This window comes from Lissotriton helveticus, chromosome 4_1, assembly GCF_964261635.1.
Source record: "Lissotriton helveticus chromosome 4_1, aLisHel1.1, whole genome shotgun sequence".
In the NCBI taxonomy this organism is placed as follows: domain Eukaryota; kingdom Metazoa; phylum Chordata; class Amphibia; order Caudata; family Salamandridae; genus Lissotriton; species Lissotriton helveticus.
The window spans coordinates 1,317,075,702-1,317,219,880 of NC_136063.1; positions in this window are offsets into that span (position 1 = coordinate 1,317,075,702).

The window sequence follows — 144,179 nt, forward strand, 5'->3', positions numbered from 1 at the left end:
ATACCAAAAAGCGTTTAAAAAAATGTTTGATAGAGGTAAAAGACTGGATGAGTCTGAATCACCTACAACTGAATGGTGCTAAATCTGAAATAATGACATTTGGTCAAGCCAGTGTACACTGGACCCAGGACTGGTGGCCCCCGGAAATGGGGGAATGTCCTGTCCCAAAAGAATCCATCCGCAACCTTGGAATCCACATGGATAATAAATTATCCATGAAGGACCATGTAAACCACACTGTTGGGACCTGTTTTGGAATCATGCGAAGCTTACGCAGAGCTTTCAAATGGATACCAAAAGAAGCACGCAGAGTTCTAGTTCAGGGCCTCATAATAAATAGGTTAGACTATGGTAACTCCCTTTTGCTTGCCATAAATGAGTGCCATATTAAGAAATTACAAGTTGTTCAAAACACCGCTGCTCGTCTGATCTTGGGACTACCAAAACGTTCCCCTTCCCTGCCATGCCTAAAAAGTCTACACTGGCTCCCTATAAAAAAAAGAGCCATTTTTAAAACCATGTGTCTAGTGCATAAACATATGCACGGCACAGGACCAAAATACTGGAACCGAAAATTTACATGGTACCAGCCTGGCCGAGAACTGAGATCTAGCTCTAAGTTCCAACTCACGCCATCTAGAGTTCAAACAGCTAGAAATGGTGGACGTGCTTTCTCCCATATGGCACCATTTCTATGGAACACACTTCCTCTAAATATCCGTGCTACTATCGAACACATGAGTCTCCGAAAGTTGCTGAAAACATGGCTTTTTAGCTAGGCCTTCTTTATAGGATCATTCACCATTTTTTTCTGGGACTGTCCGCATGCGCCATGAGACTCCCTCACGGGATGTGATATGTCTGCGCAATATAAATATCCAGACTAGACTAGATTAGACTAAATAGAATGTTGCGGATTTCCTAGGGAAACCTAGGTCCTAACTATAACTACCTACTGGCAACCGCCAGTAGGTAATATAGATATATATATATATATATATATCCAAACGTAAAGTTTGCCTGCAGAAAGAGAGCCCACAACAGGTAATTTTATCCGCACTTCTTTTTAATGGAGCGAAACCAGCAAAAATCGGCAAAGTGTCTTGCTCTGAATAAAAGTCAAGCCCGACGCGTTTCGTGCTTCTATAGCACTTCCTCATGGGCTAATGGCTGTGTTACTGAATGGCTACCCCAGCAGATTAAGTAACACACCAAAGTTTTCAATGTCCCGCCCATGGGGGCATGGCCACTCCCGTGGCATGCTGGTAGTTGAAGTGTTGCAGTGTTCCTCATGTGAGGTGCCGTGTAGTCATTCCTGATTATTTCAAATTAATCCCCAGTGGGTTGCAAAAGAACTCTTCTGTGGCGTTTAGGCTGTTGTTTGCTTCCTCCATCTGCGATACCTGCCCCATAATGCCGCCATGTTGGTTGACATTTCAACAGGACTTTTCACACAGCGGGGCTCATCACGCGGCTCAGGCAAAGCCTGTGTCTTGCTCTGAATACAATTTTATGCCACAATCCAATGGGATATTATAGACTTTATTTTGTGAGACAACAGCATGCCACTCCCTTGAGGAAACATGGTAGGCACTACGAGTACCAGCAGGCCTCTGAGAAGGCCACGACCACAGGACGGGGTGAAGTTAATACTAAAAGGAGCCGCCCAAAAGTGTTTTACTGTTGCCTTCACGTCCTATGCCCCTGAGGAAGTGATACACGAAACGCGTCGGGACAGGACTTTAAGTTTGTGGACAAAGGGTGCTTTCACGCTGCTGCTATCATCATTAAACGAAGTTGGCGAATTTCGACCTGTGATGTGTTCGTCTTCTATTAGCAGGCAACTTTTTGCGTTGGATATATATATATATATGTATATATATATATAAATATATATATAAATATTCACTGAAACAAACAAAGGTTAACATAACATTATAGTTAGAAGAATTCTCAGTGACAACATTAATGTTTTGAACAAAAAAAAGACACAGAAATTGAGCAGTTATAGTTAGCAGCGCTAACTATAGTTTGTGCCCCCGCCATGCACTACTTATGACCTCACATGACATCGATCATGACATGTTCTTTCACATCATTTATAACATCACTGATGACACCTCAAATGTAATCATTGATGACATCACTGATGACATCATCCAGACTTCATTTTTCCGCAGAGTGTTCTACAAATTGCATTGGCATTACAGGCCTGACAGTAAGCACAAAATAGCACAGGAAAATATCAGGCATCATTAGTGCCATCACAGATACAACTGTCGCACTCATTGGCTCACGTCTGGACTACTGTAATGCGCTGTATGCGGGGCTAAACAGGAGCCTCCTGCAGCGCTTACAGGTAGTTCAGAATGCCACAGCCAGATTTGTTCTGGATGTTCCCAGACGCTCCTCGGCCACGTCGGCCAGGAAAGCGTTGCACTGGCTACCGGTAGAACACCGAGTACGGTTTAAGGTTCTATGCATGACTTATAGAGCCATTGCAAAAAATAGTGACACGGGAGTTGGCTCCATCATTTCCCACTACATTCCTGGAAGGAACTTGCGTTCCTCCGGGAAATTGCTTCTGACAGTCCCCCGCATTCGAAGAGCCAAGTGGGGTGGCAGGGCCTTCTCCGCCCTGGCCCCCAAATGGTGGAATGATCTTCCTTTTGGATCTCAGGTCTCTACCTTCCCTTCAGAAATTCCGAAGTGCCCTTAAAACTCGCCTCTTCCTGCAAGCCTATGTGTAAGGATGTATGTTTCAATTTTGATGGTATTGTTAGGCGCCTTGATACCTGCGGGTTATTGTTTTGCACGTTATAAATTTTTTTTATCATTATCATTATCATTATCATAACTCCCTTAGGTGTAGAAAACAAGCATTATATGCAACATTGACTCTATACCACACACTTTACAACTAGCATAATTCATATTAACCGTCAACCACAGATATATAAGAAATCCTCATTGAGTAAAGTGTTCAATCTCTATACAACTCTTCACAGAAAGACAGATTCCTAAAAATAGTGATTGTCTATACCAAAACAAATGACCTACTATGGACAGCTTTTACCTGTGTCATATTCCTGAGACTTATTCAACCTACACTGAGAAATGTGGTTAATATCAGTAGAAAACAGGGTACAGTAAACAGTATTTACTCTAAGGAGAGAGTTTACTCTATACCACGCTGTTTGCAAAAAATGTAATAACTTTTATGACAAATATACCACAGACTAATATAAAGTATCTACTAAGAACAGTGTGCACTCTATGCAATGCCTGTCAGTATAGACACTGTTTGCTAAATATAACCAGGTTCTGAAGGTGATAAACTGTGTTCATTGGGGAAATGATCCCATATTTGGACTTATCAATCTCATTGGAGTATAAAGGCGATTTTTTTTTAAATAACTGAAGCGCAGAATGCGTGACTTTGAAATATACTGATACGTGGATGATTGAAAACCTATTCAAAGGATATAATGTATTGCGTTCTGCGAACCATTATCCACGACTGTGTTGGGTAGTGTGGGGGAACATCCTTTTCAACGCAACTTTTACAATGAAGTACCTTTACGACGCAACCATTACAACGCAACTTTTACAAGGACTTGCGCTGGGGGCGCTCTAGGATAGGGAATAGTTTTAATTTACTATCCAACACCTTCCCTACTATCCACGGGGACTGGAGTTGAAATAGTGAATTAAACTATTCACTATCCAGCGCCCCCCAACGCAAGTCGTTGTAACGACTTGCGTTGTAAAACTTGCATCCTAAAGGCATGCGTTGTAATAGCATGCATTGAAACGTCATACATCCGGTAGTGTGACCTTAAAGGAGAGTGCATTTCTTTAGTTCCTTTATAATGTATATACCTGTGTCATACTACCCTCTGTAACTATATTATTGACCATTAGGGGGTAGGGTATACTGCCTTTGGCTATATTGCATACAACAAAATATATGAACAAGTGCGATCAAATCTGCAATAGAAGTTAGTTACTTAGGGCGCTATTTATGAGAAAAGAATGCAGTGTGATGCTGCAAGTCATTTTGCTGCACCCGCCTGCGTTAGTTTCGAGGCATAGGGATGCAACATATTTACAGCAACCTTTATGCTTTTTCTTGCGCTTGCGCACAAACTGATGCATTGCGCCAGTGCAGGCATCCTCGCACCATGGTGCAAGGATGCCTGCGTCGTGGGGAGATTGCTTTTGTGCAGGAAGGGACACCTTCCTACATAAAAACAATGAATTGAGGTGATTTCCTCTTCCAATGTGTGCTTTAGAATGCAGCACGCATTGAAAGAGGAAAAAAGATGAGAAATTAAAACATTTCTCCTCGGTGCACCTCCCTACGCCACCCCTGGGGGTGGTGTAGCATTCTGACGCATTTCCAGCTTTACGATTGTTCGTAAATCTGGAAATGCATCAGTGGACAGGGTGTTGGGTGGGAACACCCACAGCAACAACCATGTCACACCCCTAACACGCAAAGTGTTACGTCAAAAGGGGCAATATTTACAAGCACACATAAAGCTACATAGGGTGGCTTTACGTGTGCTTGTAAATATCACGCAGGCGGTTGTGCTGCCGATGCGTCAAGCATTGTGACGCACTGTCAGCGCAAGAAGCTTGTAAATTACCCCTTAATAACTAAACTAGTTCACTTCACTTCATAGTTCTCTTACCTCAATAGATGAAGCGAAGGCTGCTACCTCTCTCTATCTTCCAAAACTCACTAAAGGTTTGCCAAGGTGCCTTCTTAATGGTCGTAGTTTTAGTAGCAGGCTAGCACCCTAGCAGAGAAGGCATCTCAGTAAGTGATGTCCCTTTCCAATCTAGGTGAGCACCAAAGAAAAAGCAATGGGGCATATTTACAACGAAGTGTCGGAGTGTGGCATTAGTCTTCTAGGCTTAACGCCGTACTACACCGCTGTAACCGTCCGACCCCCTTGAGTCTTGTGAATACCTCGGTCTTGCTATAAGAACTGTAGCTAATTAAAGGTGCAAATTGCATGTGCTCTACCATCCACCAGGTAACAATGCCCCTCTCATAGACCAGTTAATGGAGATCATAATGGCTAACTCTAACATTCACACTAATGATATATTCCTAGGTGACTTTAATTTACATTGGGATAATAGTAATGACAAACAAGTCAACCTACTCAAAGATTTATTAGCAGACCTAAATCTTACTTAAGCCTGCACACTGCCAACACACTTGAAAGGGTCAACTTTAGACTGGGTTATCTTTAGCGATAAGGCTATTACAATCACTCAATTGATCCATGCGATCGGTCGGATCACCATGCCATAACCTTCCATATACCTACCATAAAAAAAGAATATGACCAAGCAACCTGTCAAACTTAAACAGTGGATTCGGGACACCAGAGACCCAAATGTTGATCAAATAGAAGCACAATGTGAGAAGGATTTAAACCCCTCCTAACAACATGATGAACGTAAGTGAAATCACGGATCACTACAATGCATCAAAGACTAATATAATCAACTCTGCCGTGCCTCTAAGACTGGAAAGAATTCCAGAGAAAGATTAAAATCCCTGGTTTAATGGGACACTAAAGGAAAAAAAACGGAGGCTGAGACTAGAAGAGAAAGGAAATGGAGACAGCACCTATCCTCCCCCCAGCTAAAACTCTCAGGAAAACTAGAAACGACTACAACAAAAGCATTCTCAGATCCAAAAAAGAATTATTTAGATCTGAACTGGATAATGCTAAAAACAGACCACGGAAACTCTTCGAGATATTAAAAGACCAATCCTATAAATTGCCCAAATCTGTTCAGGAATCTATAAAAACCCAACGGAGCTGTGAGGAATTCCCAGCCTTCTTTACAGACAAAGCCAACTCTCTAGAAAAGGAACTCGGGATGGCAACAGACAACCTCTCTAGCCCATTGTCATCACAGAATGATGTTACCATGCACACCGCTCAAGCTATGATGAAAAATAAAGCACAATGGTCGGCCTTCAAATTATGTGACCAGAATACCATTGCCAAAATTCTCTCAACTACAAAACCAAATAACCATTACAATGACCCCCTCCCATCAAAATGCTTGAAAAGAATTAAACACATTGTCATCCCCATATGTACAACAATAATTAATGTCTCAAGGCGCCATACTAGATTGTCTTTAAACAGGTTAAGTTCTCCCCATCATTAAAAAACCTACAGGGGACCCGGCAGACCCAAACAAATTTTGCCCAGTGACCAAGATTCCATTACTAGCCAAACTACTTGAAAAATGCGTGGAACAACAACTGAGCCATCACATCACTAAATTCAGTCTGCTGGATGACAGTCAATCTAGATTCAGACATGGCCACAGTACGAAACAGCAATCCTACATATAGTGGATGAGGCACTAAAGGCACTGGATCACAATGAAACATGTCTACTAGTTCTTCTTGACCTGTCTTCTGCTTTTGACAGTTAAATCATGACCAATTACAAGCCCATCTTGAAGACAGGATGGGACTATCCAGAAATGTGCTTAGTTGGTTTAAATCCTTGCTACAGACCAGAACGCAAAGATTTATGGTCAACCAGGCACTGTCCCTGCCATCCTCAAATTCGATTGGAGTTCCACAAGGCTCAACATTATCTCCATCACTATTCAACCTATATGTCGAACCCCTTACAGAAATTTTCCAGCACGCCAACATCTCCTATAACATGTGTCCAGATGACACTCAGATCTATATCAAGATCTCTTCGCTGGAGGAGATCAAGACAATGAATAATGCCTTAAAGGTGTTATTACATTGGTTAACTAGCAATCATCTTAAACTAAATGTGCAAAAAACGGAATTCCTATTAATACCTCCTCCAAAAAGCTCCTCAGATGGGGAGAAGTGGACCAAACTGATCACAGCGCTAAATTGCACCCCTGTCCTTGTTGACTCGGCCAAATCACTAGGAATCACCCTCGATAAGAACCTAGACACGCAAGCCCACATCAAGTCAATGGCAAAAAGTGCCAGTTTTTACCTGAACTACCTTAGAAAATTTAAACCACTCATTACTACGTCAGACCTCAAATTGGCAGTTCAGTCCTTAGTCACTGGATTGAGTATGGCTGTACAACATCAACAGGACTACCTAAGATCTCCACAGCAACACTAACAGCCTGTCTCAATGCAGTCGCAAGACTCATTACAGGTTCAAGAAATATGACCACACTTGTAGGTGTTAAACTGGCTACCAAATGAAGCCAGAATTCAGCTTAAACTGCCATTTATTACCCACAAAGCGCTCCACTACAAAACACTAATGTACTTAGCCCAGAAAATTGAGTTATCCGGTGGAGGCAGACCATCCCGGAGTGCTAGAAACCTGATGCTGAAACCTCCCCTCTTTCCGAAGAAGAAAACGTATGACAGAGCATTCTCTGGCGCTGCTCACAGAATCTGGAACTCACTCCCTACAAACATTAGAAGAATTCCAAACATGTCAACCTTCAAGAGAGAAGCGAAGATCTTCCTAATGAGCAAATTCCTACCCTAAACAACTACTGCTCATCATCTGCATAGTGATCAGTTGCTAGGGCTGCATAGTCCTTCTCAAGTATGGATACATCCTACTCAAGAAGGGTCAAAGAGACACCACTGATCAATGAGTTAGGGTTAATTAGATCTGAAATAGGAGTTTGCCTCAACAGGACAATAACGTATGTAAGGGTAAACTTTCCAGATCGCTACAAATGCACTTAGGGGGTCATTAGGATGGCGGATTTCCCGCATCCTCCGGACCGGCGGAAGCCACCGTTGGCCCGGAGGATGCGGGAAAACCGCCGCGGATGCTGGCAAGACCCACCGCCAAATTAGGATGGCTGGTGGGTCTTTGAATCTGTCCGCCGCTTTTCCGCCGCGGTCACCTTCCGACGGCGGCGGAAAAGCATTAACATGGCTGGCGGTGTCTATCAGACACCGCCAGCCATATTAGGAAGGCGGAATTCATATGCTTTTCCACGGCGGCTTTTCCGCCGTGGAAAAGCATACAGACATTGACTTCGGGGGCCCATTGCGGGCCCCCTTGGTGAAGGGGGGGTGGGGGGGTGCAGATGGGGGGTACCTATGGTACCCCCCTGCATTTGCGTGGACAAAGCGGCAGGCACTGCGCGGTGCCTGCTGCTTTGTGCAAGCAAATGCCGTGCCTGCATTTTTAACATTGCGGCGGGTGCAGCTTGAAGCTGCACCCGCCGCAATGTTAAAGATTGAGGATGTGACCGCCACCCTGGCGGTCACATTCTAATCTGCACGGAGGGACCGCCGCAGCCCCTGTGGACGGTCCCTCCTACTCTATGGTGGCGGACGGACTCAGGTCCGTCCGCCATCATAAACGGCCCCTAATTCTGTACACTACTACAATGAATGGGTCCTACTGTTGATATCGTCGTAACCACGTACAAAAGGCACACATCGGAACTATGTGTTTACTACGATTTAGGGCATGTAACTGTAAAGCGCTCTGATACCCATGGGTCACGTTCACGTTGTATAAAACTCTGAATAAATACATAAATAAATAAGGAGAAAGACAAAATGTAAGCTTCGTGAGGAGTGCACCAACTACCAAGACTCAGAGGCAGAACAAGAGCAAAGGCTGCTGCAATCATTCAATTTATCAACAGAGCCTTCTCAGGTATTGCCCCGAAACTTTGGAACTCCCTAATATCTGAAATCAGACTGATCCGGTTAGACTTGGCATCCATAGCGTGGTTTCCCCTGACTCTGTGCCTCTACCTCCTGCCTTTTTGACTGTGTCATGGTCACAGTGCAAGTGTTCCCTGTGTAAATTGTTATTATGATTGACACCCACATAAGCAGCCCTATAAAGGTATCTCAGACATTCCACTGCAGCATCTTCACATGCAGTTTTAAATTGCGATGTTGACCTCACAAGTGCCACAAGGGCCGATCAAACATTCATGTTCACTTGGAGTGGGCAACCCACTCCTCCCCTGCCCTGTTCTGTGAGCAGAGCATCCCTATACCTCCCACAAAGCTGCAGCAGCGTGGAAAAATAAAATGATAATAACATCTTATTATCATTTTACTTTTACTTTTTTTGAAGTGCTGAAGTTAGTGGGGCAACGTTCCTCCGCCTTAGCCCAGTAGAGGAGCCGCCCCTGTTGGATTGGACTCAAAGACCCTATCCACAAAGGGAACAAAGGGAAAATGGAGTCTAAGTATTGGACCTTAGACCACAGAGAATTAGATCACTTCTGGACTCAAGAGGAACCTCTGCCATGGATAAGAGCTAGAGAGCTGTGATGTTGCGTGCTGCAACTTTGCTGTGTGGCCTGCAGTTGTTGCTTCTGCCAAGGAGAGTCCAAAGACTAAAGGTTTGCTGTGGACCTGCTTGAAGAAAAATCTCCAAGGGCTTGTATGTGCTAGCCTCCTGTTCTGAAGTGTCAGGGCCATAAATACTTTGCCTGCACCTCCTGACCAGCACCTGGACTCATCTATGGACTCCTGTATTCAAGAGGGCAGCAATTCCAGATCATGGCCCTGAGAGATGTGTGTTTGGGGCTGCAAAGTAAGACGAACAACTCTGATGCTGTCAGGGAAGCCACCAGTGATGGAGCAACCTGTGCTGAGGTCTGGAGCACCGCTCTTAAGATGTATGATGCACCGCCCCACCTGCACAACAGTTCCAATGGCCTCCGATGCCTGCAGTTATCAGCCTTTATGACTCCAGCACTCGCACCAATGCCTTCACCGCCAGCATCACATTATCACAGAGCCGATAACTGTTGAGGGTGACTTCAAGAACTCTTCGACATCACATCGCCTCACCAGAACTGATGCCTCAACGCTGACTCTGATAATTTCCCTGTGCCGATTAGAGACCCCTATTTCTAACAGATCCCTTCTACTGTATCATTCAAAAAAGAAGTTAAATAACTTTGTATGAATAAATGGCTAACCTAATTGCATTATTCTGGACTCTTCTTCCTCCATATGTATACTATTTACCTTGTTAAATTTATATATTGAGGTTACTTTCCGCAATTAGTTGTTTTTTTCACATTTTGCACCACCGTTTCTCACATTTTGCTTACTTTCACCTGTAAAGCGCTCTGATACCCCTTCAGTTCATGTTTGCACTATGTAACATTTTATAAATGAATAAAATAAATAAGCAAATGGAAGATCGATTAACTGAGAAGTGAGAGTAATTTACAACCAACAACAGACAAGTAGCTACATGTACCGGGCTGATCTCATGACTGTCATCATAACATTTAGCCGCAAGCGTGCATCATGTCATCAAGTCTATCTCAAGTTAAAAGCAACAGGCCCCCGACCACAACCAAATAAGAGGAGTTTCACATTTGAGCAAGTACACACATACACACATACACTCGGCAGCGTCTCGCAAATCAGCACACCTCTCTGCAGTCCACAGGCCAGAGTAGGCCAGCATCATATTGTGTTCCCTTTGAAGTTGATAGACTCAAAACCTTCCTTTTTCTGGCTGTTGAGGTAATCCTGTGGTGAGTCCTTCCATCCTCCTCCTGGGTTCCTGACTCTGAGTAACTAATCAGTCCGGCTCTGTCCCAAGACATGTAGGGCACTGCTATTGAAGAACAAGAAGAGAAACAGAATCAGAGTATTTTGTGTAGATTTGTGTTTGTTAACTAACATGACTATTGTGATCTCTGATAAACCAGAAAAAAGGAGTTAACCTTGCAAATAAATCTCACAGTGTGAAATGGCCAATCACCTTCAGGAAAAATAATCACCTATTAGGCCCCGTACATTGCAAGCCAAATCCTCAAAATCAAGTTTGCATATTATTAGTAGACCACCTCCATCACTGTCTGCCACCACACAAATCATAAATCATCTCCCCCCAATCACTCAATAATATATCACTTATTGGTGCCTGTCCCAATCCAAACATGATGGTGGGTGCACAATTGTATCTCCTGTTTGGTGCAGGCAACACATTGGAATTTGGCAGTCTTGTTAATCAAATGATCTTTATTGGGCAGGCATTGTCTCTAATGTCCTTGAAGGGAATGGGGAGGATTATTCAATGCACACTGGTCCATCTTCAATCCGGCCATACATGTGCCTAAAAAAAATGGTAGGACTGCATAGGGTAGACACAAACATAATGTTCCACTAACTATATCTTTTTTTTTTTTTAAAGCAGTTAGAAGATAAATATTTCAAAATTTCTGTGGTGGCCTACTCTCAGTCAAAAAAGTTAAGTTTGTCCCTAAACTCAGGTGGTTCGCCCAGAAGTTGGTCATCATGAGCTACACACTTAATTCTGTCCAATCACCCTCATTCTCCTCCTGTGGTATTTCAGGAATGGTGCAATTGTGTGGTATTAAGAGGTGGTTCATTATGATCATGGTAAATCTCTCCACGTTTTGTGGCAAAAGACTGGTCCTCCTCACTGTTACAACTGTGCCAGCTGCACTGAACACATGCTCAGCAGACACACTGGCTACTGACAAGCTTGATGCTTGATTGCCAGCCTGCTGAGCTCTGGCCTTTGACACATCTTCCCATACCGATACACCAATGGGGTTTCATCCACATAGACCTCTCTTGGGTCACCCAGATAGTCCTGGAATATCCTCTGAATGGTCATTGGTGCTGCCACTTGCTCAACCTCTTTTGCCTTTGCTTCTACACTGGACTTGAGACCAGCAAAATTGAAACCGACCCAAAGCAGAGGTTCTGGAGAATTGTTGTATTCCTGTTGTTGTTATTTTTGTCTAGCAGCATATTTCTTTGGGGCCATCTTGAAGGTGTCAGTTGGCAGTGGCACTAAGGTTCACAAGCAGGATAGATTGGAGGACTCACATCACAAGTTGTGTGGTCAAGTCACTTTGAACAGACCTTCTGTCTGGCAGTACTTTGGGTAATGTCTCTTGTGCACCTAAAGGCAAACACGCAAGAAAAACATTTAGTGAAATGTGGCATTGTTGCAGTTTATATCCAGCACAAAGACAATATAATTTAGTGTGGTTACTTAGGTTTTTATCCTAAATAATTATCAACAATGGTGTATGTATTCCAACGTCAAACCACACCACCATACCATAAATACTTCAGTTCCAATCAGGATTACAACATACACATGTAAATATTTGCTTTATGTGCATCTAAGTCAAGGAGATACCTGTGGCAGCCAGGGAGGTCCAAGAGGAAATAGAATAATCCTTTAAAAAATAATTCTGGTATATGTATATGGCAGGCAAAGGGTTCTAGGGGGAACTAGAATAATACATAAAAGATTAAGGCTGGTATGTGTGTGCACCTATGGCAGGCAGGGGATCCAGGTGAAAATTAGGCCTGGGTGTAAAATTCTGCTCCACTTTCACAGTTTGCTGACGTTTTCCCACTCGTAGAGCTCAGAGTTTTGAAAAACACTGTGTAGTGGCATGAAGCAGAGATTATCCTCTCTCCAGGCTTGCCAAAGTTACTTTGGCGAATGCAAGTGAGGAAAATCATATCCTTGACCACCTCCCAGCAAGATTTCTCAAAGCGGCGTTCATGGCAGGTTGCTCCCGCTTGCATTGAGAAACCTGCTGCTCACGTTGAGGAAACTGCCACTCAAGTACTCAAGTGGTCGAAGGAAGCAGCACCCTCTTGCTCTGCGCTTAGTGATGGTCGTGCTGATCTTATAGTGAGGGACAAGCTTACGGCACAAAAAATCAGCACAAGCAGCGTGACTTACTTCTAAGTATGGGCAAAATTCGTGAATTCGTGTTACGCGAATTCGGGCGAAAGCGAATTCGCGATCTTCAAAATCCGCGAATTTGTGCGAATTTGCAGATTTTTTTTTGCGTGTTCACTGGGCTTTTTGCGTGTTCGTGGGCCGCTTGCAGCGCCTCGACCACGAAGTTACCCATGCAGTCGTACATGGGCTCCTCCATCTTGTCCGCGTTGCGTATTTCCGTTTCTGGGCGCTCTTTGCATGCTCGCGTTGTGCGCGGGGCCCGATTACGTGTTCGCGTGCAGTTTTTGCATGCTCGCAGGGGAAATATCGCTCAAACTTACCCACGTGGTCCTCAATGGGCGTGGCCATCTTGTTTTTCATTCATTGCTATAGTTCTGGGCATGCTTTTTCAATCCTCCCCTAATCTTTGCAATCCTTTGCTTCTTTGAACTTTTTTTTAAATCTTTTTTCTCATTATCTATCCCTCTCTTTTTCTACATCTATATTTTGTGTTTGTTTCTAATTTTTGTTACTTTAAAGCTACTTTTTTTAACTCTTTTCTTTTCTTTACATTTTCCCTATTCTTTCCTATTTTTTTTTTCAGCTGTCCAGGACCATGGCAAAGGGAGCCGGGAAGAGCAAGGGCGAGGGTCCCGCACCCCGTACCCGGCTCCCATGCGGGCGCTTAAGGGGGGAAGCAGTAATAGCCCGGGAGATTTTCAGCGCGGTGGGGGTGGCCGCACTGATTTTCTCCGTTCAGCGCCACCTCCACAAAACTGTCGCGGCAGGCGGCAGGCACGGTGCGGGGTACGGGCTCCGGAAGCATCAAAGGCTGTGGGGGAAGGTGTGCCGGGCCATGTATCATGAGTCTGGGGTCCGGCGCACCTACCGCCAGGTGACACACCGGTGGTGCGAGGTCCTGGACTGGGAACACGACCTGCTCGACCTGCTAGGCGTTGAGATCCCTGGGCTTGGTTAATAGTAGTAGCTATTTATTCACTACTCTGCTTTCTCCTGCTCTATGTTATCATATTGCAAATGTTTGTTTTTTCCGAAGAGCAAGAATGCTGCCGATTACATTGCAGGTAAATTATGTTTCAAAAGCTTCTATGATTGCAGGTGCTGGCCTGCTCACTGGCGGTGCTACTATGCTTACTTGTTTTCAATTTTGTGTTCATTTGGTCTGGGTGATGATTATGTATCAGTGTACTTTACAGAACTGCGTAATGCTAGACATTAGAGACTCAAGTCCAGTCCTTCCTTTGTACTCCTGCCACTAAGAAGAGATAGTGGCGGTGATCATGACAGACTGTGTCTGTCACTTCGCGTGCTGCGGAGTGCTGCCTGCCAGTCCTAGTAGAACTTTTTTGTAGTTGGTTTAGTGAGTAGCATAACTTTCCAAGTAGGCGGTCCGCGAATCCAGCAATATCCTAGTAGACCACATCAGATAGGTCAATATATTTAGTGCAATTGTTGTCTATTTCCCCGAAATAATTTGTTATTGGTTTTTTAAATGTTTGATGTGGTTGACAACAATCATCCATGTTTGTGTCTTTCTTTTATGTTGTACATCAGCTTCCCCCAGGGGCAAGGGGACACAGGAGGAGGCAGCGGCGCCGGCGGAGCAGGGATAACAGCAGGAAGGCCAGGATCGGTCCGCGAGGGCTCTTTTGCTGGCCCCAGTAAGTTTTCCTGTTAATATTAGGGGAGAGGGGTTGGCCTAACGGCTAAGGCGCTCGACCTCGGACCTGGGGAACTTGGTTCGAGTCTCGGTAACGATGCCAAAAACCCCCTGTGATTCTGGGCAAATCACTTAATCTCCCCGTGCCTAAAAAAAAAAAAATGAAAGTTTGTCCTCATGTAACGTAACTGGTGCTATGTAAAGCGCTCTGATAACTGATTCGGTTTGGTTCAAGTTCGCGCTATATAAAACTCTCTAAAAATATATATATATTAATAATTATACTTCCCTATCTTTTACAGCACCTGTATTTTTTCCAAACGTTCCTCATTCTATTTTTTCCTAAATCGTTTTTGATCTTCTTGTAGACTGTTTCTAAATTCTTATCCTGCCTCTAGTATGACTCCCTGTGGTACTACTAGATTATTATTAGTCTGTCTGTGTAGCTAACTAAGCTTGCACAGTTGGCAAAAGGTGTTAAACAAAACTCCTATTCTATTCATCAATAGTTCTATGCACTGAGTGCAGTCCTCTGGGTTGTCCTTAATGTCTATTGAAGTCTTCTAAATGTTTATGCTTTGACAATTCCCAACAATTAAATGTCAATGGCCACCAAGAATAAGATACTGGTTTACTTTTTGATTGGATAGGAGGACAATCCATACTACTACTGTTGCAGGGACCATTCTGCACACACAGAACTATGGACAAGAAATAGGGCATTGGTTATAAATTATAATAGGCGCAGTTAGACTTTCCACATACCTCAGTCATAACAGAAGTTGAACGCCCAATCTCCTTACTGACTAGCTAGTGTGTCAGAGTCATTATTTAGCTCCCGAATGCAGCGATGATTGATCCCCAAAGATTATAAAACCCAGGACATAAGACTACGGAGTCAGAGTCCCGACCTCTCTGAGCCACGGACTCATGCTTGCAAATTGCAAACCCTTTCGCTCACTCACTCATGACCAAAAACCACAGAGTCAATGTAAGTTTTAAAGCTTTATCAAAAGTAAAAACATTTATTAAAATCAACTTCATCATATAAGATAAACGGTGAAAGATTCAAAACTGAAAAGTGGCTGATTTCACACATTAATTGTGGGAGAGCCCTCACCTGGTTGGAACTTCAAGTCTTCTTTGTGGGGATGAATCGTTGCTGACTCCAAGTGATGATGATCTGATCTTGCTCTTGTTCTTAGAAGGGACGCTTCTGTCTGTTTTGAGAAAAATGGTGCGTGTTAAAATGCAAGCATTCATCAGTTGTGCCAAAAAGTGTAGCAAGACATGTTACGGCTAAGCATGAATAAAAAAAAAACCTTTCTTGAAGAAAGGGAAATTTGTAGTTTAAGGACTAGAGAGTCACAAATTATTAAATTTGTTTATGTAGTACTAGTAAAAAAATGTCATTCCTAGACAAAATAGGGAGTGGTGTACATGGCATCTAAGAATGTAAAAGTTATTTTCTAGGCGGAACATCGGCACAGCCATCCACCATTGTCGGGGCCAGCATGGAGGTGGGCACTCCTGGGGTGGAGGCTGTGGAACAGCCATCGGGAACTGCTGTGGGGATGCCATGGTAGTGGCAGGCAGTGGTAAGCTATTATATTCCTTACTTATTGAGATTGCAGACTGCAGAGTGTGCTCTCTGCACGGGTGTATATGCTGTACAGTACAAGTACACTTTACTGTTAACAAGACTTACAAATTTAGAAGTAAGTTTTTGTCAACCAGGTAGAAGACATTCACCCTTGACTTCGCATGAGCAATAGCATTAGCGGCGGGAGTTGACAAGCACATCTACTCACACACCCACAGAACAACTTACAAATCATTCACACATTCAAACATCTACTCACACATCCACTCATTCACCCTTACAGTCACTCAAAAAGACATTTACTCTCTATTACAGCCATTCTCACCCACTCACTTACCTATACACACAGTCAGTTACTCACTCACCTATACAGCCACTCACATACCCATCACCTTACCCATACAGCCACTTAGACAGCCACTCACTAACTAACTCATATAGCCACTCATACACCTATGCAGCCGCTCATACACCTAGGCAGCCACTCACACAGCCATTCACTCTCCGATACAGTCACTCACACAGCCACTCACACACCCTTACAGATACTTACATGCCCACTAATATATCCATGCAGTCACTCACACACCCACTCACACACTGATACAGACAGTCACACAGACACTCAGGTGAAATACGTTATAAATTACTAGCACAGAAAGAATGGTAATTTGGCTTTTGTTGTAACTTAGTAAATATCTTTAAGTCTCAGAAACATTTACGAAACACTAACACTCATCGGTGATGTCATTTGAGATGTTATCAGTGAGGTCCCTGACCATGTGCCTAGTGATGTAATATGTGAGGACATAAGAATTGCATTGCAGGGGAGGTAAGTTATAGTTAGTTAGGGTAACTATAACTGTTGAATTTCACTGGTTTTGTGACATCTGAGCCTAACTATAATGTTCCTGTGACCTTTGTTTTTTCAGTGAATTTCTAAGTTGTTTTTTTATTTGATTCCCCTAACTCTAAGGTACTTGTAACCTTTATTTCTTAAGTGAATTTCAAAGGTTTTTTAAATTCTATTTCCGAACTATGACGTCCCTGTATCCGTTGTTTTTTTTTAAAGTGAATTGCTAAGGTTTTTTAATTGTATTCCTTAATTGTAACCTGTAAATTTTGAGAGTAAGTGTTTGACCATGAGTGTCTCAGTGCATGTGTGAGTGAGTGTGAGAGTGTCTCAATGTGTGGGAGTAGGTGTGTGAGTGTCTGTGTGGGCATTAAAGTTGCTGTAGAAGTGTTTTACATAGTGTGTGAGTTGGTGCATCGGTGTCTGAGTAGGTCTGTGAGTGGGTGCATGAGTCTCTGAGTGGGTACATGAGTGTCTGAGTCAGTGTCTGAGTCAGTCAGTGAGAGTGCCTGAGTGGATTTGCAAGTGCCTTTATATGTGTGTGAGTCTGAGTGAGTGCATGAGTGTCTAAATGAGTCTGAGTTTTTGCATGAGTGTGTCACTGGATGTGTGAATGGGTGCATGACTGTCTGAGTGGGTCTGTGAGTGGGTATGTGTCTTGAGTGGGTCTGTAAATGGGTGTCTGAGTGGGGCTATGAGTGGGTATGAAAGTATCTGAGTAGGTTTGAGAGTACCTCCATGCATGTCAGTCAGTCTGTGAGTGGCTACATGAGTGTCTGAGTGGATCTGTGAGTGGGTGCATGAGTCCTGAGTGGGTGTGTGAGTCTCTGAGCAGGTCTGTGAGTCGGGTATGAGCCTCTGAGTAGATCTGTAAGTGGGTAAGAGAGAATATGAGTGATTCTGTAAGAAGACACATGGGGGCCCATTACGATGTCGGGCGGATTGCCCCCGCCAGGCTGGCGGTAGCCTCCGCCAGCCTGGCGGGGGCAATCTACCCGACATTGTTGCACTAAAGACCCCCGCCATATTAGGATGGCAGGGGGACCTCGGCGGACGGAAAGACCGTCTGCCCCTTTTCTAGGAATAATATGGTGGCGGTGTCTATCTGACACCGCCAGCCATATTAGGATGCCCTTTCTGACATGCTTTTCAGTGGTGGCATTGCCGCCACGGAAAGGTATGTGGAGACTCCCTGCGGAGGCCCGTTGCGGGCCCCCTGGGAGTCCGGTGGGTGGGGGGTGCACATGGGGGTTACCTATGGTACCCCCCCCGCATTTCAACATGCAACCGCGCGGTGCCTATCATGTTGTGCTTTGAAATATACAACGTGCATTTTTACCATTGCGGCGGACGGTACTTTCTGCACCGCCCGCCTCAATGGTAAAAATACAGGATGCCAGGCGGGAGCATCCTAATGCTCAAGGCGGGACCGCCGCTCCTATGGCGGGCGGTCCTGTTTTGCACGAGGATGGCGGGCGGGCAAAGTCCGCCCGCCATCCTAATGACCCCCATGGTGTCTGACTGGGTCTGTAAATAGGTGTTAGAGTATCTGAGTTGTTCTCTGAGTGGGTGTATGAGTACCTGAATTGGTCCTGCTCTGTCTCTGCTTCTTTTCTACCTTTTTTCTGCTCACTTCTGACCTTTATTTTGCCTCCATCTGCTTATCTCGGACCTTTATTTTTCCTCTTTCTTTTTGTTGATGGCTTTTATTTTTCCTTTTCTGCTAATTTCTGGCCTTTATTTTGGCTCTTTCTGCTCATTTCCAATCAGTATTTTGCCTCTTTCTGCTAATTTCTGATCTTTACCTTGCCTCTTCCTGCTGGCTGCTTACCTATATTTTGTCTCTTTCTCTTGATTTCTGACCTTCATTTTGCCTCTTTCTTGCTTGTTTCTGACCTCTATTGTGCTGATTTCTGCTTGTTTCTGACCTATATTTTGCCTCATTTTGCTAGTTTCTGATCTCAGTTTCACCTCTTTCTGCTCGTTGCTAACCCTTATTTTGCCTCTTTCTGCTCATTGTTGGCCTTTGTATTGCCTCTTTCTGCTACTTTCTGACTTTTATTTTACTTCTTTCTGCTTGTTTCTGCTCTCTATTTTGACTGTATCTGATCTTTGCTGGCCTTTAGTTTGCCTCTTTCGGCTCATTTCTGATCCCTATTTTGCCTCTTTCTGCTCACTGCTGGCCTTTATTTTGCCTCAATCTGCTTGTTTCTGACCACTATTTTGCCTCTTTCTGCTCATTTCTAATCTCTATTCTGCCTCTATATACTCATGTTGGTCCTTATTATTCTTTCTGCTCATTCCTGATCGCTATGTTGCCTCTTTCTGCTTGTTTCTGATCTGTATTTTGCCTCTTTCTGCTCATTGCTGACTACTGTTTTGCCTCTTTCACTTCATTTGTGACCTCTATTTTACCTCTGTCTGCTAGATTCTGATCTCTATTTTGATTCTTTCTGCTCGTTGCTGTCCTCTATTTTGCCTTTTTATGATGTGCTGACCTTTATTTTTTCTCTTTCTGCTTGTTTCTGATCTCTATTTTGCTTATTTCTGTTAGTTTCTGACCTCTATTTTATCTCTTTCTGCTTGTTTCTGACCGCAATGTTGCCTCTTTCTTCTTGTTGATGACTTTTATTTTGCCTCTTCTGCTAATTTCTGGCCTTTATTTTGCCTCTTTCGGCTCATTTTGAACCTGCTTTTTGCTCTTTCTGCTAATTTCTGATCTTTACCTTGCCCTTTCCTGCTTGCTACTGACCTTTTTGCCTCTTCCTGTTCGTTTCTGACCTCTATTGTGCCGATTTCTGCTTGTTTCTGACCTATATTTTGCCTCATTTTGCTAATTTCTGATCTCTGTTTTGCCCCTTTCTGCTAGGTGCTATTCTTTATTTTGCCTCTTTCTGCTCATTGTTGGCCTTTGTTTGGCCTCTTTCTGCCTATTTCTGATGTCTATTTTGCCTCTTACTGCTTGTTGCTGGCCTTTACTTTGCCTCTTACTGCTCTTTTCTGACCTCTTTTTGCCTCTTTGCGCTTATATCTGATCACTATTTTGCCTTTTTCTGCTCATTGCTGTCCTTTATTTTGTCTCTTTCGGCTTGTTTCTGACCTTTTTTTTGCCTCTTATCCGCTCCTTGCTGGCTTTTACTTTTTTCTTTTCTGTTCATTTCTGACCTTTTTTTGCATCTTTTAGCTCATTTCTGACCTGTATTTTGCCTCGTTCTGCTAATTTCTGACATTTATCTTGCCTCTTTTTGCTCGTTGCTGTCTCTTCTTCTTCATTTCGGATTTTTATTTTGCTTCTTTCTTGCTTGTTTCTGACCTCTATTGTGATGCTTTCTGCTTGTTTTTTACCTCTATTTTGCCTCATTTTGCTAGTTTCTGATCTCTGTTTTACCTCTTTCTGTTAGTTGCTGACCTTTATTTTGCCTCTTTCTGTCATTGCTGACCACTATTTTGCCTCTTTCTGCTCCTTTCTGACCTCTATTTTACTTCTTTCTGCTAGTTTCTGCTCTCTATTTTGACTCATTTTGTTCTTTGCTGGCCTTTAGTTTGCCTCTTTCTGCTCTTTTCTGATTCCCATTTGCCTCTTTCGGCTCACTGCTGGCCTTTATTTTGCCTCTTCCTGCTTGTTTGTGACCACTGTTTTGCCTCCTTCTGATCATTTCTGATCTCTATTTTCCCTCTATCTACTCATGTTGGTCTTTAGTTTTCTTTCTGCTCGCTCATGATTGCTATTTTACCTCTTTCTGCTTGTTTCTGATCTGTATTTTGCCTCTTTCTGCTCATTGCTGACTACTGTTTTGCCTCTTTCGCTTCATTTGTGACCTCTATTTTTCCTCTTTCTGCTAGATTCTGATCTCTATTTTGCCTCTTTCTGATTGTTGCTGTCTTTTAGTTTTCTTGTCTCTTTGCTCTTTTCTTATGTCTAGATTCTGATCTCTATTTTGCTTCTTTCTGTTAGTTTCTGACCACTATTTAGCCTCTTTCTGCCTTTTCTGATCTCTATTTTGCCTCTTTCTGCTCATTGCTGGCCTTTATTTTGCCTCTTTCTCCTTGATTTTGACCTCTATTTTGCCTCATTCTGCTGGTTTCTGATCTCTATTTTTCTTCTATCTGCTCATGCTGGCCTTTATTTTGCCTCTCTCTGCTCGGTCCCGATCTCTATTTTCCATCTTTCTGCTCATTAATGCCCTTTATTTTGCCACTTTCTGCTTGATTATGCCCTCTATTTTGCCTCTTTCTACTGGTTTCTGATCTCTACTTTTCTTCTATCTGCTCGTGCTGGCCTTTTTTTGCCTCTCTCTGCTCGTTCCTGATCTCTATTTTGCCTCTTTCTGCTCATTTCTGACCTCTATTTTACCTCTTTATGCTAGTTTCTGGCCACTATTTAGCCTCTTTCTGCTCGTTTCTTCTCTTTAATTTGCCTCTACCTACTCATGTTGGTCTTTTTTTTTGCTTTCTGCTCGCTCCTGATCGCTATTTTGCCTCTTTCTGCTTGTTTCTGATCTATATTTTGCCTCTTTCTGCTCATTGCTGACCACTGTTTTGCCTCTTTCGCTTCATTTGTGACCTCTATTTCACCTCTTTCTGCTAGTTTCTGATCTCTATTTTGCCTCTTTCAGATCGTTGCTATCTTTTATTTTGCTTGTCCTTTTGTTCGTTTCTTATGTCTATTTTGCCTCTTTCTGCTCGTTGCTGGCCTTTATTTTGCCTCTTCCTACCTACTTTTTTCTGAACTCTATTTTGCCTTTTTCTGCATGTGCTGGCCTTTATTTTTTCTCTTTCTGCTCGTTCCTGATCTCTAATTTGCTTCTTTCTGTTAGTTTCAGACCTCTATTTTACCTCTTTCTGCTTGTTTTCTGATCTCAATTTTGCCTCTTTCTGCTCGTTGCTGTCCTTTATTTAGCCTTTTTCTGCTCTTTTCTGATCTCGATTTTTTGCCTCTTTCTGTTCATTGCTGGCCTTTATTTTGCCTCTTTCTGCCTGATTATGACCTCTATTTTGCTTCTTTCTGCTGGTTTCTGATCTCTATTTTTCTTCTATCTGCTCATGCTGGCCTTTATTTTGCCTCTCTCTGCTCGTTCCCGATCTCTATTTTGCATCTTTTTGCTCATTAATGGCCTTTATTTTGCCACTTTCTACGTGATTATGGCCTCTATTTTGCCTCTTTCTACTGGTTTCTGATCTCTACTTTTCTTCTATCTGCTCGTGCTGGCCTTTTTTTTGCCTCTCTCTGCTCGTTCCTGATCTCTATTTTGCCTCTTTCTGCTCATTTCCGACCTCTATTTTACCTCTTTATGCTAGTTTCTGGCCACTATTTAGCCTCTTTCTGCTCGTTTCTGCTTTCTATTTTGCCTCTACCCACTCATGTTGGTCTTTATTTTGCTTTCTGCTCACTCCTGATTGCTATTTTGCCTATTTCTGCTTGTTTCTGATCTATATTTTGCCTCTTTCTGCTCATTGCTGACCACTGTTTTGCCTCTTTCGCTTCATTTGTGACCTCTATTTCACCTCTTTCTGCTAGTTTCTGATCTCTATTTTGCCTCTTTCAGATCGCTGCTGTCTTTTATTTTGCTTGTCCCTTTGTTCGTTTCTTATGTCTATTTTGCCTCTTTCTGCTCGTTGCTGGCCTTTATTTTGCCTCTTCCTACCTACTTTTTTCTGAACTATAGTTTGCCTTTTTCTGCATGTGCTGGCCTTTATTTTTTCTCTTTCTGCTCGTTCCTGATCTCTAATTTGCTTCTTTCTGTTAGTTTCAGACCTCTATTTTACCTCTTTCTGCTCTTTTCTGATCTCGATTTTTTGCCTCTTTCTGTTCATTGCTGGCCTTTATTTTGCCTCTTTCTGCCTGATTATGACCTCTATTTTGCTTCTTCCTGCTGGTTTCTGATCTCTATTTTTCTTCTATCTGCTCATGCTGGCCTTTATTTTGCCTCTCTCTGCTCGTTCCCGATCTCTATTTTGCATCTTTTTGCTCATTAATGGCCTTTATTTTGCCACTTTCTCTTTGATTATGGCCTCTATTTTGCCTCTTTCTACTGGTTTCTGATCTCTACTTTTCTTCTATCTGCTCGTGCTGGCCTTTTTTTTGCCTCTCTCTGCTCGTTCCTGATCTCTATTTTGCCTCTTTCTGCTCATTTCCGACCTCTATTTTACCTCTTTATGCTAGTTTCTGGCCACTATTTAGCCTCTTTCTGCTCGTTTCTGCTTTCTATTTTGCCTTTACCCACTCATGTTGGTCTTTATTTTGCTTTCTGCTCACTCCTGATTGCTATTTTGCCTCTTTCTGCTTGTTTCTGATCTATATTTTGCCTCTTTCTGCTCATTGCTGACCACTGTTTTGCCTCTTTCGCTTCATTTGTGACCTCTATTTCACCTCTTTCTGCTAGTTTCTGATCTCTATTTTGCCTCTTTCAGATCGTTGCTGTCTTTTATTTTGCTTGTCCCTTTGTTCGTTTCTTATGTCTATTTTGCCTCTTTCTGCTCGTTGCTGGCCTTTATTTTGCCTCTTCCTACCTACTTTTTTCTGAACTATATTTTGCCTTTTTCTGCATGTGCTGGCCTTTATTTTTTCTCTTTCTGCTCGTTCCTGATCTCTAATTTGCTTCTTTCTGTTAGTTTCAGACCTCTATTTTACCTCTTTCTGCTTGTTTTCTGATCTCAATTTTGCCTCTTTCTGCTTCTTGCTGCCCTTTATTTAGCCTTTTTCTGCTCTTTTCTAATCTCGATTTTGCCTCTTTCTGTTCATTGCTGGCCTTTATTTTGCCTCTTTCTGCTTGATTATGACCTCTATTTTGCTTCTTTCTGCTGGTTTCTGATCTCTTTTTGTCTTCTATCTGCTCGTGCTGGCCTTTATTTAGCCTCTCTCTGCTCGTTCCTGATCTCTATTTTGCCTCTTTCTGCTTGTTTCTCATCTCTATTTTGCCTATTTCTGCTCAGTACAGTCCTTCATTTTGCCCCCTTATGATCTCTATTTTGCCTCTTTCTGCTCATTGCTTGCCTTTACTTTGTCTCTTACTCCTTGTTTCTGACCATTTAGCCTCTTTCTGCTAATTTATGACCTCTATTTTACATCTTTCTGCTACTTTCTGATCTGTTATTGCTTCTTTCTGCTCGTTGCAGCCCTTTATTTTGCCTCTTTCTGCCTGTTTCTGATCTCTGTGTTGCCTCTTATTGCTAGTTGCTGGCCTTTATTTTGCCTCTTTCTGCTAGTTGCTGACTTTATTCTGCCTCTTTCTGCACATGTCTGACCTTTATTCTGCCTCTTTCTGCTTGTTTTTTACCTTTATTTTTCCTCTTTCCCCTTTTCCCCCGGGGCCGCTGGGGGAGCCTCTTGGCCCCCGCGGTCCTCGCCTGCTCTCTGTTTCCTGCAGTAGCCAGCATTGATGCCGGAATCAAGAAGCTGCTTTAAATAGGAGCTCCCTTTTGTGGCAGCAATGTTTTTATCTGTTTCCCTGCATGCATATTTACGAGTAGGGACACAGATGAAAACTCTTCTTTCTGCAAGCTGGAGCTGTTTGACAGCTCCGTGCTGTAGAAAGCGGAGTCATGTTTGCTTTTGCTTGGTGGGAGCTGACGGCTCCCACCAAGCAAAAACAAACAGTTACCTCCGGAGCCTGGGCACCTCTAGAGGCAGCAGGAGCCAGCCCTGGGGGGTGGTGGTCCCAAGAGCCATCCATGGCTCCATGAGGGAGTTTGCGTGGCCACCCTCTTTGTAGCAGTTAGCCCCAGGGAGTCAGTGGTCCCTGGAGGTGTGGGAATGGCACCCCACTTGATTTTAATGAATTGCCCAGGGGAGGTGGCGGTTCCCAGAATGGCAGGGCTGCATGGATGGTGTATGGAACACCCTCATTAATTTTATTGTTAGCCCTGGGGAAGTGGCTATCCCCAGGGCTGTGGGGGAGGCCATACAGGCCCCTGCATTCATTTTATCTTTAGCCCAGGGTAGGCGGTGGTCCTCAGGGTACGGGGTATCGTGTGAGCGACCCAACATACATTAAAACCAGTGCCCTGGGGAGGTGGTGGTCCCCAGGCCTTTCATAGCGCATAACAGGGGGGCCCATGTAGTCCCCTCTTGCGTATATTTGCTCATGCCGCTGGGCCCTGTCACACCCAGGGGCTAAACATTAGTGAAGCTCAGGAGCCAGCACAATTTTTTTTATTTTTCTGATGACTGCCAACACTTCTTCATTGAAGTGTTGGCAGCCAATCACATTTGATCACAAGGATGGTTGGGTCCTCGATTTACACATTTTTATTTCTCCAAAATACTGAACAGATTTACATCAAATAACCAAAAACACTCTTTCTTAATCAATAGTTACCTTTTTGGCAAGTTTGGTGTAATTCGTCCGGCAGTTCAGTCTGTAGTAGTGCTCAAAATCCCCAATGGAAGTTAACATTGGAAAACACTTTTTTGACCCCCCTTTTCCTCAGCTCCCCACTTAACAGATCACCCTGAAACTTTCCATGCACAAAAAGACTCAGTGTGACATTTTTTGGGAACATTTCCTGAAGGTAAGTTAAGTGGTGCCATAGAAATAGGCAAGTCAAAAACACTTTTCTTATGAAAACATGGTCCTAACTCTAACTACCTGCTGGAGACCGCCAGTAGGTAATATATTCACTGAATAAACAAAGGTTACAGGGATGTTATAACATTACAGATGTAATCAGTGATGTAACTGACCATATTATGAGTGATGAAACATGTGAGGTCATAAGCAGTGTATTGCGGGGCATAAGTTATATTTAGCTCAGGTAATGAGCACTGATGAATTTCAATGGTTTTGTATGAGTGAAATCTGATCCTAAATATAACGTCCCTGTAAACTTTGTTTTTTCAGGGATTATCTTAAGTTTTTTTAAATTCTATTTCCTAACTATAATGTCCCCATAACCTTTGGGGTTTCAGTGAATTTCCACCGTTTTTTAAATTCTATTTCTTATCTATAACATCCCTGGAACCTTTGGTTTATTTAGTGATTTTCAGCGTTTTGTTAAATGTTATTTCCTAACTGTAACTACTAACCTTTGAGAGTGGGATGGGGGGTGTGAGTGGCAGTATGGTCTCTGAGTGGGGGGGTGAGTAGTTTTGTGGATGTATGAGTACCTGTGTGGATCTGTGAGTATGTGCATGAGTGTCTGAGTGGGCCTGTTAATGGGTGCATGAGTTGTTGTGAATATATCTAGGACCCTATTTAAATATTCCCGATTCATGCCCTTATGTGGTTATAACAAAACATATCCTTATAAAGGCATAAGAATCATATCCATATTTAGTCATAGCCAATGCAGTCCAAATACGGCAAGTCTACTCCCATAGACTCCTAGAAAGTACAACGCGTGCTTTAAACAAACCAAGCCTCCAGCATTTGAATAGATCTGTGAGTGGGTGCCTGAGTGTCTGAGTGTGTCTGTCCGTGGTTGTGTGAGCCTCTGAGTGGGTCTGTGAGCAGGTACGTGAGTGTGTTAGTGAGTTTCCCAGTGAGTGCATGGCAAACAAATTAGAGGAGGCACATGGGAGCAGGTCCTCATGCCAGCTCTCCCTGTGACAGGCCTCCTTCCTCCTTCGGTTTTGTGCATTCTCTGCTTGTTTTTCTTCCTCTTCTCTGAATGCTCCTGCCCTCGATTTTGCCTCTTTCTGCTCGCTCCTGACCTTTATTTTGTATCTGTCTGCTTGTTTCTGACCTTTATTTTGACTCTTGCTACTACGGCTTTCATAAAGGATTAGGCCATCTTTGTGGGGCTGTACACTAGGGTGAAGAAGGGCAGATTGTTTTTAGCCTTTGCTGATCTCACTGCAGCCTTCAATTCTGTGAGCCATTGCAAACTCTGGGAGATTCTTGGGATTTTGGGGGTTGACCCTAACATTATATATTTTCTTATGCGCCTCTACAGTGGAGCGAAGTCACGAGTGCGCTTTAATCTGGGTGGAGAGCGTACTATCGCTTTCCCCATTAGGAGGGGGGTCAGGCAAGGCTGTGTCCTAGCCCCCTTCCTTTTTAACCTTTCTATTAATGGGCTAGGGAAGGCACTCCTTAAGGATGTTTGAGACTTTCCCCAAATAGGTGGTCATCCTATACCTGCTCTGCTCTATGCGGATGACACAGTACTGATGTCCCTGTACGCAGATTGATCTCCAGAAGGTTTTAAATAGTTTTTCTAATTTCATGAAGGACCTTGGTCTCAGTATTAACACTACAAAGACTTTTATAATGAGATGTGGACTTGGGAATCAGAGGTCCAGGGACATGTTTGTGGATGAGCACATAATAGCCCCCACTAAGAGTTTTTCATATCTGGGTATTTTGTTTAATCAAAATGATTCTTGGACCCAAGCTGTTTCTGCAAAATAACTGGTGTTTATTAGAACAACAACAGCCTTGGCCACCTTCTCAAAAAAATTGGGTAGGAAACTGCCAAGAGAACTTTTACAAATTCACAAACCGAAATGCATTTCGACCGCATTGTACGGAGCGGGGGTATGGGGCTTTGCTGACACATACCCAATACAATTAGTGGAAAACAATGTTTTAAGGTATATTCTGTCAGTCCCTGCCAGTACCTCCACACACGTCTGTCATGCTGAGTTGGGCCTCCAATACATTTCTGACCTTATTAAACTGGAACCCATTCTCTTCTGGCACAGGATCTGGTCAAAAGAACAGTCCACGTTAAACAGGGAGATTTTACAGGACAGTTTGAACTTGGAAGGGGCCCTAAAGATTCCATGGTTTAAGTTTGTGAAAGAATTTATGAGAGATCTAGGTCACCCAGAATATTTTACTAATCCGAGTACCATTCAGTTGATTACCAGAAAGAACTTAAGAAAGGAGGGTATCCAGCTGTTGGACATGCTAAGATTATCTGGGGAAATTCTGAAGCACAGTGTCCAGCAGCATCAGATGGTTCTTACTACTTTTAGCTTCCAGTCATACTTAGCATTTGTCTCTGGTGGATATGATAGACTGCTATTAACCAGGTTTAGACTAGGGATTGTCCATAGATTAGTCTCCATTCCAAAAATGAATGACTGGGCATGTGAATTACAATTATGTCCTTGTGATAATCACTTGGTCCAATCTACAATTAATTTAGTTTTATTCTGTAAATTTTACACGAGATAAGAAAGGCGTGGTTAGTTTCCCTTTTATAAGCTTTGGGGCTGAGGCAATGTTGCCCGGCACTAATCCAGCTCCGGTTTCCAGAAAATTAGCACATAGCCTGGAGGATATCCATGTTTCTGAAAAAAGTGCTTTGTCAAAAGAAGAGTATAGTGACATAAGGAGTAAGATTGTTTAGGTGCACTGTCACTTTAATATTGTCTGTTTTTAATTATCCAAATCATATACCAAATTTTAAGATGTTTTTAATGTTTACCGTATTTATATTTTTGTGTACATTTTTGTACAAAAGCTTTGTATGTTTTATGTGCTTTTCTGATAAAAAAGTTTTCTGTTAAAAAAGCAATTGAAATAAAGATTTCCTTGACTTGACTCCTGCTGCTGCTTTCTAACCTCTAATTTTCCGCTTTCTAACCTCTAATGTTCCTCTTCCGGCTTGTTTCTGACCTTTATTTTGCCTCTTTCTATTTAATTTTTACCCTTATTTTGCCTCTTTCTGCTAGCTTCTGACTTATATTCTTCCTCTTTCTGCACATATTTGACCTTTTTTCTGCATCTTGCTGCTACTTTATCACCTTAATTTTGCCTCTTTCTGCACATTTTTGTCCTTCATTCTGCTACCTTCTACTTGTTTCTCACCTTTATTTTGCCTCTTTCTGCTCATTGCTGACCTTTAGTCTCAGCCGCTGCCTATGCAGGTAAGACGGAGGGCCGGTGGGACCAGGTGAGGGGGGATTTCGACTGACAATGACGAGGAAAAATCAATAATTTATTTAATTTTCCCTCACCATTGTCCATTGAAATACCCCCGTCCCCCCGCCGTCCCATCGCTCATACCTGCACAGACCACATTTATTTATTCTGTCTCTTTCTGCTTGTTTCTGCTCTTTCTTTTGCCAATTTCTGCTCTTCTGACCTCTATTCTGTCTCTTTCTGCTAGTTTCTGACCTTTATTCTGCCTCTTTCTGCTCGTTTCTCACCTTTATTTTGCTTCTTCTTGTTGCTTACCTTACATTCTGCCTCTTGCTGGTAGTTTCTGATATTCATTCATCCCTTTTCTTCTCATTTTGCACCTTTATCAGCCGCGGGCCGTGGAGGGAGTTACGGTGGGGCAGGGAGGCGGGGAGGGGGAGGGGCGGGGTGGAAGGACCTAAAAACTGGCATATGGATAAATGCAGGTAAGTACACAATTTAATTAATAAAACGAAATTCGTAGCGCGCACTGCATCGCATTTTTCGATGCAGTGCGCGCTACGAATTTCGTTTTATTAATTAAATTGTGTACTTACCTGCAATTATCCATATGCCAGTTTTTAGGTCCTTCCACCCCGCCCCTCCCCCTCCCCGCCTCCCTGCCCCACCGTAACTCCCTCCACGGCCCGCGGCTGACCTTTATTCAGCCTTTTTCTTCTTGTTTTTTACCTTTATTCTGCCTCTTTCTGCCAGGTTCTGACCTTTGTTCCGACTCTTTCTGCTCCTTTCTCACCTCTATTTTACCTCTTTTTTGCTTGTTTGCTCACCTTTATTCTGTCTCTTTCTGCTGGTTTCTGACTTTCATTGTGCCTCTTTCTGCTAGTTTTTCAGCTTTATTCTACCTCTTTCTGCTCACTGATGACCATTATTCTGTTTTTCACATTTATTTAACCTCTTTCTGCATGTTTCTCACCTTTATTTTGCCTCTTTCTGAGCATTGCTCACCTTTATTCTATCTCTTTTTGCTTGTTTCTGAGCTTTATTCAGCCTCTTTCTTCTAGTTTCTGCCCTTTATTTTTCCTCTTTCTTTTAATTGTTGACCTTTATTTTGACTCTTTCTCCTTTCTTTTCCTGGGACTACAGGGGGAGTCTACAGTGGGAGCCGGCATTGTTCTTGCACAAAGGAAGCTGCTGGAAATGCAGCACCCTGCGTGTGGGAGCAATCATTTCATTCCCTGCCTGCATGTCTATAAGCAGGGACAGAGGTGTAACCTCCACTACCAGCAAGCGGGAGCACATTTAGAGCTCCTGTTGGCAAGAACTGGAGTGTTTGATTTAGCTTCAGCTCCTGCCAAGTGAAAGTAGACAGCTATGTTCTGTGGGGGCCCCCTAGGACATAGCAGGAGCCGACTCTGTGGGCTGGCGGTCCCTAAGGGCCACTATTGGCTCCAGGAGGGGGGGCATGAGGATCCCTTCCTGGATCTGCACAGGCCAGCTCTGGGGAGGTGGTGGTTTCCGGGCTGTATTTGTCCCTGGGTGGGGGCACACGGTCCCGTCCCAGCTCTATTTTATGCATGGGCCCAGGGGAGATGGTGGCTCCCAAGGCTCAGGGTATCCACATGGCTCCCCTCTAATTTATTGTATTTTTGCCCTGGGGAGGTAGTGGTTCCAGAGGCATCGAAAAGCCCCAGGTGAGGGAGTCCATGTAACCCCCTCATTTTTAAAATAAAGCCCAAGGAAGGTGGTGGTTCCTGGGGCTCGCTTGAAGGGGGTTTGTGCAGCCCTCCCTCTGTTACAATGATAAAGACATGGAGGTGGTGGTCCACTGGGCTAATAAAAACCTAGAAGGGGGGCCAGGGAGCTCCCCTCCTTTTATTTTCTTAATGCCCACATGCCCCTGGGACCTGCCTCACCGGGGCTATAGGGTTAACAAGCATGGGAGACAGCACTTGTTTTTTCAATTTCACAACAAATTTGTAACTCCACCCACAAACTTGTTGCAAAATTGCAAAAAAATGTTTTTAGACCCAACCACCATACCTAGGGTTCAGGCATTGCTACGGTGCCTCAGTTTTCTTCATTTTTAACGTTATTTGTGGGACTCGGCTGAAGCCAAGTCCCAAGATGGCTGCCAACACTTCCTGGTAGAAGTGTTGGCCTATCAGATTCCAGCACAGGGACTGTCAGATTTGTGAAGGATCTGCGCCCCTAGATATACAAATGTGGATTTAGGTTAATATCTTTAAAACTACTGAACACATTTACACCATATCAAAAAAGGCATGCTTTTGAGACCAAAAGCTAGCTTTCTGCCAAATTTGGTGTAATTCAGTCCAGTAGTTTGGGCGGTCGTTGTTTTGTCCATTGGGTACATGAGAATCGTTCTGCCTCAGTGGCAGCTGATCTTCCTGATTGTGACACAAGGGTTATGCTTGGTTTGCTGGCCTGCACTTTCTTTTCTTCTGGAACTGCTCAGGGTATTTTAAGGAAGCCATTGGTAAATGCAACCTTCTCTGTTTTTCATTAAGTGTTTCCTTAACTTTGTGTGTGAAGTTAGTTGTCTTTGCATGGACTCCTTTTTTCCTGCTCCTTGGTGACATGTTGGGCCTGGTGAGTTGCTCTTTCATCCCTCTTTTCCCCGCCAATGGTCAGAACCACTTCCGTCATTCTTTAAGACAGATGTTCCAAATGATCAGGACTGCAGTAGTTGTTTGTCCAAACAATAATACATGTCACACCCTTCGTGACGCAGTAAATTTCACAAAGAATAAAAACATGAACATTCTTATGCAGGCCATATCTTCTCCAGAACTTGCTATCATTACAAGCTAGATCATCCAAATGGACTGGATATTCGTGCACTGATTAATTTATTATCTCACCTCATCAAAGGCAAAGCGCCGTGACCATGACGGTCGAGTTCAGATGCCACCCTCTTCCTTTGTAACCTTATCTGCAGCTGTAACAGTTTGGTGTCTGAGACAGAGGATGCATTCCGTGTATGCACTTGGAATGTAGGTTAGTGATTGTGGGATATAAGAAACATATGAACACACAAAAGTAATAGTACCTCGCAAAACATAGCAAATGTTGAAATTTTAAGGTGGCCTTAAGTGCATGACTGTCGGACTGTTTAAGAAAATATTTGTTTCTCAGTGTTAGTCCATCTACTCTACTTGGTCCAAACACTTTGACAAGGGTTTTTTTTAACACATCTCGCTGCATGATTGGTCTCCGATTGGGAATCTTTCCCTTTGTAATAAAATTGCTCCTGCCCTGTTCCAATCAACCGTTTTTGCAATGCATTTGCTTCACTGGACTCCTGCTCATTTGCACAAATTAAGGGATAATATTAAATGTTGGAGCTGCAATTTGGATCCAGGTAGTAAACACATGTTCTTTGATTGCTCACTTTTAGCTGATTATTGGACGTCTATCCAGAAGCACTTGACGAGTATTTTTACTGTTCCTATTACATTGTCTTTCTCTATGGTTATATTGGGCTCATGGGCATCAACAGCTCCTCTCTCTTTAGATAAGTTGGATATGTCATTATTGGATTTACTTTTATCTATTGCAATCAAAGTGATTCTTACGGAATGGAACTCCTTCCAACACATCTCTTTTCACAACTGGTGGCCTTGGGTGGTTTTATCTTCATAGTGCTCATACATTACATTCTGAAAGTAATTCTTCTCCGGTTATTTCCAGTGTAATCTGGCAAAACTTGGACACCTTTGTCCAACAGGGTTCTCTTGTCTCTGGGACATCCAACTCTGACACCTCGTGTATCTGACCTTTTATAGGGCTGAACAATGTGCATATTCTTTTTCTTTAGTTCCCATTTTCTCTTACTCATTTTCGTAGAAATTGCTCCACTGGAATACCCCTGACCCCTCTTTCCCTATTCTCCTGCTTCCCCCTTTTTTCTTCCCCCCCCCCTGTATACCCCGCTCGATATCTTTTGTGATACACGGCTTATCAATCCGCGACTCATAATTAATTCTTCCAAATGTATTTTGGGTATTTTATGCTCCTTGTTACCTATCTACATATGCTCTAGTCTTGTATCACTATTTGCATTTACTATTTGTACTTTTCTTGTGTTTAAAGTCCAATAAAATTATTTGAACACTAAGAAAATATTTGTTTCATAGCCGAAATTACAGTGAATCAATTAGTCCAATTAAATTGAAATAACAAATGTCATGTATCCACCAAACATTTGGGCGCATTTTGGAAAATATAAATAAGACCCAAAGCAGATAGTGTGGATAGAGCATAAAAAGAGTACAACCCAACACATAATAGCACACATGCTGCAGAGGAACACTAAATGGCCGGATTCACAAAAGGTAAACTTGCACTTCTGTGTAAGTTTACTATTTTTTGGTATTCACAAACTACGGGTTTAATTTTACTAATAGTAATCTGCGGAGACTCAACACTCCTGGTGACGACTCCGAACATAACAAAATAGATAGGTCCTATCTATTTATATAGATTTCTTGTCCCGACTGTGGAGTCTCTGCAGTCGTAAAAAAACAATTAGTAAAATTAAACTCTTAGGGCCTCATTTATGAAAAGTGACGCATCGCTGCGTGAAAACAGCGATGCGTCACTTTTCACTGCGCCCTCCTTGCACCACCAATGATGCATCATATTTACAGTATGACGCATCATTGCGCAAGGAGTCACAGATACGTCAGTATTTCTGACGTATCTGTATTGAGCAAAATTGGCGCATTGCTGGAGTGTGTCACAAAAGTGACGCAACTCCAGCAATGTATCCTTTCACATGGGGCAAGCCCCATGTGAAAGGGCCTGCGTCAGTCTTACGCCTGCTGTGAGTCAGGTGTAAGAAATTGACGCCTTTGTGTCCTAGAAGTGGCGCAGTGAAATCACATAGATTTCACTGCGTCACTTCTACGACCCTTTCTTGCGTCAATACGCCCCCTTGCATACATTATACCTGGCGCAGGTATAATGTGGAGCAGGGGTTTACAAAGTGACGCATCTACCTAGATGCGTCACTTTGTAAATATGGCGCAACAAGGCACATTTTTTTACGCCACTGGTGCGTCACTAAAAGTGACGCACCAGCGGCGTAAAAGTGATGCATAGCCTCATAAATGAGGCCCATAGTCTTTGAATACCACAAAAAATATAGCAAACTTACATAAAAGTGTACATTTACCTTTGTGTATCAGGCCCCAAGTGGCAGAATGAAAACGTTAGTAAAGAAACCTGCATCCGCAGGCATTGAATTTGAAAAATATACCAAATGGTCAATTGATATTGACGGACTTATCCGACTGCAGAGTATGCCACAGATCGCTAATTTCAGCCAGTACACAATCGCTATTTATTTTGGTTAAACGGTTGTTTTGGTTACGAGAAATGTCACATGCAGTGACCACACTTACTAAAGTGTTAACCTCACACTGAAAAACGTTATCAAAGATTTGCAATTCAAGCTAAAACAGAGCATTACTCTGAAAAAACGAATTTCTCTCAGTTTCATCTGCAAAATCATAAAAAGAATGCACTAATCTGTTAATCAATTTATCATATACATTATAATCAGCTCCACCACTGACCAGAATATATGTAAAGGAGAAATTAAAATTCAAGTTTCCCATATTTGTGGACAAATGCACCATGTGGCCGATGACAAAGTTTGGAATGAGGTTGAAGAGTCGTTCACTTGCATGTCCTAATATTTTATTTAAACCGTTCACTGCAATTGACATGCTTCTAGGAAATCTGAAGGCGCAATAAAAAAGAGCTGCAAACAAGGATTAATCCTCATGATTCAAAGATACAGTACACCCAGAACGACTCCTGTCAGAAACCATTTCTGTAATGGGCGATATATTTTTAATTAATTCCTCTCATTTGACCCCTGAGCCTTTTTCTAAAGCACGTTACGGCAGGGCTCCTGAGAATTAAAAGGATACTCAATTCCAGGTTTAGTGGGCTCAACCTGCTGTGTGATTTCATAAAATATTATGCAAACATACACAATAATGACCTGGCATGGGATTCGAATTTTTCATAAGGGGCAATGAATTATACTACTGGTCAATGTAAACCCAGATGCAATAGAAACCTCACCCTTCATTTTGTTTCACTGCAACGTTCAAAAGAGACGATAATAACCCCTTCCAGGTACTATTATCTTCTACTCTGTCTGAAGACTAAGGGGCCATTTTTACATTTATACTTTTAGTGACGTTCTGGTGGAGACATCCCCTCCTCCTTCTTTACAAAGAGGCTTTAAGCCACTTAACCTTGTAAATAAGGCCCCTTTTCACGTTTCACTTAGCGTGAAAGGGGCATGCAATGGGTGTTGCAGTGGGCGTTTCACCACAACCCCCATTGCATTTTGACGCTGCCTCCTATTTACAAGGATGGGGCAGTGCCAAAAGTTAAGGCTAGGTAAAACCTTGTTTTAGGATGGCGATACGAGGAGTATTTTGCTCTTTCAATATGCGCTGCGTTGTGCAGCCCACATATAAACAGCAAATCGCCTTTAACCCCTTCACTGCCGCGGCTATTCCGCCGCAGTGCTAAGGGGACGGGGCGGCCGCACGGCGGCCGCATGCTGGTGACGGAACCGCTCAGTCACCAGCCGCGATTGGGCTGTGCTTGTGATGGAGCTGTTCCGTCATGGCCCGTCCCACTCAATAGAACGCTCAGTGCAGGCGCGGAATACGCGCCGCGCATGAGCGGCCAGCGGGCCTTGATGGAACCGCTCCGTCATCAGCACAGCGCACCCGCAGCTTGCAAGGGGTTAAAGACTGTTTCCAAGTGGGAAGGTATCCCTTCCTGCACAGAAACAATTGCCCCAGCAGAGCAGCCACCCTTGCAGCTTTATTAGCGCTAGGGGAAATGCAGGGGTCTGCTGTATTTTAGTAAATATGGTGCATCTCTGCATTTAAAAAAATGTCAGCGTGCGGCGAAATGTCAGCGTGCTGCGTTACCAAATTTGGAGTAAAACTGCGGTCTGACATTTTATTGTAAATATCCCCCTATAATGATTCTTTAAGCGTGAGGTAGGCAGCATTTCTTTATGCCAGGGCACAAAATGTTTGCCTTTCAAAGAAGTGTCCCTCTGCCAGTGGTGTAACGCAAAACGATAGATAGGGCCCCTCCTGCAGAATGTGATGAGGGGCACAAGAGTCTCCCATAATCTTTGGCCTTAGGCTGAATAGGGGCCCCTTCAAGATTTGGGTTCCACCAGAGGGTGTGCCCCCTTGCACCGTTCAAGTGCCCAGGATCTCTTTAGAGATCGCATCGGATAGTGTTACACGTTTCTTCATGATTTGCATTTAAAAAGACCTCAGGTGCCTGGAAAAAACATATTTATATGTGTAACATCGATTGATCGAGCAATACTGGGTATTGTCTTCACAGAGACTATTCTGTCATGGAAACTAGTTCACATGTATTTATTTAAAAATATATAGCCTGTAACTTTAACAAATAAACACATATTAATTTGGTAATATCCCTGGAAACCTCAATTTGACCTCCCATGTATGTGTCTTCGAAGTTTATGGCTATTTGGCTGGTCTGTTATTATGAGACTGGCTAATCCAATACAGCTTTATTGATTGATTGAGACTAGTCGATCATTTTATGTTGCAACATATGGAACATATTCAGCTTGAAACACTTTCTGCAGATAACTATATATGATTCAAACTTCCTCAAAAACTCCAAACACCTACTGATCAACAGATGTTCTTTGAAGCTAATACTATGGAGGAAATTGATAACTGATGGCAGAGTTACAGTGCTTGGCACTGGGAACAACTCATTCAGTAGGATACCCAATCAAAACATATATAGTCACAAAAGGGTGGGGGGGGGGGGCAAAGTACACACATGCAGTGTTATCTCAGGTTTCATCACCTGGTGTGCAGTAGTTGGAATTTAGATATTACAGCAGGCATTTCGCAGGTGTTTTTGCTATTGGTTTGCCAGAGTGTCTTTTCTAATACAGTCTTAAATCTACTTACCATTCCACTCACCTTTGAATTCACCGTTTGAACCTAAGCCAGGTTCATTTTGCTGATTCTCATCTAATCCTTGTTTTCCCTGTTATTCAGTGGCATTCTTACTGTTCATGAAGTACCTTTTGGAAAGTCAAAAGGTAACCCAAAGGTTACCCTGAGGGATCAGATTCCTTGTGACATGTGGAGATGGTGTTTAACCTTAGTTCAGGGGAACTGCAGCGGTATCCTTCAATCAGAAGTTCTGGTATGCGTGTTAATAGGATCAGGGCATCTTTAGTCTAGCTGTTTCATGGGCATTTTCATCTTCTTCCCAATGTTGTTTGGTCTCAGCTCATATGAATTATGGTCAATAGCAGGCTTCTAGACTCTCAGTGGGCCATGTGTGTATCCTGTTCATAGAGCAGTCTTCCCTACTGATTCTTTGAAAGGAGTTTCAGGTGTTGGCTTTTGGATCACTGTACAGCTGTTGGCGTTTTGGATTCCATTGGCCTTCAGGTATTATGGTTTATTGTTGAGACTGTTGGCGACATTAATCCTCCTTTGCAGGACCGATTGTTGTATTGATTATATCGGGCTCACACTAGGACTCACAAACACTGCAATTAAAGGGCAGGAGACTGGAGTGTGACTTTCATAAGTGGCTATATATATGTATCCACCAAAACTCCTTTCTTACGAAAATGAGCAGAGACCACCACAGGGAACACTTTGGAAGCCGTTTTTATTCTTGACATGGCGAATGCATTTCGGCAATTTTGTCTGCCTTCATCAGCGCCCAAGAGTCCAGGAGGCTTTCCACAACACGAACTCTGGTCCTGCCGCCCTCTTATAGGTCAAGGGCACACTCCGCCCCCGTGAATGCTTGCACACCTGTCCGCAGTCCACTCTGTCTGTGCACCGCAACACCCAGAATGCTTCAGCCCAGTCCAGGTAGGTGTTCCATGGGGAGTTTATTCGTTGTTATGGGTTTAGCAGAATCGTTTGTGTTAGAAGGAAACCCAAATCTTCCTGCTTGTTGGAAAAACAAAACACTTCCTTAGGTCCCCGAACTGCCTCCGCCTTGGAATCCGGGTATAATGTTGAGCGGGGACAGCAATGTAAATACACGCCGCCTAGAATGCAGTTGAATAACCACATTACCATCTTCACGTTTCCCAAAAGACCATGGCGGGCCCCGTCCTTCTAATTACTTGGAGCCACAGATAGCCGCAGTTGCAGCCAAAAGCCAGTGACGTCAGGGCCAGCTTACGAGGCGGGGGTCTCCGTACTGTGTCTCTGGCTGACACAGAAAATATCCACCAAAACTCCTTTCTTACGAAAATGAGCAGAGACCACCATGGGGAACACTTTGGAAGCCGTTTTTATTCTTGACATGGCGAATGCATTTCGGCAATTTTGTCTGACTTCATCAGCGCCCAAGAGTCCAGGAGGCTTTCCACAACACGAACTCTGGACCTGCCGCCCTCTTATAGGTCAAGAGCACACTCCGCCCCCGTGAATGCTTGAACACCTGTCCGCAGTCCACTCTGTGTCTGTGGACCGCAACACCCAGAATGCTTCAGCCCAGCCCAGGTAGGTGTTACATGGGGAGTTTATTCGTTGTTATGGGTTCAGCAGAATAGTTTGTGTTAGAAGGAAACCCAAATCTTCCTGCTTGTTGGAAAAACAAAACACTTCCTTAGGTCCCCGAACGCCTCAGCCTTGGAATCCGGGTATAATGTTGAGCGGGGGCAGCAATGTAAATACACGCCGCCCAGAATGCAGTTGAATAACCGCATTTCCACCTTCACGTTTCCCCAAAGACCATGGCGGGCCCCGTCCTTCCAATTACTTGGAGCCACAGATAGCCGCAGTTGCAGCCAAAAGCCAGTGACGTCAGGGCCAGCTTACGAGGCGGGGGTCTCCGTACTGTGTCTCTGGCTGACACAGAAAATATCCACCAAAACTCCTTTCTTACGAAAATGAGCAGAGACCACCACGGGGAACACTTTGGAAGCCGTTTTTATTCTTGACACGGCGAATGCATTTCGGCAATTTTGTCTGCCTTCATCAGCGCCCAAGAGTCCAGGAGGCTTTCCACATTTATATATCACTGAAAAAAACGTAGGTTTTCTCAAATGACATCACTGACGACATCACTGATGACATCATTCACGTGACAATCTGATACATCTCATCATACACTAGTATAACTTTTCAACACTCATTATAAAATATGGAGTACCATATTTGAAACCATTGTCACTAATAAAAGTTTCTAAAACCCACTCAGTGATTACAACATCTACACACACATCTAAACACTTACCTATAGATTCACTCATACATGCTAATAAAGATCAACAGAACACTATTAAATATACGTATACACCTACATCGACATTACACACCAGCACACATTCTATTCACTTATGCGGTCATCCTACTCGCTTATACAAACAATTGATCATACTTACATTTACTAAGCTACACACTTATACAAACACCACTTTATTTATTCATATAGATAGTAACTCATACTTAGTGTGTTATAAAATCACTATTATAAGTATACAGTTTTCCATACAGTCACTCAGACAATCACTGAGTCTTATGTATACTTATTTATACACAACAACTGTCACATACACTGCCTTTTATATTTCAAGATTGTTGGACATGTATCATTGAGAAATATATTTACTCATCACCACACCCATAAAGAGATTCACTCACCCAAACAACTGTTTCCATACACAGTCTTAACCTCATATACCTACTAAATCAACTATTTACACATCTTTGGACAGTCACATACCTCCCACCCAACCACACACACATTCACTATCCCATACAAATACTCGCTTAACTAATTAATAACTAATATAGACTTTCACATAGCTAGTAGTTAACTTATTTAGTAGTTTACACAACAAGAGATAGAGTGATACAGGTATTCACACAGTTTAATCACTAGCACATATATTTAGTGAGACACTTTAAATTAGTCGCTTAGGGCTAGATGTAGATGGCCCAATACCGGTCAGTAATGGCCGAAATTACCAAATTTCGGCCGTTACCGACCGTTATTGGGCATTTGGAATGTAGGTGGCCTAAATTGCAAATTCGGTAATTTACCGATTCGGTATTTTAAGGAATCGGTAAATTATCGATTCCTTAAAATACCGAATCGGTAAATTACCGAATTTGCAATGTAGGGAGCACTCAAATGAGTGCTTTTCCCATTTTAGGATTCGTTATTTACCACCAACTATAAGTTGGCGGTAAATAAGGAATACCTTTGAAAATGCAAATCTGTGCATTTTCAACTGTGCCATGTGTCAGACATACATGCCCTTACGGCATGTATGTGTGCCACATCTGCACACAAGCACGATTCAGGGGTGCAACAGGGTGTCAAAGTGACACCCTGGCACCCTTGAATGTTTCCCCCATTTTGCCGAATCGGTATTTACCAATTCGGTAATTGCCATTTATTCCTATTGGCCTCCAGGCCCATAGGAATGAATGGCAATTACCGAATCGGTAATTACGGATTCGGTAAATACCGAATCTTACAGATTCAGTAATTTTTACCGAAAATGTATCTACATCCCATTTACCTATTCTTAAATACCGAATCGGTAAAATTCGGTATTTAAGAATGGGTAAATTGGGATTACCTACATCTGGCCCGTAGACAGTCAATCATAGTGCTACTAAATCCTCCATCCAGACACTTATACATCCACCCAGTCTTCAAGACAATGGTCTCAGACTATTATTTTTACTCAAACAGAATAAATCAATTAGCTATTCAAAATGTCTCCTGTTAATTGGGCACATACAACAAATTTGCCCGGTCCAATCAATGTACATATTTCACAAAAAAACAAGGCAAAAAACAGCAACAGCAATAATTCAAAAGTTATGGGGCAATTTTAATTCAAATTCATTTCACTTATGGCTATCTCATTGTGAAGGCGTTTTCTAGTTGCCCAAAGAAAATGTGCAAGAAGATAGAAATATAGAGTGCTTGATAGAAAAGATTGAAAAAGGAAGCAAAGAGTATTACAATATTTACAAATGTATATATACAACATGTGAATTTGTACAATAGTTAATTCCTCGAAGTCCTGGTGTGTATTGCAAAATCTAAACACAGTTCATCTTAAATTGAGAGAATGCTTCCAAACTTGTATTGCACTAAGAAGTGTATAACACCATCCAGGACAAACTAGAGCGTCGACGTTTCGACTCATCTTGGGGCCATTAGGGTAATTTTAGACCGTGGCCATGCGAGTCTTCATCAGGACTGCGAATTTGGGCAACCAAAGGAGCAGCATAAGCCCCAATGGTAGTTGAAAAGAACCTTTTTATTCGTGGCTCTTGTTCCGCTGGTAAGTTAATTACCTTTTGGGTAAGGCGGGGCTGAAGTTATAGATCCTCCAATTTTAATGCTTGAATTCGAATTACAGTGGACCCAGTAATGTAAAGGACGTGGTTGCCTACATAGTTGGTTAGAATACGTTTGCTTCAATCCTGTCGAGTTCGAGGGTGTAGGGCTTCCGAGTCAATCAGTGTAGTTTGCACCCACTTCGTCTCAAGAGCGCGTAACTGCCTCGCTAGTCAGGTTCAGGTTTTAAAGTCTTTATTTCGATTTATAACAAATCATAAAAGACACATTATAACATATTAAAAGAAATCTTTCATGCCATATAGTTATATTAACAATATACATTTGTAAAATGTATGGGTTTAAAACGTAACAGTATCAACCTAATTCATGGATAATGAAAAAGAAGAAACTGGGCAAAAAAAATAAACAGAACAGGAAAAAAAACATATTAAAATTAAGATGTTATTAAACAGCTAGGAATATAAAGACAAACCTGTCAAAAACACATAAAAACTCTCAAATACCATGAATTTATAGAAATGGGATTAAGGGTTTAGCGAAACCATTCCGGAAACAGCATATATTATGTAATATCCTATGCTAAAAGGGGGTGGAATCAGGTAACCACAAATTGAGAATATCGGAGGATCTACTTAGCAATTTAACTTCATTTTAACCTAATAATCCAGGCCCAACCTAGGAATTTAGCTAGGCTCACCGCGAACACCTCTGAGGTGTTAGATCTAAGAACCATGACGGCCTCTGCTGACTTTCTGAATGGAAGGCGCTGGAACAGGGGTTTTAGCCATTTGGTTCGCGGTGCAGAGTAGACAGGACAGGCGAACAAGAAATGGCCCTCGGTTTCCTTGTGAGATGGACACCATCTACAAAATTCGGTAGGACCGTTAGACCACTTGTTCGTAAAGGTGTTTAATGGCAAGGCTCCCACCCGAAACTGGTGGTAGAGTTTCTTGTCTAGTGGTTTGGTAATTATATCCCAATATAACTCCCGGAGGGGATCCAACTTGAAGGTCAGAAACCGTCCGGTAAGACTGGTGGTACCGGAGGCAAGGACACGTGTTCTACGGAGTGAGGCCCAGTAGAGTGCCTTAAATTCCTGTTTGGAAGGAGAGGCACTGGTACTGGGAGATGTCCATAACTGTTCCAACCCCATGTCAACTAGGATCTTTTTTACCATTCGGAGCCAGGGAATTCTCCCAGAACCCCCAAGTGACCTTACTTCCGCCAGTTCCTTCGCGAAAAGGGCAAGATCCTGAGAGGTCCATATACGCCTCCAGAAGGCCACCAGCCTAAATCTGGCCATCTCATCGATAGGAGGGCACCCCAGATCCAGACAAAGAGGAATGGAAGGGGTCGATTGCGGTAATCCAATCAAGTTTCGAAGAAACTTACACTGAATTTTAAAAAGATTAGAAAGATCCATTTAGCCCCAAAGATCGGCACCTTATAAGATTGCTGAATTTATTTTAGTGTCGTAGATCTTAAGAGCTGGGATGACCCGTTTGGTTATTGATTTCTTTAGTTCCTTCAAAAGACACCCAGCAAGACAGGCAAACTTAAGCTGCTGAGCACCAACTTGATCTTTCCATTTCAGACAGCGATCTAAGGTAACCCCCAGGTATGTCATGGTCTCAACTTGTTCCAAATTTACTCCACTCATGTTTACAGAGCTCCGGACAGGATGGTTCCTTGTGAGGACCATGAACTTGGTCTTGTCCACGTTTACCTTTAGGTCGCTAATGTCACAAAACTCCTCAAAGCGGTCCAGCGCCCGCTGAAGTCCGCTTCGTGTTCTGGAGAGGAGTAAGGTGTCATCAGCGAAGATCAGCATTGGGAACCTAGTCCCTGCCAACATAGGGGCATCGGTAGGAGTATCCGCAAAAAATTTAACTAACTGGTCCATAAATAAGATAAAAAGGGTAGGTGCCAGGACACACCCCTGGCGAACGCCACGGGTTACGGGGAACGGTTCCGTCACTTGACCCTGACCACCCCACCTCACCCTTGCAAAGTTGTCTTCATGCATTCTGATTATTAGGTCAAGTAGCTCCATGGGCATACCTCGTTCCCTCAGGACACCCCATAGTTTGTCCCTCGGCACTAGATCGAAGGCGGACTTCAGATCGATAAATGCTGCAAAGATGGTACCATTGCCAAGCAAAACCACCTTCCAGTAGATCAGACAAAATCTGAACACCTGGTCGATGGTGCTTGTTCCCGATCTGAAGCCCGCCTGCATGGGGGATAATATGTCCTCTAATTCGATCCATCCTTGGACCCTGCCCAGGACCATGCGTGCAATAATTTTTTGGATACAGTCCAGGAGACTAATTGGACGATAATTACCCGGATTAGACCTGTCCCCTTTTTTATGGATTGGGAGTATCTCCGCCCCCTTCCACGACTTGGGAATTCTGGCACCCTTGGCAATTGCATTGGTGATCTTGGTTATATAAGGCACCCAGAGGGCAGGCTTACATTTTAGCAAATCAGCAGGGATGAGATCCATGCCTGGTGCTTTCCCCCGCTGCGTCAATCCGAGTGCTAATTCTACCTCGTCTTCGGAGAAATTAAGTTTCTCCGCGCAGGTGAATGGCACAAGCGCCTTGCCCAAAGTGCAGGGGGGATTAATATTCTCAATACTAAATTGTGCCGCATAGAAAGTCACTCAAGCCTCGGGAGGCACATGGTTTGAGGGGGTACGTGAATCTGGATCCTTCCCCCATTTTACCAAATCCCAAAATTTAGTCGAGTCATTCATGGTGGAAGCATCCAGAAGATCTGACCAATACGTGTCCTCCCACTCCCGTTTTGCCTCCCACTGGAATTTCTTGTATTGTGATCTAGCCGCTTTAACTACATCCATATTCCTAGATTTTACAGCCTTGATAACCTTGCCGTGGGCCTCCCTACACTTTTTGTTATACCATTTCTGGCGGGGGACAATTGATTTGGCGGTTCCCTTCTGACATGGGAGAGAAAGTAGGGTCTTAAGATGGTCAAAACAGCATTCATGAAGATCAATGATTATATTAATATTAGTAATTTCAGAGCTACCCTCCGGCAGATCATATAACATTATTTCATCAAGCGTTTTTAAGACCACAGAGTTAACATTTTCCTGTAAGGACTCATCATTCACAAATCTAGCCCATTTTAACCTTTTCCGATCGTTAGTCAGATACATATCCCCTGTCTGTGAGGAACCAGGACCCTCCAATCTCCTCGTTCCTGGTAACCCTAATGTAAGTACCAGGGGGTTGTGGTCACTTTCAGGGCGAGATACCACTTCCATGTCCACCAACAGCTGCCAATATTCCAACTTTAGCTGAAAATAGTCAATCCGGCTTTTCCTCTGACCATTGTCAAAAGTGAAGTTGGCACTTAAGTCTGATTTGGTGCGTCCGTTTGTGGCCCGAAATCCTCGGGTTAAGCAAAGAGCCATCCAGCTTACTGCAGCCTCACTCGCTTTAACAATTTTAGCAGGTAATAGATCGGGAATATCCCAGGCTGCATCCTCTGCTGTTCCCCAGTTGTCCCCTATATCATAAAGTGGCTCGAAAGTGCAGTTTAAATCACCTGCTAAGATGGTAACATTTCCACTGCCCAAGCCAGCCAGTTCATGGTCCAAAACATCCAACAAAGGGGGCAGCGACCACCAGGTAAGCCTCGAGCATATATGTTAAATACAACCAGATCACATTGGCCTGCCTTACTTAACTTAATTATCAAAAGATCAGGGTTCACTACGTGTATCTCAGTGGGGTAATAACCAAGTGACTGCTTCACCCAGATCAACAGACCCCCGGAAGCTCGCCCCTTACCACCCTTGATTGCTGGTTTAAAAAAGTTGACATATCCCACCCTGTAGACGGGGTCTGGTGCCCATGTTTGCCTCGCTAGTCAATATCATCACCCAAAAGTTCGGCGTTAGCTAGCTGTGTGCGGCGTCGGCGCTAGCTGTGCGCGGCGTCCACTCCAGTGCAACCACGTCCTTTACATTACTGGGTCCACTGTAATTCGAATTCAAGCATTAAAATTGGAGGATCTATAACTTCAGCCCCGCCTTACCCAAAAGGTAATTAACTTACCAGCGGAACAAGAGCCACAAATAAAAAGGTTCTTTTCAACTACCATTGGGGCTTATGCTGCTCCTTTGGTTGCCCAAATTCGCAGTCCTGATGAAGACTCGCATGGCCACGGTCTAAAATTACCCTAATGGCCCCAAGACGAGTCGAAACGTCGACGCTCTAGTTTGTCCTGGATGGTGTTATACACTTCTTAGTGCAATACAAGTTTGGAAGCATTGTCTCCATTTAAGATGAACTGTGTTTAGATTTTGCAATACACACCAGGACTTTGAGGAATTAACTATTGTACAAATTCACATGTTGTATATATAAATTTGTAAATATTGTAATACTCTATGCTTCCTTGTTCAATCTTTTCTATCAAGCACTCTATATTTCTATCTTCTTGCACATTTTCTTTGGGCAACTATAAACGCCTTCACAATGAGATAGCCATAAGTGAAATGAATTTGAATTAAAATTGCCCCATAACTTTTGAATTATTGCTGTTGCTGTTTTTTGCCTTGTTTTTTTGTAAAATATGTACATTGATTGGACCGGGCAAATTTGTTGTATGTGCCAAATTAACAGGAGAAATTTTGAATAGCTAATTGATTTATTCTGTTTGAGTAAAAATAATAGTCTGAGACCATTGTCTTTGAATAACAATTATCACCCAGGTCTGCCGACTTTATGGGTTACCCCATTTTCTTGATGGTCACCCAGTCTTCAAGGCAGATTGCTATATATAATACTTATTTAAATATGGAACCAATCCACATTCACTGGATTATGTCATCAGTAATGTCATTTGAGATGTAACTAACCATGTCATGAATGATGTAATATGTGACATCATCAGCAGTGGATTGCGGGCGTGCGAGTTATAGTGATTACAACTAACTATAACGGAGGAATTTCAATGTTTTTGTACGAGTGAAATGTCCAGCTAACTATAACACCTCTGAAACCTATGTTTTTTTCAGTGAATTTCTTAGATTTTTTAAATGCTAATTCCTAACTATAACATGACTGAAACCTATGTTTTCTCAGTGAATATATATTAGGTGTGAGGCAGAATGCCATGCTCATTCAGCAGACTTTGCCACTGATGAAAGGAAGAAGTTCCTGAAACGCGTATGGCTATAAGAGACTGATGCCCTTTATCCGAGCTGCTTGCCTGCAAGGTGCCATCAATAAAGAGTTGAACCAATATCGGCTGGCGGCTTTTTCCAAACTGAGGGCAACTCTTTCTTGGATGTATTGCGCGGTTGAGGCCAACCGCGTGAAGGAGCCCACCGCATAACAGCGGGCCCGTGTTGGCGCGGTGAAGGCACTGGCACATTGGGAAGCGGATGTGTTCATGATGTCACCTACAAAGCACAACAGGCACCCCTTTGAACTGTGTATCACCCCATTTGGGTTTTAATTTAGTTTAATGTTGCTGTCGGTCATGGGCTCACTTGAGAAATACCTGCCTGCACTACAGGACCCAGAAGGCCATGTTCATCGCCACACCCACTGGGGCGGGATCGTTGTTATAACAGGTGTGAGGCAGAACGCCCTGTTCATTCAGCAGACTTTGCCACTGATGAAAGGAAGAAGTTCCTGAAACGCGTCTGGCTATAAGAGACTGATGCCCTTTCTCTGAGCTGCTTGCCTGCAAGGTGCCATCAATAAAGAGTTGAACCAATATCGGCTGGTGGCTTTTTCCAAACTGAGGGCAACTCTTTCTTATATATATATATATATATATATATATATATATATATATATATATATATATATATATATATATATATATATATATATATATATATATATATATATATATATATAATATAATATATATATAATATTGACACAAAGATTCCTAATGTTCTGAACATGGGGGATGATTTGTACAATTGTTTATAAAGATGGTTGTGGTTTTAGATATATTTATGTTTTTAAATGGATATATTTACTTGTATATTTATTACTTACTATATCTTATATCTAACAGTAACCATGACATTGTATACATATATAGAGGGCAGGTTTGTCCCCTTACACTGATCTTTAATTGTACCTAATCCTTCTATTGCTACGTTGCTGATATTGCTGACAGTGACTGAATAATATGGAGGCGCTAATGTAATATTGGAATTCCAACTTGTGCTTTGCATTGATACATGAATTTTGGATTGAGTTGTATTTTGTATTTCAAATGAGAATTTTGACTGTAACTTTTTGAGTATATGGATCATTTATTTTTGATCTGGTTTAGGATCTTGTTAATTGGTAAACTTTGCATTTGCACTTTAGAAAATGTAAAAATAATAGGTCGTCGCCACAGTCAGTAATACTTTGTAGTATAGTTGCTCAAAGTAAGGAATTTTTTAATATATTACACACCACTTATTTTCACTTGTAATAGGAGCTCTTATTACTCACTCAGACAAGGACTTAACATTGACATTTGACCCTGTGTACGACCTTTTGTAGATCTATGACTGTGGGCACTTGCCCTTGATTGAAGAAAATAAAAAAGAGAAATAATTTTATATAATTCTTGAAAATATCTTTTTACATGGTGTATATTGCAATATTTATAATTTCTTATATTCTGTACAACTTTTATACATCAATTGTGACTGCTTATTTAAAAGCTGTAGGATGGTTGTCTTTAAGGGTAGTCTTTTTATTAGTTCCATGACAGAATGAGGGCGGAGTAAAGATGTTCTACCTGTATTTAATCTCGTTGGTTTCTGGTCGCGTCATGTGATCAAGACTGGGTTGCCCCGGTCGAAACGCGTCGTGCCACCCGATATGGAGAAATAAAGCACTATTTTCACTAAGAACGCTGGAGTGATCTGTACCTGATTGCTGTGTCGCTGTGGATTTGCTGCACTTCAGGGATTTGGATTCCTATATATATTACCTACTGGCGGTCGCCAGTAGGTATATATAGTTAGGATTTTTTCCCTATGGGGATTTTTGAAAATTCTATGTCTAATAACTTTGGCGTTTGTGGACGGAATTGGCTGAAACTTTCTGGAAAATGGAACATTTTGTTTCTGAGCAGCCTTTGGAAATTTGGGGGGGGTCGTCAAGGGGGGGCCGAGAAAAAAGGGGGGTCCCAAAACGTGTTTTTAACATTGAGTTTTCCATAGGGCGGTTGGCCTCACTTTTAGCCCGAACGGCTGAATGGATTTGCACGAAACTTGGCAAAATTGTAGGGACTGGTAGCCCGATGTGCCTTTGCTAGGTCTCAATATATGTGCTTCAGTGGATTTTGAGAAATTAATGTTCAAAAAAACATATATATCTGTAACAGCGGACCGGGCAGCGCTCCGGTTCGCGGACTTTACGCGTACCGGAACTTCGCGTAGCGAAGCTGATTGGCTCTCCGGTGTCTGTCAAGATTCTAAACAGTCCGGAGCGGCGGCCATCTTGTCTCTCGGTAGGATTGAGAGACAAGAGGAGGCCAAAACAAAGGGGGAAATGACCATAAGGGGGCATAGTATATCCTCCCTGACCCCCTAGGTTTAATGTGGAGGCTTTAAAAGGGCCCCGCGGGGCAAAAAAAAATAATTTTTTTTTGTTTTTTTGCGTGGGTAGCGCCTGGTTCGCGAACCGGGAAGCGTTCTGGGCAGCGTACTATAATGAAAAATGAATGATAGACTTTTCAAATACTGTATGTTAATTGATTGTTGGTTTTGTTGATTATTTTTTAATTTTTTTATTTTTTAAGCAATTATTTATTATTGTGATTGTGTTTCAAAATTTAATAACATTTCTAACAATTAACTAGTTTATGAATTACATATAAAAATAATTAAAGACTCAAAAATTTTTTTATTTTACATACAATTTTATTTTTCAGATTGTTTTTCAAAATTTAATAGAACGTCTAGCATTTGACTGTCCGATATGTCCTCTTGTTGAGTGAACATAAGTTCCCACATTTGACCGTCATCATAATGGAGTAAATGATCGACAGATTCTACACATTGAAGTAATTCATAGTCCCGTGACTCATCCATGAATTCTAAGTCATCAATGGGTTCCATAACTTGTTCATTGTTGCTGTCCAGAACAATTTCGAAGGAAACATTCTGCTCACCTTCCATTTTATTGCTGTAATTTGCATAAAAAATAAATATATCAGTAGTGATAGGGCACTGTTGGGTTTAAGTTCAGACAGGTACTTGTGAGTTTATAACAGAGAAGTAATCTATGGCACTGTATGGTTTCAGGCGTGAAGTAGTACTATTAAAAAGTGCCTGTGAAGAAGCCTAAGTAAATTCATAATTATACCACAGAAACCTAAATCAATCCATAATTATAATAAAGAAGCCTTTCTCAATGTCTAACTCTTACAGAGGGATAGTATATAACTATCTGAAAATGTTTTCAAATTTATAAAATAATATCTCACCTTCTAAAAACAAGTTTAAGTTGTGAGTGAAAATGATCTTGCAATGTAATTCAGGAAGTAGTAGTCAAAATGGCTGTGTTTCTCTCTCTTTCTTTATATATATTCAGGTACATAACCAATCAAATGTCAGGTAAAAAAAGTAGAAAATGAAAGTAACATTTTAATTGGTTGTCAATTCCAACACTTCAGATGTGTTTTGAGAAGTAATTTACCTCAGGGTATTTAGAGAGGTCTACAGGCTAAATGGCTAAATGGAATTCCAATCAAATTTGTGAAAATGGTAGGGATTGGTATGTAGTATGAGGTCATCTATATTTGGTGAAATTGTCTCCAGTCGCTTTTCTGTAAACTACTTTCCCACCTTTTTTGATGGTGCGCTTCCCAGGGAGCGACCCGGTACGCGAACTGTTGAGCGCCCCGGTTCGCGAACCTTAAGCGTTCCGGGAGTCCACCATTTTGTGTTTCGGTCAAATTAAGATACAAGATGGAGGGCAAATAATGTTCAGAATGGGTAGAAGGGGGCACGGTAGACTTATTTTGACCCCCTAGGTTTTCTGAGGGTGGCTGAGGAGGCTTATATGTGCGAAAAAAAAACATTTTTTTAAAAAATTTCGCGAGGTTAGCTCCCGGTTCGCGTACCGGGTAGCGCCCCAGGGAGCGTACTTTGTTGAAAATTAGTGAAAAATGTTAGAGTAAAATAATAATTGTGAGTGATCAGATGTAGGGTAGCTCTGAGAAGAGCTTTTGGGTTTATGGTACATTTAGGTACTTATAAGTAGGTACCAATGCACAGTCTTAAATTCAGAATGAAAATTCTGTTGCCCTCATCTGAGAAGTGAACTCCATCTCCTCTGTAGATATCTTGCATGTAGTAACGCAAGTTATTGTTGTACATGGAGCCCATTACATGGTCTCTCATGTAAGCTGAAACAGATTTGTTTACATGCTTCCTCGACTTCTCAATTTGTGGACAAAATTGGTTTGACCACCTCCATTTCTGTCTTTGGCATATATTTGAATATACCAAGGCAGTTTGAGGAAAAAGTGCCATCAATTGCTCAAAGGTGTCCTTTAAAAGCATTTCCAGACCTACCCCAGTCAAAGTGCCCAAATCATTACCTCCACAGTGCACAATTAACAGGTCAGGTTTTGGCAAATGCATAAAGGTTTTCACCAATGGTATCAATTGGTGACATTTTAATCCTCTGTGGCCAAACCACTTAATTTCCACATCTTGTAAATTGAGGTTAGGTAAATTTCTGTTCTTAGCATACCTGTGAGCCCAGTGGATATAACTATGTCCAACAATCCAGACAGAAAACATGGTGAGAGAAGGTTCTGCTGCAGTCAGATGAAGTGTGGCAATGAAATGGCAGTTGAAAAAATGAGAGTTTAAAATGAAAAAAACTGTGGAGTTTCTGTGTTAATGAAGCAGTAACAGTGATTGGTGGATTTTGATTGCTGAAAACAGAAAGTTAGGGTGCATGGATGAGTTCTTTGAAAGATGTATTTTGAATGGTCAATAAAAAATCATTAAATGAAAGATTGCAGTGGATACGCAGGTGCACTGAGAGTTCAGAGTTCAATTGCAACATTGTTGTGTGAACTTGCAAACACCAGAGGTCTTCCAAGAGGTGGTTGCCATGCAGAAAAGGCATGAAATGGCAGAAGGGGGAAGGGTTTTCATTTGAAAAAAAGTGAGGGAAGAGTTTTGATTGGGTGACATGAGAGATATGTGTGAAGAATTACAGCATTTCTGTGCTTTTGATAGCTGCAGACTCTGGAGTGCATACCTTTTACTATGCTGAAGACAAATTGGTGTGTTTCTGAGACTGTTTTCAAACTCAAAGTATTTGCTAAGGTGAGAAAATATTTCTTTAATTTAGATAGAGAATAGTGTGCTTTAAGGAGAAAATTATGAAGAAAGTTGTGTTTTTCAAATGTTGCTTTGTCTCAAGTGTTTTACAAATAGATTTTGTTTCTTTGAGAAAATGTAATTGGAGAAAATGTGAAGTATTAGTACTGACAGGGTGTTTTTCTGCATAGGAGCTGTGGAGTCTTTTCAAATTATGACTTGAAAATCGTTTTTGAGGAAAATGAATGGTTATAATATTTCTGACAAGGACATAATGGTGTATGCTTCTTTATAATGCAATTGACTGTCTCTGATGTTATTTTTCCCATTTTAATGTAAGACCTTTCTCTGTGGCGCAAATTGCTTGTAAATATGCTCCCACCTGTGCATGGCAAATTTAGATTTTGAATGTTTGTGTTACATAGCCATGTTAAAAGTGATACAAACATGCTGCAAAGGCAATCAAAAAACACTTTTATGTGTCTTAAGGACATTTGATGTCATTTTTCCCATATTACATTAAAAGACCTTTCTCCGTAGGGAACATTCCTTGTAAATATGGTTACACTTGTGCATGGTAAATTTAGATTTTGACTGTTTGAGTTACATAACCATGTTAAAAGTGACCCAAAAAAATTGCAAAGGCTTTCAAAAAACACTTTCATGTGTCTTAAGGACATTTTAAGTCATTTCCCTGTGGGCAGTGTTTTCAAATTATGACTTGAAAATCGTTTTTGAGGTAAAGGAATGTTGTTAAAATTTATGTGCGCCATATGCCCCCAAATTTCTTTTTCAGGGGTGCAGCAGGGTGTTCTTGAGACACCCCTGCACCTTTGGAAAAATTCCTAATTTGCGATGAGCTAATTGCTAATCGCAAATTGCACCTTCATTCCTATGGGCATCCTGGCCCATGGAAATGAATGGGTAATTTGCAATTAGCAATTTGCTCATCGCAAATTAGGAATGGTAAAGAATCGCTATTTATTCCTTAAAATTCGCTATTTTGGAAATGCAAAATAGTTTGATGATACATATGGCGGTTGATCTCTAACAAGATAAGAAGCTTAGGGATACATTTATGATGACTGGCGCAATGAAGTGGACATCACTTACTTCATTGGTAGAGCTTTACATGTATTATCTCTGTATTCTTCATTAAGCGTAACTTTAATCTGCAATCCTGAGTAGGCCTCACCTTAAACAAACCTCTGGATAGGCCACACCTTATCGTCATCATGAATTAATCATTTAAAATGCTAGGGACAGATTTATGATAGGTGTATGCCTCTTTTGCGCCACTTACAAAACACTGCCCATGGGGAAATGACTTAAAATGTCCTTAAGACACATGAAAGTGTTTTTTTAAAGCTTTGCAATTTTTTTGGGTCACTTTTAACATGGCTATGTGACTCAAACAGTCAAAATCTAAATTCACCATGCACAGGTGGGAGCATATTTACAGGGAATGTGCTCCATGGGGAAAGGTCTTATGATGTAATATGGGAAAAATGACATCAGAGACAGTGAAATGCCTTATAAAGAAGCATACACCATTATGTCCTTGTCATAAATTTACAAACCATTCCTTTTCCCTAAAAACGATTTTCAAATCAAAATTTGAAAACACTGCACATGTGGAAATGACTTAAAATGTCCTTAATTCAAAATTTGCTATTCCTTATTTTGCGATTGCACTGAAGGATTTGCAAATTTTGCGATTCCTTAAATGCAATGTATCAAACAAAAAATATGTAAAAAATGACATTAAGGATTTGGAAACTACCACCAACTTCTAGTTTGTGGTAATTTGCGAATTCTTTTCAAAAAGCTTTTTTTCCAAAAAACAAAAGGTGCCATATGACGCCAATACATGCCCTTAGGGCATGTATGTGCGCCATATGCTTAAATAATCAACAGAGACCACCTGAAACAAATATACAATACATATTCCGATGGTGTTGGAATACACTCAGTGTGTTAAAATACCCCTCACACACCAAAAGGGCCCTTGGTGTCATGCTTCATCATCGGGGTCTTCCCGCCCCCGCTGCGGGACGGGGCAGTGCTGCGACAAGCGGCTACGCCGGAGCACCTTTTAATTGTGAGTACTATGTGAGTGATGATGGAGTGAGTGTCAGTGAGGTCAGGAGTGATAGGCTGTGAAATTAAAAGATACCTGGCCTGGTGTTTAGAAAAAATTATTTAATAGGCACTGGCTGGTATCGTTAAAAGGGGTGAGGCGGAGGGCAAGATCGGGTTACTAGTCTTGCTCTCCTGTGTGGGTCAACATGTTTCGGGGCGACATGCCCCTTCGTCAGGACCGGGTTGTATAGATCCCCCTGTCACTCACTAATGCGCTCCCACAGATAGAGAGTGTTGTGTTTGATCAATGTGTATAAATAATTTAAATACACGTGAAAAAAGCTCGGTCAGCTCGGTCAGGTGGCTTCCGTGGCCACTGACGAAGGAGGAAGCACTGAGGTGTGGGGGTTGATTGGACCCTCTATACCCTTCGCCCAGCTTGGCTCATGGGGCATTGTCTCCTCATTCAATAAGCTTACATCATCAGTATTTCTGACCGAGCTTTTTTCACGTGTATTTAAATTATTTATACACATTGATCAAACACAACACTCTCTATCTGTGGGAGCGCATTAGTGAGTGACAGGGGGATCTATACAACCCGGTCCTGACGAAGGGGCATGTCGCCCCGAAACATGTTGACCCACACAGGAGAGCAAGACTAGTAACCCGATCTTGCCCTCCGCCTCACCCCTTTTAACGATACCAGCCAGTGCCTATTAAATAATTTTTTCTAAACACCAGGCCAGGTATCTTTTAATTTCACAGCCTATCACTCCTGACCTCACTGACACTCACTCCATCATCACTCACAAAGTACTCACAATTAAAAGGTGCTCCGGCGTAGCCGCTTGTCGCAGCACTGCCCCGTCCCGCAGCGGGGGCGGGAAGACCCCGATGATGAAGCATGACACCAAGGGCCCTTTTGGTGTGTGAGGGGTATTTTAACACACTGAGTGTATTCCAACACCATCGGAATATGTATTGTATATTTGTTTCAGGTGGTCTCTGTTGATTATTTAAGCGTTCATAAGAGGAGGATTAGCCCACCGCGGTGCCTTGTTGCACCACCTCTTCACTCCCTTTTTTGATATTTTTGTGCGCCATATGCCCCCACATTTCTTTTTCAGGGGTGCAGCAGGGTGTTCTTGAGACACCCCTGCACCCTTGAAAAAATTCCTAATTTGCGATGAGCTAATTGCTAATCGCAAATTGCACCTTCATTCCTATGAGCCTCCTAGCCCATGGAAATGAACGGGTAATTTGCAATTAGCAATTTGCTCATTGCAAATTAGGAATGGTAAAGAATTGCTATTTATTCCTTAAAATTCGCTATTTAGGAAATGCAAAATAGTTTGATGATACATATGGCGGTTCATCTGTAACAAGATAAGAAGCTTAGGGATAGATTTATGATGACTGGCGCATCACCAGGGATGTGCCAGTCATCCTGCGCCGCTGTTCCGCCACCCATGGTGTGCTGCATTTACAATGCGGCGCGGCATGGGGCAAAAATGGCACAGATGCGTGACGTATCTGTGCTGTAAAGGTGGCGCATTGCTGGAGTTGTATCGCAAGTGCGATGCAGCTCCAGCAAGGCTCAGGGGTGCCCCATCTCCACAATGTTGCGTCAAGACCTATGCCTGCTTAAAGCAGGTGCAGGGTTTTGACGCAGCTTTCTCCTATCTGATTGTAAATGCGGCACACCATGGGTGGCAGAGCAGCGGTGCACGTTAACTGGTGCATGCCTGGGGATGTGCCATTTAACATAAATCTGCCCCTTTACATTTAAGTATGTGCAGGGGACACAGAGTCGGTGAGGCTTATCCAAGGTTAAGAAGAGATGAGTCCTGTTCACTGAAAAATTAGACATAGGCTTCACCTGCTCAGCATCGCTGGACATGGCTAAATAATAGCTGCAAAATGTTACTCTTGTTAAACAATTTTACTATTATAATCTCTGAGATTTGTCTCTTACTCTGCAACATCTCATTGTTGTTATCTTTCTTTAAAGATAAAGACAACATCAACATGAGCGATAATCTGCAATCAGTTGATTTTGACCTCATCATTGAACTTGTAATTGAAACATCAGTGGATGTTGATCCCTTGGATGATTTAAATCCTGAGGATGAAGAAGAACGTGATGAGGATGCAGATTTTTCCGAATTATATGACATAGGGTGGGAAGCTGACCTGCTTGATGCTATGGAACTATAAACATTTATTTTTAAAATTTATAATAAATAAAAAGTAAAAATGTAAACCGTTTAATTTAAAAATAAAGACACCTTCAAAAACAGGTTATGTGTAGTGTCTTCAATAAAATATTAAAATATGCTCATAAAATTAGATCAGATTCACATATAAGATAGCACAGGTAACATGAATATAAATTCCATTTCTTTTCTGCTATTTCTGTATTCTAAAATTGCCATGCACTAAAAAATCTTATATGTAAAAATGTAAAGTAGTGTTTTAAGTTTTTGATTACTGTTATTGATGTACTGTTGGGTAATAGTGGTTAATAACATTTTTTAATATATTTTACCACAGATTCAACTGCAGATCATTTCAACATTTCACCATGCCAACGAAAGAAAGACTGAGAAAGGCTGCAAAACGTCAAAGACAGCAGGTGATTGAAAAAAAGCAGCAGTCCTCTAACAAAAAGATTTGTCAAGTCAACAAGAAAGCACCGGGTAAGAGTACAAAAACATTCATAAGAAATATTTGCAGTAAAAAAAATATTACTACAGAAAATGTTTCAGTCCAGAAAAAGAGAAGCAATTCAAATGTAAAGGAAAGGCCAATCAAAAATGTTACTGCTAGAGCAAGAGATAACTCTGTGCATGATAGTAGAAGGAAACAACAGTTTAGGGACATTCGTAAACGAATGTTCCGCAACAGGATAATTGGCAATTTGTTAAAAAATATTAAGAAAGGTCAACAGAAAGTGGTTTTTTATAAGAGAAAAAAAAAGTTGAGAAAGTTATTGATCAGGCATTTGAAATTAAACGTAAGTTATTTATTTTGATAATCAATAGAATTAGGAAGCTAAACAATTCAATTTATGATTTCAAAAGAAATAGTAGATGGAAGAGAATAGTTAATCGTAGTAATTTTTGTGAAGTTTTTTCTGGAGAATGGATGCATAGTTCAAGCTGTGAGGCATTTTTTAATGAGGAGAGTTATTTCCAGGATAATGATTTGGTGCATGCAGTTGACACCAGTGGTCGTGCTTATGAAGTGAAAGATGGTTGTCCAGTTGAAAAAGAAAAACTTGTGACAACAGAGGCAGAAGAGGTGTTAGGTAATGAGGTTTTAGGAAGACGTGCTAAGGGTCCTGTGTACACCTGGAAGTGTAGTAGTATTTGCAGTGTGCGACAGGATTCCATCAATTTGCTTTGTGATTTTGTACGGTCATTTAATAAGAAAAGTTTGAAGCAGAAAATAAGGTTGTTGCAAGAATTAGATCCTTGCAGAGTGAGAGAAGTGACAGGTTTGCATGGTCATTCACTGGCTTGTCTTTCCAGGAGAGTATGCCAGAGTGTTTTTCATCATTTCAGGATGCTAGCAGTGCATCATAATAAAGTGAGGAAATTAGTTAGAATGTTGTATTATGCTAAGAGTCCAGCATTTATGCTTAAAAAATTATGTGCTGCTCTTTTGCATGGTTCTGAAATAGATGTGAAGAATATATGTGAAGAAATTGAGTTTTGTTACTTTGGAAGTAAAGAGGAGAATGTTGAAATTGACCAAGAAGAAGCGGGTAATGTGGAAGATAGTGTACAGGTTTCCATTACAGATAATTTCCAGAGGGAAATTGCCACGTTTCAGGTCAAATCAAGTGAGAGGCCAAATTTCACTTGTGTGTGTTGTCGACGCACTTATTATAAGAATCAGACTAAGTTAGTGGATTTATATGCAAAAAGTGAAAGGGAAAATAATAGTGAATGGAAGGATTTCGCAACATACTTGATGGTAGAAAATTGTTTTGATTTGGGATTGGATCAACGTGTGTGTACTTATTGTTGTTGCAAATTAAATCAAAACCAGATGCCTGCTAGAGCAGTTCATAATAATCTGGAATTGGTTGAGATTCCTTCTGAATTGAAGGATTTAAATACTTATGAATCTATTTTGATTCAAAGTATCCATCCCTTTCAGGCTATTGTAAGAATGGAGCCAAAGACAGGGAAATTGCCTCCATCAGATTTACAGAGAGGATTAAAGGGAAGAGTTGTTTATTTGCCTCTAGATTTGAAGAAAAACATTAACACAATTGGAGTAGAAAAAGTGGACGAGGAACCTCTGGTTATCTTAGTTAATGGGGTTCCGACAAAGAATAAGAAAATATGGCAAGATTTAGTAGATGTTAGGAAAGTTAAAAAGGCAACATTGTATTTGAAAAAAAATAATAAATACTATAAGAATGTATATGTTGCAGAAGAGGAAGTAAGTGAGGAAGAGGATAGCGATTTGTGTGCTGGTCAAATTGAGAAAGTAGAAACTTCTACTAGTGAAGAAATATATGAACATTATAGTGTTCATCCTTTGCATTCCAAGGAAGTCATGGGGAATGCTATTGAGTTGTTTCAAATGAAACAAGCCAAAGGGAGTCCCATTAGTGTTTGGGAGGAAAGTTTGGAAGCTCGGTGTTTCCCACAGCTTTTTCCAACAGGTCAGGGAGGAAGATATGATGAGCGACCTCATCAAATTCCAGCTTCTGAATACCGGACTTTGCGATTGTATGCAGGAGATGCTAGGTTTCGACAATGCATTCCTTATTTGTTTCATCTCCTGTTTGAAAGCGATCTGTCTGGACTGTCATATGCAGTGAACCACATCTTGAAAAGTGGTATACACATGCAAAACATCTCGGCAAGTGACTTTATGGATAAAGTCAATGTCCAAGACAGTATTTTGGATTCTCACCTGATTAATCTCATGGCGTGTCAGCGTGGTACTAATGAGTACTGGTACCGTCGTCATGGTGATTTAAAATGTATGCTGAGGAACTTAGGTACTCCCACATGGTTCCTCACTCTGAGCTGTGCCGAGTATGGCTGGGAAGACTTACTTGAATTTCTACGAGAGGCAAATGCTAACGTAGAAAACATCGAATTCAAGACACCCGGAGAACTGTGCTCTTTGGATCCAGTCAATGTATGTAGGTACTTCAATCATAGATTTGAAGCTATGATGTCTTTCATCATGAATAAGAAGAATCCACCTCTTGGAGAGGTGTTGGATTTCTTCTGGAGAAAGGAGTACCAAGCAAGAGGTGCTCCTCATATACATATGTTGCTGTGGATCAAGGATGCACCTAAATTTGGAACGGATCCAGAAGACTCAGTGATGAGTTTTATACAACAGTATTCTACGTGTGCTGTTCCAAACGCAAAGGAGAAGAAAAGCCTAAGAGAAAAAGTTCTGCGTTTCCAAAGCCATCGATGTGGAAAGTACTGTCGTCGTAAATTCCGAAACAAGGACAAGTTCTACACCAAATGTCGTTTCGGTTTTCCACGACCGGTGATTTCTAAAGGAAGAGTAAACAGTTTGATGTCTTCGCTGCGACATAATGTGATGAAGAAATCACCTAAAAACACATACAATTTGAAGAGGAACGAAGAGTCCAAGTACATCAACGACTACAACCCGGTGATTTTGTCCATGTGGAATGCTAACATGGATATACAGTTTGTGGCTGATAACTGTATGGCTGTGGCTCGGTATGTGACGTCTTACATCACCAAAAAAGAGAAGACAGAATTGAAGGATATGTGGGAGGACATTTCCCATGAAAAGAGCCTCAGCAAGAAGTTGTACAGTTTCAGTCTGAAGATGTTGTCGCATCGAGAAATCGGAGCGTACGAATGTTCTGACCAGTTGTCTTCAGCAAGTCTCTATGCCAAGTCCAGGAGTATCATTTGGGCGAGTCTTGGTCTTGCTGCAACGCGTAATCGAGTTCTCAAACCTGTGCGGGAAATTGTGTATTTGGCGGAAAAGGAGCCAAACAGTACCGACATTTTGAAGACCAACATGTTGGATACATATTATCCAAATCGAAGTATTCACCTCGAGAATGTTTGTCTGTATGAGGTTCTTCAAAATTACATATTCAAGAGGAACATCAAAGAAGATACTGAGAAAGGAGTGTATGCTGTAATAGGAAGTGAGGGATGTCTGGTCAAGCAAAGAAAATGCCACTTGGTAAACCATCGAAAATTGAGTGGCGAATCTCCTGAAAAAAAGGAGTTTTTCTATTTAGCACTTTTGCAACTTTTCAAGCCTTGGCGTGCAGAAGAGGAACTGCTTGGAGATTTTCTCTGTTACGAAGACTCTTTCAATGCCGCCAAGGAGACCATAGAATGTCCTGCTTTTCCCAAATATGTACAAATGTTGAATGCGGAAATTGAGCAGGAAGCAATGATTGCAGCCGAGATTGCCAGAGACAGTTCTCAGGACAGTCAGAGTTCAGCTTCATTGAGTCAGGATCCACTAGGAGGACCTGTTATCGAAAATGAAGCTGCCACTGCTATGAATGAAGTGGAAAGAGCCATGGCACATGCTCAGGAGGATGTGGTTAACTTAGAAGAGTTGGAAAGACAACTCAACGTTGAGCAGAGGAAAATATATGACGAAGTTACCATGCAAATTGATCATGGATTAAGTCATGACAAGAAAGAGTGCTCATGTACGTCGTTGAAGCCTGTCCGACTGTACGTGAGTGGAGAAGCGGGAACTGGAAAAAGTTTCCTCATTAAAGCAATTTCATGCTATTTGCAGGAAAGGACAGAGTCATCGCTGTCTTGTGTTGTCACCGCTCCAACTGGACTGGCAGCACATAACATTAAAGGGATTACTTTACATCGTTTACTGATGCTGCCAGTGGAGCATGACAACAAATTACAATATCACAAGCTATCTGGAGATGCTTGTTTTGAAGTTTCAAGAATCTTGAGGAAAATGAAACTTCTTATCATTGACGAAGTAAGCATGGTTTCCAATGTCATGCTTGCCTTTGTGCATTTGAGAATGCAAGAAGTTCTCAAAACAGAGTATGATGTGTTATTTGGTGGCAAACACATCATTGTTTTCGGAGATCTTCTGCAGCTGACACCAGTGAAAGGGCAACCTGTGTTCAAAATGCTCACGCATGAAGATACCAGGAAGTGCCTAGGCAGCATTGGCAACGTCAATATATGGTTAAACTTCAATTATGCTGAACTGCATGAAAATATGCGTCAGGCGAAGGATGAAGTTTACAAGACTATTCTACAAGATGTTAGAATTGGAAAAGTGACCGAGCATGGGAAAGAAGCTTTACATGCACAATTACTGTCAAATTTATATCCAGAACAAGATGTTGTGCCTGAGAATATTTTTCAGAAAATTACTGAGAAGAAATCTGGAATATGTTTGATGCCAACTCTTGCAGAATGTGCCAAATTCAACAACAAAATGTTGCATTTAGAAAAGCAAGAGATTGTGAAACTGGAAGCTATTGACAGAGTAGAGCATATGGGATCAACAATTATTTTGTCTGAGAATCTGAAAACAAAATTGGATTCATTAGAGAAGAGTATATCTAAAACTGCAGGTTTTGAAAAGACTCTGAATGTGTGCTTGAACTGCCGTATAATTTTAAGAAGGAATTTACATGTTGAAAGAGGTCTGGTAAATGGATCAATGGGTAATGTTGTTGATTTTGTAAAATACAGAAATAGAGATGGAATTGAATTTTTAAAAATTAAATTTGATGGCATTGAGGAAGTACAGTGGAGAAGTGTGGCTCACTGGTTAGAGGAGGCATACCTGGAAGCAGAGGTCAGCCCGGGACCAGGGTTCAATTCCTGGCTCGGCGGGGTCTTGAGTCCTAAAATGTCCATGGACTCGACAATTCACGCTCCGGTGCCTACTCGATTCACGGGTTCACACTCTGCAACTCTGGGCAATAGCTTGCTTAATCTCCACAACGGCCCCTCGCGGTGGGATGCCTGGCTTTCACCTTGCGGATTCCCTGCCGGGGTTATCTCACAGGGGAATACCAGGACGGGTTCCCTAAGCAAGCGCTTAGAAACCGCTCGGTGATTTGCGCTATATAAATTCCTGTACATTTACATTTACAGCTAATTGGTCGTTGCTCTGCTAGATTTTTGCTTGTAAAAGACTTATATGTTCGCCGTAAGCAGTTTCCTGTTTGCTTGGCATATGCGGTGACAATCCATAAATCGCAAGGTTTAAGTGTAGACAGTGCATTGGTGAATATTGGCAGTTCTGTGTTCAAGGAGGGTATGGCATATGTGGCATTGTCACGAGTTAGAACTTTATCGGGATTGTACTTGATTGAGTGTGATGTCACAAGCATTTGTGCGGATCTAGATTGTGTTAAGGAATACAATAGGTTAAGAAGAGAGTATGCGCCACATTTGCCTCAATATCCTTTGTTTGAGAAACGTGTGGTAGGCCGGAAACGAAGAAATGTAACCAATACTGGGGAGGTTGTAGCAAAAAGACGAAAAGTCGATGAACCTGAAATTATAAGCAGAAACAAAAAGAATTCTGTTGAAGATGTTGTTGGTTTTCAATTTGAAAACAGTTCTGGTGTCAACTGCTATGCTAATGTAGTGGTTAATGTTTTGTTTTCTCTAGAAAATGTAAAAGAAGAGATTGTGGTCAATTCTGATCAAAGATTTTGCAGTTTCTGTGTTAGAGAAATGTAGCACTGATAGAACAAACATAGAAAGTGTGTCTGAAATTCGAAATCTGTTAGACAGATGTTCAGGCCAAACACAATTCTCTCAAAATATTCAGCAAGATTGTCAGGAGTTTTTAATGTATATGCTTGATGTATTGCATGCTGAAGGTGTAGATGTAGATCAGCTGTTTGGGCTTTCTTATCAATGGCAGCATGACTGCGAGAACTGTATGGTATCAAGTACTACTAGTGTAGACTCAGAAAGATTTATATATTTAACTTTGCCAAACAGTAAATCAGTCTCCTTTAATAAGCTAGTAAAAGAAGCTGATCACAACATGGAGTGTAGCCAATGTAAATCTGAAATGATGTCCACATTATTTATACGAACATATGGCCAGTATGTCATTTTAATGTTCCAACGATGTAGGCCTGATGGAACAAAATTGACAACTTTAATTAAAAATTTTGTGGCTTCGCAGTTGTCAATATCAGGAAGGACTTTTGTAACAGCAGCAATTATATATCATGACGGTCCTTCAATAACATCAGGACATTACACAGCTTATTTAAAGTCTAGAAATGGCTGGTCATTTTGCAATGATTCTGTTTTAATTTTCAAAAAAAAAATTGCCGTATGACCTTAAAAACTCTTACCTGGTGTTTTTAAAACCAACATTTTAGGGAAAGAATCTCGGGATGTGCTCTGTGGAATTTCAAGAAGTTCTAATGGCTCCTACACGATTTGGCCTTGAGGATAAGTGTAGTTCAGAGACATAACTTCTAACCATAAGACTGGACGTCATGGAGAAATAAGTGCACTTTGAATGAGTTCAGAAAAACTATTTCTTTTTATAAGCTAATTGAAGCAGCCAATCAAAACATAGAGTAGAGGGAATGTAAGTCTGCAATGCTGTCTACTGTTTTACATTGCTTTGTGATTAAAAGTGATGTAGAGAATTAAATAACTGTAGTAGTCATAGAGGTAGTGTAAGTCTGCTTCATAGTAAGCAGTATCAGTGTCATAGGAAATGTAGAACATGACTGAGCAAGAAGGGGAAGATATTACTATTCCAGGATTGTGAAAATGATCTTCAACATTTTAATTCTGAAAGTTGCAGAAATGCCAAATGACGGGATTGGCTTACAAGAAATCCAAGAGTTATAAATGGCTCTGACAAGATTTGGCTTTGTGGAAACTTGTGGTAGAGAGCAAGAAGGCATTTATTGCATGTAACATGTTTTTAAAAACGATGGAGGTTTTCTTTCAGAAAGTGGCGGGCTGAAAGTAATAACAGCACAACAGAGTGTAAGCTGTTCATAGGACATCCTTTGACGTCATTGAAAGTAAGTTAACTTTAAGGAGTTCTGAATTCTGATTTGCTATGTTGTATGGGTTTTTTAAACACAATCATTTTGATTGTGTTTTTTTTCCCCTGCTGTTATATGATGAATACATTCAAGTCACTGTTTTTAGTGAATTTTGATACATTCTGAGAACAGCAAAAATAAACCATTTAACATGTATAATTAATTCTGTACTGTTTGCATTTATGATGTATATGTAGAACTGTGTAGGAGGCATGGAGAAGGTGAGGCTTCTGTAAGTGTCAAAGTTGTTGCATGCAGTGCTGCACTTCTGCGTACTCTTTCATATGCTGGACTACATCTGCACAATGAGATACCTAAGCAAAGGAAACACAAGTGATGTGATTGTGAAATGAGCAAAAGAAATTGCACGTATTTCAATTACATCACCTGTGTTTCCTATCATTACGAATCACATTGTGCAGATCAAGTTTAGGTCTGTCCAGGGAAACAGAGGAGGTTTGGCCTTTGTTCAAGAGTGCAGTGGACATGACTCACTTCATTGGTAGACCTTCACATGTATTATGTCCTCTATTCTCTTCAACAACTCGAAATTTCATCTGCAACCCTGAGTAGGCCTCACCTCAAACAAACCTCTGGATAGGACACATCTTATTGGCATCCTGAAGCAATCATTTAAAATTTTAGTGTCTTGCGACACTTTTCTGAGACAACAGCAATGCAAAAGATGCACCATGTTTTAAGATAGGCCTCACCTCATCTGCATCAAGATACTGTTAGTTTAAAATGTATATCTTTAGGACTGTGTAGGGGGCCTGGAGAAGCAGAAGCTTCTGTAAGTGTCAAAGTTGTTGAAAAACTGTTTGTCCTTCAATCTTTTCCCTTGTCTTTTGTAATTTTTAAATACATGTTTTAATATTTTTCAAATGTTTGTTCTCTCTTTCACAGATTGAAAGTATAAAAACAAAAAGTGAGTAATTTAACGACAATTATAAGGTAAATGTTTTGTACTCTTTTCGTTACATTTCTATCACATTTAACTTCTATTAGTTCCACTGCTTCATTTCTTTAACCCTCAGTTTCCTGCCTTTGCTACTTCCCTCATTCCTTTCTCTATTACCTACTTACTCAACTCCTTCCACTCTTTTTCTCAGTCCCTCTCTTCTCATAGTTCCTCACTCTTGTTCACTCACTCCGTCTCTATTACTCTTAGTGTCTTTGACTGATCACTCTATCACTATTTGTTCATAATGCTTTCTCTGTGTAGTTGAAGCACACTAAGGGGCATATTATGAACACAGCCAATAAAATTATTGCTGTTTTTATTGGCAGAAAACTGGTGCAAAAGTGGTTTTAGCGGCAGTTTTCTGCCGCAAAAGCGGCTTTAGCGACACATTTCTGCCAATAAAAGCTGCAAAACTTTTATTGCCTATGTTGATGATATGGCTCTATGTTACTTACATTTCTTTGCTGTTTCAATTAATCTTTTTCTGTTATTTTTTGTTTTCTGTTTTCTATTTTTTCTCTCTGTTATTCCCCATGTTTTAATCTTATTTTGAACATTCACTCACATTCTCCAAGAAACTCTTCTTTGTTAATGTTATACTCTCTTTTTTTTTCTTTCACTTCCTTATCTATTTTGTTTTTCACAATTATACCCTCTTCCGTCTTTTCTTCGGTAAATAGATCTATCAAACAGTATCTCTTCTTTACTCCCTATAGCTGTCTTTCTTTTAACATCACTCTCTGTTTACTTTCCTTATACTTACTCTTTTTTTTTTTTGGTTAGCTCCCGGTCCGCGTACCGGGAAGCTAACCGGGAAGCGAACCAAAAGAAATAGAGCTTGCCAGAGTGCTAAACATTCTAGCAATTTTTTTTGAAAGGGGAGGTAGTTCTGAAAAGAACTCTTTTTTTTATATTTTTTTTGGTTTTTTTTGGGGGGGGAACAACAAAAAACAGGCATTGAAAAGGGCTCAACAGGAGCAAAAAAAAAATTACTGGGGGCGGTTAGGGCAATTATGATGTTCATAAGCCAGGTTGATAGCATTTATACTCATATTACCACATGCTATCAACGCACCACAGTGCATACAAGTATGTTTCATGTGGCCAAAATTCTCTTGTATGTTTGGCACAGTTTCCCGTGCCTCTGCTGGTGTCAATGATATTGACGATCTTGATCTGGCCACAGGAGTTGATGTTGGATTTTCTTCCAAATCCCGTATTTCCGCCCGGCTGTAATTAAGTGGATGCTTCCTGGTCATGTGCCTATGCATGGTATAGTTTCCATAACTATACTTCTTATCAGTCCCTCTTGATAATTTATCTTTGCAGATGAGGCAGGTGACATACCTCGCATTCACTTTTTTTTGGCCTGGAGGGATTGAATAAAACTGCCAGATGAAACTGGATTTCCTATGGGAAACCCGGGGCACCTCTTCCAAGAACTGTGGTTCTTCTCTCTCCTCTTCCTCCATTTCTTCCTCTTCCTCCTCTGTGTTGGTCATGACCTGGGGAGGTGGTCCTCTCTTCCCATGAGGAGGTGGAGGTGGTGGTGGGGGTGCACCAGCTGAAGCAACTACTGAAGCCATTTCTGAAGTATTAATAAAGGTCTTCCTCTCAAAATGATGAAAGTCAGAGTGAGGAAAGAAGGAGGGGTTTTCATCATTTGGGAAAAACAATAGTTCTCAACCAATGAAAAGTGTTATTTTTAGGTCACCTGACCTAGCCTTACATGATTATGAAACCAAAAGTGAAATGAACCAATGAAAAGTTTTATTAACAAGTCACATGACCTCTCACGCTCATGTTACGCGCTGCGGAACGTGCCCCGGATAGCTTCCGGGTCGCTGCGCTTCGCGCCTCGGTCCGCGCCCCGGAACACTTCCGGGTGCGCTAACGCGGTACGTCACAAGACGCATTACGCGGCAACGCGATACGTCGCGCTTTCGCGACGCGCCGCGGATCGCTTCCGGGGAGCTGCGTTTCGCGCCTCGGTCCGCGCCCCGGGGCACTTCCGGGTGCGCTAACGCGGTACATCATAAGACGCATTACGCGGCAACGCGATACGTCGCGCTTTCGCGGCGCGTCACGATGTTGATTTCTAAAGCGGCAGTTGCGCAAACGGAATGTTTACCGGTTCGCGGACCGGGTCGCGGCATCAATTTGAGCTAACGGAAAGCTTTCCGGTTCGCGGACCGGGAGCGAAACAAAAAAAATATTTAAAAAAAAATATTAATAAACATATAAAATATATTTTTGGATTTAAAGAAGAATACATTTTACAGCTATAGATATTAGCTTTTAAAAAACCAATGAAATTCACTGAAAAAACCATAGGTTATAGACCATATATAGTTAGGAATTAGCATTTACAAAACCTTGAAAATTCACTGAAAAAACCATAGGTTATACACCATATATAGTTAGGAATTAGCATTTAAAAAACCTTATTTTACTCACACAAAACAATTGAAATTCCATATATAGTTAGTTGTACTAACTATATATCGCGCACCCGCAATCCACTGCTGATCATGTCACATATTACATAATTCATGACATGGTCAGTGACATCACTGATGACATCACTGATGACATCTCAAATGACATCACTGATGACATCACTGATGACATCTCAAATGACATCACTGATGACATGACTGATGACATCTCATTTGACATTACTGATCACATCACTGATGACATCATTCATGTGATAATACGATGAAGCTCTTCAGACTCTAATATAACCTTAGATACACTCAGTGTAAACAGACACTCACAGACTGTCACTCATCCATGGAGTTACTCACACACCTAGTCAGTCATGCAAAGAATCAATCACACCTCCATTTCCTCAACTATACAGTTATACACACCTTACTTATTCAAACATATACTAACACATATTTACTCTCTTATACAATCCCTGATACAAGTTCACAATGATCCATACAGCCACTCACACATTCACTGGCTCTTTTGCACAGTTATTTATATATGTCAACTCTCACATGTACTGTGTTTTACATATGTACTTACTTTGACATGTAGCACTGAGATATCCATTCACTCACCAATACACTCATGCACACAGTCAACCGCCCATACAGCTGTTTCCACATGCACTTTTGAACCCATACATCTAGTGAATCAACTGCTCACACATCTATGCACAGAGTCATACACCTCCCAGCCACCCATACACACTCTCAGTCTCCCATACAAATACTTGGGCAACCAATCAATAACCCATATAGTTTTTTTTTTTTTTTTTTCTTTTTTTTTTGGGGGTTCAAAACTGCTTTATTGGAGAAAACAGAGTATTGTACACAGCTCGATCCGCCTACAACCCGGAGGCCAGCAGCAAAAAAATCATGAACAGTACACAGCCCAGAAGCCGGCATCCCGGGGGCCCGGCGGCGTATAGGAAAACATACAAGACGCTGGTTCTGCAGCCTGGGGCGTAGGACAAGCAAGGATGAGCAGCAGTTGAACAGGGCGTTGTAGCAGAGAGATGAAATCCCTCTCCTTTTTTTGTTTTTTGTCGTCAAACAGGAACCAAAACTTCCCAACTTAGGTAACAACTATGAGGCTGTAGAAGACTGTGTGAAAGTTCCAATGAAGGGTGGTGTAGCAAGGCGGGTCAGGCAGGCCGCAGCCCATGGGGGAGCTAATGTCCAGGACTGCAACCCAGTGAAGCAGAGGTCTGTAAAGGTGCATCCTATAGAAGCATGAATTATAACGGGGTGTCACTCAGCAGTAGTGTGAGGCGTGCTGTGAATGCAGAAAAAAAAAAAAAAAAAAAAAGGGATATGCATGTCCAATCAGGAGGGGGGTGTGGGTCAGGCCAAGAGAGAGCGGCCCAGGTCATTCAGGACGCTGCAGGGGCATGAGAGTGCATGGGGACAAGGAAAGTCAGACGAAGCAGGAGGTATTGACAGGTTGCGTTCCAAGAAGGACGTCAGCGCATTGAGGAGGGGAAGGCAGATCATCCGATCGTGCATCGTCATCCGAGCGCGCGAGCAGGTATTGCATCAGAGGTTCCCAAATATCCCTGGGCCTACAAGAAGGGGGTATCAATTCAGCAAAAGTAGTGTGCTGGTCTTGGCAATAAGTCAAGTCTGTAAGCCAATCCTTAAATTTGGGCGCCCTTCCTCTGCCCCAGCGACAAGCCACCCGTCTCTTGGCTAAGAGCAAGGCGGTGTCAACAAATTTCCTGCATCCTCTAGGCAAGTGCACTGTGTATCCGAGGATAGCGATCAAGGGGTCAGCGGGCATCGTCTCACCCACCATCTCCGCGATAGCCTCAACAACCAGCTGCCAGTAATGAGCAACCTGGGGACAGTCCCATGCCAGGTGTAGGAAATCAGCATGGTCGGCATGGCAGCGTTCACATCTGTCGCTGTCAGCCAGCCCAAACCTATACTTCCGAGCCGGAGTATAGTATAGCCGCTGAAGGAATTTGTAGTGAATAATTTTCAATCTGCTGCTAGCGGAGACGCGAGCGGTGAGCGTGCAACAGTAGTTCCACTGCTCATCGGTGATATCGAGGGCAAGTTCAGCAGCCCATCGCAGCCGAGCATTGGAGACCGGTTCCGGAGCCGCGCTTCGGATTTGGCGGTAAAGACCAGAGACCAAGTGGGTCCCGTCTTGTGACCCCAACAGGAAATGCAGTGGCGCTAGGGTCTCAGGTTCATTGGGATAGTCAGGTAAGATGTCCCGCATCCCCGCACGCAGCCGAATATAGTAAAAGAGTTCAAGGGTGGTGTGTTCCTGTGCCTTAAAGAACAGTTCCTTAGTCTTGAAACTACTCTCATGGAACAGGTCGCCCCAGCGGGCGATGAGTAACCTATCACATAATTGACGGAAACCTCGTTCCGACAAGAGAGATAATTGCGGGTGATAAGTAAGTGGTAATTTGGGAGAGTAGGGCATCGGACACGACAGGTGTCTAGCGATGCGACGCCACGCATCTAATGTGCAGGAAACTGAGGTATGCGCAGTGGTGATGGATGTCTCAGGACAGTGTAGCAGTCCGTTGAGTGGTATGGGGTGCACAATCCAGTCCTCCACCGCTATGTGTGGCATGAAAGGAGTTGGAGCCATCCAATGGTAGGCAAAGTGTGCCTGTGCACATTGGTAGTAAGTTTCAAAATTAGGGATGTCAAAACCTCCACTATCGTAGGGAAGGGTCAACGTCGACCATTTTAAGCGGGGGGACTTGCCGCCCCAGAAAAGTCTGCGCAGCTCCGCACGGAGCGTCCTGAAGAAAAAGGCACCAGGGTAGTAGGGGATATTGAGGAATAGATATAGGAAGCGGGGCAATACCACCATTTTTATAAGTGAGGCTCTTCCCGCCATGGAGAGTGGCAGCGTGATCCACCTGTCCACCGAAGCCGTTAATTTGGTCACGGCCACTCCATAATTGGCACGGAGCGTCTCATCTTTATCGCGAGATATGCGAATACCCAAATACCTAAGATCATCACTACACCACTCCAGTGGGTAATCGAGAGGGAAGGCATGCACCGCATCCGTGAGGGGGAAAAACTGCGATTTAGCCCAATTGATGTGGACACCCGACACCCCTCCGAACAATATGAATTCTCGAAGCAGGGGATTGAGATGCGTCTCGGGATGTTTAACATAGAGCGTGATATCATCAGCATAAAGTGAGACATCTATTTGCCGCTGCAGGCAGTGTACCGCCCCCGCTCGGTGTAACTGCCGTATACGACAGGCGAGTGGTTCGACCGCGATGGCAAAGAGCAGGGGAGAGAGCGGGCATCCCTGACGGGTGCCTCTGGTGAGTGCAATTGGTTGTGACAGGCGGCCATTGATTAGTACCCTCGCCGTCGGGTCCGTATACAAAAGTCGAACCCAAGAGAGAAATAATTTGGGGAAACCCATGCTGGCTAAAACCGAAAACAGGTATGGCCACTCGATCGAGTCGAATGCCTTAGGGGCATCTAGGAACACGGCAGCGATAGGGGTGTCGGGGTGGACCGTGCGAAGCAAGGTAAAAAGGGTGCGAAGATTGTGGGACGTAGATCTCCCTGCCACAAAGCCAGACTGATCAGGCAGGACAATCCGGGTCATGAGCAGCGACAACCGGGTAGCTAAGACTTTGGCCAGTATCTTAACATCGCAGTTCAGAAGGGACAGTGGACGGTACGAGTCGCAAGCGGCAGGGTTTTTATCCGGTTTCAGAAGGGAGGTGATCGCCACTTCACGCATAGAGCAGGGAAGTATCCCATCGGCCAGTGATTCCGTGAAGACCTCACTGAGCACCGGTGCCATTATGTCAACATAGGTTTTATAAAATTCGGCCGGTAAGCCATCGAGCCCCGGCGCCTTGCCATTCTGAAGGGACATGATGGCCTCACGGATCTCATCCAGCTCGAAGGGAGCCGCAAGAAACTCCCTGTCCCCATCGCTAAGCCAGCACAGCGCCACATCATTAAGGTAGGTAGCATATGAAGTGTGTACCTGTGCCGTAGAAGTATAAAGTGAAGAGTAGTGTGCTGTGAAAGTGGATAGTATCTCTGCCGGGTCCCTGACAGCCGTGCCGGTGTCATCAATAAGCTCCAGTATAGTGTTGTGCACCCGTGGTGGTCGTGTGAGTGCAGCAAGCACTTTTCCGGGCCTATCCCCCTCACAATATCACCGGGCCACCCAGTGTTTGCCCCGGTACTTCACCTCCCTGGCCGCCTCTTCTTCAAATTTTGACAGTGTCTCTCTAAAGGTGGCGTGTAAGTGAGGGTCAGAATCTGTGATCATGCGGTGTTCCAGAGTCCGCAGTTCGCGTTCCAGTGTAGAAATGGACTGAAGGATATCACGCAGCACCCCATGACTTTTGGAGATGCAAAAGCCCCTGATGGTGACCTTAAAAGCTTCCCAGATGTGCTCAACTGACTCTACCGAACCCTTATTTCTAGGGAAGAAATCTGCTATCTCCTCCCCCAGTTCAGTGCAGAAAGCATTGTCCAAGAGTATATCAGGACGCAGTCTCCACTGAGGTCGTGGATTGTCCCATCCGGGAATGTTGAATTGCATAGACACAGGACAGTGATCGGAAAAGGTTCTAGGAAGGTGCTCTACTCTCAGCAACTCTGCAGCAGCTTCTCTGTTAACTAGGAAGTAGTCAAGTCGCGCCCATGTCCCCGTGTGAGAGGTAAAGTGTGTCCCTTCCCGCCCCTGAGAATGCAGATGTCTCCAGGCATCCAAGAGACCACCCTCTTCCATGATTCCCTCTAGCGTCTCCCTGGACCTGGGCTTGTAGGAGCTGACACCATCCGCCCTATCCACGGGGGGCACCAGTGCGAGGTTGAAATCACCACCCCATATAACATGTCTTGCCCCAACAGCTACAATCTTCCCCCACAATGTGGAAAAAAAGGCAGGAGTATCAACATTCGGTGCATACATAGATACAAATACATAGACATCGCGGCCAACCCTTCCCCATAGTAAAGCATACCGCCCCTCCCCGTCCACTGCCTCTCCGAGATGATGAAAAGGCACTCCGCGGGCAATAAGCACCGCAACCCCTCTGGCATAGGTCGAGTACGAGGAAAAAACACGGGTGCTAGCCCATTTCGTCGCAAAAGCGGCAGTGCCCTGAGCAGGCAGATGCGTCTCCTGCAACATAACAACTTGTACATGATGTCTGTTCAGATAGGCAATGACATTTCTGCATTTTTTAGCATTGTTCAGCCCCCTGACATTCCACGATAAGCACGTCAACCTAGTATTCGCATTCGATACCGCCATGGGTGCAGAAAGTCTATATGTGAAAGTGACCTAGCAGGCCTAATGACAGTGCCCCGGCCGCCCCGGCCCCACCCAAAGAAACACCAGTCCAGCAGATAAAAATACAGTCTAAGCAACAGAAGCCTCGTAAAATCCAACCTCCCCCCACCCACCCCAGCATCCCAAACATGCCAGAAGCCATGGATCCCACCCTCGCAATCCCGCCCCCACCCCCCTTTCAACCGCAAAAACAACTCCAAAAAACACAACCAAGTAATGGGGAACACCCAGTAGGGGAAGAGCATAGAGTGCGCACTGCCACTACCTGGTCCTTAGCTCCAGTACTGTACCACCCTCGGTGGAGACTAAGGCCAAGGGAGTGGTCCTTGGCATACATTACCACAGGGGTGCAGTGTCCATGCAGGTCCATCATTCTCACAGCACTCCAGTCACAAAAGTTCTATGCGCTGATGAAGGGCCATCCGTTGTGGCCGGCACTGTGCATTTACCACGCAAATATAGTTAATTATCTTGTTGTCCAGGGGGTAAATCAGCATTCTCCAGGTCCTCTGCAGGCACATTTTCGCCTCTGCGCGTTGGTCGGACCGATTTCAAAAAATCCTCGGCCTTCTGCGGGTTGGTGAAGAAACGCTGTTTACCCTGATGGGTAATTCGTAGTTTCGCCGGATAGAGAAGGGCGTAGTCAATTTGGGCTTCCCGTAGCTTTTTCTTTACGGGCAGAAACTTGCGCCGTTCGTCCTGGACCATCGGCGTGAAATCAGGATAAATTGAGAACGTAAGCCCATTATACTGCAGTGATTTCTGAGTTCGGGCTGCTCTGAGGGCCGTGTCGCGATCACGATAGTTCAAAAGCCGCGCTATTATAGGCCTAGGAGGTAAGCCAGGCTGGGGCACTGGTGCCAGTGATCGGTGGGCCCTCTCCACTATAAACTGAGGAGAAAAAGCGTCCTCTCCTATGGACCCTTTAAGCAACTTTTCCACGTAGAGCTCCATTCTGCCCGTGGCCGTGGATTCCGGCACGTTCGTGATGCGCACGTTGTTGCGGCGGCTTCGTGCCTCCAAATCTTCGTTCTTTGCCGCTATGACACGTAGCAGGTTGTCCATCCTGGCCAATTGTGACGTATGGGTCGCGGTGGTATCTGTAGTGTCGGAGATCCGTTGCTCCGCAGCCGTAATGCGTTCCTCATGGCGGTCAACCTTGTGCACAAGGGCATCCAATCGGGCCGTGACCCCATCCACCTTCTCCACGACAGTGGCGAAACCCTGCCGCATCTCTTGGATCAGGCTTGTAAGATCCGCCGCCGGTGCCGGGGGCGGGGGGTTGGATTGTGGAGACGATGTGCTCGGCCCTGGGTTCATCTGCGTCGACCTAGCGCCCTTGCGCGCGTTATCAAAGCTCAGTTTAGGCTGGCGATTCTCAGGTCGCCCCATGGCAACTCCTAGCGACGGATCACAAATCTGGACGGGCAGTAGCAGGGCAGTCCGATAGGAGTACAGGCCTCGTAAGGAGTGGGCGGTCGGGGGTGGGCAGGCGGGTCCAAACGCAGCACGATCTGATAGAGCAGAGCGGGAGAAACGTCGCTGGGCCCCTCCGGTGTGCACCCCCCTAGGTCCTAGGGAAGCGCCCGTGAGAGGCCGAGCAGGGATATGCAGGCCTCGTTGAGGCCCCTATCTGTGTTGGGCCTATGGAGAACAAGTCCCAGGTATTAGGGTCTATAGCAGCCCAGGGCAACAGGATCCAGGTCAGCAGGATGGGCAGCGTCGGTCAGTGGCAAGATAGCATGCCTCACGGGAAGCGCCTCGCAGGGGGGGTATCACAGGGCCTCCACGCAGGGCAGAGATACAGCAATTCTTCAGCCAGACAGGGCCATCCGGCGCGGAGACGGCGCAGCGGTCCGCAGGCAAGGAGCACGCTCCAGCGGTAAGTGCCAGCGCGGCGGGGCAGTCCCCAATCCCCGCAGGTCCGCCAAGCCGCGCCGCGCAAGCCGGCACCGTCAGCGAAGCGGGGAGCAGTCCGGGCAGGTCAGAGCTCCGTCCGGCAGGTGAAGAGCAGCCCCCCTCCTAGCACCAGCAGTGAGGGTCTAGCGGCGGTTGGAGGAGGGGGGGGGGGCGATCCAGCCCGAGGCAGGGCTCACAGCCGTCTCCTACCTGCGCAGCGACCGCCGCACTCCTTCGCAGTGGGTCCGCAGGCCGTGGCGACGAAGAGCGGCCTGCAGCCTCGTGGCGATCCCCAGGGTCGCGTGGAGATGGCAGCCGTGCCAGCGCTCGCCTCAGTGCCAGTGGCAGAGTCGGTAACGCTGCAGCTGCCCGTATCTTCGGCTCCGATGCACGCAGATCTGCCAAATTCGGACCGGGTGTGGAGAAAGATGCCAGGACTCAGGATATGAACTTTTGGGGCGATGCAGCACCCCGTGGCGCAGGATCAGTGGAGGATCTTGTGCCAAGGAACGGGAGCTGCGCGTCTAGGCAGCCATTCCGTAAGCGCGCCCTCTAGCGCCCTAATATAACCCATATAGTTAATCATATAGCTAATGATCAACACATGCAGCAGTTTATAGAACAACAGACATAATGATGCACAAATTGAGACAGTTTAGTCACTAACCCATGCACTCAGTGAGACACATTTAATCACTCACTCATACAGTCAGTCATGCACCTACTAAATCCTTCATCCAGACATTTATACATCCACTCATTCTTAAATATGTAAGACATATTTTAACTTTACAGAAAAATACAGTCACTGGATGGTGTCATCAGTGATGTCATCAGTGATGTCATTTGAGATGTCATCAGTGATGTCATCAGTGATGTCATTTGAGATGTCATCAGTGATGTCATCAGTGATGTCACTGACCATGTCATGAATGATGTAATATGTGACATGATCAGCAGTGGATTGCGGGTGCGCGATATATAGTTAGTACAACTAACTATATATGGAATTTCAATGGTTTTGTGTGAGTAAAATAAGGTTTTTTAAATGCTAATTCCTAACTATATATGGTGTATAACCTATGGTTTTTTCAGTGAATATATATATATATATATATATATATATCTCTTGAGATTCTCTCGCCTTAGCATCCCCCTCTCGGCGGAGTCACGGCACAGCAAGCAGGTAAGTCTTTTTGAAATTGTTTTTATTCACACACCATGTGCAAAGATACCGTGCAGTAAATTGGACGGCCTACGTGTTTCGGCTACTCCTAGCCTTCCACTGGACCATAGAGTCCCTGGAGTCTAGACCATTTTTAAAGTGCTAAGTGTAGTACCCTTTTCCCTTTCCATCACTCCTCTAGACTGTCAACCTTGCTTACAGTCAATGGCAAAAGGAGGTCGCCCTTTTCTTGATATGTCTCATTACAGTGAAGTATATTTAAATATCAGAATATTGAAAGATTACAAATCATTATTCTCTGCATGTTGGCAATTCATAATGGGAACATTTAAGAGATTTGTAAGAAACTTTTTGATTCACAGTAAAGTACAATAAGTGATACTTGTTCCTGGTTTCTTATTTTGTCCTTTTCCATCTAGCTCCTAAGAAGGTCTTTCAGATGATCTAATCAGGGTTCTATTTTCTTGTTACCTCTGTACATTGTATACAAGATTCTGTAATCTCCTCCACCAAAGGTTTCCTTCACACGGGAGATTTCTGCAGTTCTCGGTTATTATGTACAATATTTACAGTTTTCTGCATCCCAACTTAGAGTTCCAATTTCAAGTTTAATCCTCTTCCTGTTGAGATATTCACAGTCCATAATGTAAAGTACATTTTTTATGGTACAGCAAGTATATGTCAATATTGAGAACCCATTTTTGGCATGCACTTCATCTGTTTGTCTGTCTGTTTCTTCATTGTCCACAAAAACATTTTCTTTTTTTGATCAACATGCTATTTTTTTGTGTGTATGTCAGTTCATTCAATATTCATCTGGCAGCTTCCTCACCACTCCTCAACATATTTACACCTACATACAGATATATACAAATCGCCTCAAGTTTAGAGTTCAAGTCTTTCTTCATTATGTTATTTCTTTTTCATCTTATTGGTTTGTTTTTTATGGGCTGTTTTTTGCCAGTTTCCCTCGATCACTTATTTACAAATGTACAAACAGTTCAGCATCTTGATTGTGTCCATATGGAAATTCTGTCCCCATTCCCAGGATCATTCTTGATTCAAGTTTGCGTTTTTGTATTGTACGATCTCCCCCTCTCTCTGAAGGTTTACTGAGTTTGATCCCTGAGTATTTCAATTGATTGGGGTTGCTCTGATGACAATCGGCAAAATGTATGGCCATTGGGTAATTTGGATCCTTATTCTTGATTGCACGTAGATGTTGAAGGATCCTTAGTTTTAGTTTATTAATGGTGCTTCCTATGTAGGACTTCCCACATGGACACATCAGCCTGTAGACCACATGTTTTGACTCAAACGTTATGTGATCCCTTATTTTTTCTGTTCTTCCATTCTGTAATTTGTATTCCGTGATATTTGCGCCATGTTCACAGGCCTTACATTTGGCGCATTTCCAAAATCCAGGTGTTGTCAGCCAAGAGGTCTTCTTTGGTTGTTTGATTTGTAAATGGCTCTTTGTTAGGATATCACGTAGGGACGATATTTTTCTATATGTGATACTTGGAAATGCTGTCAAGGTTTCTTTCAGAGTATCATCAAGGAGTAAGATGTTCCAGTTCCTCCGTAGAGCCATTTTCAGTTCATCACTCTGGTTGTTGTAATCCATGATCAGGCGAGTTACATTGTCAGACTCTCCTGTTCTGGTGGTTCTGGTGGGAAACGTTGTTTACAACGCGGTGTTTACACCGCACGACCTTTTCCCCGCAGCTATTACAACGCAAGTTGTTACTATGACTTGCGCTGGATGGCGCTGTGTGATAAGGAATGTTTTAATTTTATAGTCCAACACCTTCCCTACTGTTACGGGGACTGGTGTTGGAATATAAAATTAAAAAATTCCTAAATCCGCACCCTCCAATGCAAGTTGTTGTAACGACTGGCGTTGTAAAACCTGCGATGTCAAGTACCGCGATCTAAAAGAGCGCGTTGTACTGACATACATCCGGTTCTGGTGGTCGTTTCATTCGTCCTGTTACTTCCTGGTACTAAGAGATCTGATCTATTTTTCAGTTCCATCCTTGATTTTGCTGTTTCGTTGACTTCAGCTGGATAGCCCCTTTCCTGGAATCGTTGACTCGTCTCTTCTATTTCTTTTTCTAAGTCATCTTTTTCAGAGCAGTTTCTTTTAGCTCGTAACACTTGTCCATATGGAATGCTCCATTTAAGTTTCACTGGATGCCCACTGTTAGCATGAAGCATGCTATTACAAGATGTCAATTTCCTGTGTATTTTAGTGCACTGCCGGTCTTTCTTCACAAAAATTTCTACATCCAGAAAAACAAGATTTGTTGAGCTGATGGTAGATGTAAAATGGAGATTGTATTAATTCGTTTCCAATGAATCAATGAATGTCTGGAACTCTTCCTCACTTCCGTCCCAGATGACGAATAAGTCGTCGATGAAACGACACCAAAGCTTGATTTTTGAATGTTTCTTCTGTTCTTGGGCCACCACCTCGTTCTACCAGGCAGCCATCAAAAGGTTCGCATATGTTGGGGCAAAAGGTGTCCCCATTGCCGTCCACTGCCTTTGCAGGTACACGTCCCCCAAGAAAAGAAAAGCATTATGTGTCAGACAATAGATTAGCATGTCTATCAACATTCCAGAGTGTTCCAGATGGCTCACTGTTCTCGTTTCCAAGATTTTCCTGATGGCTCTGATTCCATCCTCGTGGCGTATTGAGGTGTAGAGAGAGACAACGTCTATCGTTGCCATCAGATAGGTTGTCATCCATTCAATTCGTGAGATTTTGTTCAGAAAGTCCATTGTATCCCTCAGATACGAAGGTAGCGAAGTTACATAGTTCATTAGAAATATATCAATGAATCTCGATGTTGTTTCTAATAATGAACCTATGGAACTCACAATTGGTCTTCCAGGTGGTTTCGAGAGAGCTTTGTGTACTTTTGGTAAAAAGTATATGGTGGCTGTGATGGGGTTGTCTGTTTTCAAATATGAATATTCGTCGAAGTCGATCAAGCCTTTGTCCTTCCACCCAACAGTAACAAATGGTATTCTTCTGTCCATTCTTCCATTGGGTTCCTTTTTAGTATTTCATAGTGGTCTTTGTTGTTCAGTTGTCGTTTAGCTTCAGTGACGTAATCCGTTAGATTTTGCACAACAACATTTCCCCCTTTTTCCGAGGACTTTATTATAATGGTCGGATCGTTATTTAATTCCGACATCGCTTGGTATTCCTTTGGTGAAAGGTTGTTTCTTTTCAAAGCTTCATCTTTGTTGTTGGTGTTTTTGCCAGAGATTCTCGTTATTTCCTCCACCATAATTTCGTGAAAGAGATCCACTTTATTCCCTGGTGGTAACTGTGGGCAGAATCGTGATTGCTTCTTCAACCTGCTTTCACCTCCACTGTTTGTGGGTATACCAGATTGATTGCAAAAATCAATGTCCAGTTGAAGTGAGTTCTCATTAGTTTTTTGATTGGATGGTGTGATGCCCCCACTTGGTATTAGTGCCATCATTGCCGGTAAATCCTTTTGGGTGATTGAGGACAGATTACTTTTTTCCAATTGGTGTTCTGGTTTCCGGTGTTTCTTCTCAGAGAAATATTTGTTCAGTTTGAGCTTCCGGCAAAACTTGTATAGGTCGATGCGACCATTAGGTACGTCCATGTTTTTATTTGGGCAATAGGATAGTCCTCTGTTTAATAATTTGAAATGCATGTCTGAAAGCTTTTTACTTGATAAATTGATGACTATGCTATCAGTATTTGCTGTTTTTTTCTTTAGTATTACTTTTGATTTCCTCTGCCTCTCTTTGTTTTTGTTCCTCCTTCTGCCCCTTCTGGTTGTTGTTTTGTTTGGGGTTTTGATTGTTCTCTCCCCCACATATTTGCTCTGCCCCTTCCTCTCTGTCGCGTGATCATTTGGGCCAATTGCATCTCTCAGCGAAAATCCAGTGGCATGGTTGTCGTTTCCTCATCCGCTGAACTGATTTCTGAGCTGTCTACCACATCTGCATTCGCTGGTCCCGCATTCTTGTCCATCACCACTCGACTCCTTAAGGTATCATACTTGCGAGCAAATGTGTAAATTCGCCCGTTTGCATAGTCCAGCCTGTCTCTCATGAACTTATTGGCTTTCCGTTTTTCCACTTCCAATTCATGTTTAGCTACCTTTTTCTCCATGTTCTCAATTGACTCTTTGTCTTCTTCTGAGACAGGAATGTTCTCTAGTTCTAGTTCAAGCGCCTCAATTGCACTTGTGATTTTCTCCAATTTTCTTTCGGCGTGTATGATAAGAGTTCTCATGAGTTTGAAGGAGCATTCATTTGTATCTGTTTGCCACAGTTTGATCAGATCTGGGTCTAGGTCATTTAGGGTGGGCATTATGAGTATTCTGATACCCCGGGGTACTCTTTTGTACTCTATGTATTTTTCCAGTGTTGTTTTTTCCCACCATTTATTTATTTCCAAGATTTTCTGTTGCTGTAGCTCCCGGAAAATGTTCAATACTGTTCTGCTCTCTTTCTCCTTGCTCCCCACATTTCCTCTTATACTTGTACTTGTAGTGGGCGTGTTGTCGTCGTTGAGCAGCTCACTTGCCCTCATCTGGCGATGTCTTGACTTGTCTGCCATTTCAGTGAGCAAGGTTAAGATTCTACATATATATATATATATATATATTTCTTTACCGCTCCACTGTCGCCCCAGCTCGATGCACTCGCGGACGGGTGCCGATCATGCGGGGATGCTCCAGCATATCAATTATGTTCCAAACTCCTCCAAGAAATTCTCCCAAGGAAGACGGCCCTCACGGGGCAGGTTCCAAAAAATTATTACAAACCACAGGTTTAAATATGGTGGTGGTTGGCGTTTTTCAGCTAACATAGACGAAGGCTGTTGCCGAAACGCATCTTTGCCTGTGGTTCGTAATACATTTTTTTAGCCTTTCCCCGTGAGTGCTGTCTTCCTTGGGAGAATTTCTTGGAGGAGTGTGGAGCATTATATATATATATATATATATATATATATATATATATATATATATATATATATATATATATATATATATATATATATATATAGATATAGATAGATAGATAGATAGATAGATATGTTTGTCAAAATGTCCAAAAGCTTAACGGAGCACTCACAATTGATGTAAACCTCCCAGTTTAGTAAAAAATTAAACCCAGCAGTGACATTTCAGATTTGTTTATTCGTCTACCCACGTGTTTTGAGGCTACAGCCTCTTCTTCATTGGGCCGCTGATAAGATGGGGCATCTAGTTTCCAACAAACCATGCCTCCTATTTAAACCCCCAGTGGGCCATACCAATACCGTTCATTGTTGTGATGCATGCTAGTCTCGGTAGTTTCACAGTTAGAAATTCCTTGTTACCATTAGTGGGTCCCATGCCACATCTTTATATTCCAACAGCTTTCTTGACTCGTTACATAACCTCAGTGGGCCCCAGAATGTCAAGCACGGCGATATTTTCCCATCAATTGTGCTGACCGTGGTTGAGGAATTTCCGATTGTGAAACTACAGAGACTAGCATGCATCATGGACAGACAACGCCCCCCGAAGGCCACCTGGGTCACCTCCGACCTCCAAGAAGCCAGACGCTCCTGATGACATCTCGAAAAAAGATGGAGAAATAGCAAAACCAAGGAAGACCTGACCACCTACAAGAACGCCATGAAAGAATGCCACCACAAAGAAGACCTTCATCCGGAACACAATCCTCACCAACTCCAGCAACACTAAGGAAATCTTCAACATCATCCATCAATTCACCAAACGCCCAGCGAAGCAACAGACGCCACTCCCTCCCAGGACCTCTGCAACAAGCTCAGCTCCTACATCCACCTGAAAATCAAGGCCCTCTACGACAACTTCAGCAAGCAGACTCTAGAAACTACCCTTTCCTCCAGCGACGACAGCCGGCCCACCATCACTGCCTAGACCCCTGTCACCACCAAATATACCGAATATACCACCATGACCATGAAGAAAAGTCTGTCAGGGGCCCCCATGGACCCACGCTCTCCGCACATCTTCCATAAAGCTGCTGCCGCCATAGCGCCCGAGCAACGATGCACCATCAACGCCTCCTTCAATCTGGCACTTTCCCTGATGACTGGATACACGCAGAAGCCAAGCCCTGAAGAACTACCGACCCATCTCTCCCCCTCCCTTTGCAGCCAAAGTCACTGAGAAGATTGTCATCGCCCAGCTGACAAACCTCATTAAAGAGAACTCCATCTTCGACCCCTCCCAATCTGGATTTCACAGCAACCATAGCACTGAGACTGCCCTCCTCGCTGCCACAGACGACATCTGCACGCTCCTCTACCAAGGCCACACCACAGCCCTCATCCTACTCGACCTCTCCGCAGACTTCAACACTGTCTACCACTGCACTCTCACAGCCAGGCTCCACAACGCCGGAATACAGGGAACTGCCTTCGACTGGCTTTGCTCCTTCTTCACCGGCAGGAACCAAAATATCAGACTCCTGCCTTTCCTCTCCGAGCACACAGAGATCAACTGTGGAGTACCGCAAAGATCATCGCTCAGTCCCACACTCTTCAACATCTATATGGCTCCCCTTACCAACATCATCAGACAGCATGGAAGCAGCATTGTATCCTATTCCGATGACCCACAGCTCATCCTCTCCCTCACAAAGAACCCCGAAACCACCAGACTCAGCTTCCAAGAAAGAATGAAAGACGTTGCGCTCGGATGAGCAGCAGCTGTCTGAAGCTCAGCTCGAAGACAGAAGTCCTTGTCCTTGGACCCACCCCCTCAGCTTGGGACAACTCCTGGTGGCTTTCTGCACTCGGCACCCCCTACCTCCACAGACCACACCAGGACCTCGGCATCATACCCGACTTCTCCCTCACCATGAACCAACAGAACAGATCAACGCTGTTGCTCCACCTGCTTTAACACCGACTGCATCCTCCTCAAAACCTTCAAGTGGATCCCCACCAAAGCCAGAAAGACTGTCACCCACACATTCATAACAAGCAGACTGGACTACAGATATGCCCTCTATGCTGGAATCAACAAATCCCTGCTACACAAACTCCAAACCATCCAGAACACTGCTGCCAGACTTGTCCTTGGCATCCCACAAAGTGAGCACATCACCCAACACCTGCAAGACCTCCACTGGCTCCCCGTCGAGAAAAGAGTAGCCTTCAAGCTACTCACCCACGCCTACAAATCCCTCCACAACATGGGAGCCTAATACCTCAACGAAAGAGTCTCCTTTCACTTTTCCAAAATGAACCTCTGCTCCGCTGACCTCGACTTAGCATAAACCCTGCACATCCACAGAACCAGTGCGGGTTGAAGATCCTTCTCCTACATCATGGCTAAATCTTTGAACTAGCTCCCAGGTAATATCAGATGCACCCCTACTCTGCACACCTTCAGCAAGTGCCTCAAGACCTGGCTCTTTGGCTGAACTGTGGCTGCACCCCCCCCGTTACGCATTGAGACCCTCACAGGTGAGTAGAGTATTTTAAACCCCCTGATTGAGAGTGAGGCACTGCATTAGCAGCTGACCCCTCACTCTGAAATGCCTCCACCATGCCCACACCTCAATACCTAGGGTATTTTAGATGTATCTGGACAGCTGAATGATCTGATAGATGTTCTGGAATGTGGGAAACTAGGCTGACCAGTTCTATCGGTGAGAAAATAGTCTATTCTAGAGTGATGTTTGTGTTTTGTATTATGAAACGTGAAGTTTTGAAGGCCAGTTATAGTCTTATTTTTTACTCTTCAGATATCTACAAGGTTGAAATCACCCATATTCATTTTAATCAGTGAGCCCATTGTCATAGGTATCACTCTCCCCCCTTGGATCTATCAAGAGCGGGGTTCAAAAGGATGTTAAAGTCTCTACCCATGACTCATCATCTATATTTGGACCATAGTATCCCACCAAAGTCACCCACTCATTTCGTATTTTTATAACTGTTATAAATCCACCGCCATCTATTGTCTAACTTAAAAGAACCTAAGATAGATTTGGCAAATTTTTTAATAATAATGGCTACACCTTTAGTACAAAAGGGTTATCTGGTATGAAGTGAGCCATCTATCCATCTTTGCTTAGCTGCAGCCAGTTCCCACTCCTTAGGTGTAAGGTGAGTCTCTTGTAAAATCATGATGTCAAAGTCTGCCTGCCTGCCTTAAGTATTGGAAAATCCTCCTACGCCTACTTACAACCCTTAAGCCATTGACATTCCAAGTACAAATTCTAGTTTCAGTCATTTATATCGGGCCAGTGTGCCTTTACTATGGACCAAGGGAGCGCCCTCTGATTACCGGCTATTCCTATCTGATTAACAACTTCCTTGAAAAAAGTGTGTAAATGAGGACTTTTTCTTTTTTCCCCCTACTTTGCTCCCCACCCAGTGAAAACTTAAAATGATATTCTTCTTGTCTATCCCCACTCCCCCCTCCCCCGGGAACCATACTATACCACATGGGGCTTGATGTAAAAATTAACCACTATGAGCCCATCTCCCACCTACCCGGCAACCTATACTTATCATGCAATTTTGTGCTAAATTATCCCTGAGCTTTAATTTGTTCAATGAAGGTCCCTACCTCCTTAGGGTCCCTGAAGTTAGTCATTTTGTTTTTCCACATCACCCTAAGTAAGGCAGGAAACCTCAGCTGTACCGTAGCACCCAGAGATCTTAGAATTGGAATGAATTTGCCCAATTCCCATTGTCGATCCTGTGCAATTCTTGAGAGATCTGACCGTATCCTGAAAGTCCAGTCCCCCTTCGTGAAAGTTCCAGGTTTTAAGGCTTCCGATAGTACCCGCTCCTTTAAAGTATATGTTCTAAAATTAACCAGTATTCGCCAAGGATTTTTCCTATTTGGGTTCTTGGAGAAAGGATCTCTATGCATTCTCTGAATGTCTGTTACTAATTCCTTAACATCTACCGCTGGGATACATTTTCTTAACAGATGTATGATGTATGTCTTAATGTCCTCCCCCTCTGAACCCTCCGTAATATTCATGATTTTAATATTATTCTGTCTGGCATTATTTTCCAGTGTCTCCAACTTATCAAGCATGTCTTTTTCTCCCTTTTTTAATGCCTGAATCTTGGTATAGTTCAGCCCCACTTGTTTATTCAGTGCTTCTATTGAGGCCTCCATTACACAAATTCTTTCAGTGATCGCAGACATTTCAGCTTCTAGGGATTCACATGAGTCTTGGATCTTAGCCTGGTTTGTCTCTGAGATGGTGAACTTACTCCGAATTTCTGAAGAAAGGGTATCTAACATCTGCGCCAGATTCGGCTGATCGGGGGCAGATGACATTACTGATGTTACCAGAGGGGTCGACGTGGAGTTCGAGGTATCGCAACTCGAGGCCGAGCCCAGGCCATTCTCAACCAGTACCTCAAACATATTATCTGTTGTAATATTAGCGAATTCTGCCCCCTTGGGCGCCGGGATTATTTCCCTTTTATCCATTTTGTTCTCAGGTGCCTTTAGTACCCTAGTTGGTGGAGACTATCCACTTCCCTTGCTTATGGCAGGCCGGGACTCCTTCAATGGAGGAGGAAGAATTGGTTGCGTTTATTCCTGCACTTAAAAAAACTATCTTAAAGAAGGTGTAACTTTAAGTGCAGTGATTTCCTTTACCTATTGTGAAGACAAAGAGACGTGATAGTTGGCTGTTTTCCTTTTAAATTCTTGCCTGCTTTTTTGATTGGTTTTTTAATGACAAGGTTTCCTGTTGTAGGGACGTCTTCCAGGTGCTCCACCTGTTGTTTATGTTTATGTTTAGGTGATTTGTATTGCGCGAAAATACCCAGGGGTGTCTCGGCCCATGAGAACTGTAGATCCAGTCAGGAAAGTGCTGGTGGAGACTTATTGATCAAAGAGACAAGTCTTCAATTGTTTTCTAAAGATTGTGCGGGTGGGACTGTTTTTAATAGAGAGGGGGGAGAGTATTCCAGAGTCTGGCGGTGGCAACCAAAAACCGTCTGTCTCCCCAGGAGGAAGTTTTTGTGCGCGGGACTGGTAGGTAGAGGGCAGTGGAAGAGCGGAGAGTTCTGGTAGGGGCATAAATAAGAAAGGCGTTCTTGAGGAACTGTGGTCCCGAGTTGTGGATGGCCTTGTAGGCAATACAAAGCACCTTGAATTTAATGCGGCTTCTGACACGCAGCCAGTGGAGGTGCCGAATTGCTGTGGTGATGGAGTTGTGTTTGGGGATGCCAAGCAGGACCCTGGCCGCCGCATTTTGAACGGATTGTAGCTTGTTCAAGACCTTCTCTTGGGTATTGAGGAGGATGGCATTACAGTAATCGATCTTAGAAAAGATCAGGGTGGTAACAAGGGTTTTTCCTGCCGAAGCTGGGAGATATGGCATTAGCTTCTTGATTTTCCTTAGGGTGTAGAATGATGAGGATACCACATTGTTTACGTGATGATAGAATAACAGTTTGTCATCAAACATTACTCCGAGGTTTCTGACCTTGTCAACAGGGTGTGGTGGGGGGCCCATTGTAACTTTTATTGCATAAAGTATATATATTAAGGTGCCATGAAGTTACAGCCCTTCCCTCTGTGACCGCTTGAGAGGACTGGCTCCCTGATGTTTCATGTAGGTCATGTGAGACAAAGAAATTAGGCGGGTTTACGTCTTCAGACTGAACCCCTTATTTCTACTATCTGCGCTACGTACTAGGGGAGGTGGAGGTGGAGGTGGAGGTGTCAGAGCTGGCAACCTGGTTTCTAGTATTCTTCCTTTCTTCGGTGGAAGGTCTGAAGGGGAAATCACCTTACAACCCCCTTTGTTTGATTTTTTTGCTCGCCCGGGGTTCATCAGTTGACGAACAGCCATGGATCCCCCGCTCAGCCATACTAAGTCCCAATCCAGGATCGCGTCTGGGACCACCTAGACACCTCAGACGGAGCTAAGCATCCCCCCCTCACTGCTCACTGCTTCCAGCCGCGAGAGGCAGCAACGTGCGGCAGCGTAAGGCAGAGAGATGTATGTGGGCGGAGAAGATGTGAGACTGGGGATGGAATCACCAGGGACGCCGTGCTCCGAAATCGGAAAATTATAGAACGAGATCAGGCTGATCAAGCCGCCGCTGCCTTCCGTAAGACAATCCAGTAAGGTTTCTGCAACCTTTTTTGCCGCTTTTAACTTCCTAATGCTCGGGATTCTTTGCGAGGTGCCAGGGGCAGGAGAGGAGCTCCGGCGTAATGTAGCCTGCCGCTATGTTCCCAAGACTAGGTATTCAGAAACCAAAAGATGGACGTTTGATAGTGTCATCCTTAAAGATGAGTCAGTGAGTGAACAATTAAAAGTGGATACTCTGCTCTTTTTTGAAGTAAATGATCGCTATGCCCCTTTGGAGATAATATGGGATGCCTATAGGGCTTATATTAGAGGCAGAATCATTGGCATCTTGGCTAAAATTAATAAGGAAAAAAAAAAAATTAAGCTACTGGAAGCAGAAATTCTTAGAACCTCGCTTAACCAAACAACTAGTCGAAGGAGTGTAGAACCGAGGGAGGAAAGCCCCAAGCTATTATCAAAGCGACAAGATATGGCTGACTATCTTGATAATATTACTAAAAGAAGATGGGAAGTTAGCAGACTTGCTAACTATGAATATGGAGAGGGCAGTGGGAAGCTCTTGGCCTGGAAATCTTGAGCCAATCTATCAAGAAATCTGATCAAAGAGATATGCAATCTAGAAACATGGGAGATAGGCTCACATAGGGCTAAGATAGAAAATGAGTTTGAACTATTTTTCAAAGATCTGTATACTGAAGACCTAGAAGTTAGTGACTCCCAAATCAGAAATTACCTAGCAAAAGCCTCCGTACAGTCATTATCCGAAGACCAGGTTCAACAACTCAATAGGAAGCTCTCACCATCCGAAATTATAACTGTAATAAAAAACTTAGAGAGGCAGTGCTGCAGGCCTAGATACTATCCTTAATGAGTTGTATACTGCTCTTAATGAGACGCTTGCCCCGTTGTTAGAGGAACTATTTGACAGCATTTTCTTAACTAATTCTCCGATCCCTAGTTCATGGAACAAGGCTGCTGTTTCATATGTGAGTCTTATAGACCCATCTCCCTGTTTAATTGTGATTATAAAATGTTTGCGCAAATTAAAGCAGGGAGACTGAACAGTATAATGGGGAAATTAATTCACCCGGATCAAAAGGGATTTATTAGAGGGCGCCAACTGCATGACTTAACAAATGAGCTGATAGGAGCTATCGACATCGCCTCAGCCAATAGCTTGCCCCTTACCATCTTTGCATTTGATGCGGCCAAAGCCTTTTTACCGGGTGAACTGGTTCTGCTTATACCATCTAGTTGAAGTGTTTGGCTTAGGAGAACATATTTTAAGAACTATTAAGAATATATATAAAACGCCCACAGCCAGGATTGTAATCAATGGAAACGTAACTAACTCAGTTACTTCAGAGCGAGGCACTAGGCAGGGTTGTCCCCTCTCCCCTCTTCTCTTTGATCTATACATAGAACCACTGGCCCAAATCATTAGGTCCAGTGATTTATTTGTCCCATTTGAATTTAGGGGTTGGTCGAAGAAATTAGCCCAGTATGCCGATGATCTGATCACTTTTACAAAAGAATCACCAGCGATTCTGCCAAAATTGGAATCACTTCTTACAGATTTCGGGAAGATATCAGGTTATCAAATCAATTCACAAAAAAACAAGATTATGACAAGAATTGGCAATATAGCTCATCTCTAGTACACCATCAAATAAGATACCTAGGTATTCAAATCACACAGAATATCAATTATTTGGCCCAGGTTAAATTAGAGGTTAAAAGACAGGAGATTAGAGCCTTATTGAAATCCTGGTGCAATCTCCCATTGTCAGTTCTTGGCCGTTCTAATCTTGTCAAAATGTCGGTTCTCCCCAAAATGACATTCATTTTTGATGCAATCCCTTTGCTATTTAGTTCAGCGCTTTAAAAAAGTTGCAGTCAGATATAAATAGTTTCCTTTGGGCTGACAAAGTGGTGAGGATCGCATGGAAGAAACTGAGATGCGAGAAAGCAGCTGGGGGAATAGCCAGTCCCGATTTTGGGTTCTATAACTGGGCCTTTTTTTTAAGAATATGAGATCCCTACTTCTTGATTCCACCTATTTTACACCTTGCCTCTTAGCCATGTCCAATAGTGTACCGCAGGGGGGTGAGGGGTTTCGCTTTAAATTCGGCCACCCAAAATACTTAAAAAAAATTCAATTGAAGGTGATACGTTGGCCTGTGAGTTATGGTTCCAGGTGAGGAAGCTGCTCAAAATTCCATATTACTGCTCTAGTGCTCCCATATGAAACTCTCCAGGCACTCCATCATGCTTAAATTACAGATTATCTGCGCCTTTATGGGAAAATGGATTTCAGTATTGGGGCCAATTATTGCGAGAAAACAAACTCTTGTCATGAGATGAGCTTAACTCTCAAACAAATCAAAGATTATCAAGATTCAAATTCTATCAAATCTCCCATTGGGCTTCTGATTGAGATAAAAATGAAGTTCGTAATGAAGAACTGGAGAGCAACTTAGTCCCATACCACCAAAGCATAGAAGTGGCAAATTGGTACTGGGCTTTGATTAAAGGAGATCCACCACCACTGCCTATGGAGGAGCTTTCGAGAAGAGAACTGCCTTCCAGCGATATTTCATCCTTTTTGCAAGTATCTATATGCATTTTGTGGAAGGTTATCAAAGCTGCAGCATTGAGGAGAAATCATCTGTTCACACTTCACAGAGCCTATTGGACCCCGAAGAGGCTTTCCAAGCTGGGAGGCGGAGAGAAGGCCTGTGTGTAGTGTGCCCTGAAAAGCGCAGATGATGTGCATATGTCCGTGCAGTGTCCTCAGATCCAGGTCTTCTGGAGGCACGTTGGTAAGATTATCTTCGAAGTAATGGGCCAAGAAATTCAGGTAAGCCTGGTATTAATTATTTTGGGGATTTTACCTTATGACAGTAGTACCATCAAACTATCGAATCTCCAAGCATCATTACTGTTTGTTTTAATACTGCTGACAAGAAGAGAAATCTATTTAAATTGTATATCACCTAATTCTCCAAAGTTGTTAGATTGAATGTCCTCTGTTGAAAGAATCCACAAGTTGGATATGGCTTGTGAAGCAAAGAAAAGAACTGGGTTTTGGGGGTTTTGGGATGATTGGGACTAATAATTTGAATTCTGCAACTTTCTAGCACATACAAAAGTCCAATGATTATGAAGCAAGTGAGTTCCTGGGAAAATGTTTTATGTATAAACTATGGGCGTGAACCCATCCTTTATATTCCCAAGTGTCAGGCAGTTGACCTCTCTAAAATACCCTGGAGGTGGAAAGAGATCTGGAGGGTTATATATCCCCTCTACTGGATCCAAGAGGGTGCCATGGTACTGCTTCATGACCACTCACTTTATTTCTTTAATGAGGACAAAAAAGAACATGCCCACACCTCAGTCTCTGAGCCTCCCTCAGTGGTGTTCACAATATCCACAATGTTGACAATAAACTCACGGTAGACCCCCAGCTCTGTACCAGCTCCTCTTCTGAGGCTTGCACGTCTAGCAGTTTCAGTGCATACATCAGATACACAGGGAAAGTTACCATGTTGCAGTGTAGAGAGAATAGCTGAGGTCTTAGCAATGTTGTTGCCAGTCATAGTCAGCAGTGCAGGAGTTGCCAAAGTTAATAAATCTGCCCCCTGTCTTGGGCTGCAATCATCAGAATATCAGCTATTGGTGATTCCTTGCCGAGTACAGATTGCTCCTCACTGAAGCAAGCTGGCCGCTGAGCTAGATTTGAGTAATTCCAGTATAGGGCGGCCAACCTGGTTGGCAGACCCACCTCTCTGCCAGAAGCAGAGAGCTAGTCACTTCATCCAGAACATATCCTAAGGCTGAGTCTGTCGCCATAGCCTTTGCTGCACGAGCTCTCCCCTCTGCAGAATGCACTCGTCTGTGTCAGCGCCATGATGCCCAAGCAATTCGCTAAGCTGAGTTCGGGGCCATTGGTGGTCATAAACTGCCGAGTTTGCTGCAGGAATGCGGGCGGGCTCACATCCCCCAGCCACAAAGCTGCCACATCCAGGGTCTCACCCTGCGCCGGACTTGGGATGCTGCTTCCAACTGTTGAAATCCACCGTGCTCAATGAGAAGCTGGGTGACGATGAGGTGGTCAGGGGAGCACCTCAGGGAGAGAGTGCCCACAGCTGCGGTGTCATATTCCTTTCATCTCCAAAAGTAAGCTAACCCTGTCTCTATTAGTGAAATACAAGCCTCACTATAACATCCATAGTTTTGTCAGTGAATTTCTATGTTTTTTAATTCTATTTCCTAACTATAGCATCCCTGTAACCTTTGGCTTTTTCAGTGAATTTCGAAGGTTTCTTATTGTTATTTCCTAACTATAACGCCCCTATAACCTTCGGTTTCTTCCAGTGAATTTCTAAGGTTTTTCCAATTCCCTTTCTAAAGATTTATGTCCCTGTAATGTTTAGTTTTTTTAGTTATTTGCTAGGGTTTATTTTTAATACTAAGTATAGCACAATTTATTTAGATTTTTTTTAACTACAGACATTCTTTTTAATAAATATACTTTATACATGTTGTAAAAGGAAAATAATCACATATGTAATTGATGTAAAATATATATTTTTCTAATTAATGTATTTAAGCAAGTTTTATTTTTTTCAAGTTAAATGTTGGTTCTGCAGTGCTTCCACGGGTCCCAAAACATAGACAGGACTATCACTCTATGGTTTTTATTCCAGGACTATCACTCTATGGTTTTTACAACAATATCGTGCAGCCCTGCTTTCTTTTCTCCCTCCACTGGCACTAAATTTAACTGCCTAGCACCAATGCAGGCACCCTTGCACCATAGTGCCTAGCACCCTTGCACCCTTGCACCATAGTGCAAGAATTCCTGCATTGTGGGAAGGCATCTCTTTCTGCACATAAATAATCAAAATGGGGATTTGTAACTTCTATGTGTGCTGCTTTGTGCAGCACACATAGAAGTTTCAACTCGTCATTTTTAACATGCTTGTTTATATGCAGGAAGGGATACCTTTCTGCACATAAACAATCATATATGGCGTTTTGATGCTTCTATGTGTGCTGCACAATGCAGCACACATAGAAACAGCAAAAATGAGGAGAAATTAAGCATTTCTCCTTGTTTCGCCTGTTCACTAGGTTTTGCCTGGTCTTAATTTTGGCACTGCCTCATATTTACGCCACCCTTGTAAATATAAGGCAGCATCAAAATCAATGGGTGTTGCGGCAGAATGCCCACTGCAACACCCATTGCTTACCCCTTTCACGCTAAGTATAGCGTGAAAGGGTGCCTTATTCACAAGGCAGCGTTAAACCACGTTAAGTGACTTAATGCCGCCTTGTGAATAAGGCGAGGTACCTATTGCCACAGGAACATCTAAAAAAGTGAAGTTGCTGTGGCGATAGGGGCTTGTAAATATGCCCCTATGAGTCTTTGTAAGTAGATGTTTGCATGTATTAGTAGGTGGTGAGGTTTTGACCAGGTGTGTGAGTTTAAATGTGGGGGTGTCAGTATCTGTGTGAATGACTCTATAGGTTTGTGAGTTCATGTATGAATACCTGTATAGGTGTGTTTGTGACCCATAAGTTAAATTAGTAATATACATTTTTATAAGTTTACCTATACATTCGAACCAAACAATTAACAAATAACATAACATAACTTATTTAACTAATTACAAATACACTTTTGTGCACAAGTACTTCAGGAAGCACAAAACAAAATGAAATTTGGAAGCATCTTACAATATCGTGAAAGGAAGAGAAGGTTACAGATAAATATCTGTACTGTATTGGTTGCAGCAAGCAGTTTTCCAGGGGCACTGCAAACAATTATTTAAATGGACAACTTTCATTTGGAAACACTTGAAAACGATTAGAGAACGGTGCCACAAGTAATTGATGTGGGACAAACTAGGTGCAGCAGGACAGTCCACATGTACAGCACCCTTAGGAGAATGACCATGAGCTGTAATCATTAGAATAGCACCAGCCTTGAAAAATTTACGGGAGTGCTTACTCACTGTGCCAAATGCAACATGATTGTCACTGTACAAAAGTCTTCTGTGCGTGCATTTTCCGTTTTTTTCTGTTCTCAAGTTCTATTCCCACACGAAAAGTGACAAACTGTTGATAGAATCATCAATTTATGGTGGGGGAAAACATTTCATAAAGATTGTAGAAAAAAACTAAATTGCGTACTATGTGTATGTAAGCAATTAAAATATGGAGAAATTTAAGAACACCCACTTTGTTTCTAACTCTAAGATGTGCAGCATTTCCATGGGTGACTTACATGACTTTTGCAGACAAACAAATTGTAACATTAAAGGAATCACATTCAAGACACCAGGAGAACTATGCTGTTTGGATCCAGCAAATGTTTGCAGATACCTTGAGCTGAGATTTCAGATAACGTTGTCCTTCACTTGAAACAAAACAAATCCATCTCTTGTAAAAATTACTGATTTCTTTTCACAAAAAGAGTACCAAGCAAGAGGTGCTTCTCATTGTGATATGCTGTTCTGGGTAAAAGATGCACCTAAGTTTGGAACAAACAAAGATGAGGCTGTATTTTCTTTCTTATATTATATTATAGTAAATGTAGCCTTCCAAAAGACACTGAGGAAAAAAGCCAAAAGCCAAAAGCAGCAAGCACTTCATTTCCAATGACTTAGATGTGGTAAGTACTGTCAGCAGAAATATATAATTATTGTCTTAGCTCACCGTTGAACCTTCATGTTTTTCACAGTCTGAAACCAGTTCCATCTTCCTGGTTCTCTTTGAAAAAAAAAGGAAAAGTATAAAACTGTTTGAAATACCTTCTTACAAAACAACAGTACTTTTTAAAAATATTTCAAAAGTACTCCACAAAATCCTCCCAGGACTGGTGACATAGTTACTGACTACCCCTGAATTTCAAACCGCACACCTCTGCGGTAAAATCATACTTTCTAACAAGGGTCTCCTTTATAGTCTGATACCTCAATCTTTTCCCCTTCTTTAGGGCCAATAGGATGTCCCTCCCATCACCAGGATTATGACTCCAAAGGCCAGTTCTCCAATCCTCCTCAGAGATCCTCCGTACCTCTAAGGCTACTTCATATGCCTGAAACCACCTGTCTATATCACCCCCTCCTTAAAGTCAGGCACCAAGTCTCTGGGTAGATGGACTCTTTCTTCTGTACTAGACACAGCAGTAGTGCTCCTACCATTTTTGCTAGACTCTAACAGCTATTTGGCCTTCACGTCTAGCCCCGTGACAATCAGTTTATGAGCCAGCAAGACCTTTTTTTCCTCCAAGGCTTTCTTAGCCCACGTTTTTCTCTCCTCTGCAGCCAGCTGGGCCAGCTACAGCCTCAGGTCCCACTCAGCCTGTCTGTCCTTGATGTCCTCAGGGGAATAGGCTTGGCAGGAGACAGTGCTTCCTACATCAAATCAAATAGGGATATCTCTCTCGAGGATCCCTTCTTTCCTATGGAGCCTTAGCCCAGTCAGTTCTCTGCTCCTCTCCCTCCTTCTCACAATCCTTCGCCCTGATTCTGAGGACAATCAGGGTTCTCCGTTCTCAAGAGTGCTGAAATAGACCTATTCAAACCATTTCTGGGGTGCAGATTGCATTCTGTGGATGTCTTCCCAGGCACTAAGGTTGAACTAGTACTCAAGCTTGGATGTATAGGTGAGTAAATGGGTGTGTGAATGGTTTTATGGATGTGTGACTGAGTGTTGCAGTCACTCTCTTGCTTTATGAGTGGTGACTACATTAGTGCTTTTGTGGGACTGTAACTGGGTGTATAATTGCCTGTGTGATGTGTGAGCATGTGCAAATTACATGCTATTTAATTACATACTATAAGTAAATACCCACATCTAATATCATACACATTCATTCATACTGGCTTAATAAAAATACTTTACTTTCAGTATACCAATTTCTCTTTCTCCTTTCCTGCTCACTGTATTTTTGATTATGGTTCTCAACTAAGCTCCCTTCTATTTTCCCTTCTTCTATAGTGTCTAGAAGCTACACATTTTTTTTCAACTTACATACACTCACAATTTTTTATCTACATATACTTTTATATACTACAACTAAATTAACTTACCTGTAAAAGCTCTTTGCTGTTCTTCCAGTTTTGTCTCAATGTCTGTTAACATCTGTTTTCATTCCAAATCGCCGGTCTGAATTCCTGCAAACCACCTTCTCTCTCAGTAGAAAAGCTTCTAAAATGGCCATACTTCACCATGTGCTCTTGCTTATGATGCTCTAGTTACATATCACAGGCTTCCTCTAATCTTTGGTTTTTGCTATAACACTTCTAAATGGACAGTACTTTTTTAACCCTTTCCATGTTTCCTGTGAAGAAGCCCGATTTGTTTCAGGTTTTTCCACGAATCCGTTGATCCAACGTGATACTCAGCATCACCCTGTAACTTTGCAGTAGATTTGCTGGTCCATGTGGGACCTGTGAGTGCATGTGTGAGTGCCTGTGTGGGTCTGTGAGTGGGTGCATGAGTGTCTGACAGGGTCTGTTACTGGGTGTGTAAGTGTCTGAGTGGGTGTGTGAACAGGTGCAAGAGTGTCTGAGTGGGTGTGTGAGTGGGTGCGTGAGTGTCTGAGTAGGTCTGTGACTGGGTGTGTGAGTGTCTGAGTGGGAGTGGGAGTGGTTCTGCGAGTATGTCTGTGAGTGGGTGTTAGAGTTTCTGTGTGTGGGTGTATGAGTATCTGAGTGGCTCAGTGAGTGGTTATATTTTTTTTAATTTGCGGCAGACTTCGCAGATCCACCGCAAAGTTACACAGAACCGCGCAGAGCATTGCTGCGGATCCTTGAATTCACACAGGTGGAAATAAATATATATACAGCAATTTATTTTCAAACATGGGTACTTCATATGGACTGGAATTGCAAATTCGCTCAATGACACACATAAATCTTGTCTTTTGACTGGCCACATTAGGACCCCAACCATGTACATGTAAAACCACACCCAAAAAAGTAGTTATTTTTCATTGAAAACTGTAGAAATAGAATTTAGAAGCAGTGATGCTCTGTTTTGTGAATAATAGGGTAGATTAGCTGAAGCTTTGTCTTCTGTCGAGCATTAACATCCAGAACCTCTTGAGGGCGAGGAGCAAGATACACCACTTCCAAGAAAACAATGTGATGCCTGGGAGCATTTTCCAAAACCTTCAGGGGAAAAGAAGGTTACTGCTCAATTTGTGCAGTGCAGTATGTGCGGCAAGCAGTTATCCAGGGGCACTGCAAAAACTAATTCACATGGGTCAAGTGCCAAGTGGAAATACTTAAAAACAATTCATGAAAGGGTATACAACTGGATGATGTGGGGGAAAGCAGACGCAGCAGGACAGTCCACCTCTAAAGCACCATTGGTAGAAACATCATCAGCTGCAGTCATTACTATACCAACTACATGTGAAGAATTAAGTGAGATGGTTATTCACTGCACAAAATGCCACGCTTGTCGCTGTAAAAATGCCTTCTGTGGGTGAATTCTTGGGTACAGTGAAAAAGCACCGCTGTTAGTTTTTTTTTTTTTGCTTCAAGTTGCCACTTAATGTTTTTTTAAATACTTAAGCCAATTGCTTCTTTGCATTTCCCTTATCTTACCCTTTTTAGTACCATGTTCACTTTTTATTGAAAAAAAACAATGAAAGAAATAAAAAAACTGTTAATAATACCTTATACAAAAAAATGTTCTATTTAGAACCACCAACGGTTCAAACAAAAAGCTAACTTTGTGTTTTTCATGTGTAAGTGACTGCATCGGTGTGAAACTGGGTGTGTGAGTGGCTGTATCAGTGGATACCTGGGTGCGTCATTGACGGTATAGATGTGTGTACAAATGTATTATTCTCTGTGTCGAAGTGTAGCTGGGTAAGTCAGTAGCTGTATCAGTGTGTGCCTGGGTGTGTAAGTCGCTGTATCGATGTGTGAGTTGGTGCATTATTGGGTATATGAGTGTGCGCCTGGGTGTGTCAGTGTCTGTATTAGTGTGTGACTACATGTGTCAGTGATGGTATCAGTATGTTTTGGGTGTTTGTGAGACTGTATCAGTGTTTGTCTGAATGTTTAAGTGGCTGTATTGATATATGACTGGGTGTGTCAGTTTCTTTATTGGAGTATGACTGGGTGTGTCAGTAGCTATATCAGTGTGTGTCTGCGTTTGTCAGTCGCTGTATCAGTATGTCCCTGGGTATGTCATAGGCTGTATCGGTGTGAGCTTGGGAGTGTAAATGATTGTATCTGTCAGTGCCTGGGTGTGTCAGTGACTGTATTGGTGTGGTCATGGATGTATCAGTCTCTGTATCAGAGTGTGGCTGGGTGTGTCGCTAGTTTTATCAGTGTGTGTCTAGGTGTGTAAGTGTCTAACAATGTGTGTCTGGGTGTGTCAGACTGTATCAATGTGTGACTGGGTGTGTCAGTGGCTGAATCTGTGTGTGTATGTGTGTTTGAGAGGCTGTATCTGTGTTTGCCTGGGTGTGTAAGTGAGAGTATCAGTGTTTGACTGGGTGTGTCAGTAGCTGTGTTGGTATGTAGCTGGGTGTGTCAGGGTCTGCATCGGAGTTTGCCTGGGTGTGCAAGTGGCTCTATTGATATGTGAGTGAGTGTGTTATTGGATGTATGAGTGTGTGCCTGTGTGTGTCGGTTACTGTATTGTGTGTGTCTGAGTGTGTCAGAGGCTATATTGGTGTTTGCCTGGGTATGTCAGTGTCTGTAACAACGTGTGCCTAGGTGTGTTAGTGTCTGTATTGTATGTGGCTGGGTGTGTCAGTGGCTATAGGTGTTATGAGAGGCTGCGTCTGTCTTTGGCTGAATATCTAAGTGGGTGTATTGATATGTGAGTAGCTGTATGGGTCTGTGAGTGGTTTTGCGGATGTGTGACTGGATGTGTAACTGCCTGTATGTGTGTGTGAGTGGGTGACTGAATTGGTGTATGGATATGTGAGTGGGTGTGTGAGTGGCTGTGTGGAAGTGTGAGAGAGTATATGAAAGGATATATGGGTCTGTAAATGTGGGTGTTAATGGTTTTTTGGGTCTGTGAGGGGGTGTGAGTGGCTGTATGGGTGTGTGAGTGGGTGTGGGTGTGAGTGGTTGTATGAGTGGGTATTTGAGTGTTTAAGTAGCTGAGTGGGGGTGTGTGATTGGTTTTGTGGGTCTGTGAGTGGGTGCGTAAGTGGATGTGCGAGTGTGTGAGTGGGTGTGTGAGTACCTCAGTGGATCTGTGACTGGGTGTGTGAGTTCCTGTATGGGTCTGTCACTGGGTGTGTGAATGCCTGAGTGGGTCTGTCACTCGGTCTGTAAGTGTCTGTGTTGGTCTGTAAATTGAGTGTGTCAGTGCCTGCATGGGTCTGTGAGTCAGTGTGTGAGTGGCTGTGCATGTCTCTGAATGGGTGTGAGACTGCCTGTGTGGGAGTGGGAGTGGCTGAGTGATTCTGTGAAGAGGTGGGTGTAAGAGTGCTTGTATAGGTCTGTGAGTGGGTGTGTAAGTGATTGTGTGAGTCTGTCAGTAGGTGTGTGAGTGCCTGAGTGGGTCTGTAAATGGGTTTTTGAGTGCCTCCGTGTGCTCATGAGTAGGTCTATGAGTGGCTGCTTGTGTCTCTGAGTGGGTGTATGACTGCCTGTGTAGGACTCCAAGTGGGTGTGAAAGTGCCAACATAGACCTGTAAGTGGATGTGTGAGTGCATGTGTGGGTTTGTGAGTGGGTGTGTGAGTGCCTATGTGATCACATGAGTGGGTCTGTGAATGCCTGCAAGGGTATGTGAGTGGGTGTATCAGTGCCTGCGTTGATCTGTGAGTGGATGTGTGAGTGCCTATGTGGGTCTGTGAGTGGGTCTGAGAGTTCCTGCATGGCTTTGTGAGTGGGTGTAGGAATGCCTGCATAGGTCTTTGAGTGGGTTGTGACTACCTGTGTGGGTCTGTAAATGGGTGTGAGAGTACATGTGTAGGTGTCTGAGTGGGTCTGAAAGTGCTTTTTTTCAAAGTGCCTCAAGATTCACAGATCTGGTGCCGATTTACATGGGGCAGTGCTGAGCCTTGCAGGGGATCCGTGGATTACCGAAGTGGAAAACCCCCCAGATACAACCTAATTTCATGTCCAACATAGGTCCCTCTTACAACCCTCTTAAACTCCCATGGGGTGAGGGAATCTCTACCCTGAACACTTTAAATCATTTGCAGATACATTTTAAGACTCCGGGACTATTCCCTGATACTTAAAATGGTGGCCACAACCTCCCAGTCAGGTTGTGGTCAACCAATCAAGGTGTTGCTGGTAGCGTGTGACTTCGTGGATCCACGGCAGGAGATCCGCAGAGGGTTTGCGTCCCTAGGTATACAATTTTATTTTTCTTTAATAACACTGCAACTACTAAAGAGATTTACACCAAATCACATAAAGGGCTCATTCTGGACCAAGAGCTACCTCTCTGCCACATTTGTTGTAATTCCATCCAGCAGTTCGGGCTGTAGTTGTGTTCAAAATCCCTATGTGAAATTGCATGAGAAACACACATTTCTTGACCCCCCCCTTTTTCTCAGTCCCCGCTTGGCGGATCACTCAGAAACTTTCCATGCAGAACTAGTCAAACCAGGCCACTTTTTTGGAAAATGTTGTGAAGATTCGTCAAACGGCACCAAAGATATAAGCAAGTCAAAAAACACTTTTCGTATCACAACTAAGTCCTAACTTTATCGACCTACTGGTATTCGCCACGTGTTGGTTACAGTTAAGATCCCCTGGGGCTGACATTTTATTGAAGGGGAGGGGGCCGAGCGGTCCCCCATCCCACTGCGCTGTGTAAGAAATTAAGAGGAGAGGGCTCACAGCCCCCTTCCTGAGCCTAAAAAGGCCCTGGGGACCCCTTACCCCAGGGCCAATAACGTAATAGAGGGGGAGGGGGTGTGAGCCCCCTCTCCCTGAGCCAGGAGAGGTCCCAGGTACCCCATCCCACTGGGGCAGTCTTTCAAATTAAGGGAACCGGGGGGGTTATGTAGCCCCCTCCTTGAGAGATCCAATGGCCCCAAGGACCCATCCTCTGGAGCAGGTTTAGTGACTGTGTCCAGGGGCGCCAACCCCCTGACACATCTATTTCCCTGCCCGTAGGTGTGGTGATTGACAGTGCTACTGTTCTCCCAATGGGAGGGAACACAAACCTGCTCCTGCCCGGTGGGAGAGCAAAACATTTCCCAGCCTAAGCTTTCAGGCACTGAAATGCTTTAAATTGCTCACACCCCAGTGAGCAGAAGAAAACAGCTCCACAGGGTTGCAGTTGGCACTAAGGGTGCAAGCGGGGGAGCCAGCAGGGCTGCAGGGGCCCTGAGCTTCCTCCCGCAGCTCCCAACATGGGACAAATGTCAACGCACCCCATAAGGGCACCGCGGTGAGCCACTTTTAAATTTAAAGAAAAATTACAATACTATCTCCTGCAGGATGAGAGAGTATGCATGGCTGCGGAGACCCTGAATCTCCCCCTGCAGCCTCCAAAAATAATAATGGAGTGGCGTGCCCTGGGTGGGCACCGGGGTCCCCTCAAGTTTAAACAAATGCTGGCTCCTGTTGGGGTCGCAGCTTATAGTTACCTTAGAGCACAAGTATTACTTGGGATAAGTATAACTATAATTATTGAATTTCTATGGTTTTGCGCAAGTACAATCTGGACCTAACTATAACGTTCCTGTTACTGTAGCAGTTGCATGGGCACTGGGGCCCAGGGGCCTAAGGTGCCCACTCAATTAATTTCATTTCCAATCTTTATTTCGACCATTTGGTCATAAAAGATGCACAATACAAAAAAGAAAAAAAAACACATATACAAATATCATTACAGATAAAATATTGGATACATATGAAAAAGGTCTGTACAGGGTTAAACAACTTTAAAATGGATTTGAAAAATGTTTAGACACTACCCAACATTTTTTAAAAGACGGTTTCGTGTATACCACACATTAGTAAAAAACTTAGAAAGTGCGAAAACAGTTGGGCCAGTAACATCAGTTTTTAAAATCCTGTACATTGGTGCAAATTCCCTGCCACCCATGTTCCTTATCAACGGAAGCAGCCAATACTTTCTGGCTGCCCTATAGGCTGGGCAAAAAAAGACAACATGCAGGTCATTTTCCTCCCTATCCTCGCACACAGGGCAATGCTTTACAGGGGCAGCCGACGACCACAGACTAGTAAAAGACCGGAGGGGTAATGTGCCATACCGCCACTGGAGGTACAATTTTCTGGCAAGTATGGGATAAATAGGGTCCAGGGCCTTTTCAAGCCTGTAGGTGTCCTTGCTTTGCAAGAACACAGATGATAAGGACCCATCTGACTGGGCAGCTATGGCCCCTGCCAGTTTGCGTTCATGATATAAATTCGACAGAGACTTCTTGGAGATATTAAGTGCTGCCGTGGCCGGGTCTGTCCATAGATCAGGGAGCCCCAAGTCCATGCAAGTGGCTTGAATGTTTTTAACCCAAGGGACACTAAGTACCTTGGGGTGTTTCAATAGTTCGGCCAATTCTGCCCTGTAATCCGTGAGATCGTTACTGCTCCATAGCCTGCGCCAAAAGGCTATGGGTCTCAGGCCTATCTCATCCGCTAATGGTCGCAATCCTAAATCAAGCCTCAATGGAAGAAGCGGTGTGCTCGGGGGGAGAGCAGCCACCCTTCTTATGAACTTATTTTCTGTTACAGAGAGGCTATGACAGGGCATGTGCCCCCACAGTTCAGCCCCGTACATAATTGCTCCCCTCGCCTGGGCCTTATATTTCTGAATTAGAGAGCCCAATGGCCGGTACGTCGAGCCAATCATTATTCGTGCAATGCCCCCAGTAGTTTGCACGAGTTTAAGATTTGCCCTGCTCTGGTGGGATCCCCAGGTCATAGTTTCGTTGAGGGTCACACCCAGATATTCAAAGGTGGCCACTCTCTCGAGCCGCGCGGTTCCCAGTTGCGGATTCTGGCGCAATTTGTGGCTCGGATTTAGAACCATAAATTTGGTTTTAGTGGCATTAATTTCTAACCCTTTATCAAGGCAGAATGCAGTGAAGGAGTCAAGTATCCTTTGAATACCCATAGGGGTTTTTGAAAGCAGCAGGGTGTCATCCGCAAACATAATTGCGGGCACCCTACGGCCGTTTAGTTTAGGGGCGTCGGTGTAATCAGTGGCATTGAGATGGGCGATTACCCCGTTGACAAAAAGGCAAAACAGGGTCGGCGCCAGCACACAGCCCTGTCTTACCCCTCGGCCAACGGGGAACCTATCAGTCAACTCCCCCGACCTCCCGCACCTCACTCGGGCATAGTTACCCTGATGGAGCCTCTGCAAGATTGACAGGATATCTGGGGGGACGCCCATCTCTGCCAGGACGCTCCAGAGTTTCCCCCTGGGGACCAGGTCGAAAGCGGCCCGTAAGTCCACAAAGATTGTGTACAGACTGCCGCCGTCGAATTTTGCTGTCTTCCAATAGATTAGATTTAATCTAAAAACCTGGTCCACTGTGGATACCCCCTTCCTAAACCCCGCCTGATAGGGACTGAGGGCTCCCACCTCATCTATCCAGTCCTGAAGCCTGTTCAGCAAGACCCTGCTGAACAGTTTCTGCGGTACATCAATCAGGCTGATTGGCCTGTAGTTGGCTGGGAGAAGAGGGGAGCCCTTTTTAAAGATAGGGACCACCTCTGCCCCCAGCCAAGTACCAGGGATTTCCATCCCACCAAGAACACTGTTAAAAAGGGCCACGAGATAAGGTGCCCAGACGATGGGCTCCTGTTTGAACAGGTCCCCCGGTAAACTATCCAGTCCCGGCGCCTTTGCAGAAGCCAGGCCCGAGATAGCGGCAATGACCTCGCCCAGCGTAATTGCCTCCCCTTGGAGGCCCGACCCCGCCACCTCGATAGATACAGGGAGTTCTCCTGGCTCAGAGCTATAGAGCGACTGGAAATGGGCCTGCCAAACCCCAGGTGCTATATTTGGCTCCAGTGCCGATTGTAGATTCCCTGACCCCCCGTTCACTATCCTCCAAAACAACCGTTGGTTTTGGAGTGCTAAAGCCTTTGTAAGTTCTTCCCACTGATTTTCTTCCCATTCTAATTTAGCCTGGTTAAGGAGCCTTTTATAGGCTTGCCTGCTATGTTTCAGGCAGTATCCTCCTACCCCCTCCTTGACTACTTTGAGAAGTTCTGATTTAGCCCGTCTGCATGCTCGATTGTACCACAATGCTTTGCCTCGGGGCCTCTCTCTGGTCTTACGTGAGCTACTACTAAAGTGTAGTGCCGCCATTTTTGTTAGGTCCTCATGGGCATTGAATACTCTGGTCTGGGAGTCTATATTATTTTCCTTAATGTCAAAACTCCCCACGGCTTCCAAAATAGGGACAATCTCAGCATAAAGTAGGGGAAGTTTGTCCTTGGTTGCGACCATGTTTTCCCACCTACTTCTTCTCCTGCTGTTATCCAGGAGGAGCACGGGTTTATTCCCTTCCACTATAGGCCCCAAGGCCAAGGGGCCTGGGTGCACCAGGTCAAGCTCCAGGGCATTATGGTCGCTCTCACTCCTTTCCATTACCCTAAAGTCCCGGATTGTAGCCCACCTCGTTAGTTGGACCATAACATAGTCCAAACGAGACTCTCTCCCCCGTCTATTATAGGTGGTTTTACTTGGAGTATCGGATTTCATCCGCCCATTACAGGCTCTGATTCCGAACCTTAGGGTAAGAGCAGTAATTTGTAGTGCTAGTGGGGACCAAGCTTTCGCGGGAGATGTTTCCACCGCAGGAACTGCCCACCTTGCATCTTCTTCCACTGAAAGCCCTTCCAAAAGGCCGGGTAATGGCTCAAAATGAGAATTAAAGTCCCCACCCACCACATAATATGAATCATTCGACAGTTCAGATAAAAAGCTCGAAAGTTCATCAATGGTTGGTGATTCCTTTGCCCTCCCCATCGGCCTGGAATAGAGATTAACCAGCACAAGTTTAACATTATTTGGCCAGAGTAGCGAGACCACAAGTATGTCTTCGGAATTAAGCGGTCGGCGGGTGGCCACACAGCCCAAATGAGAAGCTACCCAGGTCGTAAGCCCACCAGACGGACGGCCTTTGCCTTCCCACCGTGCTGGAATGGAAAATGATGCATAGCCTTGGTGTCCATAGTCCTCTCGTGCCCAAGTTTCCTGGAACATACAAATGTCCCCCGTTTTAATGTAATTTTCCCAATCTGGCTCGCCCAATTTGTTGGCCAGACCCGCAATGTTCCAACAAATTAGCTTCAAGTGGTCAGATGCCACAGTGGGCAGGCCATGGGGATTGGGGACATCAGATCCGGGTACCCCTTCCATCTGGGGGCCTAAGACAGGAACAGCGATAGAAAAAGATGGCTCAGAATGGCTGAGCAAGCCGTTAACCATTGTCAAAGAGTCCTGTGCACTTCCCTCAGCTATGTCCTCATTAACCACAGGTAGGTAGGAAGGGCCACAGATGTCAATTTCGGGAGCCCCTTGATCATCCGACAAGCCAGAAACTATACCAGTGTTTGCAATTGAGGGTGCCGGGAGTTTGTTGGCCCCATTATCCCAGATATCTGGCTTATGAGCAACAAGTCAATCGACCCCATCCAGGGCACTCAAACAATTGAAACGATTAAAATGAGAATACGGTGTCTCTGGCACTTGGGAGTGCTGACGTTGTCTGTGGTCCTTGCGACTGCGTCTATGATCCACCCTTATCCATTCATCATGCAGTGGGGCCCTATGCATGCGAATAGGAGGGAAGAAAAAGGAAACTGGCAGGGTCTGGATGGTAGAATCCAGGGATCTATTAACGCCTTCACAAATATGCAGCACTGTGCCCTGATCTTTAAAAGTTACCAGGACGCAGTCCCCTATTATTGATTTTCTGGTCTTCCCTAACCACGGGACCCTTCTAACCATAATAATCTCATTATTTAAATAAGGTGGTAATGGTCGGTTCCAATTGAGCCATTTAATAACCTTTTTCTTAAGGGATAAATAGTCTTCTTTTTCCCCTGATCGTAAGTGGGGAGCACCTGCTAAGACTACTGTGAGGCTATTGGCTTCAGGCGGGAGATCTGGCCTCCTTGTTCTTGGGGAGGGCCCAACCGGGGAATGTGGGGTGCCTTTACCGGTTTCCTGGCCTCTTTCCTTATGCTCTGTCTGTGATCTTTGGGGAGGATAGTCTGATAATTGCGCTAGCCCGTTAACTTGGTTGTAGTTCTGTGCCTGAAATTTAATAGCCATAAGTGGCTGCAGAGGAGGGGCAGAAGGCACACGCTGGGGTAAGGCTTCATTAGCTAATTTTAGAACTCCTGCTTCCAGATGGTCCCCTGCCGAGAGTTGGGATCCCACTTGCTTACTTACTATGGTGTTCAAAGTAGTAAGGGATGTTTCTAGTGAAGTGAGCCTACTCTTCACTTTTTCTAAGCTAGCGCTGATGGGCTGCAGGAGGGAACGAAATAGAATTTCAATACTCTCTAGTGATATGGGTGGGGGGATTTTGGTTGAAAGATTGGCCTCTAGGTTCATGTTGGTAACCTCTAAAATAGGGCTTTGAACCTTTGTAAGAGGGATAGTGAGGACTTTCTCACCCACCTTCCCTGGTAAGAGTGGATTAGTATGTTTCTTGCCAAAATCAAGATGAGATAATTTAGGTTTTCCCCCACCCCCTATTGATTTCCTAATACGTTTGCTGGGCGGAGGCCTATGCACCTCAACAGCAACAATAGGTCTTGACTTACTCTTCTTAGCCATTTGTGGAGGAGAGGATTGGGCTACAGGGTTGACTGGAATAACAGATTGAGTATCAACCACCAGGACCGGTTGTTTTCCAGGTGCCAACCCTGTAGGACAGGGGATTTCCCTGAGTAAAAGGGGAAAGTCCTCAAGGGTCAAGGGATTTGGGCTATCAAGGAGCATACCTTCCTCTTGAGAAATTGGGTAGGGAACAATATCTGTCAGAGATCTATTTTTCATAGATTCAATGGAGCGCCTACGCTCCGCCCTACGCTTCTCTAATGAGGTCTCTTTAGCCACCTCTCCCTTAGAAGGTTTAAAATAATTGTCCAACGTCCCAATACTGGAAGCACCCTCCCTTGATGGAGTTTCGCACGGTGTTGGCGAGGGCATGACCAGATTCAAGGTTTTAGCAAGATTTTAGGGAATGGGCCCAGCCCGGCCTCCTTCGGCCCCGGACGGCCACAGACGGTCCCGCCCTTGTCCCGGGCTTCTCCCGGCGCCCTCCCGCGCGCTCCCGCGCAGCGGGTCAGGTGCCTCCTTTTGAAGGTTGCACCCGGGGGGCGTGGCCGGCAGGGAGAGGAGCCCAGCTGGAAACGGGCGCGCGGAGACTCCTGGACAATGGAGTCCTCCGCTCTACCCTCGCAGCCCTGCCGGTGTCGATGTTAGAGAAATTGCCCCTGAGATGCACAAAAGCCACAAACCACGAAGCGGGACCCGCGGAGCGGGTCCGGCGAGGCGTGGCGGCTCAGAGAAGGCTGGGACCAAGATTTGGGGAGTAAGTGCGCAGAGCGCGGCGTTTAGGCAAGGAATCCGCCAGGCAAGCCCTTCTCAGCCCGTTAAGTCCTGCAGTGTTGGGGGCGTGGCCGGCAGGGAGAGGAGCCCAGCTGGAAACGGGCGCGCGGAGACTCCTGGACAATGGAGTCCTCCGCTCTACCCTCGCAGTCCTGCCGGTGTCGATGTTAGAGAAATTGCCCCTGAGATGCACAAAAGCCACAAACCACGAAGCGGGACCCGCGGAGCGGGTCCGGCGAGGCGTGGCGGCTCAGAGAAGGCTGGGTCCAAGATTTGGGGAGTAAGTGCGCAGAGCGCGGCGTTTAGGCAAGGAATCCGCCAGGCAAGCCCTTCTCAGCCCGTTAAGTCCTGCAGTGTTGGGGGCGTGGCCGGCAGGGAGAGGAGCCCAGCTGGAAACGGGCGCGCGGAGACTCCTGGACAATGGAGTCCTCCGCTCTACCCTCGCAGCCCTGCCGGTGTCGATGTTAGAGAAATTGCCCCTGAGATGCACAAAAGCCACAAACCACGAAGCGGGACCCGCGGAGCGGGTCCGGCGAGGCGTGGCGGCTCAGAGAAGGCTGGGTCCAAGATTTGGGGAGTAAGTGCGCAGAGCGCGGCGTTTAGGCAAGGAATCCGCCAGGCAAGCCCTTCTCAGCCCGTTAAGTCCTGCAGTGTTGGGGGCGTGGCCGGCAGGGAGAGGAGCCCAGCTGGAAATGGGCGCGCGGAGACTCCTGGACAATGGAGTCCTCCGCTCTACCCTCGCAGCCCTGCCGGTGTCGATGTTAGAGAAATTGCCCCTGAGATGCACAAAAGCCACAAACCACGAAGCGGGACCCGCGGAGCGGGTCCGGCGAGGCGTGGCGGCTCAGAGAAGGCTGGGTCCAAGATTTGGGGAGTAAGTGCGCAGAGCGCGGCGTTTAGGCAAGGAATCCGCCAGGCAAGCCCTTCTCAGCCCGTTAAGTCCTGCAGTGTTGGGGGCGTGGCCGGCAGGGAGAGGAGCCCAGCTGGAAACGGGCGCGCGGAGACTCCTGGACAATGGAGTCCTCCGCTCTACCCTCGCAGCCCTGCCGGTGTCGATGTTAGAGAAATTGCCCCTGAGATGCACAAAAGCCACAAACCACGAAGCGGGACCCGCGGAGCGGGTCCGGCGAGGCGTGGCGGCTCAGAGAAGGCTGGGACCAAGATTTGGGGAGTAAGTGCGCAGAGCGCGGCGTTTAGGCAAGGAATCCACCAGGCAAGCCCTTCTCAGCCCGTTAAGTCCTGCAGTGTTGGGGGCGTGGCCGGCAGGGAGAGGAGCCCAGCTGGAAACGGGCGCGCGGAGTCTCCTGGACAATGGAGTCCTCCGCTCTACCCTCGCAGCCCTGCCGGTGTCGATGTTAGAGAAATTGCCCCTGAGATGCACAAAAGCCACAAACCACGAAGCGGGACCCGCGGAGCGGGTCCGGCGAGGCGTGGCGGCTCAGAGAAGGCTGGGTCCAAGATTTGGGGAGTAAGTGCGCAGAGCGCGGTGTTTAGGCAAGGAATCCGCCAGGCAAGCCCTTCTCAGCCCGTTAAGTCCTGCAGTGTTGGGGGCGTGGCCGGCAGGGAGAGGAGCCCAGCTGGAAACGGGCGCGCGGAGACTCCTGGACAATGGAGTCGTCCGCTCTACCCTCGCAGCCCTGCCGGTGTCGATGTTAGAGAAATTGCCCCTGAGATGCACAAAAGCCACAAACCACAAAGCGGGACCCGCGGAGCGGGTCCGGCGAGGCGTGGCGGCTCAGAGAAGGCTGGGTCCAAGATTTGGGGAGTAAGTGCGCAGAGCGCGGCGTTTAGGCAAGGAATCCAACTCAATTCTGATTATTGTTGAATTTCACAGCTCAAACAGCCACAATGAGTCCACTTGCTTCCTTGCACCGGGCCTTGACACAATGGCTATGCCACTGTCCCAGGAGCAGGGGCGTAGCTAATGTTTTTTTTTTTTTTTTGAAAAAACCTTTATTTAGCAAAAGTATGGAAATACAGATTCTCGCCTACAACCCTTCGGGCCGGCCAAGAAAACATCACAAAGTATAGCATAATACACAGCTCATCAGCCGACAACCAGTGGTCCGGCAGCCATGGTAAGAAAATCGTTAAGTTCCAAACGACAGGATACGAGCGGTTTCATTTTATAACATTCAAACAACAAAAGAAACAAGGCTGCACTCCGATCAGGATGGTCGTTTCGTATGTGGCAGGAAGAAGCGGTCAGGAAACAATGTGGTAGACAGGAGATGGTTCAGGACAGAAAAAAAAGAAAGGGAGGGAGGGACAGAACGGGAGCCCAGAGCCAGTGAAAATATCGATAAATCTGTACATGTGAGAGCCGAAGTGTACAGTCAAGGGGAACAAGGAGTATCAGGGGGATCTACGAGGGGGGGTTCACAAATGTCCCCACGGAATGCATTCCACTGGTTCCATATCCTACCCCATTTTCGGGGCCTGCCACGGGAAATGTAGACAATTTTCTCTCTGAACATGCACCAGTCCATGTTATCTTCCCACCCGGAAACCAAGGGAGCCCTCTGAGACCCCCATAACTGCGCGATGTCCCTCTTTGCGATCATGTTGCCTAGAGTCACCCATTGAGTCTGAGCAACATTACAGTCGGTCGGTTCCCACACATTGAATAGACAGCGCCTAGGTTCAGGTAGCAGCCGAACATTCGTGACTTCATTCATCACTTCATGCACTCCCCTCCAGAAGGACTCAACCACCGGGCACTCCCATACTCTATGTAGGAAAGTAGGGCGTAGCTAATGTTGAAGCCATCGGGGCCCAAGTCCTCAGGGGCCCATTGCCCCCTGATAATTTCTGTGTTTATACTCCAACAGAAGTCAAGGGCACCATTTTCCTTGCTTGGACCAGGGCTTATGACATTCTTGCCACGATGCGTGGCCAGTTTGAAGACCACCAGTGCTTAATTTGAGCCAGCACTTAATTGCTAGAACCTGCACTTATTTGCCAGAACCTGCACTTATGACAGCTGCCACATGGTGGGACTGTTTCTGCAATTTAAAGATAAACAGAAAAACTGTTTGTTTATTCAATAGACCTTAAAAACAACTAATACCTGCCACCCAAGCCATTCTTAAAAATCTGGCAGTCTCTAACAGTCTGGCATGTCACACTTGTAACAGTGTGATGGTTAGTAGTTGTGTAAGTGCCAATGTGTGCTGCAATTGCAAGCTGCACTGGTCTCCTGACACGGGCCGGCATTTATTATTATTATTTTTTTTACAAATTAAGCATTGAAACCAACTGCTTTCTGGAAAAGTGTCCCAGCGTGTTCAGTGACTCACCGTGAGACATACCGTAAGACAGCTAACCGAGACTCGATATAAATGTAAACGCCTTGTATTGTATCCTAACGGCCTTAATTTTTCCACCAAAACATGGCACGAAAAATCATTTCATGTGGTTACAAATCACCGCATCCAAATTGTATCGAATGTATCAGAACACATGCAATGAACATTATCTTATAACGCAACCTCTTTACGCGTTCTCTGCCTCTTAGGCGCATGTTATTATGCTTGCTGGACAAGCCTACGGAAGCCCGGCAACAATAAAACTGAATTACTGTCCATCGCCTCATTCTGCTTCGCCACTCTGATCGCTTGCAAATTCAGTGCACAACATCTTGCCAGCATGCAGCAATTTTGATGTCCGGGCAACTTTGATATTTTTTTTTTTACAAAGAACAGATGTTTTCAATTAAAGGTGTCCAATACTGTTATCGATGTACAGTGCCGACTAATAGCACTTAGCGTCATATTTTAAAGGACATTCGGTTAATTAGGAGGTTGTCTTACAAGGGCAGGCATAATTTAATTCCCTTGGAAGCTATTTATGTGCGCAAGAACAACAATAACGCCATGCCGCTTGCCTGTCTGTCAGGCTGCGCGCGGCTCAATGGAAGAAGGCGGCTGGCATCAAGGTTACTTTGTCTATAACTTAATAAACGTAAACAGAATTTGATAAAAAGAGAAAAAAACCTTCTGAAGTAAGGAAAACGGATCTCGTCTGGCTCGAGTAGATAATAATAATAAATATTATACACAGATTAGTGTGCAGTAACTGCCTCTACTTAAATGAGGCACATGTATCTTGTTTCACTGTGTGACATGATGATAGGCCATACTGCCCCTGTAGACTATATATTTGTTGATATATGAAAACAAAGTTTAGGCAGAAGGCGAACGCGGAGTATTAAGCACTAAACACTATAAAAGTCAACTACTAAAGTTGTTGTTCGGTCTAATTTCCAAACGGCAGCGATCTGAAAATTAGTTTATATTCAGAAGGGATAGCTGTAGTTTATGTTCAATTACTTTCCTCGGTTCTCTCCCTCGACCAAAACAGGCCATTACGTACGGCTTAGTTAAATAGCTGCAGCTTTTTAAACAGCCATATATTATTCAGATGTTATCTCCATATGTTGCACACGTCCAACATAGAAATGCACTGGGTTCTGGAACTTTCTGCAGCTGGCGCGTGCAAGTCAGGCAGGTATTTCTCACCCTCTGGCGGGCTTCACTTTTCCTTTTAGTCTAATTGTGACCCTCCTAATGAATTCTTCTCTTTGGATTCTGGTCCCAAACCATGCCCTTGGCTGCCTTCCCTTGGCTTGTATGCATCGTGCCCGTCCACAGTTGGACTTTTTTGATGGCTGATGCGAAAATGATGTCATTTTATTCGGTAATCGTGAAAATATAGCCTCCCTATAAAAATTGTCGGTGACACTTTTGCTTGGGTGGAAGCGAGCCAGTGTAATTAATAACTCATAAGGACAATAATGAACAGTTATTATTCTGTGCTAGATGCTTGCGAGGATTAAAATGGGTCCAACAAATTGGCTGTCTCCATTGCTACGCTCTAGAGGTGTGCCCACACCGTGCGCTCCTGCAGCTGGGAGGGAGGCGGTAGTGAATGCCAACAGGTGTGCGTATTAAAGTGCTGCTGCCCGCGGAGAGGAACTTGCTCTCTGTATTATATCCGGTAACCGCGTATAATATTATAAACATGAATCTTAATCACACGTCTCCAAATCCAGTTAAGAAGAAAATTATCACATGCTATATGCTCCCAAAGTTCCAATATATATCGTAAAAGATTGCCGTTTTTGCCCAACTCATTCCGAGTCTGCGCTACTGCTTTATTTGTAATAAATAAGTGCCACGGCCCTCACCAGGAGGCCCCTAGAGCTGGCACTACCCATTCCCCCTGCTAGCGCCGCAAACCAAACTATGTTACCATCACACACTCCTGAAAGTGTGACAAGTCGCACTATACCAGGCTCCCAAAGCTGTAAGAATCTCTTGGGCGGCAGGTAGTCATTTTTAATGCTTAAATATTAATAAACAACTGTTGTTTGGATCATCTCCAAATTAGACACCATGTGTCAGAATGTCGTATGTACCAGTGTTGACAATTAAGTGCCTGTGCGGAGCACCGGAAACCACCTGCTCAAATTAAGCACTCTGCGGCTTTGTTTCAATCTGATATTTAGCAGGAAAGCCTCTTGCTCTGTATAGCTTTTCTTCAGTCCGCACGCGCCTGTCCCTTCCCCAAAGACATTCATTTCGGGAGGAACAACACCTCCACTTCTTTGCAATATCGTCTTTCGCAATCAGGTAACCCAGACAAACTAAAATTCGGGTATTATGGCCAATTCCCCAGCCGTCCATGAGTCCGTATAAAGCAATTTTGGGGTCCTAGAAAAAAGTATAGCCTACAACCCCCCTCAGTAATTTCAGCAAGTTACCTCTGTCAAGCTATTTCCATTCTGGTCTCTAGCGCTTGGTCGCCCCTGGGCAGCAACCGCGCTTTATAAATCTACTTTTCATTTCATTTCATTTCAACATCCTTCAAGCATCTTGTTACATCCTAGTAAGGAATTCCAGAAAGAAACCTTAGATATAACACATCTATGTACTCTTGATCACTATTTGGTGATGATCGAGCAATCCCATATAGTGTGCATATCCGAATACCAGCTTTCGGCTGATTTTTTGAGCAGCCTGGGGAGTTTCTTCGTTGTTTGATGCCGCCAGCGGCCCTGTGGGTGCCTGAGTGGCCTTTCTGGAGGTAGATGGGCATACATTACCTCCCTTTTATCAACGGCAGAGGTGTCATTCCCTTTCTCTGGCTGGGCCGGCCCATTAATATATGCATATTGAATGGGGGCAGGGGGCCTGGGCAAAAGTGGCCTCACTTATTTTCAGGTGACTTTCACCAGTGTAAACGAATCCGTGCATTATCCCCCCTTCTTTTTTAACATTTCGTCGAAGCAGGGTTTTGTGGAAAGGCAATATGCAAATGTGGGCCACTTTTTTTTTTAGCTTGCCTGGCCCGATTTTTAATCCCAATCCAACCCTGTTGGTAACCTATTACTGACTCGCAAAATAGGGTTTGCCAGTCACTATTAGGGAGGGGCGTGCCAAGAGCGGCCCTTCCTAATAGCGTCTCGCACTTCAATGTTAGATTATTTTGCGGATGCAAAACTCTTGCAGTTTACCACCCATTTCAAATGGGTGGTAAGCCACCCGCAAACTTTCCCTTTGTGACTGCCACTGAAAATATTTTTTAAGAGCAGGCAGTGGTCCCACGGACTACTGCCTACTCTTAAAAAATGAAACAGTAAAGTTTCATTTTTCTTTTTTAAATGCATCCTGTTTTCCTTTAATGGTGGATGCATTAAAAAAAACTGCTATATTTAAAAAGCAGTCACAGACATGGTGGTCTGTTGACCCCAGCAGGCCACCATCACTGGGAGTGCTAGCCATTCCAGATGTGGTCGCCAATGGCACCTGCCTCATGAATATTAATGAGGCAGGCAATTTACAAACCCATTAGCAATCGCAGTGTCTGAGACACTGTTGTAAATTGCAATTTGCGAGTCGCAAATTGCGAGTCGCAAATTGCGAGTCACAAAGCAACGCAATTTGTGACTCACAAATTGAAAGGGTTGTACACCTGGCCCTATGTCAAAAAAGTTTTGGACCTGGGTATTTGTCCTATTCAACTTGCATTCAAGGTGCTATCTATCCACCTGTTAGTTCAGAGACCATGACAGTCAGTTTCCTAGTAGGGTTCCATCACCATCACATTACATGCACTTGAGAAGCCCGCTTGAGGTATTTATTATCTGGGGCAATTATTTGCTGCTCCACCAAACATATGGCTGAATATTTTGGGGAAAAGATATATGTGATGTACATATCTGAATGAAGTAAATTGAAACTGGGGGTTTCTAGATCCATATTTTGTGAATTCCAAGAGCTTTTCTACTCATTACTTACTGCCCGTTATACCGACTGTTATGCAGAGTAGCAACAAAAGACCTCCACTTCTGTCTGTCTTGGGCAATTTTCTGTACAGTGACCCAGCTGGGGTTCAGGGTATTCATTTCTGTTTCCACAGTTCGCTTCCAGGCAGTAGCGGTTACACTCATTGTGAAGTGGTGAGCGGGGAGGGGGATCACAGAAGACAGAAATAAATATATATAAAATTGCCCTTACCTGCTGCTCCAACAGAAGCCTCCTTGCTCTTGATCCTCACCTCTCACACGTCCAGGAACTGCAGCACACTGTGCATGCTCTCATATGCCAATCCCAGTGCTTCTTTCATGCTAGTGAATACTATTCCCAGCATGAGAGAAGCACTTGGATTTGTCTGAGCACCCTGGTCCCGCGCCCAGACATGGAATGGGAGCCTGCATTTTATTCCATACTCTTCTTTGCTCCAAAAGTGGATAGAATATTCTTGCCCTTACTAGTCCAAAAGGCATTGAACAACTTTGTTTCGACAGAATCCTTCAAGATGATTTCTTTGCAAGCCATAGTCACCCTAATGTCGACAGGCCATTAAAAAGTAACTCTGGAGCTCCATGATGAGTACTTCCACATACCTATCCATCCTAACAGTCAATCTTTACTCTGGTTTGCAGAAGGGGAGCACCACTTCCAGTTCTAAGAAGGGAAGAACGTTATTGTCAGGGCAGACAGCCAGGTGACAAGGCGCTACCTGAATCAGCAGGGGGGAGCGAATCCCTAAACTGGATAGCATCTCAGATATTTGATTGGGAAGAATTGCATCTGTTGGCATTGAAAACTATGTACAGTCAGGGCAGTTTGAATTTATGGGACTGACAGACTGAGTTGCAATTCATCTTTATCAGTAATGTACTATCTTGCCACCCATCGATTTGAGCAGATCTGTTCTAGGTACAGGAAAACCTGGATGGCCCTTTTTGGATCCCAACAGAATGCAATGCTCCTGATCTTCTGCATCAAAACCTGGTGTCCTCAGGCATGGGCAGTGGATGTCATATCAGTTCAAAGTCTGCATTGATTACTGTATGCTTTTCTGCCAATTGCCCTCCTCCCAAAGGTGCTTCAGAAGATTCATGGAGAGAGGATGACAGTAATTCTGGTCGCTCCTTATTGGAACAGATGTTCCTGTTTTTGTCTCCCCTTGAGCCTGTCCAGCGGAGTACTTTCAGCTGCCATTCAGTAAATCCTGAATCTACCTCTTGCCAAGTACCAAGGCCTCAGTTTGATGGCTTAGTCGTTGAGAGTCTAGAGGGCCTATTTACAAGAATGTCACGCAGTACAGCACAGCAAGTCACCTTGCATTGCGTGACAGGCCAAAGGGCAGGAATGTCTGTATTTAAGGCAACATGGTGCATTCCAGCCTTTTCCTCTGTGCTGGTGCCCTTTTGCAGGATTGTTTTTGTGCAGGAAGGAAGACCTTCCTGCACAAAAACAATACTGAGAGGCATATTCCTCTATCTATGTGTGCTGCAGAAAAAGGAAGTAATGAGGATAAATAAAGATATTTCTCCTTGTTACGCCTTTCCTGGGAAGGTATATCTTTTTGGCGCATTCCCAGATTTACCAGTTCTGGTAAATCTGGGAATGCATCAAAAATCCATGGGAGTTATGTGGGAACACCCATGCAATGCTCATGGAACTTGTACCACGTTGTGTGGTGCAAATGTGATGGAAACTGGTTCGGCCCCTAGGTCTTTAAAGTCTTGGTTGGTCAGATCAGGTTGCTATTGATATCTGGCCATCAAGAAAATAATTGACTCTCATTTCCTATAAGAAACCCCTCAACTCTGTTAAAAGATAGTGTCTGGTAAAATCTAGTCATCCAAGATTGATTGACCCATTTTAGAATTCTTTAGAGATGGGTTCCTGAAGGGTCTAGCCCTACCACTTTTGCTGTTCAGTGGGTGAGTATCAGGGCATTTAGTCAGGTGTTGAGTGACCAATGCAAGATGTCTCCCTTGGTAGTAGGTTTACTTAAACGCTTTAGATTCCAGCACTTCCAGCCATGAGGCTTCAGAACATAACCATATAAGGAAGGAAAGAGGGAGTATATGAGAAGTAGAGGGGGGGAAATGCGGGGTTCGGAAGTCAGGAAAGGATAGTAGCATCAAAGATTGTCATGCGCAAGGATGGCACATGTCTTTCAAAAGGAATGTGATTAAACAGGATTAAAGATTCACACAGTATTAAAAACAAAGCAGATGCAACATTTAGCACGCATCTCATCTAGAAATTCAACTCTAGAAAATCCAAAAGGCATATATGCCTTTGATACCTAGTGACAACACATTAAATAATTTCTGTAAATACATTTGCAGGATCATTCCTATGTCAGGCTCCATGAAGGTTTACAAACCACCACAGTACTCTTGAGTCTATCAGTCCTAGAATTGTTAAAACTAAGGTCAATGGACAATCAATATTTGCCCGGCGGTATCGCCTCTTTAACCCACAAAATATTAACCAATGAAGAGGCAGGCGCTGGAGACTGGAAGGCAGGAAACAAGGTTTATTCTCTCCGGAGGAGAACACATCAGTTCAGACAGCCAGTATCGTCACGAGGTGCTCTAACCGCATCTCTGAGGCCTGGCCTCTTATACACAGTTAAATGAATTTTATTGCAGGTAACACAGTCTTGTAATGCTTTGAAGTATGAAAGGACATCCTCTGAATCTCCCCTACAGGCCCGTTCCCACACACATTTACAGTTGAAGTCCCCACCCCGGTCACAACAGGTGATGATTATCGCGCAGCTGGACATTCCGCCGATTCACGGAATGTGGGGGTTTGATCGGATCTCATAGGGTGGGGGCTTTGATCAACTCGGGGGTCCTTTGATGAGGGAAGCTTTCTACTGTACGGGGAGGGGCAATAAACAGTATCGGCAGAGCTAGGTGTCGGCCTGGGAAAGAGGAAGACAAACGGGCACACAGGAAAAAAGGGGGGGGTTGGTATCAAAGGGCCTGGGACCATGAAAAGGAATGAAGGGAGGTGTCGCGCTGGGAACAGGATGGGGTTCTGAGGCAGAGCTGCGTTGAAGGGGGGTTTATGACCCAAGGCATGCGAGTGTGGGGGTTGTCAGCGTGCGGGCTTTGCGAGGGCGAAGGGCTATGCTGGGGGCCAGTGGCGTGCAGAGGGTGGTTCTGATCGAGGCACCTAAAATGGCGGGTGCACACGACAAAAAGTGTGGCATCCGGGGAAAAAGGCAAGATGGCGCAGATAATGTTTACCAAACCGTACTAATTTTCCACAGTCCTCCCTTTAACATATCCAAGACATCTTGCTGGCCTATTTCCTATCCATGTCTACTGTGGCGGTCATAAGTAAAGAAATGGGAACCCAGGTGAAGAAGCTATAAACATTACATTTAAAATATTTCGTCTTAGGAGGCGGGTCTATCGATAAAACTCGTTTGCAGGAAGGTCATAGTAATGCAATATCGGACAAAACGATTCTGTAGTGTGATCATTGAGTACATTTCATAGATACTTGTAGTCATTCGGAATGTGAACTGATAGGTTATTACATATGTAAGTTCTGTTCATTTTTAGTTGGAGCATGATCAATACAATGGTGGCTGGGAGAGAAATGAGACGTAGTAAAAACGATAATCAGAGGCGCCATTGTTCGAAGGGGAGGTCCTATTGTCATGGACCGTTATTAGTGAGTTCTCAGCATTCCTTGTCGTCTTCTGTTGGCACGGTGGAGCGATGAGTCCAGCTCTCTTCTGAGCTCCGCGTTGCAGGGCATGATCTTCTCCTCGCTTTCCTGGTCAAGAAGGTCCTTTTCGCCCTGTGTCCTTTGGAGTCGATTGTCAAAAAGTTCAGGTGGAAGAAGAGTGTGTGTAAGTAGTCCATAGGGTAGGTCGGAGAAAAAAGGGGGGATGGAGCAGGGCCAAATCGGGAACAGACCAGGGGGACGGAAAATTTCAGGTAGGCGGGCTCATGACCGAATTCAGAGAGCGGGGACTTTTCGGCACACGTTGAACATTGAGCAGGGGCATCAGGTCAGCCCTTTCCTCTCATTTTGTCGGAAACAGTGCCTCGTCCTGCAACTCCTTTCTGTCGCGGTCTCGCCTTGGCCAATGTCGCAGATGTTCCATGATCTGTAGTCAGGCCACGTGCTCCCACATCCGGTCTCTCTTTCCTCCGACAGCGGTACCCTTAAATGAGTTTGAAAAGACAGTCTTTAGAGAATTGGCAGAGGAAGGTAATCACATAAGTCTATTTCTCTCCCAGCTCCACGCAAATGAGAAACATCCCTTACATTGGGGTTCACAACCATCATATAAATAATTGATGATGGGCTCGTTGGATTTCCTATAACTTTCCTTCGTAACTATTTCTTTGGTGCTGGTTGGCGTTACATTCATTGTCGTGGTACGAAATCTGGTGCCTATTCATCGTATTTTGTGTATTACAGTTACGTCAGATCTTCTGACAGAGACCCACCTTCCTAGTACGTGCCTTACAATGCTATACCGTTCTCCAGGACCTTATATTTTTAAAAAAGTGCAACGTGCTATCACCATGGTCTGATGGGTATCTTTCTGAGGGACGAACATAGGCTAAACATTTTTCCATCCTATAAATGCATCCTACCTTTCAGCTAAACATTTTACTTTCAACAGGGTTAATTGCAACGATTTCTTCATTTCGGCCTAATCTTTAACTTCGCAAACATCAGTCTAGTTCCTACATAGCCTCTTACAACCTTATTACTTTATTAAAAAAAAAACGGGGTCTTATGGAAACAACTAGGGACATAGCAAACTGTGGTTAGGGACTATCATCTTGCTTTGTGTCATAAGGGCGTTATTTAGCAGAAGGCCACAGTTCAGTTGGTAAGCGTTCAGTGACATTTCTCGAATTCTAAAACTCCGTAGCTTGCTCACCAACAGATCATTTCTAGGAACAACGGCTGGCCCGTGTTAGTTGTAAGTCGACTTGTTTCCTACAACAGGGGGTGAGGGACATTTTTAAAACTCTCGTCCGGGGCAGCTGATACAAAACTGAGGGGGTTCTGGGAAGACGGGGATGTTTCGATCACTTTTTACTGGTCGGGGATTGCGACAATTCGGGATGGGGAAGGTCGCATTATCCTGAGGCAATTTTTTTATAGAAGCCACTGACATGTAGTTCCCTTATTACGGGCCAGATTAGGGAACCTTAGTCGTCTTACCTGTCCTTTCCCGTTTGGCCAATTCTAGGTTTCATCATTATTTAGCAGAAAGGAGAGGTAGTGACACGGCATCAGGGTGATTATATTTAAGACAAATTTTGTGCAAATACTTGCGGTATTTGGAGCCAATTGGGGGGTGCACTAGGGGTGGCGGTTTGCCAATTTTGGTGCTAGTCGTTCGGAAGAGTGAGAGTGTGGAGGGGAGAGAGAGAGAGAGAGAGAGAGAGAGAGAGAGAGATGTGGAACAATAGGCTAAATAGTACACGTGTGACATGGGGGGTGGCCGTGTATTAAGATAGGCTATTCAGCGCATTACACAACATAAGACATTACGGGTCCGTGTTAGAATTTCGAAAACATGCAGTTTGGGACGGACGAGCATTAGGCAGGGTAGAGGGGGCATGCATTGAGTAAAAGACACCATTGTATCGCACTTTTCGCACTCTTGGTCCGCTGACCAGTCAAGTCAGCGCCTCAGTCGCACAAAAACATGTTCTCATAGTTTCAGACATACGTGACACGTGTCCATTCGCACAGCACGGATTAGGGGTGACCGTGTTTTCAGACATACGTGACACGTGCCCATTCACGCAACACGGATTAGGGGTGACCGTGTTTTATCATATTATACAACTTATTAGCTCTTTCGTTACAAGAGCAGTTTGTGGGTGTGCTTAGGTGCCATCTGGCAACGTTAGTCCGCTTCGTGTATCAGACATGGCGGGGCTTCAGATCTTCACCATACCTCGGTCGTGATCTCCAGTGTAACCTGTAGGGGGAGGAAAAGAGGGGAAGGGAGGGGGACAACATTCGCGCATTTCAAATGCATGGGCACGAAAGTTCTTTACTTACCTCATACTCGTCTTGTCTCCTCGGGATAGAATCCCTGGGGTCTTGGTTTCTGAAGCCAGGGGGGAAAAAAGGGGGCAGTGTGTCCTTATAGGTCGCGTGTAGGGAAACGTTAAAAATCAGGGGCTCTTAGTGCGGGGTATCTAGTTGGTCGATGTATCTAGCTATCGGGGCCCTTAAATCTTTTCCAATGCTGTGATGGTCTAAGGCATACCAGCTCTTCGGCCAACTCTGTTCCCTAGTACCTTTGAGTGTCGTACCTTCATAACGTTCTATCATTTACACCGCTTCACGTTACCCGTCCTCAGAAGTCGAGGTCCTTCTCCATGCGTTAGTTCCAGAGCCAGTCGCATACCTGGAGGCAGAGTACCGCGTCTTAGATTCGATCCTCCCTCTGGAGCTGAGCAACCATCTTCTAATAACCTTAAAAAGAGAACAAAGCAGGGTGCACAAAAAACTCTCCCGCTGGCCCCACATTTTTCAAAAAAGCATGCAATACCCATTTCATAGTTCGGAAAACCTTTATTTGCACAATCGTTCAGCATGTAGATATGACAGTGCAATCGTATTTGGCCGGGCACGGCAATGGCTAAAGTGCGTACAGTAGGGGGGGTTATTTTGCAGTATTGGGAATATTAAAAATATTAAAAAAGGCTTATTCATTCATTTGCAGGGAACTAAAATGTCTATCGATAGTTGAGGGATCAAGGGGCATTCATTTCATAGTTGGCAGTACAGTTGGACTAGTTGCAATCAAATTTCCTATATGTATACCGTGGGTGTGTGTCGTAAGCGAGGTTATGTATCGGCTACAATAAACATCATAATAAATTGTACATTTGAAAAAAACATTTTTCACGGGACCCTTTTACATGTTCGTCGAGTGAACCCTCCCTCCTTTTCGTCAAGTGTACAAAGGATCATATACATATTTCAGAACATCGAGTCTTTTTAGCTAAAAAAACACCACGAGGCGTTCGCAAGTTCTCATTGATTCCGGCGCCATTTTGGGCGGGGCCGGGTTAGTCCGGAAGTAGCATCAGAGACAAAATGTTTCCCATAACCGGCAGTTGGACCCGAGTCCTCTTCGGCAGTTCAAACACTCGTGCTAACAGAAGGGGTGGCTATGTCGTGGTTATTTTCGTTAGCGACCAAGGCAGTCGTTCCTCACCGGGAGCCGGCAGGGGCCGAGGGCTCCTGGGACTTTTGTAGAATCTTCAAGGCTGTGGGGGTGCTGTCGGAGGTGGGGGCTCGTGCCCCGGTGGACAAGCGTCCGAGTTATATTGCTGGTCAAAGTTACTCTAGCGGCCTAGAACGCCTTCCAGGGGGCCCAGACGCCATTTTGAGGCCTGCAGCAGCCGCCCTTCGTCGAGTCTGCAAGAGTGGAGGAGACCTTTTGGAGTGAACCCATGTCCAGTGCTGCGGAAGTATGGCCACCTGCGGTGCATGTTCGGTGCTGTGCGAGTATTGGCGCAGCCGTTGCATGTTCGGTGCTGCGCAAGTATCGGCACCGTTGCATGTTCGGTGCTGCGCAAGTATCGGCACCGTTGCATGTTCGGTGCTGCGCAAGTATCGGCACCGTTTGATCGGCGCCGCCCGGCTGGAGGATTTCGGTGCCGGGCCGGGGGCTGGGAAGCCTCCTACCCGTGGAGGTGGGAGAGGCTCGTCCGCCTCGCCTCTCCCTCCCAGCCCAACCTGGACAAATTTCTGCAGAGGTATTTGTGATGGCCGGACTGGGGCTGGGAAGCCTCCTATCCGTGGAGGTGGGAGAGGCTCGTCCGCGTCGCCTCTCCCTCCCAGCCCGACCTGGACTCATTTTCGCGGAGGTATGTACAAGACATCCCCCCCTCCAGAGTTGTCGCAGCCATTATTCAAGAAAGAAGTGGCGCCTGGCGTGTTGCTGCCACCATTACGGAGGAGAAAAGAAAGAAGTGGCGCCTGGCGTGTTGTCGCTGCCATTACGAAGGAGAAAAGGAAAAAATGTCCCGTCCGTCTCTGGGCCGGGCTTCCGGTGGATGTCGGCCGGACGCCCCTTGCTCTGGCCCCATGAACGGGTTCCTTGGCTCATCGGCTGCAGCCGGATCCAGTTGGCCCCAGTCCCCGGCCATTGGTGGCCGGACCGGGGGAGCATGTGGCGGGACTATCTGCAACTATCACGTGCCACCGCGGCCGGACTGGGAGAGAGAGGGAGGAGGGTCGAGGACATAGACATTCCCCCCCCTTACAACTCTCCAGTGTGGTCAAGGCGATCCCCTGGCTGGGTCCCGCTGGCCCCTGTCTCTCCTCCGGCTCCACCTTATGTTACGATTTCCTGGCCGACTGTTGGCAGCAGGACCCGCCTTATATGGGTTGCTGCCGGCTGGGCGTAGCCGCAACCCTGCCCCACCTTGGAAGTTTCCAGAGTGGGGGGGGGATGTTCTGCTGACTTTCATTTTCTACAGTTTACCGTTCTTGTTTCTAACGTTTCCTGTTGTTAGGGCATTAATAGGTGTTATTATTACGTATTGTTATTGTTTCTTGCTCGTTATGTTAAATAAAAGTTCATGTTCATCAGTGGCCTACTGATTTCGTTTTCCCATTCCTTTCTTTCCAGGTTGTTTCATGCTAAAGCTTCTGATAACAGAAGTTAAGTAACACGGAAACACAGGCAGAGGGATGACGTAGATTCATGCATCACGTACACACAAACTCAGACGGGGAGACAGTACAAGTATTATATACAAAGACCCAAGACAAACATAAAACAGTTATTGGCCATAATTATCTTTTTCTGTATGCTGCGCATACTTATTGTTCTGAGTTCTTTTTACCTGTTTCTTGTCTTTTTATTCGTTGGCTGCCTTTTTCTGGTGGCTTTGATTGTACGCACTTACGCCTTTGGCAACTGGTCATGAACTAACCTAGTCGGGCTAATGTTCACAGAGGGTTTTTTTCTTTTTTTTTTTCGAGTCACTTTAGCAGGTACGTTTCCAGGCTGAGACAAACCGTTGGTGTCAATTGGAGAGCAATGGGGCAGCTTTTAGTTATGTGCCTATAAGGATGCGGAAAAAGGGGGTAGTAGCTTTTCAAACATTGGCAATATCCCTAGTCCTCTCGGCGGAGGATACTTGTGTAACCCTTACCTCGAAATACCCTAAACTTTTCCCTACTTGGTTAAACGTAAGAATGCTTGATCACGTGTGTACATTATTCTTTTTGCTTTATTCGGGGTTTGTCGTGGTTAATTTAGAGCTAGACTGGGTTTCCCGTCTTAGCGCTGTTTGATCTATGAGGACTCGAACATGTCGCTGAAATCGGCCTGGCGAAATCTGTGCCATCGGGCATAATCGAACGTGGTGGTTCTATCTGGCCTGTCCATGTCGGTCTGATTCATCTTTGTCTCGCGCCTTTTCCCTTTCTGCCGGCCTGTTATTCCTGTCGGCCCTCTGCTCCTACTCTCGTTCAGTAGAGTCGGACATTGGGCTTTCCAGTGCCCGGCATATTTACAAAAAGCACATTGGTTTTGCCCTAAGTCTGGTCGCCCTGTGCGCAGTGTCGGGGGATTACTTTCGCGTCGTTGTGTCCTGGGGTTGTCCTGTCGATATATTCCTTTACCTACTCTGTCCTCGTCTCTTTTCTTTCGTTGCATTGCTTCTTTGCGCCACATACCGAGACTGTCGAGCATAATAGGCGTTGTCTTATTATTACGAAGGGCTATTTCTAACGTTTCTATTTTATCAAGATCGAAGGATCCTATCAGTGGCCACTGTTTCTCTTGATTTTCTTTGGTATACCTGTGCCACAGTTTACTATAGGCTATGGTAACTAATCCATAGTTTATGAACATGTCTTTATTAGGGGTGCCTTCCAGCGGAGCTAGATGATCCACCTCTAATAAACGGTCCGGGCTGAACCAACTATCGACCAGTGGGGAGAAGACAGATATGACGGCTCGCGAAGAGGACAAAAAGTCAGCACTGCCTATCTTATCACTGCGTGCAAAGACTAGACAGAATATTTCTATTCTACGTTGTTTGCAGGCAGTGAATACCTCATGAACCAATATCAAAACAATAAATAAACGACCAGTGGGAAGAATAAGTAGATCCGCAAAGGTCTGCGTCCTCTACCCTTTCACTATCTGCAAAGGGGAACCTGTTCTTTCCTGTTTGTAGACAGAGAATCTCCAGAAAACAATCCGCGAACAGTAGCTCGGGGTCAAAAAAACAGTTAATCAGTGTGGGAGAGGGAATCTCCCGAAAACAATTCGTGAATAAATAATCAATCAGTGGGGGAGAAAGATAGGCACGCTGGCTGCGTTACTTATCCTTCACTGTTTGCAAAGAGAAAGAGCCTACTGTTTCTCCGTTTGCAGACAGTGAATCTCCAAATAGGTCAACAAAGAGTAATACTAGTATTTTCTGAACAATTAAACAACTATTTCGCAATTCGTCGTGTCTACACGACCTTACCCGGACCGTATGGACAGTTTCTTATCTTCCGAATCCAGCGCCCGATCGTCCTCCTTTCCTCGTATTCCTCGCGGCACTCCTGATGGTTCCCAGTCAGGACCGTAGATCACTCGAGAGAGGTCTGTTCGGAACCAGTGAAGTTCGGATGATCGGCTGCCAGACGAGGGTCTATTGGGCAAGAGCTCTCCCGATCGTTGCAGTCGTTCACTCTGTCGTCAGGACCTCTCCCACTGGATCCACGAGTCACTGATGGGCCCCACGCTTGGGACGCCAATTGTTAAAACTAAGGTCAATGGACAATCAATATTTGCCCGGCGGTATCGCATCTTTAACCCACAAAATATTAACCAATGAAGAGGCAGGCGCTGGAGACTGGAAGGCAGGAAACAAGGTTTATTCTCTCCGGAGGAGAACACATCAGTTCAGACAGCCAGTATCGTCACGAGGTGCTCTAACCGCATCTCTGAGGCCTGGCCTCTTATACACAGTTAAATGAATTTTATTGCAGGTAACACAGTCTTGTAATGCTTTGAAGTATGAAAGGACATCCTCTGAATCTCCCCTACAGGCCCGTTCCCACACACATTTACAGTTGAAGTCCCCACCCCGGTCACAACAGGTGATGATTATCGCGCAGCTGGACATTCCGCCGATTCACGGAATGTGGGGGTTTGATCGGATCTCATAGGGTGGGGGCTTTGATCAACTCGGGGGTCCTTTGATGAGGGAAGCTTTCTACTGTACGGGGAGGGGCAATAAACAGTATCGGCAGAGCTAGGTGTCGGCCTGGGAAAGAGGAAGACAAACGGGCACACAGGAAAAAAGGGGGGGGGGTTGTTATCAAAGGGCCTGGGACCATGAAAAGGAATGAAGGGAGGTGTCGCGCTGGGAACAGGATGGGGTTCTGAGGCAGAGCTGCGTTGAAGGGGGGTTTATGACCCAAGGCATGCGAGTGTGGGGGTTGTCAGCGTGCGGGCTTTGCGAGGGCGAAGGGCTATGCTGGGGGCCAGTGGCGTGCAGAGGGTGGTTCTGATCGAGGCACCTAAAATGGCGGGTGCACACGACAAAAAGTGTGGCATCCGGGGAAAAAGGCAAGATGGCGCAGATAATGTTTACCAAACCGTACTAATTTTCCACAGAATGATCATAGTCATAAGGCAAAACAAATCTGTAGAATCTCCCTGGATGTTCTCCCGTTCTTCTTTAGTCTCAGGTTGATCTTTATGGTGCATCCTTCTTCACCCTCTGAACAGGAACATTTTAGAGAAACCTCAAGGCAATCAGGATCTTCTATTTCTGGGTCAATGACAGATTGTGATAACTTTCGTTTAAAAAAAAAAAACTTTACTAATCTCCTGATAGGCCAATTCATGTCATCAGGCATCACAGCACTTCCTTTATTCATCTTCACCACTGCTATTGCAGGAGCCACATTCTCTAGAATGACCAAGGAAACACATTTTTACCCAATCTCCTGCTCTGAATACCAGATCATTTGTGCCGCCCCTTTCGTCACTCTGTTTTGGAACAACTCAATGAGAACTTTGTTGCCTATGTCTGCCTTACTTTCAAGGGATATGCCAGTATCAATACAAATGTGCTTCCTTGACCACAAAGTGTCAATTTGCCATCGAGCAAGTCTCCCCTGAGTGAATGGGAAGGGCTGACACCCATCACAGGATACATATTTAAGATGGGTGTTGGACTTGTTACTTGAATTCAATGAGATAGTTAGTAATGTTTCAAAAAAACATTCCTTAGTAGATACTTTCAAATGGTTTTCAACTACAGACCCAGTACAGGTGACCTTCTCAATAAATTTTACTTCAGATTGTTTGGAGTGGTAATCAGTAAAGACTAAAACAAACGACTGTGCGTTGGAAATTTCTGAATGGGCCAGCAAAGGAGAAGAATGAATTCTCCCAAGCATGTTATGATCAGTGATAACCCAAAGACATTCCTGACTTTTTTCTGTCGGTGTTCATAAAATTTTGGGGCATATTACCAACGATTAGCGATATTTATCGCTAACGAGGCTTAGCAACAAATCTTTTATTGCTAAGCATCGCCGGAAATTATCGCAGAGATAACTTGCTATTAGCAAGGTTTATCTCAGAAGTGATAAAAATCCTCGCACTAACTGCCAAATGAGAGATTATCGCTGGAAAACCAACGATAATCTCTCGAAGTTTGGTGTTAGCTTGATGATAGGGGCTCACAAACTTAGCCATGATATCCACCTTCCATAGGATATCATGGCTAAGTCAGGAAAATACCAGGTGTAAAAAAAGCAGCGCTAACCGCGGTTAGCGCTGCTTTTTTTATCACTAACAGGGTTAGCGAAATCCTTGATAATCGGAGAAATGTCGCTTAACAACATTTCTCCTATTATTTTTCCCTGGAACGCCCCCTTTGCATCTCATTAGAGATGCAAGGGGAAGCGTAGAGAAAAAGGGTACTAACATGCGAATTTGCGTGTTAGCACCCTGTTGCTGATAGGGAGATAATTTTATCTCCGCTTTCTTGGCTTTTAAAGCCAAAAAAGCGGAGATAAATCCCTTGATACTATGCCCCTTTGACTCCTAAGTATGTCATTCATAGTAGCTCAAAATTTGCAAGTGGTGGGTAAATCTCATAAACCAGGGAAGACCTTAATAAAAGTCTCAGTTTTTTATGTCTGCAGGAAAAATATATTTTTCTACAGTAATACTATTGCATGATTTAACTTATTTTTTCTAGCCAGGCTGGTGTTTCCTCAAAGTAACTTCAGTCACCATTTTGCACAAGTGGAATTGCTCTTCATAGGGTTCTGAACATTTCCTGACCTTCTGATCCACTGATCCAAAGAAGTGTTACAAAAAGCACTTCCTGTGTTAGAAATTTGCCCTTGCATCTTTTTCAAGGAATGTGTGGATTGCCCTTGTACTGTAGGAATTTCTATTGAACACCAAAACGAAGTTTAAGAAATTGCAATGTACTGGATTGGCAGGAATTTGAATAAGATGTTTGCATCAAAACTAGCTATAACGTGCGACGTACCATTTAGCTACTATGTGGTAAGAGTATACCAATAATAGCCAAAGGCCAGAAAGCTCAAGAAAAGAGAGTCTAGCGATAGTGATATTAACTAGAAAGTGTTCATATGCCCTGAGGAGGCTGTTGACAGTTGTGGGATAATATACAAATGTCAGGAATCTCAAGGGTAGAGAACTGAAAAACCGTTGTCTAGTTATTTAAAGATTGATTGCAAAGCGTCACTTTTTTGGGGGGAGGGGGCTGGGGGGTGCAGCAGTTGTGTGCACATTGAAGTATAGAAACACAATGAAAAAACACAAAAAATGGCTGACACTGCCTCCAGAATGAGACTTGAAGTACTGGACGATTTGGCGATGGCAGAGGCGACTAAACTAAGCACCTATCTACCAAAATGCCAGTGGTAGCAAAATTGACATCACACACACTTTAAACCGTAATAACATCATAATATTGACTCTTTGTCCCACCGTTAGACAATCATCAACAGCCTTCGATTTACTGCTGGGGGCTTCTCAGAAGAGTAGCAAATGGACACTGCAGAAAGTTAAGAGGGTTTTTTTTAAGAGCTCATTGGGCCTCATTTACGAGGCCCTAAAGGCACTTTTGGGCTACCGGAGCATCACATTTTTGATGCTCCGGTGGTGCAACGTGCCGCAGCATATTTACAAGGCCACATAAGGCCACTTTATTTGGTTTTTCATGGCCTTGTAAATATGTGCCCCTTTAACGCACAACACTGCGTGAAAGCTGCGTTCCATGGGTGTTGCTGTGGGTGTTCCCAAGCAACACTCAAGGAATCTGAAGAATTCACACATTTACGAGGAACCATAAACCTGGGAATGTGTCAGATCCCTACGCCTCCAGAGAGGAGGCATAGGAATGGTGCAACGAGGAGAAATGCTTTTATTTCTCCTCGTTTTTTGCTCTTTCTCCAGGAAAATGTCATCAATGATTATTTTTGTGCAGGAAGGTGTCCCTTCCAGCACAAAAACAATCATTCTAGCAAGGCAGGCACCCTTGCAACATGGAGTAATGGTGTCGGCATTGGCGCACGGCTGCTGTTTGTGCGCTCGGTGCAGGTGAGAAGGACAGGAATGCGCCATATCTTGTTGATATGGTGCATTCTTGCTCTTTACTTTTTACGCACGGCAGCACATCAGGAAGACCTGCTGCGCTGCAGTGAGTCTAAAGTTTGGAAATAAGGCCCTGTGTAATTTCTGCCCATGTTACCGCCCCCTTGAAGCATTGTCACCAGATGTAGCAAGGGAAGCACAAGGCTACCAAAAATGCAGGACAGGTGTAGCACCTGCCACCCCTAGCTAATACTAGTTGACATCCACTGGTGTGAGAGGCCCCCTGCACCCCCATTCAGGCTGTACCTAGGGGCGCCATTTTCCTTTGCTTTCAATAGGGCTCCACGGCTTTCACAGTAGCCATATATTTAATGTAACCTATCCAGTGTTTTCCATGTAGATAATGTCACTAAATTGCTGCTTCCGTGCACTATCTTTCTAAATGTTGATTCTGACACATTTTCCTGTTTGATAAGGGAAGTCAAACATCCTTCCCTTATCAGATGACTCGAGATCGAATCACTACGTCATTTTCGCACTGTCTTGCTTGAGTCTGACAGCAGAAGATCAGACCAACCATTCATCATAAACAAACTACATCAGATGAGCCTGCCGCCTGCGGCTACATCGAGGTGCTCAGTTTGCATGAAAAAATATATAACACGGAGATAAAGGATATAAAAGTGAAAAAAATACTCATGATTTAGCAAAACGAGCCTTTATGCAATTTAAAAAAAAATCAAAACATTTCAAAATGAAAGGGAGCCCTTTGGTATTCTCATATTGTAAAGGGTTGGTTAAGTGGGCCCTGTGCCCTGCGCTCCTCATATGAATGACAGAGTCAATTGTTGTTGACATGATGGAAGATAAAAAGGCTCTAAAGTAATATTGGGCCAAACACAGTAATTCTTCACCTTCTAACATCGTTACCTTTATATGTGCCATTACCGAAATCTCATACATTCCCGTTGAACGAAACAGGTTTCTGATGTGATGTGACAGTCGGCTATAAACAATACCCACTTTATTCGTTTAGGTTTCAAGTATCTTTATGGATTGATGTAGGTTTATTGTGAAACATGAACTGCTTTCAGAAAAAGCAAACAAAATATGCACTTTTCTGCTCGCCTTGGGCATGAAAATTTAATGGAAAGGAAATGGGTAAATATTCTCCTTTGTAACTACCTTAATGTACAGTTATCTATCTATTTCCCTTCTGTTTTCGGAGCTTTTAGATGCCTAGAGAAGGGCCAATTCACTCACCCTCTAACAGAAAGCACCGTGCAGATGAGCGACCATTTTAAACGTTTTTAGCACCTAAATGCAACAAAGGAGTGCATCAACCAACATTTACAGAGGTAGAGTCCCAGCCCTACTCTGTGTTTGCAAGTGGCCCTTACGAACGCCCCATCGACACCAATATGGCAGAATTGCTGCATTTGCAAGTTTAGGGGTAGATTGTGGGGTTGCCATGTGTTATGGAGGGAGCACCAAGAGGCTTCCAAGTTTGTGGGCATTCCACTGTACCCCACTCCACTGTACACCACTCCAATCAATGTCACTCAACTCTACACCACTCCACTCTATGCAACTCCACTCTACACTATACACTGTACGTCAATCCACTCTACATTATTCCACTGTATCGAACTCCACTATAACTACTCCATTATCTACCACAGCCCACTGTACACTAGTCCACTCTTTCTATTGCACTCTACACCACTTCACTGTATGCCATTCTACTCTCTGCTATTCCACTGTATGCTAGGCCATTCTACGCTATTTCACTGTATCCCACTCCACTGTACACTACTCCACTCTAAGACATTCCACTGTACGCTATTCCACTCTATGCCACTCCACTGTAGAACTATGCCATTCCACTGTATGCCACTCAACTCTACACAGCTCCACTCTATGCTGTTCCACTGTATGCCACTCCAGTGTACGGCGCTCCACTCTACGCCACTCCACTGTGCGCCACTCCACCCTCTATCAATCCACTCTATGAAATTCCACTGTATGCCACTCCAATCTATACCACTCCACTCTACACTATTCCACTGTATGCCACTTCACTCTATACCACTAAACTCTATGACACTCCACTGTACGCCACTCTACTCTACGCTATTCCACTGTATGTAACTATATTGTACGCCATCCCACTGTATGCTATTCCACTGTATCCCACTCCACTGTTCTACTTTACGCCACTCCTCTCTATGCTATTCCACTGTATACCAATAAACTGAATGCTACTACACTCTACCCCACTTTACTATATAACATTCCAATTTACATCACTCCACTATGCGCCACTCCACTCTATGCCGCTGTACACTACTAATAGACTGTATACCAATCCACTCTACGCTATTCCACTGTATAGAACTCCAAAATAACACTCCACTCTTTGCTACTCCAGTCTACCCCATTCCACTGTTTGCGACTCCAGTGTGCGCCACTCCACTGTACATCACGCCACTGTAACATAGTCCACGCCATGCTATATCACTGTATGCCACTTCACTGTACACCACTCCACTCTAAGCTATTTCCCTGTAAGCTACTACAATCTATGCAACTCCACTGTATGCCGCTCCTCCATACACCAGTCCACTCTAGGCTATTCCCATGTATGCCACTCCACTGTAAGCATCTCCACTGTCCACTGCTCCACTCAATGGCAGTCTAATCTACACTATTCCACTGTATGAAACTTCACTCTGTGCGGCTGCACTCAAAGCTGTTTTACTCTACTGTATGCCACTCCAGTGTATCCTACCATACTGTATGCCACTCCACTGTACGCTACTCCAATCTATGCTATTCCACTCTAAGTCGCTGCACTGTACACCACTCCAATCTATGGTATTCCACTGCATGCCACTAGACTCTACCCCAATCTGCTTTATGTTATTCCACTGTATGACACTCCACTGTACGCCAGTACTCTGCACCCCACTTGCTGCATTCTTTACACTCTACCCCATTCCACTGCATGCCACTCCAGTCTGGGATTTATGCTACTCCACTCTATGTTATTCCACTCTACACTACTCACTGTATGCCACTTCACTCTCTGCTGTTCCACTATATGCCACTCCAGAGTGCCATTCCACTACATGCCCCTCCACTGTATGCCTCTCAACTGTATGTCACTCCACTCTATACTATTCCACATTATGCCACTCCACTCTATGTCACTCCTCTCTATGCCAATCCACTTTAGGCCACTGCTCTCTAAGCCAATCCAGTCTATGTTATTCAACTCTATGCCACGCCACTCTATGCCACCCTACTCTGCACCATTCCACTCTTTGCTATTGCACTCGACACCACTCCACACTAAGCGACTCTGTTCTACTCTGGGCCATTCAATTCTTCGCCACTCTAATATACGCAAAAACACACCACTCCACTCTGCACCATTCCACTTTATGCCACGCCACTCTATGCCACTGCACTCTACACCACTCCACTCCACTCTACACCACAACACTGTACGCCACTCCACTCTTTACCAGAACACACTACGCCATGACACTGCCACGATACCTTATGATACGACACACTATGACATTACGTTGTACAACACTCCACTCCATGCCACGCCACTCTACTCCTCTTCATAACATTTTACTCCACTCTACGACACTCTATGTCCCTCAACTCTACCACAATCTACTCAACTTTATGGATTTTCCTGTACAACACTTTACTCCAGTATATGGCACTGTACATCACTCTACTTTACTTTATGCCACACTGCAACACTGTACTCCACTCTATGATACATTTTGGAACTCCCTTTACACCACTCCACCCCATTTTACCACACTCTACTCACTCACTCACTCACTGCACTCACTCCACTCTGTGCTTTGCCACTCCACATTAACAATAACTCGGCACTGTACAATCCACAGTGTTCTCATAAATGATTTAATTAGACATTTAGACATATTATAAGTCTTGCTAGGAATTCTATCATATAACATGGTACAAGTGATGTAATATGAAAGGGCACATGCAGTGCATGGAGACGGTGCGAGTTGTATTTACTCTTCTGTGGCTAACGAGTTCAAAACTCTGTACGGAAGTGCATGAGTTGAAGGACGTTTGGAACACATAACTGTAAGTTTTAACTATACCTTTAGAATCTCTACGGTTTGCATAGTTTACGTTGGTTTTGTATAGAAAGAATTAATACAGTGTTCATATGTTCATAACCATAACTAATATTTAACCTTGCATTATTATATAGATGAATATATATATGTATATATATTACCCAGTGTCCATTGCTACTGGATATAGTTTGTGTTTTTCCTGGGAAATTAATTGTTTCTAATAACTTTACCGCCGTTTGACTAATCTCCGCGAAACCTTACAATAAAGTGCTCTTTCTTGTCTAGTTTGTGCATGGAAGTTTCCGAGGTGATCCGTCAAGTGGGGGGCTGAAAAAAAGGTGGTCCCAACACTTGTTTTCCCGATTTATTTTCCCATAGGAACTTTAAACACAGCTACAGTCTAAACCACTGAAAGGATATTTACTAAATTTGGCAGAAAGTTAGATTTAGGTCCAGAAAGAGTGTCCTTTGTGTTTTAGTGTAGATCCGTTCATTAGTTTTTGACTAATTTATCCTCAAAAACTTTGTATGTCTAAGGCACTGAGGCTCAGCGGATCCCTACAGATCTGAAGCTGAGATGTAATTGGTTATCACCACCTGAATCAGGAGGTGGTGGCAGCTATCTTCAGACTCAGAACTCGGTCCCAAGTACTGAATAAAATTGAGAAAAAAACACAAGGGGGCAGGGTAGGAATACCCTGACCCCTTAGGCCTGGTGGAAGGACCCCGCCTGAGGCTAAAAAAAATGTTTATTTAAATTTTGCAGCAAATATGTGGACGATCCTCGAATCAGCTGCAAAATTCTATTTAAAAAACAGAAGCGCGGGATCTTGTGCTTGATTTTAAACCACCCCCTGGGGTGAGCCAGGGTTCAGAGGGAAGAGTTGTTTTATTTTGGGGAGAGGGTGCACGTGGCCCCACTCCCCAGGCTGATTTCAACCTCAGGGACCATATCCCCTGGTTCTTAGTGACATTTTTGTGGGGGACATGTGAGCCCCCATCCCATCTCAGGTGCCCAGCATGTGTTTGAGGGGAAAGTGGTCCCCCACCCCAGGCGGCTTTGGGCCCTGGAGACACCATCCCCCAGGGCCCGGCATATTGTTAAGGGGAGATGGACATGCAGCCCCATTCCCCAGGCCAATGCCTGGCCCGGGGACCCCATTCCCTGGGGCCCGAGGTATGTTTTGAAGAGCTTAGCGTATTTTTTTAAGGGAATTAGGGAAAAGGGAGGGGAGCCACGTGGCCCCTCACTGAGTCATTAATGGCCCCAGGAACCCCATCTCGCATGGTTGGCTCAGTAGCTATGTCCTGGAAAGCCCACCCCCAGGATAAAGCCATTTCTCTGCCCGCACTAGCAGGCAGGGAAACCTGTGTTTGCTTGCGCTTGGCGGGCATGTTTGAATCTCCTGCCAAGCGGGAGCAAACAGCAAGGCCGCTCCCAGTAGGTGGGAGCTTTAAAAATGCTTCTGATTACTTGGGACAGACTTTTAATCAGTTTCCCTGCCTGCACTGATTCGGGCAGAGAAACAGATGAAAATATTGGTCCGGCATCCCACCTAAATGGCTGCATCTATGCTGCCCACCTCCCTGAGCCAATGTCATCCCTCGGTACCCCCTCCCGGGGCCCAGCAACTTATTCAAGGGGAATGAAGGAATGTGGCCACCTCCCTGGGTTGATTATGGCTATAGGGTGTGTCATCTCGCCTACCTGGCTGGGTGCCGCTCGTAGCCGTGTGTGAGGAGAGCATCTTTATTGACACTTGGCGTTTCTGAGGAGGAGAACCCTTCTAGCTGATTCTTTAGAGGTCTCCTGTTATCTTTGGGGATTTTGTGACTTTGTGAACGGACTCACCAGCGGGCGCGGGACTGCGAGTCCCAGCAGGCGGAGCGCCGTAGCCATCAGGCCCACCTGCGACTCTTCCCACCCCTCCCCCATCGGCACCTGAAAACGGCTCGCGGCCCCAGCTCCGCGGGTGCCGCTCGTAGCCGTGTGTGAGGAGAGCATCTTTATTGACACTTGGCATTTCTGAGGAGGAGAACCCTTCTAGCTGATTCTTTAGAGGTCTCCTGTTATCTTTGGGGATTTTCTGACTTTGTGAACAGACTCACCAGCGGGCGCGGGACTGCGAGTCCCAGCAGGCGGAGCACCGTAGCCATCAGGCGCACCTGCGACTCTTCCCGCCCCACCCCCTTCTAGTATATAGGCAAGCCCATAACCGCGTGCGCGGGACGCGCGCGGGCGTGCGCCGGGCTAAGCCCGGGCAAAGGCGGGCCCTCTGAGGCCCTCAGAGGCTGAAAAGGCTGTGGCGGTGCGGACCCCTGCTCCACCTGTATTGAGTTTCATCCCTTTGTGTGAGCAACACTGTGGTTTAAGTCCCCCGAACACATTAAGGTATGACCGCTAAGAAATTGAGGTCTGGGAGACTCTTGGTAGGTAGGTCTTGCTCAAAAACTAAATCTAACCCCCTGCGAAATAAGGACGCCCAGGCGTCTCTGGTAAAGGGTAAATCCCAACTTTTTAGTTTATGGGATAGAGGCAGAGAAAAAAATCCTACTGTGATACCCCCTTTAAAGGATAGTTCTCAGGATGGTGATGAGGCGACACAATATGTAGAAAACAGGGATTGCGCTTTATCTCCCTCTACTTTTTTATCTAAGAGGGCGGATTGTATAGAGTCCCCACACGAGGAGGTGGGGAATTCATCACTTTTATTTAAAACCCCGACGATAGGACAGCAAACTGATGATCCCCTAAACAAATTTGACTCTTCCCCTGTCCATAGTCTTTCGGCTCCAAGAATTAACTCTACTGTTGTCCTGGTGCATAATAAAATACCATCCCCGGGTGAGTCCCTAATTTCTCTGGAGAACTCCCCTGGGATGGTACAAAATATTGATGCCTCTGATCCCGTTATAGATATGGACTTATGTAATATATGCATAGAGGATGTAATTGATAAGTCGTTAGATCCAAGGAAATCCCCGGTATTACCCATATCATCTGGGCTCCAACTCTATAATGGTACCCCCTCAAATAACTCTCTCCTTTCTATGCCCCAATTAAACATTTCCTTTAGCCCCCAATTTAATACATTAAATAGTGATTCAAATGGGCCCATTAGTCAGGAAAACCCAGTTTCAGAAACACTAGTCTGCCTTGAACATCTGTTAGCTTCTATTCTATCTCTGCTGGAAAAGTTTGTTGGGGGTTCTGACTGTGTTCTGGATACTGTCTCTCAAATACTGAAGGTTTTATTAGAGAGAAAGGGAGGGAAGGTCACTAGCCCAACTGGGATTGCTCACCCTTTACTGGAAAAAATTGTAACCAATGTATCGGTCCAAACTGACTCACTGGAGAATCCCCTGACCCTAGATATAGAAAAGGTAAAGAGGGTAGACGTTATTGAGAATAACTGTGTGGTGGAAAATGTTACCGATATTGAAATCATCTCTGTCCCGGAGAAACGAATAACCCAAGAGCTATTTCCTATTTTCTGTCCCTCCACTAAAGATGGAATAAATGAGGTTCTATCGTCACCTACTAAGGGAAAAGTAACGCACTTAAAAAAGAATGGCGGAAAAAGGAGGAAACAGCTGCGCAGATTTGCAAAGAAAAGGCGGAGGAAAATTAACTTTGAAAATAACCTTAATAGTTCATTTAATGATCCAATTGAGGAATTGCGGGCAGAAAAATTGTTGTATGTGACATCGGCTCTTCCAGTTACGGATGCTGTTCCGTTTTCTCCTCTTAAATCCTTTCAAATCCCGTCTTCCCCCCTCCCTACGCAGCCCTTACTAAGCTTGTCTGTTCCGCCTCCTGTGGGCTCCGCCAATATAATTCCTTTTGTTGAACCCATAAATCATGCTGCCCAAGAGCCAGCTAATCTTAAGCTTAATTTATTAGCGAGGCCTTTCCTTAATCTCGCAGGAGGGGACATAGAATCAATCAGGCCTACTAAGAAAATTGACCCGGATAACATTGATACCTTTATTTTAGATTTTTTTCCACTATTTGATTCGGACTTTATCCTTAATAGATCTACACTCCTTCAATGTTTCCACGAGATGGATGGTTTGAAATTGTTACAGACCAACGATATAGATCTAGTAAAAATTATGAACACTGAAGCTGGGTCCTCAACTAGGGTGAGATTCTACTCCAAGCTTGTGGTTAATCTTATACTCCAAAAAACAGAAAGTTTTCAGTGTAAAGGGATAGACGTTATGCCCTTTTCGGCACAATCCCTGACTAATAGATTAAGAGGTAATCCTCGGTCTTCTCTCGGAGGAATTGGAAAAGGGATGATACCCGCTGACTTTGAAGATCTAAAAATTAGCATTGCAAAAAATGGGCGGCAGGTTGAATACTCTAATCCCCCCCTCGCCCACTCTCAAAGCGCTCCCGTAGAGGCAATTCATCAATGGAACTGGCTGCCTGGGATTCTAGCTAGTAAATCCTCTCAAAAATTGCAATCGCAACCGCATCTTTAACAATGATCTCAGGATAGTATCCTGGAATGCTGCAGGAATACGAAATTGCCCCGAAAAATTATCACTTTTACTCGCCTTAGATTCAGTGTCATATGCCTTCAAGAAACATGGTGTATAGAGAACTTTCCAATAGGGAAGGATTACTTTGTTTTGGAGGGCAAAGCAAGTCCTTCTAGGAGAGGCCATGCTAGAGGGGGCATAGCATGTCTTCTGTCCTCCAAGATTCATTGGAACTTTTCTCATTTTATAGACCAGAGTAATTTATTCCAAGCAGTTACGTTATTTGACTCGGCCAACTCAAAAATTAATCCAATTATACTAATAAACGTCTATATTCCACCTGATGTCTGTCACAACGTAATATTAGTAAGGGTTTTCACCTACATTAAATCACTTCTGATAAAGGATGTCTCACCCCATATAATGATAGTAGGTGATTTAAATTGTAAAGTATCCAATTATAGCTTGGATATCTTTCGTAACGAACATAAAGAAAATTCATTATTGATACCTCAAGCTCTCTTTCCCGGGAATATAAAAACAACTAAAAGAGGGAAACTATTTCTTAAAGAACTATATGAAATAGATGGAATCATAGTGAATGGTAGGCTTCCCTCCGATACGCCAGCAAACTATACGCACAAGTCCACTACGGGGGAATCTATCATAGACTACGTGGTGGTAGACATGTCAACTTTTATCCTCCTTAAGGACCTTACGGTTACCTATACTCCTTTCAGCGATCATAAAATAATTAGTATTTCTTTAGATTTAAATCCTCCTCTTTCAGACCAATGGTCCCTGGATGGTAATTTGGTTAATTTTGGAGCCCATAGTGGAAGATGTTTTTGGAACTCTAAAGCTATCAAGGGTATTAAGCACCATTTAGATACTGCAGTTGACGATGTGCCTAACTGGAAGGGTTCTGAACTAATTTGTTTCTCCAACTTTATGAATAGGATATTATCGGTTGCAAAAAATCCAACAAAGAAATCCCATATTAAAAATCTTCCTATTTTTCAGAAGTTACTTAATGGAGAAATAAACAAACTAACAAGAGAAAATTATTTGAAGCACAACCCTTTAAGTTATCAGAGATTGGCGTTACTAAAAAGAAGGAGGAAAAGATTAAAAATCAAGCAAAAAAAGGAAAATGAGGATTCGATATGGATCAAACTGCGGGAGGCGGTAGTTAATGGCCATCCTTGGATATTCTGGTCTCTGATCGGGGAAGGTTGTGGTCATAGACGTAGATCCTTGCCTGTCCCGATTGGAGAACAGAAATGGGTAGAATATATTCTGAACTTGTATGCTGAAAATGATAAGGTTGTAGCCCCCAACAGGGAAAAAGAGAACAACTCCAGTCTTATTCCTCCCTCGGAAAAAAACATCGAATTGGCAATTAAAGGTATGCGTTCATCTGGTGCAATAGGCCCTGACGAACTCCCTATCTCTGTACTAAAACAGAATAGTGACATCTGGAGTAAGATCCTTTTTCCAATCTTTAGTTTTTGTTTTTTACACACTGTAATCCCTCCCTCCTGGAAGGGTAGTATATTGATACCCCTGTATAAGAAGGGCGATAAAAATTTACCCCAAAACTATCGACAGATTGCCCTCCTTGATGCGATCGGTAAAGTCTTCTCCAAATGCCTCCTGCAATTAATTAATAAGTGGGTAGATGAGAATAATATCTTGCCCCTCGAGCAGACGGGGTTCCGAAAAAGGCATGGCACCTTAGATAACCTGACCGCACTACATGTCTTAGCGGAGAAATACATCAAGCTCCGAGGAGGGAGTCTATACGCAGCATTCATAGATTTCTCCACAGCTTTCGATAAGGTGGATCGCCATTTGCTGTGGAGAAAGTTATCGATCCTGGGTATGCCTCCCGCGCTCTTAAATTTGGTTCGGGAGCTTCATTCTGATACATGGTGCAGAATACTTATGGGAGGTGAAAGGGGTCTTTCTCAAGCTATCCCATCTGCCAATGGGTTAAAACAAGGGTGCCTGTTGGCCCCAATACTGTTCTCACTTTATCTATCTGATCTTCCCCAATCTCTTTCCTTAAGTGATGGTATTGCCCCGTCCCTGGGGGGCAAACCGATAGTATGTCTGCTATATGCAGATGATATACTAATCCTGGATTTGACCCCCACGGGATTGAATAATCGGTTACAAGCGCTCCAAGTATTTGCAGAATCCCATCACTTGAGGATAAACGTAACTAAGAGTAAAGTCATGTGTATGGTTGGAAGAAAAAAGCAAAAATTTGGGAACTTTTTTTGGAATATAGGGGGCCTTCGTTTGGAAGCTGTCCAATCCTATACTTTTTTGGGAAAAATAGTTTCCAGTTCATTAAGTGAGAAAGCCCATATAACCAATACCGTTCGGAAAACCATGTCCCATGAGAGGGGTCTTAATACCCTCTATAGATCTACTGGCCAGAGGCATTTTGCCTATCTATTGGAGGTTTTTAGAGCAAAAATCCCAGCTACCTTACTATATAGCATAGAACTACTTGAAGTGGGGAGTTGGGGCTTTTTAAATACCACAGAGGGAAAAATCCTACGGAAACTGTGTACGGTCAATACTATGTGCACTATTGCAGCTTTTAGACTGGAATTTGGCTTACGCAGTGCATGGGTCCAGGGTCTTGCTGGGGTAGTACGCTGGGTTTTTAGCTTGGCCAAGGGTGAATCGGATACCTTAAGATACTTGATCCGAAAAGAACTTCTTGGTCCCCTAAATGAACACTCTATTCTTGTAAAGAATTTTAGATCAGCAGTTAAACTCCTGAAACTAGATGAATCGACACTTTTTTCTTTATCTACCTATAAGCTAAAACTGACTCTAAAACTGGCCTCCTGGAACCTAAGCTTTGAATTAGATAAAGAGGCCCTTATCGTCAAAAGGGGTCCGTCTCCTCTTATTAACCATTATCAAATTAGAATCCCCCAACCTTTTGTTTCATGGAATATCCCCCATGGTGTGCGTCGTTTTATGTTTCTCTTGAGACAGGACCTTCTTCCTCTAAATATGCTGTTATCAAAATGGCATGGCTCTTCAGTAAAGTGTAACTTTTGCTACAAATACAACCAAGATGTTAAACATGTGTTATTTGTTTGCCCGGCTTAAAAAAATTATCGTTTAAAATGGTTGAGACCTATTTGTCTAAAACTAAATATTCTCTCCTCTTCTGCTTTCCTCGATGCCATGTATAATCCACCAAATGAGAGATTCTGCTGTATAATTTTTAATTTTTTTTAAAGTTTCTTGAATTTATACTAGATGTATTTTCTCTTTGTAACTTCCTCATAATGAGTCAAATGTTGTTGTTGGAATATTTTATGTGGACCTCTGTCTAGAGTTCCAAAACATAAACAAATAAAAAACTTGGTTGATTATGGCCCCAGGGTCCCCATCCCTCAGGCTCTGCCATAAATTTAAGGGGTAGTGGGCACACAACCCCCCTTCCCAAGCTGATTTTGGACCCAGCGACCTCATTCCTGGCCTCTCTGCAAGAAAAGTTGGGTGTCCTGGTCCCCACCCAGGGCACTCACCACAATGTCATTGGGGGCCGGGGGGAGCTCCCTGCATCCAGCCAGAACCAGCATTGCTCCCACCCGCATTAAGCAGCGAATAATGCTGCTCCCTGCTGGTGGGTGCAATATTGAGATCTGTTTATGTGAGTAGGGAAACAGTTATAAAGTCCACTTCTAGTGGGTGGGAGCAATTTTGAAGGTCGTGCCAGCTGAGATATGACTTGGTAGTTGTCCCTGTTTGGGGGGAGATTTAAAAATGCACCCGCCAAGGGAGAGCAAACACAAGTTTGCCTGCCCACACCACTGTGGGTAGGGAAACCGCTATTTCCCTGGGTGGGGTAACATAGCCTTGAGCATGCACTGGAGAATGAGGTTCCCGGGGCCATTAATGGATCAGGGAGGGGGGCCACATAGTGAGGGGAGGCCTGTGGCCCCCTCCCTTAAAGGGGTTGCCTCCATGAGGCCTTTTTAGGCTCCGGGATGGGGGATGTGCGGCCTGCCTCCCCATTTTGTGAATTTTATGCTCCAAAACTGGGCTCCTGGTGCTTTTAAAGGCACAGGGAGGGGGTCAAAGGCCCCCTCCCCATTTTGTGAATTTACGGCCCTGGGGTTGGCCTTCCAAGCCTCTCGAGGCTCAGGGAGGTGGGCTGTGTGGTCCCCGCCCTATAAATAATATCGGCCCAATGGTGGGCTCCTCTTGGTCTCTAGTGGCTCGGGGAGGGGGGCGCTCATTCCCACTGCCCATTAAATTTGTTTTTGGAGACCCAGGAGGGGAGGCCACACAGTCCCCCTCCTCTTCGTAAAAACACAGATCCAGGAGTAGGCTCCCGGGGCTTATATTAAATAAATGCGGGGCAGCCATTTCTTTTTCCGATCCTGCATAACTCTTGCAGAATCGTTGCATTTTTTGCTGTTTTCTTTTCTTTTTGGGCCATGAGGTGTCCCTTTGGTTCACCCCATGGGGCCTAGGAGGTCAGGGTATCCCTAACCTGCCCCCATATATCTTTTTTTGTTTTGAACTTCAGGACAGGGAACAAAGTCCCTGAGTCCTGTAATGGCTGCCAGCAACATTTTTCTCATGTTGCTGGCAGCCAATCAGAGCACTCACTCTTGTGGGAGTCTGACTCCCATGGGAGCAAGGCGAGATGGCCCAAGGGAAATTAAACTCCCTGGAGCAATAAGAATGCTCCACTTTTAAACTGGCGCTCCTGCAAGAGTCTTCGGGACTCTTGCGAGCCCAACCGTCCTAATATCTATATTTGGTATAACCTTAATATCTTTTCAAACTGCTGCACTGAATTACACCAAAACAAAAAAACACAATCTGCAGAGAAAGATCTAGCTTCCGTTTGAAATTGATGTAATTCTGTTCTGTTTTTGCTGTAGCCTGTCAGCGCCGGGAAACCCTTTTTGGGTAGCTGCCGCTCTCTATAAGCTTAATAAATAAATAAATAAATAAAGAAGTCAATGGAAAATGCTTGGGTAATTTGTGTTTTGGGACCACCCCCCTTTTTCTTGAGCCCCGCTTAACGGATCACCCCCAAACTTTCCAGGATGGAGCTGAGGTGGATAAATATTTTTGGGTAAAGTTTTGTGAAGATTCATCAAACAGGGCAAAAGTCATTAGCAAACAAAAAAACAGTCCAGGTATGGAAAAACAGTCCAGGTATGGAAAAGCAGACATAACTATAACTCACTATTAGCGACCGCCACTATATATACTATATATATATATATATATATATTACCTACTGGCGGTTGCCAGTAGGTAGTTATAGTTAGGATTGTTTTCCAATAGGGAATCCGCAACATTCTATTGGGAATAACTTTGGCGCCGCGTTAAGGTTATGCGAACAATTGTATGGCGAATTACTAATCATGATGTCCATGTGTCATAACATTAACACTTCTTTAAAATGTAGCCTAATTTCAATATGATTATTGTCAAAGTGTATTGACGAATACCTATTGGTTATAGGGAGTGATAGTCATCACTTTAATACAGGGTCATGCATGCACATGCTCGTAAAAATGGGCATCCGTGGCTTTCCAAGGAGGGGACTCAACTCATTGAAAAGACTGTTTCAATTGGCAACAATTAACATGAGTGCTTCTGCTAGATGCTTGAGCACACTCAATGGCATAAAGCAAAATGATGGGGGCCTTGTGCTGAATGTGATGACACCCCCTGAAATTCCCATATCTCACAAATATTCATGGGGTGGAGCCTGAATTGGGGCTCCATGGAGGGTGCGCCCCTTCTCGGATCAGCAGGGCTGCAAGTGCCTTTGTTTCACCCCTGACCATACCTCATCCAAAAAGGCAAGTTGGTTGTTCATTCCTGAGTGCTTAGAACAGTGCTTCCCAAACATCTTAGAACCATGACCCAAATTTTAGAACAATAAACATTGGCAACCCATCTAGCTTTAACAAACATGGGGCAGGTGTTTTTTAATGTAATGAATGCATTGTGTGGCATCACACTGTCATTTACAAACCGCACATTTTCCTTTGAAAAGGCCCCTAAATGTACATACAGTTTTACTGATAAAACCATACAGCACACAAATTGTAATGTGTGTAAATTGAGTTTCATTGTATATTTCTCATGTGTGCATCACTAAATAATGTGTCTTGAATTGTTTTGATACTATTAAAAGCTTTGGGCCCTATTCACAAAGGTAAACTTAGACGTTTTGTCAAAACTTAGACCAAATGTCTACGTTTATGACTTTGGGAATTCATAAAGGGCAATTATCAGCACTATCTTTAAGTCCGCACTTGGGGAAATATGTTTGTTTCACTTTCTAAATAGGCTGCATTGGGCCCCTTCCTGCACAAAATCAATCCTGACTACAATACACCATGGTGCAAGGGTACCTACATTGGTTCTAGGCAACAGTTTGTGTGCTAGCACAGGCACAGACCAGGAATGCACCATATAGTTTTAAATATGGCTTATTGCCCTATTGCCCCTGCTCTCGCTCCCAGTGTTGCACCAGTATTGTTTCTGCCCCCTGCCCGCTGACCTCAGTATTGTGCCTGTATTTGTTTTGTTATCGTTTGCATCGTTGTGCCCCTGATCGTTCTGTGCCTCCACCGCCGTTTTCTGCCGCTGCTCCCCCGCGGCCCCACCCCCGCTCCCTCCAGCATTACCGCTCCCCTCCCCACTCGCCACCCTGCTCCCGCCTCCCAGCTGCTCCTCCCTCGCTTCGCCCCCCCACTCTCCATTTATGGCAGAGTCCGCACGTACGCGCAGCGTTCACGCGTAGCGGGCGCGCCAATGGTGGGCCAAAGGCAAGCGTCCGTGCCTGGACCGTGCCCAGCGCCAGACACCCTGGCCCCCGCAGATGCCATCCCACCCGCCGGACGTACGCCGCCGCCACCCTCAGCGCACTCAACACCGGCCGACTCCCCGGCTGCCACCGAACCGCCCCAGGACGCACCCACGGACCCTTCACCTGCCGATCCTGCAAGTTCTCCTGCATCCGGACCTGCACTGCTCCCGCCCCCGCCAAGCCGAGCACCAACAACAACCACCTGAAGTGCATCCTGCTCAACACCCGCTCCGTCCACAGACACGCCGTGGAACTATGGAATCTGCTCGACACCACATCTCCGGACGTCGCCTTCCTCACGGAAACCTGGATGAACGCCTCCTCAGCGCCCGACATCGCCATAGCCATCCCCGACGGATACAAGATCACCCGAAGGGACCGCGCCAACCAGACAGGAGGAGGCATCGCCATCGTCCACAAGAACACCTTCCGCATCACGACCAGCTCCGACGACACCCTCACAACAGCCGAACACCTTCACTTCCAGATACACACCGACCCCAAGACCACACTCAGAGGCCCCCTCATCTACCGACCCCCAGGACCCTGCACACAATTCAGCGAAGACATCGCAGACTTCATCAGCCCACACGCCCTTC